General features: G+C 43.4%; 2 protein-coding genes, 2 non-coding genes and 2 pseudogenes across 5 annotated transcripts; 5 read left to right on the top strand and 1 right to left on the bottom strand.

Annotated features, from left to right (window-relative positions):
* Positions 1 to 11,506: 11,506 nt before the first annotated feature.
* On the bottom strand, positions 11,507 to 25,217 carry LOC134365055 (CMRF35-like molecule 9). Of its 2 annotated transcripts, XM_063081252.1 has the most exons (7): positions 25,175 to 25,217; positions 23,842 to 24,177; positions 21,126 to 21,227; positions 18,786 to 19,005; positions 17,563 to 17,675; positions 15,910 to 15,962; positions 11,507 to 11,620 (listed from the first exon to the last, which is right to left on the bottom strand). In XM_063081252.1, the coding sequence occupies exons 1-7, from the start codon at positions 25,215 to 25,217 to the stop codon at positions 11,507 to 11,509; spliced, it is 981 nt and encodes a 326-aa protein (XP_062937322.1). The 2 variants fall into 2 exon arrangements, with proteins under 2 accessions (XP_062937322.1, XP_062937323.1); XM_063081253.1 differs by lacking the exon at positions 21,126 to 21,227 and having other exon boundaries at positions 18,786 to 18,870.
* A 19,231-nt stretch (positions 25,218 to 44,448) lies between these two features.
* On the top strand, positions 44,449 to 44,611 carry LOC134365349 (U1 spliceosomal RNA). Its single transcript, XR_010022052.1, has one exon. It is a non-coding gene; the product is annotated as a U1 spliceosomal RNA (small nuclear RNA).
* Positions 44,612 to 49,020: 4,409 nt separating this feature from the next.
* On the top strand, positions 49,021 to 49,172 carry LOC134365359 (U1 spliceosomal RNA; annotated as a pseudogene).
* A 5,464-nt stretch (positions 49,173 to 54,636) lies between these two features.
* Positions 54,637 to 75,773, top strand: LOC134365079 (phosphatidylinositol N-acetylglucosaminyltransferase subunit C-like; annotated as a pseudogene).
* On the top strand, positions 62,273 to 62,438 carry LOC134365353 (U1 spliceosomal RNA). The gene has a single exon (XR_010022057.1). It is a non-coding gene; the product is annotated as a U1 spliceosomal RNA (small nuclear RNA).
* A 4,184-nt stretch (positions 75,774 to 79,957) lies between the features above and the next one.
* LOC134365078 (leucine-rich repeat-containing protein 37A-like) lies at positions 79,958 to 133,359 on the top strand. Its single transcript, XM_063081266.1, has 15 exons — positions 79,958 to 82,899; positions 83,017 to 83,361; positions 86,575 to 86,646; positions 98,168 to 98,239; positions 100,913 to 100,984; positions 101,639 to 101,719; positions 117,547 to 117,618; positions 118,165 to 118,239; positions 123,512 to 123,630; positions 125,370 to 126,517; positions 127,117 to 127,221; positions 131,331 to 131,368; positions 132,699 to 132,753; positions 132,835 to 132,959; positions 133,192 to 133,359. Exons 1-15 carry the CDS (start codon positions 79,958 to 79,960, stop codon positions 133,286 to 133,288), a joined length of 5,418 nt encoding a protein of 1,805 aa, XP_062937336.1. The 3' UTR covers positions 133,289 to 133,359.
* The last annotated feature ends 5,933 nt before the right edge of the window (positions 133,360 to 139,292 follow it).

Raw genomic sequence — 139,292 nt, 5'->3', positions numbered from 1 at the left:
CAGATGTCTTCTTCCACTCTCCTGTTGTCCCGCTACCCTAAATGTCACCCTCCAGTCCTCGGGGAAGGAAATTTTGTAAAATAGGAGAATCCCTTCTAAGAAAAGAATGCTGTCCTTGACTTTCCCAGGCATTTTCTGTGATCCTTCCTGAGGTGAACCTGTCCCCACAGGGGACCACTGGGGACACCTCACCCCCAGCCCCTGTACCTCCCAGTTCTTCTGAGTGTCTCCCAGTCTTCACTGCAGTGTCAGCCAAAGCTGACCCCTGAACCACTGTGTGCCCATTTCCTAGGGAAGGGGAGGGAGAATAAACAGAATATTTATTACAAATGTTAGAAATATATTTATTATATTAGGAATCTCATTTGCATAGGATATACAAATGAGATATAATGGCCAAGGCTGCTCCATCTCATTTGCATAGCTCTGCATACACTGTGCAGTCATCTTTATACTCTTGTCTTTAGTCAGTGTCTTTTTTATCCTCTGTTCAGCTCTCCCTTGCATTGCCCTCACCCTCAGCCTACAGGGACTAGGAGTGGCAGGAAAATGGGGTGTTTTCCTGCTGACCTGAGGCCATGGGGTCATTTGCCAGTTCCCACTTCCCTCGAGGGACTTGGGAAGAGGCAGGGAAGAAGCTGCTGTTGCTGCCATCCCTACTCCTTGGTTAATCTCCGAAGCCCTCTGACCGAAAGACCACATCTCCGGTGGGGATGGGGTGGGCACCCTGCTGGGGAGTTGGCACCTGGCCGTTATGGATCTCCAGTGTTGCTGCAATTCTGGCACCTGCACCTCTACTGATGCCCAAGGGGCAGGGCTGGGCCCCTCCTCTCGTGTCTCTTCTCAACTCCTCTCTGAGCAGCCTCCTACCTCCCCTACTTGAGCCCCGCTCCATGCCCCTTCCGGCCACCTGTCGGGTGGGAGCCGAGGCTGTCAGAGTCCTCAGCTCACCTGAGGACAGGGCTGGGTTGGAACAGGTGTGTGTGTGCCCGGTGCATTAGCCCTGTGACTCTGTCCTGCCTCCTCCCGTTGTGGACTCTTGCGATTGGGGTCCTCAGGACAGTGATGACCCTGCCCCCCACTGTCCACATTCAGTCCCAGCCCAGTTGCTCTTCCTCTCTCCCTCCTTCAATCATCCAATTCTGGAGTTTCCTCTCTGACTGGTTTTCTTTCTTTTCCTTTGATTAAATGTGAAAGCAAAGGCTCCTGGGCTCCATTTGTCTTTGGTCGGCGTTGGGGGGATGGCTTTGGGAGAGGGTGAGGGATGGGGCACAGCACAGATAATTCTAGAATGGAAGTTGGAGTGATGTGTCTTGTATTCTGTGATGTTTTCCTTCCCCCTGTCCCGCTCCTCCATGCTCCCCATCCCCAGAAGATGCGCCTTCTAAATGCTTGTGCCCCGGGCTGGCCGGTTGGCTCAGTTGGTTAGAGCACAGCCTTATAACACCAACGTCATGGGTTCGGATCCCTGTACCGGGCAGCTGCCAAAATAAATAAGTAAATGCTTGTGCCCAGGAGTCTGTGAGTATCCGTGGGGGCTGAAGGGCTCCGGGGCTCCATGGCTCATGCCCTCAGCTCCACTGGAACCTGTGTGGCCTTCAGCAGGTCCCTGTACCTCTGTGGGCTTTAGGATCCTCTGTAAAAGTGTCATGGGCCCTCCCAGTGATAACGCTGTCTCTTCCTATTGGGATCTTAATTGGAATTGCATTTAATCAGCACATTAATTTGGGAAGAATTAGCTCTCCTCAGTGTTCAGTCTTCCCATCCAGGACCTCGTCTGCCTCTCCACGTACTTGGGTCTCCTTTCAGCCCACGCTCCTTCACTTGCCCGACCGCCGAGCAGTGTTGTCCACACCAACGTGCTCCAGTCAGCGCAACGTGATGAAAAGGATGACGCACGGTCTTTTTTATCAAGCAAAATTCATTCTTTTAAATAAAAACTGCCATTTATCCTTCGGTTCCACACACACACACACACACACACACACACACACTCCTTGGGGCTAAAAAGGCTGAGATAAAAAGGGGGCTGTAATATTAGGGTTTTTTTGCTGTTGTTTTTTGCTTGTTTCTAAATGCATAAAGTTGACAAAATATATTTTGGAAATTTTACTGATCTGTGAAGTCTCAAAGTTTGGATTTCAACTCCCTGTAGGTTTATTTATGTATTTATTTTCTTTTACTTTTTTTGTTGTTTTATATACATATATATATATATATATATATATATATATATATATATATATATATATATATATTTTTTTTTTTTTTTGCGGCTGGCGGGTTTGGGGATCCAAACCCTCGACCTTGGTGTTATAACAGCGCGCTCTAACCAGCTGAGCTCACCAGCCAGCCCGCTGCAGGTTTACTTACACAGGTGCCCTGCATCTTGTTGAGTATTTTGCGTTGGGGTTGCTATGGTGAATGTGGTCTTTTCTTCCCCCCTGTCTTCTAATAAATCATACAGTTCCTCAGAAAGTTATAACATAGAGCCTTAACTGTTGGTTCAACAAGCCGTGGTCCCTGCTTCCAGAGGCCTGGAGTCTACCTGGTCACAACGCGGAACAGTGATGAGAAGCTGTCACAGGGTCACGGAGAAGGGGCTGCTCAGTCAGCCTTTCGGGGGGAGAGGGACAGGTGCTCAAAAAGCATTTCTACGAGGTGGCTGCTCCTGGAGCGAAAATCAGATGATGTTTGCTGAGTGAATGATGAATGCTTGCTGCACAGTGGTATTTGGTGTTTTTGGTATTGAATTTCTTTGTCTACCACAAAATCCTATATATGAGCGTGTGCGCAGCACGCATGTGTAGACGGGCGTGGTGGGAGTGGAGTTTTTGCTTAAGGCACAGGTCACCTTATTCTCTTCCACCTTCCATCTAAAAATTACCAGGTTAGTAAGAGCATCCCTCAACCTCAGTTTCTCATCCTGTTTTGACTTTGGGCCAGACATACACTTACAATTGCTGTGATAGAACGAGTGCCCCTATTTTTGCCTGTCTGGTGACTAAGGTGTGTCTTTACATACTTATTTAAGGCAGCATTTATTTAAGCTGTGTTCTCCAAAGAGGGACAAAAGCATGGGGTGGGAGTGGGGGGATGAGCCAATCTCTTACGTGCTGTTCTGCCTTCACCTCTCTCTCCTTCTGGCTGCATGCGCCCCTGGGCCAGTGCATCCATGGCCTCGCTAACTTCCCACACAGAAGACTTTGATGTTTCAGCTGCTCACTAGACATACCTCCACCTGGACAAACTTCTCAGAAACTTTTAAAGACCAAACCCACAGTTGCCAATGCCTGACAGTCACTCTTTCTGTGACCCTCTGAGAACCCTCTCTACCCTTTGGGACACTGTGGTCATTGTGTGTGGCTGTCTCACTCCTAAAACCATGAGCTCCTAGAAGGCAGAGGCCTAGCTTTCTTATCCTTTGGCACAAGACTTGGTACAATTATATCCACCCAAACGCACTTATTCGAACATATAAATATCATTAACTGAAGTAACATTTGCTGACATTTTCTCGCCTTAAAATTTTCTGAGTTGGGTGGTGTTTTCTGAACTTCTGAGTAGAAAAGGGCCTTATAAGATGTTGTGTGACTTACCTATTTTACACGGAGGAAGTTGACTCTGTGTACGTGGGGGTGGGGGTGGGGGTTCTGAGCCCTGTGACCAGTTAGCAATGGAGACTTAGTTCTCTTTATCACCACTGCTGTAGTCAACCCTCAGCATGCTTCATGATAAAGGACCTAGAATTACCTTGAAGCATGAACTTACTGGGACAATACAAAAGGATAAAGGTAAACTTGGCCCAAATTAGGTAAATGGTATGAAATTTTCAACACAAGCATGCACACACATATACATAAAGTATAGAAGGAAGTGAATTTTTAAAAGGTACTTTTAAAAAGAAGCCACATCTGCTGATTGAAATTACAATCCCACGTTGCATTATGAAATTTCCACTCGTGATTAGCCAGCACTTCTAAAATTACAAAATACAAGGGATTCAAATCCTAAATAGTAAGGCCCTAATAGTTATGGAAACGTAATCCCATTGCCAAGATGCTTCTTCAAATTGGGAGCTAGAAGGGTCATGAGTGGAACTCACTTCAGCCTGGAGACTGATTTTCTAAGGAAGATAGGCCTGGCGATTACTTTGGACAATTAATTGTCCTCGATAGAGTTTGATTACAGCTGTGTCAAAGGTTGTTCTGGCATGCGGCGAGGAGGCTAAGAAGCCAAGGGAGGGCAAGGGGTGAGGAGGGTAAATGCCACAGGAGGCTTGCCACCCACTGGGGACTTGCCATCGTGGCATGGAGGTGGGGATGAGGTGTTTTCTGGAAAAAAAGGTACGTTCACATGCTACCATTCAATTGTAGGATGAATCTTTACTCTTCTAGCAGCTTCCTGCAACTCTCCCCCCAACCAAATCAAACTTCTGGCCAGGCGATTCAGAGACCACATGAGCCTGAGGGTACCAAAAAAGCAGAACATGGTGCAGGCAAAAAATTGGCCTAGAGTGCACAAAATATATAAGATCTGATTCCTGTCCTCAGGAGCTTATTGTCCAGGGGTGAAGAGGTACCATCCAGAGGGTCACTGCACCAAAGACATCCTCAGTTTTGATGAAGATGCTTTCTGCTCTCTCAGTCCTAGAATCTTCCTGGTCCTAGAAGCCTGCCGTGAAGACTGCAGGCTGGGTACAGCGCCCCTTCTGGGGCACCCAGATGTCCCATGGACACTGGTGTTGCTCTGCCCCACAGCCTACTGCCCTGGTCTCCCTCTCTAGCCTGTGTGTGCTTCAAGGGAAGGGACTCTGTCTTATACATCTTTGTTACCCAGTGTTTAATACAGCATGTTACATGTGACAGCCACCCAATAAAAGTAGGTGACTAAATGAATAAAAAATTTGTCATACAGCTTTTTCATTTCTGGTGCTTATCTCATTTTATTGCATGTGGTAGGCTTGCCACGTATGAAGCCTCTGTCATGGGTATGCTTTGAGCTAGACGTGGTGATGGATGTGATACAGGCTAGACTGACATGTGGTGAACTTGTGACCAATATGATCCTGAGACATGTGAAGAACACGATGGGCATTTGAAAGAGTTAAACCTCTGTGACATTGTAAAGATATGTGTTTGGTCCCCATTCTGGCATACAATTCCAAAATCCTTGGACTCTCCAAAGTGATAAGAGAATCTTTTTGTTGCTAATAAGTTGGCTGATGGCTGGCTACCCCTGGGTAGCTTCAGGATGGGGGTGAGCCACCGGATAAACGAAGGCAGGACTAGAAGGTTGGGACTTCCCGGGAGCCGAGAGTGCCTGAAGTTTAGGTTAATCAGTCATGCCTCCTAATGAGGCCTTAAAAACCCAAGCAGCCTGGGTTTGGAGAGCTTCTGGATAGCTGAACATGAGGAGATTCCTGGAGGGTGGCAAGGCCAGGGAGGGCACGGGAGCTCTGTGACCCTCCCCCACACCTCGGCCTGTGCATCTCTTCATCTGTATCCTTTGTCATATTCTTTATAATAAATGGGTAAGCGTAAGTGCTTCCTTGAGTTCTGTGAGCCGCTCAGCAAATTGATCAAACCCGAGGAAGGGCGTGTGGAGACCTGGATTTATGGCCAGTTGGTCAGAAGCACAGGTAAAACAACCTGGGGCTTGCGACTGCACAGGTAGTAGGGGGCAGTCTTGGGGACTGAGCCCTTAACTTATGGGATCTGACAGCACCTCCGGGTAGATGCTGTCAGAATTGAATTGAATTAGAGGACACCCAGCTGGTGTCTGCTGCAGAAGTGGTTGCTTGCCGGTGGGGAGAAAACCCCACACATTTGGTCATAGAGTCTTCCGTGTTGATAGTTGTGGTGTGAGTAGAAAAAAGAGCGTTTTTTCCCCTCCCAGCCTTGTTTCCCCCCAAAGGAAATGGAACAAATGAATCAGGATAATGAGGAGAAATGGTGATTTGGGTACCAGTTATTGGAGGTTTCCTGAGTAGCGATAACTTACTTTTACAAAAGTGCATGAAAAGAGGGAGGACACATTGAGTGGCAAGCTAGAAAGCAAATGATCCCATTTGGGTAATAAATCCATGTGGGAATATACACACAGCCAAGCACAAGTACTCCAAAAGGCCTGGAAGGAGACACACAACCCTGCTAGCAATATTTACCTCTGGACAGCAGAGTGGGGGTCAGGGAGGGGGAGAGGAAGCAGCAGGGGTGTGGGGGTGGCAGCCGGCAGAGAACTTGCAAGTAGAGTCCATATAATTATGTATAATGAGAATGCATTAATACATCAAAATTAATTACCCTTGGGTAATCAAAGAAGTAAAGTACAAAAAAGGTACTATACATCTCCAAGAGAATAGGCAAAGGAAATGTAGAGAGATTGTTTCTTGAGAAACCAGCACACATCTGTAATGCAGGAAACTTCCCTAATGTAAACATTCTCCCTGTCAGACCCACAAGCAAACACCCACCCACACACACCCACACACACATCCACACCCTCCCACACACCCCCACCCCCCCCCCACACCCCCACACCCCCCCACCCCCCCACACCCCCCCACACATCCACCCACCCACACACACATCCATACACACACACACACACACACACACACACACACAAAAGAAGAACTTTAATCCATATCTTGTACATATATGAAAATTAATTCAAGTTCGATCATAGCCTAAATGTAAAACCTAAAACAATAAAACTTCTAGAAGAAAGCATAGGAGAAAAATCTTTGTGACTTTGAGTCGGGCAAAGATTTTTTAGATAGGACACCACAAGCATGACCCATAAAAGAAAAAATTGACAGTTTAACTTCATTAAGTTTAAAATTTTGTGTGAAAGATGTTGTATTAGTCCGTTTTGTGTTCATATAACAGAATACCTGAGGCTGGGTAATTTATAAAGAAAAACGACATTTATGGCTTACAGTTTCTCAGGCTGGGGAGTCCAAAGTCCATCTGGTGGTGGCAACAGTGACCCAGGGGTCTCACATTGCAAGATGGTGAAATCAGAAAGAGCAGAGAGAGACAGACAGACTCTCCTTCTCTTTTAAAGCCCTCAGAACCACGCCCCCGACCATCATTTTTAATCCATTCACTACTGCACAGTCCTATAATCCAATCACCTCTTCAAGGCCCCACCTTTCAATGACCATAATAGGATTTTCCACCCTCTTAACAGTCATCATCAGGGCTAAGTTTCTAATACATAAAACTTGGGGGACACAATTCAAGTTTCAGTGAGTTTGGGGGGAACATAGTTCAATCCACTACAGTTGTTGTTAAGAGAACGGAGAGACAAGCCACGACTGGGAGAAGCTATTTGTGAATCACTATTTGATAAAGAATTTGTTTCTAGAATACATAAAACTCAATAAAAATAAAATAAATAAAAAATTAAAAAACTCAGTAAAAGTAGGCAAAAGATTTGGACAAAAATCTCACCAAAGAAGATGTATGGATGGCAAATAGACACATACAAAGATGCTCAAAGCTAGTGGTCATTAGGGAAATACAAATTAAAGCTACAGCTTTGGTGGCCGACCCCGTGGCGCACTCGGGAGAGTGCAGCGCTGGGAGTGCAGCGGCGCCCCGGCCGCGGGTTCGGATCCTATATAAGGATGGCCGGTGCGCTCACTGGCTGAGCGCGCTGCAGCCGGTCACAAAAATGACCCCCCAAAAAGCTACAGCTTTGGTACAATTTATACACTTAGAATGGTTGAAACGAGAAAGACTGACTGTGGAGCAAGTCAGCGTGGAGGCTGGAATTCTCTTACATGGCTGGTGGGACTGTAAAATGTCACGACCACACTGGAAAACATAAGCATATAACCACCATGCGACCCAGACGTTCTCCTCGTAGGTATTTATCCAAGAGAACTGGTAACACACCAAGACTTGTACGTGACGTGCACGGTAGCTGTTTGCAATAGCCCCAGACTGGGAACAGCCCAAATGCCCATCAACGGGTGTCTGCGGGTGGGATGGGGGAGGGGCGGGGCTACAAAGGGGCAAAAAAACCTTTGGCGGTGACGGGTATCTTCATTATCTTGATTGTGGTGACAGTTTTACAGGTGTATACATATGTCAAAACTTATCAGATAGTACGCTCTAAACGTACGATTTATTACATGCCGATTATACCTTAAGAAAGCTGTTACATATAGGAATTAACAATCATGTTCAGTTTGTTAAAAAAAAAAAAAAAAAACAGAACTAAAAACTGGAAGATAATGACCTGCAAGATTCGAGGGAATGATGGGGTTCAAGGGATTGGGAATGCTGCAGTATTCGAGGAAAGATTAAGGAACGTTCAGATATTAACTGGAGCCTCTGTTAAGGATGCATGTACAAATTCCAGGTTAGAAATACAGGGCATACCCTCCACACTGTAGAAGGCGTAAGAAAAGGAGCAAACTTACAGACAGAACTTAATTAAAAGAAGGCAAGAAAGAAAATGAGAAAAGGGCCACTCGTTTTCAGTCTGTCACTGTCCTGGCCGATGTGGTTCTTTCAAGATGGGCAGGACTGCTGCTTGTGCCCCAGGCTGGGGGGCTCCAGCCCTTCGATCCAGCCCGCAGTGCCCGTCCCGGCTGTCAGCACCGAGTTGCTGTCACATTCTCAAAATGCTGCAGGTGGAGGGCACGTCCTTGCACATCTCAGGGCTCTATACCTTCCCTACTTCTGCTTTCTTTTCCCTGTCTGCCTCCTGGATGAATTTACAAAATCTCTCCTTAACGGACCTCAGTGGATTAGAATCGTAATATCCAATTCCTTTTCAGGGGAAAGTGGGGAAGGAAGGTTGCAAATCATCTGTCTTTTCTATCAATACTCCCTTTGGTGTTGAAATATTTCTTTCTTTCTTTTTTTTTTTTTTAAAGATGACCGGTAAAGGGATCTTAACTATTGACTTGGTGTTGTCAGCACCACACTCTCCCAAGTGAGCTACAGGCCGGCCCTGAAATGTTTCTTTGAAAGAGAGGTTAAATGATAGTTTATTAGTATTGTTGTTATATCTAATATCCCAATTTAGCAAAATTAAATGTTTGCAACTCTTTGATGTTCCCACAATTTTTTATGGGAGTTTTACCTTTCAGCTAAAGTCCCCAAACTGGAAACCATTGTTCTCAGGAGAAGCAAGTGGGGGCTTGCTGCATTCTCTTGTTTAAGGGGATTGAACAGAATCTCACCTATGTACAAAAGACGGCAGTGCTGAATATTTTGATGGATAAATATAAAACCAAGGTGTATCAAAATAGAGGATTGCGACGTGGCAACTGGTGAAGGGCTGGTCTTTCTCCCTTGCCTGTGGGGGTGGTGGGAATCAGGGGAGTGTCTGTGAGTGATACCTGGGTGTCTGAAAAATCCACCGAAACTTGGAATTCTGTGAACGCCAGTCCTAGGTTGCCTTGGAAATCTCTCTGCCTCAAGAAAGATATCAATTTATTTACTCAGAACACAGTCTGCAAATGGGCAAGGGGCGGGAGTGGGATGGCTTAGCTGGCTGGCCACGTCCTTGTCCCCAAGAAGCCATGGCTGCAGTAGGTGACAGGTAGAGAGGACAGGAGGGTTCTTTACCTCTAGGGCAGTCCCAGCTGAGGGATTTTTCAAGGGGAAGCCTGCTTTGGATGAACTTTTGGTGTCTGAGATAACCTGGAACTTGCTACTTGCTACCTCCCCAACCATCTGGGTCCACACAGTGCCCTGATCCCGGGCAAGAGCTCAGACCTGGGGACTTCTGCTCCACCTGGAGAAGGTAAGTAGTGCACACCCTTCCCAAGGGCCCTGGGCTCTGGCTGGCACCTTCTGGTGAGCTTATCTTGCTTCAGCAGGCTGACCCCACCTCCTCCCAGCCCTGCAGGCCCTCTGAGCTCTCACCACAGGGGCATTACTGAGCCTTCTCCCACCGCCTCCACAGGAACAGGTGCGGAGGCTGGTGAGGACTTTGAGAAGCACTGATTGAAAGGCCCTGGTGGGAGTTTCCACACGTGCAAATCCTTCTTAGAGAAATCTCCAAATGCAGATAAAGCCCTGTGCAAAGACCCACCACACTGTTATTTATAATAGCAAAAATAGAAGCAAATCAAATATATAGTGATAGGGAATTGGTTAAATAAATTGAGGCCCATGATACGATGAAATAGGCAGCTGATAAGCATTTTATTTCTAAAAGGCTCATAAAACATGGAGAAATGATTATGATGTATTTATTAAGTGGGAAAGGCAGTAAACAGAGTTGTACATACGTGATAATTACTCTGTGAAATGCACACCAGCAAATTATGTGGAGATACAAAGACTGAAAGGAAATATAGCAAAGGGAAATAATGATTGTCTCTGGGTATTGGTGAGGCTACAGGTGCCTTTTTTTTTTTTTTTCTTCTCATCTTTCTAACTTTTGTATACTGAACACCCCCCCCCATTTCACTTTTTAAAGAAAATGGAAAAAAATAGTAGTTCTGCTACTCTACCCCTCAAACCCCCACCCCTTCTCCAGGGGGCTAGACTCAGGGTCACCTTCAGTCCCTCCTTCCTCCCTTTTGACACCCACCTGCACTCTGGCAATCAACCCTTTCTAGACCATGAAGGAGCCAAGCTTTTCTCCATCCTTCCAAAGCCAGGAATGTGTGGCTGGGGAGGGAGAACAGAAAGGCAACCAGTGCCTGCCAGTCCTGGGCTCACCCCTTCCAGTGTGCACCTGACCTGGGCCTGGACTTGGTGGGCCCCAGGAAAGCCTCCAGCTGGGTCATGGTGTCATGGACAGAGCAGCCCCTACAGGCGGGCAGATGCGAGACTCCACATCCAGAATGTGGACTCTCTAAGCTGGAAGAGGCTGAGAGCTCTCAGCCCACTGGTCCTCAAACTAGAGTGTGGAACCACTGGGGCACTTGTTAGAAATGCAGAACCCGGGGCCCCGCCCCAGAGATGGTTTTGGTGGGTCTTGCTGGGGCCCGGGAATCACATTTTTCACCAGCTTCCTGAAGGGCAGGTGGTCCACAGCCACGCTCTGAGAAATCAGAATCCAGGCCAAGCCCAGCATGTTGCTTCCTCAACACCGGCGGATGCAGGAGAAGGTGGCGTTGAGTCTGAGGACGATGCAGGAGAAGGCGGGGGCTGTAAGGGGCGAGGGCGGGGCCTGCTGCTGGGCTCCCGGGCCCAGGGGATTTCCTGGAGCAGATCCAATCCCAGATCCACTGAGCCCTGCCTGGCCCCGGGGAGGGTCCAGCAGCTGTGTGCCCTGCCTGGGGATGTGCACATGCTGGAGAGCCCCTGTCTCCAGCTGGAACTCTGAGGCTGCTACTCCGGGCTCCAGGGCTGGCAAATACTTCTAGGCCAGACTGAGGCATGCAGGAGAAGAGCCTGGGGAGGGCAGAGGAAAGCGCTGGAGTCCAGGCAGATGGACTCTGAGGCTGTGGCAGAAAGCGTATGTGAATTAGTGCAAATCCAGCCATTTGGCTCCGCAGTGGCCCGGCTGGGAGGGTGTTCTGTGGCTAGACTGAGGTGAACTTCGAGAAGCCCATCTCCTCCTCAGCCATGTGGACGGGGGGCACTGGCAGAATGTCCCCCTTGGGGTCCTGGGGAGAGGCCTCCTCTTCCTCCGTAGTCTGTAGAGACAAAGGTAGGGGTTGAAAAGCAGAGCCCAGCTAGGAGGGGGGTGGTCCCCAGGTAGCTGTTGGGTCCACCCCAACCTTTGCATAAGTTCCAGACTTTGTCTGTCTGCAGGGGCACAGGACCTAACAACTTCTCCTCCCAGAACCCCCAGGCTCTGATTCATGCCCGCCTCCCGCCTCCCAACCCTTCCCTCCCCTGGGACAGCATCCCTCATGGCCTCAGTCCAGGTTTTGGTGCAGATGTGGGAAGCCCGCCAGCCCGGAACTCTTTAAACCATGACTCCCAACAAGCTACTCAAGAATTATCTGGACCAGAAAAAAGAGGATGTGAGGTCAAGAGCCCTGGGTTCCCGGGTGAGATGGCCCAGGCCTATGGCTAGGTGGGGGAGATGGGCGGATGCAGGGGTGTGGAGCTGGGGGAGTGGATGCAGAGGAAACAATCCTCCCCCACTTCCCCACATTGTCACAGTGGGGTCAGGCAAGGTGGCTGCAGACCCCTAGGTCCCTTCCGTCCACACCTGGCTCAGGCACCGGATCTCCACGTAGGAGTTGGCGAGAGGCCCAGTGGGCCCTGCAGGGTTGATCATGGCATCCTCCGAGACCAAGCCATTCCCCAGTGGCTGGAACAGAGACTTGGTCAGAACGGCCTGTTCTTGGCAGCCGGATGGGCTGCAGCCGGGAGCAGGGACACGTCGGGGGGTGGGCAAGGCAGGGAGGGGTGCAGGGAGGAGCACTTCGCTTCCCTGTGGCTCTGCCTCTAACCTCTCGGAAGCTCAGTTTCCTCAGCTGTAAAATGGGGATCAATTCTTTCCCTTGGGGTTATAATACATGCGCACGATGGCGTCTTACCACTCAACAGATGAGGACTTCTGGGATGGCTGTTTTGTTTTCACTATCGGTATCTCTATCCCTTAAAGCAGAAAGAGCACGTAGCTGCACGTTCTTTGTGATAGGTCCAGAGACAGGAAAGTTGGACACCTCAAAGGTCCACCAGGTAACAAACAGCACAGGAAAAATTCTTGAGATCATCAGTGTGAGCAGATGATCCCCCTTGCCGGCCAGATGAGGAGACCGAGACCCAGGGAACAGGCACAGGCTGCCCTGAGGTGTCCTGGCCAGTGAATCTCATCTCACTTCAGATGGGCACTGAAGCCAGAGAAAGAGGCTCCTATTTTCTGGGCATCTGTGGGATGTTTCATCTCACTCTTTCTTATCCACAACCATGTGAAATGGGGAAACTGAGGCTCAGAGCGGCGATGCAGCTTACTTGATGTTACACACCTGGCGAATGAATGGCTGAACTAGGGCGCATGTTTGAGACTGTTTGGCCCCAGACCCAAGCTCTTTCCCTAAGCCATGCTGCCATCCTGGCAGGGCACGACACTGCACGCTGCTCTTTGGCTCGGAGTCTGTGGTCTCCTAACTGGCCCTGCTTCTCTCAATCCTAGCTGCTGGGGGTGGGGGCAGAGGTGCACGTGTGAGCCATCTCTTGCTAGAAATGCAGAGATGACACCTCTGATCCTACAGAGACAAGGTAAGAATTAGAGCAGAACCCCTTAGGGGAGGGGTAACTGGGGGGATGAAGGAATGAGGGCGGGGGGGGAATGAGATTTCACAAATGCTGTCACTCAGGGCCCTTGTCTCTGGTGAGGACAGAGGGGGCCTCTGCACATGGCAGAGCTGGGGTTAGACCAGAAGACTCCTGATGTCAGATTCATTTCCCATTAATCCTGTATTTACGGTTTTGTGGTTTGGTCATAACCCAGCCACTGCTGAACAGGAACCCCCAGCAGCTGCAGAAGTGTCACCTGCTCAAGGGTGACTGAGTTTGAGGAAGGAACCTCATGGTGCAGAGACACACATAGGCAATGGCCAGGACCACCACCCTCTGTCCGGTGTGGGTCGTGGTCTCTTATCTGCCCCTCTGCCCACACTGGGCAATCGGCCCGGTCCAGCCAGCATGGAGAGATTTTCCGGGTTGTTAAATACACAAGATATGAGGGTACTTCAAAAAGTTCATGGAAAAATAGAATTGAAAGATAATTGAATCCTTCCATGAACTATTTGAAGACCCCTCACATATGTTTCTGGGCACTAGAAAAATAATAGCAAAGAGACAGGGAGCCTTGGGAGGCCAGGGCCAGGTCCCGCACCCCCAGTCGGGCCAGTGGTTTCCAGGAGTGAGGACCTGAGGCTGTCCCACATTCTTGGACCAAGGGTGGTTCTTTATCCTGAATCTGGGGAATAAGCCTCGGGCCATGGATTTGGTTCCATTCCTCAAAGCCCATGTGCTCCCATGTGGAGGAGTGGAAGACACGCCGGGCTTTGCAGCCAGCCCCCGGCCTCAGTTAGTGATCCCACTTCTGCCTTTCTCAGGCTGGGTCACTGGGGCCAAGTCACTATCCCTTGAGAGCCTCTATTTCTCCATCTGTAAAATGGGGGAAGTAATAATGCCCACCTCTGGTAGGAATTCCAAAGATTCGGTGACATAGGTTGGGTGAACGGATGGATGACAATATCTAGCAATTAGCAATATCTCTTTTGGAAAGGAAGACACTGGTCTGGCCCCTAGCACCTCCTTCTGAGTTTTTACACCCCCTTGGGGCTCTCTTGCAGGATGACTAAAGCATCCATTTTCCTCTTTGACCTGAACGTGGGCAAGAAAACCCCAAACCCCTTCAATTCCACCTCCAGACTCTGCTAAAACCTGCAGAGAAGCCAAAAGGAAAATAAATAAAGCAAGAAAAAGCAAAAGCCCTCAACTGGTCGTGTTTATAGGGCTCTTGCCTCTGACTCTCTTTGGGGGCCATGGTCTGTTCCCCAGGGCCGCACCGCCTGCTGGTCCCCTCCCACGTCAGCAGGGGTAGGTTCAGGTGCCCCAGGCAGGAAAAAGTGCCAGGCAGCTCTTCCCAGAGTGGGCGTGGAAGGCAGCAGCACAGGAACATGTGGCTGGTGTCCCAGGCACTCACAACCTCCCCACGGCAGCCCAGAGCTTACCCATCATACCCCAGCCAGCCCCTCTTCTGCAGCTGCAGGGGGTAAGCCCCAGGCCCCAGGATGCACAACCGGGACTGGCTCTCAAGGTGGCCAGTGGTGCCCAGTGCGTCCACCTCCACGACTTTTCCCTCACTCCGCTTTGCCACCTTTGGCCTTGTCCAGCTTCCTGAGACAACAACAGCTGCTTCCTAAGCCACAGCCCAGTATCTCATTTCCACCCCAGACCCTCCCTGGGGGGATCAGGCTGGAGTCTTTTGTCCTCACTGGCGCCAGGAAAGAGGGCGAAGGTGATGGGAGCCCCCCTTTCCTGCCCCCAGGTTTAAAATCAGAGTGGAGGCATCTCTGTAAACAGCTGAGGGGGGAAGGGCTGGGGTGGGAGGGTCAGGCGAGGCAGGTGGGGCTTCTGTTTCTGGAACTGTCTTGCTGCAGCCTCTGCATAGGACCGTTGGCTGGCATTGCATAGGAATACTGCGGGGGGGCACGGTCTGTTCTGCAGGGGCCAGTGAAGGGCCCTGGAGTAGGTAGCTTTGGGGCAGGTACATCTATCCAGGAAGATGGGCACAGGGACCCCTGTTCCCCCTGGCCCCCAGAGTGCCACACTCAGCCTGGGTCCCAGGGCAGCCACGCCACGTTGATCTCAGGGCCAAGGAAAGCTCAGAGAAAACATGGACTGTTCCAGAAAGAGGTGAGCTGAGAGTTGAGAAATCTGTGTACGGCTCTCCATTTGGGCCACCGTCAGCTAGATGACCTTTAGGAACACCTTTACCCTCTTTGGGCCTCAATTTTCTCTTTTGCAAAAGCACACTACAGTTTGTAGTTGTCATACTCTGGTGTGCAGTGAGAGTCCTTGGACCCCAACCCTAGAGAGTTCAGTTGGGACTGGGGCCAGAGAGAGTGCATTTCTAACAGCTCCCTGATCGCCTGGGGTTTCTGAAAAGAGGTTTGCACCAAACTTAGAGAAAGGCTGGCCTAGACGATTTCAAAGTCTCCCTCTGAATCCTGCTGTGGTGTGCTCTGATTCTACAAAGGGGGATGGGAAAGGGGTGCTGGGTCTGGCAGAGAGATGCTCACACGGGTCCCAGTAGGGATGAGGACGGACACTCTGCCCAGCTCGCACCCTAAAGGGCTGATCTCGGGGCTCATGCAGATTCCTCCAGGGTGGTGAGCAAGTCCTGACTGCAGGTCAGACATGGAGGACCAGGAAGATAGAGAGGCGAGGCCGAGGAATCCTGACTTCCAGTCCCGGGGGGATGTGAGCTTGGGCTTTGGCCCACCCCTGTCCTTACCATGTGTGAGAGGAAGACTTTCTTGTTCCTTTGTGTCTCTGCGGCCAGCTGAGCTGAAAGAGATCCAGAAGGAGCAAGTTGACGCCAGAAGTAGCCAGGAGTAGCCTGTAGCTGCTCCCAGAGAGGTGCACTGGCCCCCTCACGCCAGGGAGCAGGGGCTTCCCAGAGGGAGTTGGCAGGCAGTTGGGGCCGAGAATCCCCTTCCAAGCACAGCCCCTTTGGAATGACCTGGCCTTTTGAGATCAGCACATGGAGACCACCTTGCATGGGCCAGAAACTGGCTGGGGAAAGAAATCTGTGTGCTCAGGTCACTGCTCCTCAAACCTTAACGTGCACATGGACCCCCTTGGAAATTTTCTTATAATGCAGATTCTAACTCAGTAGGTCGTGACTGGGGCCCGAAAGCCTGCGTTTCTGACAGGCTACCGGGGGAGCCCGTGCTGCTAGCTGGGGCCCGCAGTTGGAGATATAAGCTGCCAAGTGGCTCAGAGGCTGTGACTGGGAATGCTCCTATCCTACATGCTCCATTCCAGACTCCTCTGAGGGAATCTGGGGACATGGGCAAAGCTGACATTTCTTCCTGGGGTCACACAGGGAGGAGATAGGAAGCAGGCCCAGGATTCCCCCATAGCCACTTTTATGGGACAACACTGTAGACATCTTCCTGACGCCACCACTTCCTAGCCACGCAGACACAGGGCAAGCTGCTTAGCTACTCTGTGCCTCAGTTTCCTCCCCTGTAAAATGGGTGTACTCCACTGTGTTGAGGAGATTAAAGGAGATAAGCAACATACGCCACAGAACAGGGCCTGGCACGTGGTAGCAATTACCACCGTGATTTTACTTTTGATCTGTGCCATCCAGCAGGGGACCCATGGGCCACACAGGCCATTGAGCACGGACATGTGACAACTTCAAATCACATCAGGTTTCAAACATGCAATACGAAAGAATGAATGCAGAATATGTACCATTACCATTATGTCGATTCCGCGTTGGAATGATAATGTTTAAGATATATTGGGTTAAATAAACTGTATTATCAAAATTAACTTCACTAGTTTCTTTTTACTTGTTTCATGTGGCAACTAGAAAATTTTAAATTATGTATGTGGCTTGTATACTATTTGTATACTGTGTGACTTGAGGAAACTGAGGCTCAGGGAACTTAGATGACTTGCCTGAGGTCACACAGTGAAAAAGTGGCAGAGCTGGGACTTGAACCCAAACCTATGAAAGAGACTGAGCACTAGAGGCCCAGTGGCAGGTGTGGGGCTCAATGTCTGTCCTGTTCAAGTGCCCAGTCCTGCGGTCTCCCAGGCAGTCGGTCCCCACACAAGGAGTAGACCTGCAGAGGCTGGACATGGATTTGCTGGGATCGATTGGGAGAGAAGGGGCTGATGGGCTCAGACAGATGGGAGGAGGCTGTGGACCCCCCTCATCCCCCCACTTCTCCATCTGAATTGCTTCTTCTCAACATTGACCACCTTGTGGTTTCCTCAGAAGGGAGGGGCAGGGCTCCTGCTGCCAAAGCTCAGATGGACACACTGTGGCCCACAAGGTCTTTCCAGGGTTGTACGGGGAGGGCTGCAGGTCTCAGTGAGGTCCCGGCCCAGTGAGCCTCCCACCCTCCTCCCACCCACCCTTGCTCACCTTTCTTTCTCCACCGGAGCCAGTAGCTGCCGAAGGTGATCAGGCCTGCAGCCAGCAGAAGGGTCAACAGCACCAAGACCGGGGCCAATATGTGGACCATCGGGATGGACACCCTGGGGGTGAGATGTAAGGAGCCTAGTGGCTGTCACCAGATAAGCCAGAGTCTATGTCCTTTAGGGTCCCAGGAACGGGCTGAGAAAGCCACCTCCTTGTGTGGGATCCAATTCAACGCAGCAAAGACTGGCAGAGCATTTACTGTTATTGGCACTTGACACACATACATTATTTAATTAGCGTAGACCTTGAAGCCAGGCTGCCTGGGTTTAAACCCTGGCTCCACCACTTTCAAGATGGGTGACCTTGGGCAAGTGATTTAACCTCCCAAGGTGTCAATTTCTCCCTCAATAAAGTGGCTGTCATGAGGCTCAAACAGGGTGGGATGTGTCAAGAGCTTAAGACAGTGCCTGACTCTTGCCAGACTCTATGTCAGTATCAGCTGTTAAATTCCACGGCCCCTATGTAATACCTGAAGAGATTAAGCAACATGCCAGATCACACAGTGGTACCTGGGGAAGTTCTCAATGGCCTGTATCTGGGTTGGTGTCACCAGCATGGCATTCTTACTCTGAGTCTAGCCATGTCTCTTGTTTTTCCCCAAAAGATCAGAGGGCACCAGGGACCATGACATCTGGTCAGCCCATCAGTGTATGCCCTGTCTGGTGTGGAAACGACTCCCAGCCCCCAGTGCCACCCCCAGGATTCACTTTCAGCTGGGTCTGAACCTGCCAGGAGTTTCCTGGATGTCAGTAACCAAGTACAGTTATAACCTCCAAGAACCAATCCTTCAGGCTGGGTAAGGAAAAAAAAGTTTCTTTTGGATTCCACATTTTCATGCTTGGCACAGGGCTCAGTGCAAAGGGTACAGGCAAAAGCTACTGAACGGGGGTGGCTGTCCCCAAGGCTGGGGCCATGGTGGACGCTTCACCTCAGGCAAGCCTGTGTGTCTGGGGCAGCCAGGCCACTGGCTCCTGTAGCACAGGTTGTCCACTGCTCAAGGGCCCCTCCGAGGGGTGAGTGGGGCTGAAATCTGCCCTCTATGCCACAGGCTGTGGCCATGACAAGAGGATGTGTCTGCTCAGAGGAGTGTTAGGTTCTTATTTGCTCAGAGGCACCTTATGGCTAAGTGATGGTCTGAGAGGTAACCTTGGTCGCCTGGGGCTCACCTGGGCTTGGAGCTGCCGCTGCTGGGGACTGGACTGGTGTGCTTTGCCGAGGTGGAGTCAAGCTGCACTGCTGGGCGGGAGATCCCTGCGTAAGGAGAGGTCCTTGCATACGGAGAGGTTCCTGCGAACCCGGACGGCAAGGACCCCGTGAACGGAGAGGCCTTGGCCACTGTCTTCCCCTGCTTGGCTGTGGTGACTGCCCGGTGGCGACCAGGAGAAGCTACAAGTTCAAAAGCAATGCCTCAGCACCCTTCCTGACCCTTGAATTCCAGCAGCCCCAGACTTCTGACCCTTGACCCCTGGGCCCTAGCCCCCTGGGACCAATGTCTCAGAACATCCCCAGCTAAAGGGCACCCCAGTAAGCAAACAGAGGCCTAAATGAAGCCATTTGGGGTGAGCAGGCCACAGATCAGGTATACATGGCGCAGTCCACGCCATGGCAGGATCCTAAAGGAGTCAGCCTGGACTGCCCTCTCCGAGTTGGCAATGCCGCTGGAGGGAGAGCTGTCGGCAAGGACACAGCTACGAGCACTTGCTGCAACCGGAAGGGCTGCCTGCCTCAGCTTCATGGTACTGCTTTTATTCTCTCTTTCGATATTTTGGTTAGCGTGGCAGTTCTCTGAATTCCCAAAAAATTATAAAAATAACACAAATGATTTTGCGATCATTGAACTAAACATTCCCACAGAAGATCTGAGTAAATTGGACAATTTAAAATTATCCCCGTATGATAAATTGACCACACCAACATATGTTCCAAAAGCACCACTCATGACTAAATATGAGCCGCAGCCTAATGTAAGTTGGCAAACATCATTTACTGTAGATTATATTAATGGCAAGAGAATGGTTGGTATTAATGGGAAATTACATGATTGGGATAAATTAATTATATGGGAATGAAACCGTAGAATTCCCTTTACTTGCTGGTGTCCAGTTTTAAATAAATCATTAAGAATCAGGTGTTGGGATAAAAATATATGCTGTAAAATTATTAAACATGCAAAATTAGATCTTAGAAAAATAAGAGAGTGTAACTGGTTTTGTGAGGGACGGTGCTGTGCACAAGGACACTTTAACATTTAGATCAAGATTATAGGGCCACAGCGAATGCATAACCTCAAGATGTGCATGATAATGCTGCTCAAATATCCCCTGTTCTTTTTCCATATCAATAGTAGGTTCATTCCATTAGAACATAAGATCATTACACCCCCATTAGAATTTAAATATTAGCATTGTTCCTTTTAGCAACTTTGTACTTACATTTAGCAATAGACATAGGTCATGTGATAGTACTGTCTATCACTTTGCAATTGCAATAGTCCCACCCTGTTAATAAGGTAGATATTAACCACAGCTTGCCAACCGGAAAAGATCACAGGTTAACTTCAGGACAATGAGAAGATGGTCCCGATCTGATAACCTGATACCAAAACGAGGAAGCACGAGCTAATCACCTGAGACGTGCTAGTGAAGAAAAAAAAAAACCTGGCTTCCCCTGTCCCTTTTAAATTATTAATTCATGCTTGCTGATGTAATAAAAATGATACCCAAAAACCCCCTGCAGAGAAAAATCTAAATAAAAGGCATTGTCTCATGCTCTCCTGTGCTCCAGCTGCAACACGCTGACAGCCCGCAGAGAGAGAACGTGCAGACTGATGCATTGAGGTCTCTGTCTGTGTTTGTTATTTTCGCTGGCTTCCTCATCCCTCTTTCAAGGACCCCCAAACTCGACTGGAGCTGGTCTCCAGCATATACCCCACACCCGCGCAGTTTCCAGCTGTTTTTATGCCCACAGCCTGTTCTCTCTGTGGGGAGGCACATTCTACACCCGCCTATTCCATGACCCATTCCTGTGACACCTCAGGAGATGCCTTCCTCCCCCAACCTCCACGTCATGGCCAGTTGTCACCTTCTCCCTCACAGACAGGGCAAGTCCTCCCATCACCATCACATGCCCATGCCCTAGACCTATGCTTCGGTAAGGCCTTGACCTCCAGCAGCCACTAGGCTGGGCAGGGCAGGTGGCAGGGATGAGTCCAGAGGTCAAGGCCCCAGGCCCTGCCTTTCTGACTCACCGCAAGACCCTGGATGGAGCGGACAGAGCGTGAGCTTTGGGGTCAGGCTGTGACCACTTCCTGGACCCGCTCCGTCCCGGGTGACCTTGAGCAGGTGAGCTAACCCCACTGAGCCTCCGATCCCTCAGCTGGACAATCTAGCTCCCAGGCTTTGGGGTACCTGGGTGGCCAGAAAGCACAGTGTCTGGCACCAGGTAGGCATTCTCTGGGTGTTTTCTTAAATGGTGGGGAAGGAGGGACAGAAGAAGCATTTGCTCACTCAATTCTGGGGGCTGGGTTTGCCAGGCTTTTGCCCTGGGCTGCAGGCTCCTTGTAGCAAGAAGCTGGAAGGAGGCAGTGGGGGAGGGAGGACAGCAGGGCCCTAGAGGAAAGGGACAGGCTACTCTCAGGGGAGGCAGGGGTCACTCTCTGAATGACTTTTTCTCCCTGGGGAGCAGCTGGCAGCTCTCCCACCCCCATCTCAGCCCAGAGCATCACCATCTTTTCTCCCAGCCAACCAGAGCCATGGGAGCCAGACTCCAGCTGATCGGCGGCCTTCCCCTCCTGCAGTCCCCTCGGCCTCCCGCTCAGCTCAGACCTTCAGCTTCCCTCGCCCCCCAGCTGCTCCCCACCCTGCCTCTTTCATGCCACCCTTCACCCTGATGCCAGTTTTGTCTCTTGGATCCCATCACTCCTGCTTCAGATGCCAGGGGCTCCCCATCGCCTATAAGCAGAGGTTCAAATTTTGGAACACGCCTTTCAGGCCTTTTAAATCCAGACTTCAAACCACCTGGTCAGTTTCACCTCTTTCACCATCCGATGCCCCAGCCATACAGAGCTGCCCTCTGTTTCCCACTGAGTGGGCCTCCGCCTGCCTCGATGCCTTTGATATGCTGTTCCTCTGCATCTGATGCCTTTCCTCTCTGTCCCTGCTTACACACGTCTTTCTGTCCTTCACCAGCAGCTCAAAAGTCAACTCCTACCTAAGCCTTTCTCCAGGACAAATCTGTTTTTCCTTTGTGCACCCACAGTACCCTGTGCACACCTCCAGAGGAGCTAATACTCGATTATGCTGTAGTTACTTGTGTACTGGATCTCCCCACTAGGTTGGGACTCCTCAAAGGCAAAATGCATGTCCTCTGCACCAAGCACAGTAGGCAGAACTGGTGCAGCCAACCTCCAGGAGCTGCCCAGCCCCCTGACTTGCCCAGGTCCATCGGTCACCTCCCCATGTGCCAATCTGCACTCTCCCTCTTTCTCGGCCATTCTTTATTCTAACACAAGTTCTAACACTTGGTCAGTTTATTCTCGGATTTGTCTAAGTAGACTATAGAATCTTTTGTAAATAAAGAGTATTTATCTTTTCCTTTCTGATATTTACACTTCTTTATCCTGTCATATCTCATTGCCTGGGGCATCTGGGCAATGACAAATAAAAGAAATGGTAGTGGGTACGTGCGTCCTGTTCTGTCCTTCCCAGAAATTCTTCTAGTGTTTCACCGTACTCTGGGATGTTCTGGAGATGGCTCGCACTGGCTCTAAAGAGCTGATGGCTAACTTTTCAGGAATTTTATGAGCCAGTTGTTAAACTGTGGGTGGCTGGAAATTGGCCATGGCAGGAACGTTTACAGCACAGAAACTGGAAATCACTACAAGTCAATTGTCTCCAGCCCATTGCTAAACATTGACCGGCACACCACTGCCATTAGTCTTCATTCTCAATATCCCAGCTTTCATCAGAACAGGCCACCAGGGTCTGATACAGGAGGATAATATAATAATTCAAATATCATATACGAATAAATAATTATAAATGAAGGCAAGCAAAAAACACCAGAGAGCTGAAAATATAGGTAAAATTGATCATAACTAGGTAAAAATAAGGTCTGAATACTGATAATAATTGGAAGAGATTAAGAGAATCTTGTAAATAATGGAGAATAGATTCAATGTGGCTTTGCTGCTCCTGTTATTATTCACCGAGTTCAAGTTTATTCCCTGAATTAAAATACCCGTGGATGACGGGGATCTGCTGGTGGGGATGGGCCTGGGGTTGGGATGGGTGCCGGAGGTGGGGCCAGCAGAGGAAAAGAGCAGACACCAAAGCCAGCACCTGCGTTTGGGTCCTGGCTCCACCCCGTCCTGCCATGAGACCTTGGGCAAATCAGTTAGTCTCTCGGAGCCTCGGTGCCCCCTCTGTGAAATGGGGATACAAACACCTCCCTCGCCATCACCGACTGGCAGACTGGGGCTGCCTGCTGCCCTAGGCTCTCTCTGTTTTCTTTCTCCTTAGTTGAGCAGGTCCAGGTGGGGTTCTGGACACCCAGAGAGGTGCTCTATCCCCTGCCCGGGCCCCAAAGCCCCAGCCCCCACCCTGCAGTGTCCCCAAGCTCAACCAGCTGCTCCTTCAGGAACCCTACCCAGAAGCTGGTTCCCAGGCACTCCTAGTACCTGTCCCTGGACTCCAACATCTGGGGAAGAGCAGGTCAAGGTGTGGAGCTGAGGCCGCAACTGGAGCGAGGCCAACACGGCCATGTCTTAGGCAATGCTGTGGGCTGGGATGCAGGAACGGCTAGCCCAGCCGCAGGAGGCTCAGGTACAGCTCTGACAGCAGGAAGGGGGTCTTCTTTACTCCCCGGGATCCCCATCTGGTCCCCAACCCACGGCAATCTCCCTCCAGCACATCTGGGCAGGGAGGAAGGGCACCAAGCATTGAGTTCAACAGATGTGGGTTCAGTCTGGCTCTGCCATCTACTAGTGTGTGACCTTGGGCAGCAAGAGTGAAAGGACAGCTGAGACCCATGCGGACTGTCTGTGCCCCAGCATTTCTCAGCACTGGATCTGCACGATCTCACTGAGTCCTCCAAGCCCCATTAGGTTAATACCAGGATCAAGGCCTTTTGTAATGGGATCCATCGCTGATGACCTACCCACCCCTCTCTCTCCCCCTTTGTATTTCCCGTCCCCCAGCCAGGGGAAGGAGAGTCATTTGTTACCTGGAGAGACAAGCAGAGAGACCAGGAATGTCTCATCGAGGCCCAGTCTTTGGACTCCACACCGGTACTCCCCGGCATCCTGCAGGGTGAGGTCCCTCAAGGTCACGGTGAACTGGAGCTCTTGGCGGCTATCGCGGATAGACACCCTGCCCTCCGTTACCTCCTGGCCATCTGCTCCCACATAGATAGTGCCAGAGCAGTGGGAGAAGAGGAGCCAGCCCTCCTTGCACCAGTATTTCCTGTTCTCCCTCAGCTCATCGCTGTAGGTGCACTGCAGGGACACAGTGTCACCTTCAAATCCGCTGATCTCCTTTGGGCCTTCTAGGGCTTCATAACCTGAAACCACAGTAGGGGTGGAGGTTGGAATTCCCCGGATCCAAGTACCAGGGAAAGACCAGAAATTTCCATTTTACTGAGAGGAAGGAAGGCTTTCCTCAGTCACCCCTTTTGGGGGCAGCCCTGTAAGAGCCAGTAGCCCCCCTCCCTTCGGGGACAACTTGGGGCAGGGCCGTTGCTGTTTTCCTAAACCTCACATATTGAAGGGTTGGGAGGGGGGAGCCCTAGACTCAGACACCCGGAAGTCTGAGGCCCAGCACTGCAACTTAGTAGCAGCGTGACTTGGGGGAAGTCGCTTGACCTCTCTGGGCCTCTGAGTTTTCTCATCTATACATTTGATCTTAGCTAAAAGACTGAGAAGCCATTTTTTCTCATCTATAGATGATGATAATATCTGACTTCATTGAATTTAAGATGGTATATGTAAGACACAGCATAATTTTACATACCATTAAGAAAATACATTGCCAGTTGAACAAGTGACAGTTATAAGATGAATCCTGGTTTCAGGCGTTAGAAAGTTAAAGAAAAAAATCAAGCCTATGAATTCATGAAATGTGATGATTCCTCATCTCTCAGGGTTGTTGGGAACGGCATAGCAGAGACTCAAATGTTTGCTGAGTTTAACGGGGCTGCGGTATAGGGGGTGTTTGTCTACCTTCAGGCTTGGCACAGAGCAGGAAAGTGCAGGTTAGAGAGGTAAAGCTACTCCCACAGCCACACAGCCATGAAGGGGTTGGAACGCAGAGACACAGCGGAAAACCTGGCTCTAGGTTCCAGGAACAGCCAAGTTCCAACCCCCCTTGGAGGGCTGAAGAGGCTGAGCATGGGTGGGCTGGGGTGAAGCCGGGAAGGACCAGGCGGGTGGGCACGGGGATGGCCGCATGTGCACCAGGGAAAGGAAAGGTTGGTTCAAGAGATCCTCTCTCTGCAGACCCAAAAGGCGAGCTGGGGCAAGTGCCCCACGTCCCTCCCACGACCCTCGACCCAACCTCACCTGGGAGCACCAGACAGCCCCACAGCAGGATCAGAGGCCGCATCTTGGACGCCACAGGAGCAGACACCTGGAACTGGAGCTCCTCTCCGGGCCACGCGGTGCTTTAACTTCCTCCTGAAGCGCAAGATGTGGACGAGGAAGGAGAGGAGGGGCCGTGCGGGTCACCCCTCCGCACGCCCGGCCGGGGAGGCGCCTCTGCTCCGCTCTTGACTTAGAGCCCCGCGTGCCAGCCCTGGGCGTCCCTGCCCAGCCTGCAAACCCACGCGAGCGCTTCTGCCAACCTCGTGCCGCTTCCAGGGGGCCTGAACCTTGGTCTATGCGCCCGGAGGCGTTTGTGAGTAGAATTCAGGGAATCCATGTCTTTTGATGGGAAAAAAAGAGACATATGGACTTTCGTGAGCATCTAACTGATCCTTGGCTTGTCCTTCTGCTGGGTGCAGTGTCAGCAGTGCCTGGAACTGTGTTAACAATAAAAATCACAGACACCAGCACGTCGCGTCGTTGCCCCCATCTCGAAAATCGTGCAGACCCCTCACCGCTTGGAAAACACCAGTTACCAGACCTGCCCCTCGGTGGATTAGTGAAAGCGCTAATAAACACGCTTACTGCTGTATCACACGATTACAAATATTTCGATAACCATTCACTACTGTTAGCTTTCTTTAAGCGTAAGTATTTTATTTTATGTATGTAGGGGGTCCGCGGCTTCACCGACCGCTAAGCGGTGGGTGGGAACGAGCCCCTTTGCCCCCTTGGCCCTCGCCTCCCGGTGGGCGCAGTACCGTCCGGGGCCACGGGGCGGCGGTGCAGGCGGGCGAGCCGCGGGGCTGAGCGGATGCCGTGGAGTCCCGGGCCCGCCGCTGCCGAGCTGGCTGAGCCGTCCTGGAGTTCGAACAAGTGAATGAACGGCTTCCCCAGCGCAGATGCGAATCCTCCTTGAAAGGAACGGAACAAACACGCACACTAGAGGGAGCCCTGACGCTGTTTCCAAAACAGCGCTGTTTCTCTGATTGCAAAGTTCATGCAGGTTGTAAGCAAAATTTTACACAATACAGAAATGTAAAGAGAAAGGTTTCCTGTCATTTCCCTCGTGCCTTAGATAACCGCCGTTAATATTTCGGTGTATGTCCTTCCGTAAGCACAGTTGGAATTTTACCCACCTGTGTGTGTGTGTGTGTGTGTGTGTGGTTCTGCTAATGCAGGGGATGTGTTCTGTCCTCACAATGGTTGGGGGAGCTGCTGCCACTTAATGGGCAGGGACAGCTGCTCATGTCGGTGAAAACCTGTTATGACAATCTCAGCCCAGAACCTGACTCCCTTTTACACACTACAAAAGGTAATGGGTTTTGCAGTTTGAAAAAGACAGTTTAAGATAATATTTATTCTAGCATTTGATAGTAAATCTCTGTTCTTTTAGTTATTTTTTTGTCCTGACCCAGAATAATTTTTGATCTTCTAACTTTTCTTGAGCCCTAACTTAGAAGCGGGGGCAAACATCCCACACTTCATTACGTTTTCTAGTGTCACCGGGCCTGAGCACTGGCATTTCGAAGTATGTGTTGTTATAAATGGTTTTCCTTTTGTTCTTGTCTCCCTAGTACAGCTTGGACATTATATTATGACTTTTAAAAATGAAGAGTGTGAGAAGGTCTATTATTTATGATTGTCATTTCAGGAGAGCAAAGCAGGCGTTATCAAATGTTTATATACATAAAGAGGGTGTCGGGTCTGATACCTCCCTTCCTGCATATTCTAAGGTCTTCCCCTCCACTCCGTCAGCCCCACGCCCAGCCCAGGAACCGGGCTTGAGGACTCCGCTAGAAACAGATCCTGCAGGCAGGGAAATGGAGCGAGCATGGAAGGGAAAAGTGAGGTGCTGGTGAGGTCCTGCACCTGGTCCTACCCTAGGGTGCGTGGCAGCCAAAGGGTGGATGCCCAGGTGGGTTTGGGGATCTGAGAGGAGAGGACATGTACATCCTGCTTCCCACCCGGAGCGCTGGGAGGTCCAGCAGGGCAGAAGGGCTCCTGGGCTGGTGGGCTCTTGCAGACTCATCACACCCTCACGAAGGGCTCCTTGTGCTTGAGAGTGGCACGGCCATGCCCGGAGGTGCAATGGCTGGGATGAAGGGGACCGAGCTGTTTGGTCTTTGATGTCTCCCTGGTCTGATTCCTCTCTAGTTTCGACTTGCTTGGACCGAGTCACTTCGGCTGGTCTAAGATGGCAATTTGTTCCCCTCAGATCAGGGTTTCGCAACCTCAGCACGATTGGTATTTTGGGTCAGATAATTCTTTGTTGTTGGGGGCTATGCTGTGCATTGCAGGATGTTTAGCAGGGTCTCTAGCCTCTATCCACTAGATGCCAGTAGTCCTTCCCTCCCCAGTTGTGACAATCAAAAATGTTTTCAGACGTTGTCAAATGTCCCCTTGGGAGGCAAAATTACTCTGGATTAGGAACCACTGCCTCAGGTGATGAACTCATCTATGGAACAAATAAGTGTGCTTTTGTGTAAGTTGTGTTTATGCAGGTGTAGTAACAAGGCTTTGGATATAGGGGAGTGGGCTTCCTAATACTGAAGGCCAGAATTAGGTAGACTTTAGGCAGTTGTAGGCAGTGCTGGAAAACTACAGCAGACCCCCCAGTCCCAGTGGGGCTGGGGTGGTCCCTGCAGCACTCAAGGTGAAGTGTGGAATAATAATGCAGAACACACAGGCTGCAGGCGCACCAGCTCCAAGGGACAGGGAGGAAAAGGAAGGGGCTGAGTGACACATGCCTTGTTTCTCCTTCCAGGTCCATCAGTCAAATCAGCGAAGGTGTAGGGAGAGACCATGAGTGTGACTCCAGCAGGCATCTGTCCTCATGAAAGGAAACATCAGGAGTGGGGAAGATGTGTCCTTGACAAAGACGGGTGGCCCCCAGATGGAAAGATTTAGATTCCTGAGCCACTTGGAAGAAAGTTGCCCTGGACGGCTACCAGGCCTGCAGCAGACTTGGTGTGAGCAAGGGAGAGATTTTTCTGTGTTTTGCCACTGCGATTTTGCAGTTTGTTTGTTGCTGCAGCATAGTCTAGTGCACCACAAAGGTTTTGTTTTTTCTCACACATTCCATCTGCTCTGTTCTACCTATAGCTCCTCTCCCCAGACAGTTGTAAATACAACTTTTCAACTTCCTCCACTGAAACAATTCTGAAAACTCTCCAGTTTTTTAGTTGACTGTTTTAAGGACTTTTTACTTCTAGGCATGACAGTGAAAATGATGGGGAGGACAGTAATGGCAGGCCAGGTAATTCAGACCGTCCTCCGGCATAAGCGAAGTGATGTAGGTAGATATTTTAAAAACCTTCTCGAAAACACTGAAGGCTTAATGCAATGTGGCATCTTGGATTGGATCCCAGAACAGAGAAAGGATATTCGTGGAAAAACTAGTGAAAAACGAATAAAGTCTGGAGTGCAGTTAATGTACCAATATTAATTTCTCAGTTTTGACAAATGTGCCATAATTGTGAGATGTTAACATTAGGGGAAACAGAGTGAAGGGTATTCAGGAACTCGCTGTACTATCTTTGCAGCTTTTCTGTAAATCTAAAGTTATTCCAAAATATAAAGTTTATTTTTAAAAAAAGAGAGAGAAAAAGCAGCATCGGTCAGTAGCTCACTTTGGAGAGCGTGGTGCTGATGACACCAAGGTCAAGGGTTCAGATTCCCATACTGGCCAGCCCACCAAAAAAGAAAAAGCAGTAAAGAGCTGACAAGAGCATGAGGGATTACCAGGCCACCAAGGTCTGCAAGTAGACAGAAACCCAGAAAGGAGCTCAGCATGCAAGATGCTTTTGTTCTTGGGAGCATTTACTGATTCAGAAGCAGCAGCTAAGGGCATGAGCTAGGAGTCTAGGGACCTCCAAGTGGGGGGAGTCTGGTATATATTTCTTATCACAGAAGAGTGAATTGCAAATAAACTAGGCCACCGTAGACTTTCACTCAGCTTCCTGTCATTTAGATGTCCCAGGAAATTTCAAGCTTTAAAGTTGAATTAAAAGTGGTCCTTGTCTGGTAGCACTTTCCCTATCCCTACCCTCAGGTGCTGTAAGGATATCAGTGAAAATCCTTTCTGGAGGAAATTAGCACCAGCCTAAGCCTCAAATTGTTTTTACAGACAGTTTTTTCTTTTTCTTTTCTTTTTTTTAAAATAAGATGAAAGGTAAGGGGATCATAACCCTTGACTTGGTGTTGTCAGCACCACGCTCTCCCAAGTGAGCCACGGGCCGGCCCCTCTATTGGCTTTTTAGTCAACTGCTTTGGGATTCTCGGTATACGCCTGTTATCCCGGGTATACCTCTGCTGCCTCCTTTCTAGCAGTTACATCTGTTCTTTCTTTCTTCTCACCTGCTCATACTGGCCAACACACCCAGAGTAGTATTAAGTGAGTCTGGTGTTGTTAGGCACCTTGAGGTTTGATTATTAGATTTATACACATTTAGGGATTCAAATTAGATTCATACACATAAGATATATCTTAGTGATCAACTAATCCCTTATCATTATGAAATGATACCCCTTTATCTCTGGTAATATTCCTTGTTTTGAGGTCTACTTTGCTTGATATTAATATAGTTGCTGCAGCTTTATTAGTGTTTCCACAGTAAATCTTTTTTTATTCATTCTCCTTTAGTGTATCTCTGTCTATTTTTATTTATTTATTTTTTTAAAAAACAGAAGTCACTCAGACTGTGTTCTCCCCCCGTGTCTTTATTTTTAAAGTGAGTTTTTTCTAGAAAGCATATCGTTGTCTTGCTTTTTTATCATGTGATGATCTCTGCCTCTTAATTGGAGGACTTACACTATTTACTTTTAATAAAAACAATTTTATTGAGATATAATTTACATAGCATACAATTCATTCATGTAAAGTGTGCAATTTAATTTTTCTTAGCATATACACAGAGGTTGACAACCAGCACATAATCTTATTTTAGAACATCTTCATCATCTTGAAAAGAAACCTTGTACCCATTAGCAGTCAGTCCCACCTCCGATCCCCCGAGCCTAGGCAACCACCAATCTTTCTGTCTCTACAGATTTGCCTATTTTGGATTTTTTCATGTAAATAGAATCATACAACATGTGTGGTCTTTTGTGACTGACTTCTTTTAGCTAGCATAATGTTTTGAGGCATGTATCAGTACTTTATTTCTTTTTATTGCCAAATAATATTCCACTTTATGGATATACCACATTTTATTTATGCATTCATCAATTGATGGACATATGGCTTTTTTCCACTTTTTGGCTATTATGAATACTACTGCTATGAACATTCACATTCAAGTGTTTGTGAAGACATATATTTTCATTTCTCTTGGGAATATACCTAGAAGTAGAGTTGCTGTTTCATATGGTAACTCTGTTTAACCTATTGCTCACCTACATTTTTGAAAGATATTTTTAAAAATTATGTATGGATGCCTTTTTAGCATCTTCTATGGATATAATAATGTGAATTTTTCACTTTTTATCCTATTAATAGATTACCTTATATGCACTTACAGTAATAGATTTCCACAAAAAACAATTTAATTTCCAAATATTAAACCATTTTTAGAATACACTGTACTTTTGTGTTCTGGTAAAATTGCAAGCTAATAGAGTTTTTAGGATTTTTGCATCAATATCATAAGTGAGACTGTTTTGGGGTTTTTTTTTTTGCTTTCTTTGACAGGTTTTATTTTCAATGCCATCATAAAAAGAATTTTAAAGTTTTCCTTCTATTTCTTTGCTCTAGAAGAGTTAGAGATATCTGTTCCTTAAATGTTTGGGAGAATTCTTCTGCAGAACTACCAGGGCCTGGTGCTTTTTGAGGGAGCAGTTCTTTGATAGCTCCACTCTATTGAAATGGGTCTGTTAATATTTTCTCTCTCTTCTGGGGTAATTTTTGTAATTTGTATAATAATAATAGAGTGGGTTTCTGGACCAGCTGAGTCAAAGCCTCTGACTGCAGTGACAGCATCAGGATCACAACACCCCAGTTTCCTTTTTCACGTTTGCCTTCTTTCATTCAGTACAATACAGTTTGACATTCAACCATGTTGTTGCACGGAGGGGATAATCTTTGAATAGTAGTTTTTTTTTTTATTGATTAGTAAATATACCACTGTATGGATAAACCACAATTTATTTATACATTCACTTGCCAAACATCTGAATGGGATTAATGCCCTTATAAAAGATGTTAAATGAGCACCCTAGCCCCTTTGGCCCCTTCTACCATGTGAGAACATAGTGTTCATCCCTCTATGCCCTTCTGTCTCCTCCACCACGTGAGGACACTTTACCATGCCATCAGTGAGGAACAGGCCCTCACCAGACACTAAACTTGCTGGCACCTTGATCTTGGACTTTCCAGCCTCTAGAACTGTTAGCAAAATACATTTCTATTATTTATAAACTACCAAATCTGTGGTATTTTGTTATAGCAGCAGGAACTAAGACAGGTTTTAATTTGCATTTCCCTAATGACAAATGATGTTGTATGAGCACTTTCTCATTTGCTTATTGGTTATTTGTATATCTGCTTTTTTGAAGTGCATGTTCATATCTTTTGCCTATTTTTTAGTTGGGTTGTTTGCATTTTTATTATTAAGTTGCAGGAATTCTTTATTCTGAATACAAGTTCTTTATCAGATATGTACATTATAAATATTTGTTCCCAGTCTGTGGCTCTGTGGCTTGCCTATTTATTCCTTTTTTTTTTTTTCTTGATAGTGTTTTTGACAAGCAGAAGTTTTAAATTTCGATGAAGTCCATTTATTGTTTTTAGGGTCCATGCTTTTTGAATCCATTCTAAGCAATCTTTGCCTACCCCAAGACTGAGAAGATATTCTTCCTGTTTTCTAGTAGCTTTATCAATTTAGTTTATGTTTTGACTTATGATCCCTCTTAAATTGAATTTTGTATATGGTGTGAGGTAGGGACTGAGTCCTTACACACATGAATCCTAGTTGTTTCAGCACTATTAGTTGGTGTCTTTGTCAAAAATCATTTGACCCTATTCCAGATGGCTCTTGACGTCTCACCAACAGTAAGCACCACAGGTAAAAATGTCTTGTGTAGACTTTCTCTCACCTGGGAACTTATTAGAAGTGCAGAATATGGGCTGGCTGGTTAGCTCAGCTGGTTAGAGCAGGGTGTTACAACACTAGGTCAAGGGTTTGCATCCCCTTACCGGCCAGCCACTAAAAAAAGAAAGAAAGAAAATGCAGAATCTGTCTCCACTCCACCCTACACAACCCCCTGGTGATCCATGGGCACACTGCATCCTGAGGAGATCTGGTGCAGATGATTTTTGAGGAAAAGGGGGGAATTTCATCATGACATTGGCTGCCTCTCACGGCGTCCCCATTCACTGCAGGCTGCGGGGCCTGTCTACCCACTTACGCTCCTTGACTGCTACTAGACTCAGTCCCCGAGTTAACCTCTGGGTCCACACCTCCCAGTAGGTGCACGTTGTTCTCTGCTGCTGGGGTTGAGGGGAGGGGACTCCCTCACTCCTCGCCCTCGAATACCCACAGCCACCGCTCACTGGCACAGCAGCTCTTGCCCTCTCTTCCACGAACATTTTCCCACTCCTGAGCTTCAGCTGCCTCAGTGGCAGAGCCGAGGCAGTAGCGGTCTCCGTCTCAGGGGCTGATGTGATGCAAAGTGATCTGAGGAGCACCTGTGCACAGAGACGGCACAACAGAAGTCAGTGATCGTCATGGCCATTTCAGAGCGTCCTCTAGCAGCAGCCCCTGGACACTAGTCACCTTTCCCACGCAGCCCCACCCCCGCACCCCCGGCCGAGTCCAGCGGCCTCCCCGCAGCAGCCTTCCCCTCCTGCCCTCCTGCCTCCGTCCTCGCGCCCCCAGGGCAGCGCGCACCGAGACGGCTTTCCCAGCACGCTGCACCGTGACAGCCCGTGGCCCTCCAGTGCGACCGGTCCCCAGCCCCGGCTCGGGAGCTCCTCAAATCCAGGGTCTCTGCCTTGGTCGTCTTCGGAGCCCCAGTCCCTGGCACAGTGCCTGGCACTTGGAGGGCGCTCAATAAATGTTTGCAAAATCCAGCTGTATGTTGAGCAGGTGCCCACCCTTCCACACGCGGGGGTGGCGTGTGTGCCAGCGGAGGGGGCAGAAGGAAAGGCCGGCTGTGTGCCCGCTGAGCCCCTGCCCCGTCCCCGCCGCTCGGTCCCCGGCCTCCTTCGCCCGGCCGCGCTCCTCGTTGGTCCCCCAGGTCCCTTCCGAAAGCGGCCGGAGTCTGCGCTTGGCCGCCTGCGGGGAGAGCGGGGGGCGCGGCTGGAAGCGGCGGGAGGGCCAGCCCGGGGGGCGGGGGCTGCAGGGGCCCGGGACCGTTCTTATGCCTCTTAGTGTCACCAGGTCACCCGAGCTCAGCGCAGCGGGCTGGCTCCACGTTTGCGGAACGAGTGAGTGATGTCTCTCCTTGTCCCCTCCTGAAGGAGGACTTTCTGAGGTCCACGTGCTGCAGAGCACGTTGGGGGCCTGAGATGGGGGGTCCCCGCTCCCGCATAGTAGAAACCGGCTCTCGTTAGAGGAATGAGAGTCCTCGTCTTTGCGGACCGTTCTGGAGGTTCCCTTTGGCTTGGGCTTGCGGCCGGGTGGGGGGATCGAGGGGGCTTTAAGGCCCAGCCAGGTACTTATGGAAGGGGTGTTGCGGCAGGGGACCTGAGCAAGGCCTGAGAGAAGGTCACGGTGCAGGGGACGCTGCGCAGGAGAGCGCCCGCTGCCAGGCAGAGCCCGCCCGACACCTCCAAGGCCAGCCTGGAAGAACCAGTTGGAGCAGGATTGCAACTCAACCCCTCCAAGCCTCGGTTTCTTCGTCAGTAAAATGGGCACGTTAGTGTCCATTCCTCAGGACTTTGTGCAGATGAAGAAGAATGACATATGAAGTCACCCAGCACAGTGCTTGGCATATTGAGGGCACAGCTCATCTCAATTTGTGAACAAAAATGTGACTTGTCCCTGTCCTCTCTGTCTACGAGTTGGTCGTAGACACAGTAGACGTGTAGTCACTGTTTCTTGAGTCCTCCTCTCAAACTTAAGTTATAATTATTTTCCAGTATTTCCAAAGTATCTTGTATATGTTTCTATTTAAATAATTTTCTGTTTTGTTTTGATTAATACAGTTTTTCTAACTCCTTATAACCAGGAAAAGTGTTTTTGTTTTGTTTTGATTTTCATTTTAATTTCTCCGTTTCTTATCCCAACCCAAACTCTTACAGAGTGGGCACTCAATAAACAGTGGTTGAACGAATGGCCGAGTGACAAAAGCAGAGCTGGCTCTGCAGTCCCTTTCTAATTCACTTTATACACGTGTAATTAGAACTAGGCCAGGAAGAAGATACGGTAGATTTCTTTGTTTCTCAAAGACTTTTATGTATGACAGAATTACAATGACGTCTGTTCTCCTGTGTGCAGAAAATCAGTACATACCCAGCTATGTGGAAGGACATTATTTTTTGAACCAAGGTTCAAAATATCAAATAACCAGGGAAAAGAGAGAACTCAGAGAAATGCAAGTCAACAAACAAACTATGTCCTTTTAAAATCCACCTACAGCCCATGCAGTTTTAGATCCCAATGTGGCCCCACTCTGTCCTGCTCACTCCAGCAAGAGATGGAAACCCATTCATCAAACAATTATATTTTTAAATTCTAGAAATTCTGTTTAGTTCTTTTTCAAATCTGCTTGGTAATTATTTGTAGTTTTCTTTTTCCTACAGATTTTTCAGGCTTGTTTTCAATTTGTCTTCAACATACAAAGCAAGGCTATTCAGTAGACAGTATCTGTGAATTCTAGCACACAGGTTTTATGTAAACATGTCTCAGGATTTTTTATTCTGATTCTTGTACACAGTGCTTTGTTTTCCTGTGTTCTCAGTGTTTATTTATTTATTTAGTTTCTCAGTCTACTGGGCTCATTTTTTCTTGGAAAATTATCTGTAAGTTTTTTGCAATCTTAATTTAAGCTGCGTTCTTCCAGAAAACATTTGCTTTTGTTGTGGCTGAGTACCTGGAACATTATCAATCTGGACAGCTGTTTGCTTTGTTCATGGTTTAAAGATTTCTGTCCACCTGAGTAAAGTGAGTTTGGCTAGAAATCTTCATGAGGGCTGACACAAGTGTGTCTACAGTTTCCTAAGGACAGTATCCTCTGCTAGTCACCAAGGCGCTTTCCCCTAGGTTCACTGAGAGACTTGTTTGTCAGAGTCTTATTTAAATAGAAGAAAACTCTCCTTTTAGATTTGAGTTTTGCCTTCTGCTGCCCTCCCCTGATTAGATTTTTAAAATGATGATCATTTTACTCAGATTCAACAAATGTCTTCAGGATAAAAGTGGCCTGTTGTCTCTTTCAGTCTTTCACAGCATGTCTTGGTTTATTTGAGACATTCTCTTCTTATAATCTGCAAAGTTTCTAAGGCTTCCTCTTTAGATATCCCAACTTGTGAAAGCAAAATAAGGAAAATAAAACAAACCCTGATTTTTACAGATTTCACAGTCTAACATAATGGGTTGTCTTCGTTAATTTTAATTTTTAGATAACAAGAGTGATGCTGAGTAGAGAAATATAAAAATATGAAATTCCATTAACTATTTAATTTTTCAAGTTAAAAAAGGCATTTTTTGTGTGATTTTTTAGTCACATAAAGATTTACCTATTGCCTCAAAAACAGAATTCAACTAAAGTATTTCTGGATACCTACAAGAGTATCTCAGGAGGTAGAAATAAAAATGTACTAGCAGTCAGTCCTTTTACTATCCCTTTTGGTCTTATGAAGCCATATTTATCTTGCTTCCATAAGGTATACATATTATTTTTCAGATAAGAATGAGAATGGCTTAACTACCTAAAACAAGGTACAGCTTTAAGAAGTGCATGTGCATGTAGTATTCATAATAAAAACTTTTCATGGAAACACTGACATAAAAAATTCATGTATCACTCCAAACTACTTAATGAGAACAACTGTTCGATGCACAAATATTTTAAGTAATACACTTATACATCCTCAACCACACAATTTCACTCCTATCTGATGGCTGGAGAAGAGAAAATAGCAATTACAAAACAAACTGCTAAAGAAATAATGGTGATGGGCTGGTGGGTTAGTTCAGTTGATTAGGGCATGGTGCTGATAACACCAATGTCTAGGGGTCAATCCTTGTACTGGCCAGCTGCCAAAAAAAAAAAAAAAAGGAAAAAGAAAAGAAAAGAAAGGGAAAAAGAACACTTGCGTCAGAAACAGAAATTTTTCTTTAATTAAAAAATTTTTTTTTTAAAATTAAAAAAAAATGGGAGGACATCACTTAGTTTCATATATCAGTGCTTTATTTATTAAGGATATGAACTATAAAGCTGGTGCTAATAAAAGATAATGTTGGTGATAAGTATTTAAGAAATTGAAATCCTATTCAAGAGCTTGATGATGGAGTCAGATTGCTTGGGTTTGTAAATTCTGACTGCACCACTTACTGTGTGACTTTGGGCAAGTTACTTTTTTGTGCCTCATACTCTTTTCCTCTATAAAATGGGAATAAGACAATACATATAAAAAGCTTCATAGAATACCAAGGCCACCCCAAAATGGTCAACAATCATTAGCCATTATTATTGAGTCCCTCACTTCTTCTTTGGAAAAACAACTTGTTGAAAGAAAAAGAGCCCATCAAACTTTGGAGAACAGTCTGCAGTATGACTTAAAACTGAACGTTGGGTCTACAATATTTATTCCTTTTTTTCCCCTGGTGGCTGGCCAGTATGCAGATCTGAACCCTTGACCTTGGTGTTACAAGGCCGTGCTCTGACCAGCTGAGTAAAGGGCCAGCCTGCAGAAGTTAAACTCCTGAGTGGCGAGTTGAAACCTCCTTATTTTCCATGGTTAAAGGCAATTATTGAAAATTCTGCCCTATTTTCTTCAGTGACTAGCACAGGTCTGGCCATATCACAGTGTGATGTGCACAGCGAGAGTGGCTACAGCCAGCTTCATTTTGGGGTATCTCAGGATGCAGTGCTTCCCACCGACCTATAATCTGCAGTACTCTGGAATATGTTTTGGGTTTTTCAGTGAATTACATACAGAAGCGCTGTCTTTTTTCTACCGCTATTTCCAGGTTCTGGGAATTCTACTCCCTTTCTCGCTCAGTGTCTCTAGTCTTACACGAGTCCTGCATTTCTGGAATTTAATCCCCACCCTTTGTATTTTGAAACAACAAAAATAAGACAGCCTGTTTGGTTTCCAATTGTAGCTCCACTATCTTCTAACACAGTTATCATAAAAAGTTACTTAGCCTCCCCAAGATCACAGATCAGTCCTCTCAACTACCTACAGGACACACATACTGCACCACGTCAGAAGGTTCTTTTGAATATAATTGAGATAATCCTCAAAGCATCCAGCAGGCACCGCCAGAGAGAAAGCAATCAAGAAACGTTACCACGACCACAGTTCTCCTAACCAGACAGCTTTTAAGTGGAGTCAAGGCGCTGTTTCACGTCGCAGACGCGATCGCGGGAGGCCCTGAGGTGGGAGAACGAAGACCACGAAGCGCCCGTGGCGGCCGGTGTGCCTCAGTTTATACTCGGTAGTCCTTACCTTTGCTGAGTTCGGAGGGTTTCACCTCTAGGAGTTCCTCATGAGTCTGGAAACCTGCAGACACCAGCTTCGCTCCCATCGCTGGAGACAGCGGGAAACTCACTAAATCCCGCTGCATTTCAAAGCGGGACGCCGACACAGGCACTAGTGCGAACCCAAAGCCGCAAAGCCTTGGCGCCCACACCTCGCACGCCGGCGCCCGGCCGTGCCGCGTGACGTCAGACGTAAAGCGGGAGGGGCGGGGCCTGCCGCCTTACTGCAGGAGGTTCTGGGCTTGACAGCTTTCCGAAGCATGCAAAATGTCACACTTCGGCAGCATTTCCGTTGTGATTCCTGCAAATCCCATTTAGGGTTTCCCCATCAAATGTACACCCTTGACAGTAAAAAGATGGATGGAGTCCACAGGATGGACAGGCAGGCCCAGTGTGGCCGACACACCACATTTCCTCACCTCCGCCCCGGCCTGTTGGCTGAAATCTCAGGCACAATAGGAACGATCTCCCCGAGTGGGAGCAGCGGTAGTAACAGGTGCACACTGGCCAGCACACTGGCCAGTGACCGGGGTTTTTTTGGCGTGAAAAGTCCAGGAAACAGTCATATAAGGATTGACCTGCATGCCCATTACAGAGTTCCAGCTTCTTGGCTCTTCTTGCCAGCCGTCCCCGTTGCCTGCCCCCCGCCCCCACCCCACCCCGCCCGCGCCTTTCCCGCCCTCGCGAGGCATTGTGGGCCAGCCCCCGACCGGCGAGGGAACGCTCGCGCCGGTCCCCGCAGCCACCAACGGCTTTCCGCGAGTGAAGTATGGAGGTTACTGAGACCGGTACAGCTTCACGACCACCTGGTTTAAGAAGTAGCTGGAAAAATAAGCAAGCAATGTCCCCACAGTGGGCTGGGCCTGGGCTCCTCGGGGCCTGAGAGGGAAGCGTTGGGTTACGCCAGAGTTCTCGGTCTGGTAGAGTTGCGAAGGGGCGTTCACGCCGTGGAAGTGACCGTTTCTAAAATACAGAATTTGGGGGGAATTGGAAGGCAGTTTGGAAGGTGATTGATGCGGTCTTTCCTTGCCTACGTCAGTGTGATTTATTTAGGAGAGTAACTTATTCGCTACCTGTTGGCGGTGATTCTTAGCCTTGACTTTTCTTCCCAGGTTAAAGGAACTCTCTTAATGTACTGCGAATCAGCCCTTCAAATACCTAAGATCTAAGGAAGGAAGCAACATATGTTGAGCATTTTAGCAAATCGCACGTGTTGCAAATGCTCAGAGCCATGCTACAAGGAAGTTGGGGACATAGAAGCTCAGAGCACAGTATTCTTGAAGCCAAAATTCAAGACGAGGACCCTTTCACTACCCTGAGGTAACGCTAAATTGTGAGCCCCTCCTGGAGAGGGAGAGAATTCAAGAAGTATTTGTACCCCGTTTGATAGGTCAGGGAAAGTCTGGTACTACTGGTCAAAATGTGGTTTGCCACTCAGTACCATTGCTTAACTTCTAATTGGATCTGCATCTGGGCACTCAGTGGGCATTACACACGTATTGTCCTCAGGGAGAATTCATGCTTATGCTTATAAAATAACCAGATTCTTAGGTGAAGACACGGTGTTACCACATTCAGCGATAGCTCTGCAGTAGTTTGGTCAAACTCAATGGAATTGGTCAGGTTTAGAATTTTGTTTCATTGGCAGTGGAGAGTTAAGAAAGGAGTCGACTCTGCGTGTAGCTACACAATTTGTTATTAGTATCTTCTGACCCTACAATAGTTATTTTCATCATCATTCTTAAGATTGCTTTAATGCAGTTTGCTCTGCAGTCATGCTTTTAAATTGGGGTCCAGGTTTATGAAGCCAGGCACCAAGAACTAAACAAATCTATGGGACGAATACAGAAAGTACACCTTCCTCCACTGTCAGTTTTATCAACAACAACAACAAAACGTTTTTTAGGGAGGGAAGAGTTGAATGATTTAACTTGTGAGTCATTTGAAATGTTTTATATTAAACAAGCATTAATATATTGTGAATAAAGTGCAAAAATAAAAATAAATTTTAAGATAAACGTAAGACGTCAGAGATGGATCAGACTTATACTGGTCATATCAGAAGTTTCCCGAAGTCCCCTGGGAATATGTTTTTGTTTTCCTTTGCAATGTGGGGTTACTCCATGAAAAAGTTTGAGAGTCACTGCTATGGACGAATAAGTACGGGTCTCGGAGTCATACAAATTTGGGTTTGTTTCACATCTCTGGAAGTTACCAGCTGTGTGAGCTTTGGCAAGTTATTCGGTTTCCTCACCTACAGGTAGAATATTTCATGGAGTTGTCAGAAAGGTTAAATTAACATATATGAAGTACTTAGCATAGATAATGTGCATAATAAATTTTAGTCTCTTTCTCCATTTTTAAATATTCTAATGTGCGTATTCAGTTGAATAAATCCTTGTTGAATACCTAGCTCAGCAGAGTGCTAATATTGTGAGGCAGTTTTTAAAAAATGCCTACGTTGTAAAGTGCCAAAGTAGAGTGCTTTCACATTTTTCATTTTTTTTTAGATTTGATCCTTACAGTAATTCTGTGAACTGTTACTGGGGTTCCCATGTACGATTAGCCACCAAGGTCAAGAGTTCAGATCCCTGCACAGGCCAGCTGCCCACCCCAAAATTAGTACACGCAAGGTTGGATCACTGAAGCAAGATTAAATATTTTAAAGTGGTAGTTATGTGCCACATGACAGAGGAAGCAAACAAGACAGATTCTCTGCCCTCATGTAGCCTAAAATGTGTGAGGATCATTATTGAGTATTTCTGATAGGTTGCATTTCTGAGTTGCCTTGCTCCCTAGATATAATAGTAGGAAGGAACTGTGGCTGTCAGTATCCACAGTTAATCTGTCAAAGTATCCCAATAATGAGACATTTTCTTCTCTCCATTTCTGGAAGTAGAATTCCTGGGTCAAAGCGTATGCACATTTACGTTTTGAATCGTATTGCTAACCCCATCTGCACCCCTCCCTTCCCTGCCCCCACCCCCACCATGGTTCCACCACTTATACTCCTACTAACATCATATGAGGGCTGGTTTTCCCACCTCTACCCAGCACTGGCCCTTGGCAGTCTTTAAATAGTTGCTATCTTTCATTACTAAACGAGCTTAAAAATCTTTTTTCATATGATTTTATCTTTATATGAATTTATTTCATATGATTTTATTCATGTATTCTATCATCGTGATTATCTCATTTATATCCTTTGCCCACTTTCACTCTTATTTTTAATAGTGGTAAAACACACAAAATATAAAATTGACCATCTTAAATGTTTTTAACTTTACAGTTAGTAGTGTTAATTGTGTTCACATTGTGCAACTGATCTCCCGAAGTTTTTCATCTTGCAGAATTGAAACTCTGTGCCCATTAAACAAGTCCCACAATTCCTCTCTCCCCACCCATCCACCCAATCCCTGGCAACCACCATTCTACTTTGTTTCTATGAGTTTGACGGCTCTTGATACCTCATATAAGTGTACTAATACAGTATTTATCTTTTTGTGACTGGCTTAGTTCCCTTAGCATAATGTCCTCAAGGTTCATCCATGTAGTATGTGTCAGAATTTCCTTTCTTTTTAAGGCTGAGCAAAATTCCATTGTATGTATATTCCACATTTGTTTATACATTCATCTGTGGGTGGACATTTGGGTTGTTTCCGCCTCTTGGCTATTGGGAATAATTCTGCTATGAACATGGGTGTATAAGGGTACTTTGAAAAGTTCATGGAACAATATTGTTATAATATGAATCTTTCCACGAACTTTTTGAAGTACCGCCATATATCCTTTGGCTACTTTTTAATTGGGCTACTTTTATTTAAAGTATTTATTTGTTGTAGGTCTATTTTTAAAAAATTAGTATGAGGAACAAGAGCTAACATTTATTGCCCTGACTAGGGGCCAGGTGTTCTGCTCAGCTGTCTGATAGCAGAACCCATGCTCTCAACTGTTATGCTGCCTATTCTCGCTCATGTGCATATTCCATCACACAGGCTATTTACCTAATCTGTGTATTGCAAATACCTTCCCACTTTGTCATGTGTGTTTAAATTTTGTTTTATGAGGTTTTCTACTTTATAGAGATTTTCTGTATGTAAATCTAGTCAAATTTTGTATTTAATTCTGACTTTGGCAACATGCTTAGAAAGTGATTCAAAAGTATAAACAAATTTTTTGTTTGTATTTTTTCTGCATATGGTTTAGATTTATATTTGAATATTTTAATCTGTCTTTTAAAAATATAGTGTAGGAAGAAGCATTTTTTCCTTCTTTCTAGTGTGAGCTTATTTTCTCAGCAGTCTTCATGTAGTAATCAATCCTTTCCCCCATCTATATGAAATGCTACCTTTATCATATACTTTTATGTATTTAGGTCCTATAGTCCTAGTATAACACCTCGAGTTGTTATGTCTATTCTTTTAATATCCTGCTAGATTCAGTTTACAAGTTTTATGCATTTAGTAAGAGTTTTGCATGGTTGTTCCTAAGTGAGATCTGTAGCAATCTTTCTATACTTAACTAAGTGTTTCCACTTTTTTTGTGCTAACTCATGTTAGCATTTAACAAATGATAACCACAAAATCTGCTCTCACAAGGTCAGCTAAATTATAATGCTTTGTCAGTAGTCATGTCCACCTGTCCTGGAAAATGCTATCATACGGCCATTTTTTACTTAGAAGCAGACATAATGGTACCAGAAAGCCATAAAATAAACTAAAATGCCTCTCATAACCCTTATCGTAAATCCCTGCATATAGGATGTAACCTATTAATAATCCCAAGTCTGTATGTCATGTATAACCAATAGAAAACCCGATGAAGTAATTAGGTGGGGCTGTCCTCTCTTCTTTGATCCTTTCCCCTTCTTGTGATTATAAAATGCTAAGCTCTGCCGTCTGCCTTCTGAACGCATTTCTCAGGGTGACCTATGTGTCTCTCTGGATGCAGTCATCATATTGGCTCAATAAATCCATGCTGTATTTTGGCCTCAGCTTCTTTTTTAGGTGTACACAAATACATATATTTCCAATCAAAGAAATGTGGCTGTCTTCAAAGGTCATTAGAGGATCAGGGCTTCTGCGAGGGTAGTCACTTTTTTCTTAACCTTCTTGAGTTAAAATAGTGGAGGACAGTCACTTTTATGTCCCAAGGCAGACTCTCTTGAGCAGATATTTTGATAGCTAGGGCAATAACAATGACATCCTTGTGAAATACTGAAACTGGGCCTTGTGAAGATTATGGGCCCTTAAGGACTCTGTATTATTAGTTTAAGAAGGCACTGCTAGTCATAAATCTTCTGAAACTGGGGTTTGGTGATAATAACAGTATAGTTCACATACTTTACTTTTCCCCTTACTTGAGTGGTCCCCAACCAGATTTCAAGTTGTTTTAACTTTTATTTCACAAAACAAAATGTAGTTATTTTATTTGTAGATTATATGTATACACAAATGTATGTGTGGACATATTTATATATGTTACATAATTCTTTCAGGAAAACGATACAAAAATCAAACTGGCAGACTGTCAAAAGCTCAGACTTGAGGGGTAGTTTCTGCTTACATCACACAATCCCTTCTCTTGCCCCAGTATTTTTTCTCCCCGTTTTAGATACCTCTGTGTTCTTGGTTGTTGCTTGTTAATCTTCCGTAAGATTTTTTAAACAGCGTTATCTCTTCTCGGTTTTTTTTTTTTTTTTTTGTCTTTTTGGGACCGGCCGCACGGCGCTCAGCCAGCGAGGCACCGGCCGTCGCTTCTACAGGACCCGAACCCGCGGCGGGAGCACTGCTGCGCTCCCAGCGCCTCACTCTCCCCGTGCGCCGCGGGGTCGGCCCCACAGGTTAGTTTCAAAGAACGTTGTCTTCTTTGTGGCTTTTTCCTGCGTTTTTAAAGTTAGCGGTTTAGCATTTTTGTCTTTTTCCCCCGTCTTTATGTTTATTTCTCTGGCTCTTCTGTGTCATTCTTCAATTTATTTTTTATTTTGGGCAGACTGTGCAGAGGTCCAAACCCTTCCCCTTGGTATTATAACGCCACCCTCTAACCAGCCAGTCATGTTTTGTGTCTTTATAAGGACCCCGTGATTACATTAGGCCCACTGGGATAACTGGGTTAATCTGTTCATCTCAAATTCTTAATCAAGGGCTGGCCAGTTTGCTCACTTGGTCAGAGCATGGTGGTGTCCACTCGGCTCGAGGGTTCGGATCCCCATACCGGCCAGCTGCCACAACAAACAAAAATCACATTTGCAAAAAACGTAGGGTAACAGATTTACAGGTACCAGGGATCAGGATGTCGATATTTGCGGTGGGCTATTTTTCCTACCGCAGATACAGAAGCCTCAGTTTCGTCCGTAGCTTTTGACGTCACCAAGAGGGGCTTGGAGTATGTAGATGAGTGCAGCGTCTTCCGGTCTTGTTCACACTGTACGTATATTTCTTAGGATTTTGCAAATATTCTATTTCCCAGAATGTTATTTTCTGGCTGTTACAATTTAGAAAAGTTCTTATGTTGTAAGCGATGGCTAGAGCTGATGTGAAGGGAGTGACCCTACGTGTAGAGGATTTAGAATCTGAGGGTGAGATGCCAGGCAATGTTAGCTGCTCATACTTTTCAGGGAGTGGAGAAACCATGATCGCGAAGGCGGTTTTCCAAGGGTGAGGTTCATCCATTGCACTCCGGGTATGCTGACCCCTGCGACTTCCCCAAGTGCGGGAAACTCGACTGCATGGTTTGTGACAGTTGGGGACTGCGTTCGCGCTTCTTTAAGTGTCCAACTATAGTAAAGGATACTAGAAGGTCAGTGCTTACTTTGTTTTTCCTTTGTGGTTCGGGGGGCTGGGAAGGTACTGATTAGGTTTTTTGAGTACGTTTCTGAGTCTTTCTTTAGTTTCTACCGAAATGATAAGATGACGAAGTGAGGTTTGTCTCTTAGGCTGTTTGTTCTTTTCTTTTCCAAAGTAATTTTGCTTTTTTGACACTTGAGATCTGATAGTTTTACTTTTTATTAAAGTAACATGCATGTGATTTAGAAAGCGTCATACAGGTGTAGAAGAGCTTAGCATGAAATGTAATTTTTTTGTGTCGGTATTTAGCTGACATTCCTTACCCGGAATACCTTCTCTTCTCCAATCCTTCTATTATGTAGGGAGCAATTTTTAGTTCCTCACTTGGTTCCCTTAGTCATGTACTTTTATTACTTGGTAACTCCTCACTTGGAAAGGTCAGGATATTAGCAAGGCTTTATCTGCACCCATAAAAAAATTAGTTAATGATATTGTAGATTATGTAGAGTGACAGAAGGGCAGGAAGAAACGTAAATGGTAGGAAGATGTGATTTATTTACCGCTTATAAATAGTATTGGTTTTTTAGGGCCGGCTGTGGCTCACTTGGGAGAGCGTGGTGCTGACAACACCAAGTCAAGGGTTAATATCTCCGTACCAGTCATCTTAAAACTAACCAACTAACTAACTAACTAACTAAATAAATAAATAAAAAATAGTATTGTTTTTAAATTTCATTTTCCAAGTGTTCTTGCTAGTATGAAGAAATACAGTTCCTTTTCATGTTTAGATCTTGTTTCCTGCAACTTTGCTACGTTTAGTTATGAATTTTAGTTATGAACTCTTTAGGAGTTTTTATTTTTTATGATAAATGCTTTAGAATTTTCTGTATAAACTGGCATATTACAATGTTTTAATTTAGGATCTTTAAGATGGAGAGCACCTCTTCTATGACAACCCCTTTGATAATTAGTAGAAAGACAAGATAAAAATAAGGATTTTATTACTTACAGGCCCTTGGGGTGTACAGCATGCCTCTGAAGGGCCAGGAGAACTGGGGGGACGGAGGAAGGAAGGGGTAACCCCTGGGCCAAAAATGCCTTTATCGGAATCCAAGACACTACCCAAGCAGGTTTCCTATGGGGAGTTCTTTTAGGTTTTTTTTTTTTTTGGTGGCTGGCTGGTTTGGGAATCCAAACCCTTATTCTTGGTGTTACAACACTGCATTCTAATCAGCTGAGCTAACTGGCCAGCCCCTGGGGGAAGTTCTAATTGGTGGGTTTTATTAAAGTAAGCAGTCATGACCATCAGGAGGTCACACTGTGACTGAGAGATGGTCACTGGGCCATTTCTGTGAAGTCCATGTGGGGTGTGTGTGGGTCAGTGGGGCCAGTCAAGTAGGTTATATCTACCTGTCCCATAGGGAAGTGGTCACCAAGAGGCCGTTGCATAAGACAGATGTCTGAATTGACCACATTGAAGAACTGGGAAGAGGTGTAGAACTAGAAACTGTCAAGGGTGACTACCTGCTACCTCTGGTATGAGGAAGTTAAGCATGTTCAAAATAAATGCCGAAGAACATAAAATTATAAGTTCACCGCCTACGTGTAAATAAAGATGTTTTACTTCTTTTCAAACTATGGCTTTTATTTCTTTTCCTTGCCTTTATTGCACTTGCTAGAACATCCAGTACAATGTTGAATAAAAGTGGTTAAAATAAACATGCTTGCTTTGTTCTTAATCTGGAGGAAAGGTATTCACTCTTTTACTATATTAGCTGTAGGGTTTTCATAGATGCTGTTTATCAAGCTAGTCTTACTTTGCTAAGATGATCATAACTGGGTGTTGAATTTTAACTACTTTTTCTGCATCTGTTTCTTCTTAGTCTGTTGATATGTTGAATTAGACGGGTTAGTTTTCTGGTGTTAAATCAGTGCATTCCTGGGATAAATACTGGATCAAGATGTATTACCTTTTTGTATATTTCTGGATGTGTGTGTGTGTGTGTGTGTGTGTGTGTGTGTGTGTGTGTGTGTGTGTGTGTGTGTGTGTGTTGCTGGCTGGCACAGGGATCGAATCCTGGTGGTATGTATGTTTGACTTTTTAAGAAACTGCCAAACTGTTCCAAAGTGGCTTTACTATTTTACATTCACACCAGTAATACAGGAGGTTCTCAGTTTCCCCACATCCTTGCTAGCATTTGTTATTGCCACCATTTCTGAATTGTAGCCATTCTTGTGGATGTATAATGATACATTGTGGTTTTAATTTGCATTTTTCTAAGTAGTTGATACTAGCATTTTTTCATGATGTCAGTAACAGTGTATTAAACCAAGTATGGTGCACTGCTAAGTGCATGGCTCTCTGCAGGTCATATGCCCATGAAGCCAGCCCTGACCTCCATTCCCTCAACCACATTTACACATTTCCATAGAGCTCTCTTCCCCTTTCTCTTGGTTAATCTCTGATAGCTTTGTTTTATCTCTTCTTCCAAACTATCTTTAGTACTATGTGCAGATTAATTTTTCTAGAAAGAACCTATAATTCCTTTGCATAAATACCTTCAAAAGAGTCTGTTGCTTCCCAACCAAAACCTAAACTTGGTAGTCTGGCTACCTTCACTTATCACACCCTAATGGGTCCTTCACTATCACACAAGTATGTTTATTTCTGAGCCAATTGTCTATGAACAGATACCCCTTCCTCCCAGCTTCAAGACCAGCATGTGCTCTCGACATTGACACATTCTTCGTGGCCTACAGTGCCCATCTGCATGAGCAAATACTACCCTCCTTTTATTTTATTCCTTAACATTTATTTTAATTCCACATAACTAGGCTTCTTGATAAATAAATAGCACACGTAAATATCCACTTAACCTTCCACCCAAATGCCAGTTATCCTTTCATTTTTTCCAGACCTTTTGCTCTCCTTTCATAAGCAGTATTATCCTGTCTTCCCACCCCTTAAGACTTGTCTCAAATGTCTTCCCTTCTCCTTTCATAAACAGTATTATACTGTGTCTTCCCACTCCTCAAGATTTGTCTCAAATGTCATTAGAGGCTGATCTAATTCCTTCTGAAGAAGTAATCTCTTGTTTCTTTAGAGCAGCCAGGATCGGGAACGAGGCATTATGTGAGAAGCTGTGCCATCCTTGGGCAGGGGCCTCCTGCTTCAAGGAACGATCACAGGCTAGTGGAGTGACTAGGAGTAGTGATTTGAGAAGAGGGGCAAGGAGGAAAAGTCAGGGGAATTTTTGCAGAGGATTTTTCACTTGAATTTACCTTATCTTTTTTATAGCCTCTGGGTTCTTTGGAAGGAGAGACTGAATCTTACACATCCTTTATAGCTCCAACAACAGGAATGTAGCAAACAATTGTTGAGTGAGTGAGTGAATGAATGAATGAATGAATGCAGTGGACCAGTCTGAGCCTTTTGAGGATTCATTCATCAAGTGGGATCAGGCCGAGTCCACAAATACCATGTGACATTGAAAGTTAACCTTTCTAACCAGCCAGCCAGGAAAAAAAAAAAAAAAAAACAAAGAAAAGCCTTTCTGTGCCTTTTTCCACATCTGTAAAGATGGAAACAATAGTAACTACCTCTTTACTCCCACTGTTTCACTTGACTGTCCTAAAAAACAAAACAAAGAGAAACAAAACCAATAGTAACTACCTCATAGACTGGTTAAGAAGATTAAATTAGTTTTTGTATGTAAAAGACTCTCAGCACAATGCCTGCCATATAGTAAGCACTATATAAGTGTTAGCTACCACTACCATCATTGTTGGTGTTTTTGTTGTTATTATTGTTACATGTGACTCACACTTGAAAGCTATGCATCACACTTTTTTTTTTTTGGCAACTGGCCAATGCTGGGATCTGAACGCATGACTTTGCTGTTAGGAGGCTGTGCTCTAACCAACTGAGCTAACTGGCTAGCCTCTCATGCATCATATTTCTATGCTTATGAAATGTCTATAGCATTCTATCAGTCTGCAAAACAAAAAGAAACAGCAAGAGTTATCACAAGAATAGGCTCCTCACAGGCTGTGTTCTTATTCCCAAGGAGAAAAGAAGGCTTGGCTGCCCACTGGCTTCCAGACAGTGGGCAGTACGAGATGTCATCCATAGAGGTGGATGACATGTAGATGAAGAATTCCAGTGCAAACAGGGAAAGAAAGTCTGCTTCTCCTACCCTTGTGTGTCTCAGGGAGTAGTTTGGGGAACTTTGAAACACCGCCAGTCTTTGTAAGAGTTTCAGAGTGTTTGGGTTAGTTTTATGCTACAATATGGAGCTTTTCGGTTAACATTTACATTAGGATTATACCTAAATAGTGCTATGCATACCGGACTGTGAAGGCTGCGGGGAAGTCCATGGGCTAAAGCAACTCATACTTACCCAGCAGGGGAGATACCATGATAATGAAGGAGGTTTGCCCGGGGTGAGGCTCACTCATTGTGTTCTGAATGTGCTGACCCTGCAATCAGGAAAACTTGACTGCATAATTGTGGTTTTGGGGGACAGTGTTCATGCTCTCCCCTGTCATTTTTGTTTTCTAAAGGAGAGCTCAACTGTTCTTTTGGTGGCTTTGAGATGTTAGAAGTCTATACTGGGCTTTCATTTGTATTTGAAAATACTTGTCTTTATTGTTGAAGCAGTAGGATTTTCATTTTAGGGTTGTTTTATAGTATAGTATAGTATAGTATAGTATAGTATAGTATAGTATAGTATAGTATATAGTATAGTATATAGTATAGTATAGTATAGTATAGTATAGTATAGTATAGTATATAGTATAGTATAGTATATAGTATATAGTATAGTATAGTATAGTATAGTATAGTATAGTATAGTATAGTATAGTATAGTATAGTCCTTAACAGGACACCCTGATCCCTAAGCTGATTTTCCATGCAAAAGCTAGATCCTGGTTCTCTGGAATCTCTGCTTCCTGTGGTTTTCTCAAGCGTGGGAAATTGTACCAACTGATTTCTGGGAATGGAGTGCTATCTGTATATGCTGTTTCTCCTGATTTTATCTGTCCTGAGAAAGGAGGTTTAAGGTTTCTCTGAGTAGTTTGTTGTTTTCTAGGTTAATTTGAAGTCTGGATTCTGGAGGGCATTGAAATAACTTACTTTTAAGATGGTGCTGTCTTTGTTTTAAAAATCAAATGTGCTACCATTTTAAAGGGGTTATGTTGCTGGGAGAAGTCAGTCCAGGAACAGGTATTTTGGGAAGTGGGTATAAATAGGGATGGGAGGGATATAGTAGGCAAGGTAGGGTGGTTACGGTGGAGTTTACATATTAAAATTAGAGATCATGCACATGTGGCCTTGAAGAAATCACAAAATTGCTTCCCAGTTTGAGTCTTGTTCGCTGACCCTTCCAAATGAGTCTGTGGTATAGAAGCTTGTATTTATGCTCTCTTTTGGTTCCAATTTGTTGAAAGTTTAGTCCAGAAGATGCTCTGCTATTCCCACCCCCAACAGTGCTTCGTTGCCAGTAACTCTGGAATTTGTTTGGAGTCTTCTCTTGGCTGTTTATATTGCAGATGTGGCAGGCAGGCCATTTAGTTAACCAGCAGCCCAGGATTAGGAGCATGCTGTTTTGAGTATTGTTCTTAGATCTCTAAGGAGATCTAAGGAGAGACAAAAAAGTGGGAGATGAAGATTTAGAAATGAGCTATGGAGAGAGCCTAGTTGAATAGTTGAATTAACTTCATAGTTGGTGCTGTAGATTGGATGCTCCCCAAAACTCAAGGAGACTTAATCCCCACTGTAATTGTTGAGAGTGGGATATCTTATTATGGTAATTGAAAGCAGGAGGGAGGGCTTGAAGAGGTGATTAGATTGTAGGACCAATATGAGTGGATGTGGTCAATGAATAAATGAGGGTATTCGTAAGCCCATTATTAAATGGTGGTCAGGGGTGTGGTTCTGAGGGCTTGAAAAGGAGAGCGCCTGAGGAGCTATCTCTCTCTGCCATTTCTGCCATGTGAGACCCCCGGGTCACTGTCGCCTCACTAAGGAAGACCCTCACCAGATGTTTTCCCTGGACCTTTTGGACTTCCCAGCCTCTGAAAATGTAAGCAATCAATTTCATTTTCTTACAAATTACCCAGTTCCATGTATTTTGCTATCAGCAACAGAAATGGACTAATATAGTTGGCATCAGGAAGGTGGATAAATTTTTTGAGGGAAGAGCTTCCATGTTGAGAAAAGCAACAGTTCAAGGTCTGGACTTTGAAGAATTTCTCCAGTTAGAAGACCAGAGGAGAAAGGACACCCTTGAAAGAAACCGGGGAAAGAGCAGAGATGAGCAGTGTAGGGGCCGGCCCATGGCTCACTTGGGAGAGTGTGGTGCTAATAACACCAAGGCCACGGGTTCGGATCCCTATATAGGGATGGCTGATTAGCTTACTTGGGAGAGCGTGGTGCTGACAACACCAAGTCAAGGGTTAAGATCACTTTACTGGTCATGTTTAAAAAAAAAAACAAGTTGCCTGAGAGACCTCAATAAAATCAGAGTGGAGCTGAGACAATTTCTGAACTTTGAAAAAGAGAATTGCGATTAAAAAAAAATAAGAGTAGGAGAGAAGACATTTCACAAAGGAGGGACAGCCTGAGGATGGATTCTTTGAAGAAAAGGAGCTGGCCTGGGTGTGGACCTTAACCAAATTGTGTTGCCTATTTCAAACTCTACCCCACTTTTAGATTTATTGCAGCTTTCTCAAAATTAGTATCTGTGACTTCCTAAGCATTTTCAACTCTTTGGGTGGAAAATAGGGAAAGGAGGTACAAAGCTGACAGTGCTTCAAATGACCCTGAAAATAGGCTTCAATAAAGGTTTAAAGGCGCAGAGCATGAGAAGGATGGGAAGGTGGACATAAGGAGGAAAAGGAAAGAGGGCTTATAACAGGTAAATAGATAACTCCAAGGCCACCGAGGAGAAACTTACCTTCTTCCAGGGTATTAGTCATGTGTTGGCAAACTTCACAGCACTCTGCTGTTGTGTTTATGTTGGGGATGTTTTTGTTCTTAGATCTGTATAGAGAAATGAGACTTTGCATACTTATATGAATGACTAACCTTTATTGAATGCTTTCTGTTAAGTGCCATCAAAAATGCTTATTCAAACTATCTGTGAGGTCAGTGTACTTTTTTCACATGTTATATCTGCAAAATTAGGATTAATTTTACAGTCTATGTTTTACTATTAATTGACAGGAGTTTTTTTATTTAATGGAACATGAAATAATGGTGTATCTTACAATGGGTGTCAGATTAGATGAAATATAAGTATTATGTTAAAGTTGATTATTCTAGATAATATGTAGACAGAAGGGAGGAGGACAGGAGCAGGGCAGAGAAGGAGGCAAAAGATGGGAGAGTTGGCTCCTGAACCGGATTACCCAGCACTGCAACTTAGTAGCAGTGTGACTTGGGGGAAGTCGCTTGACCTCTCTGGGCCTCTGAGTTTTCTCATCTATACATTTGATCTTAGCTAAAAGACTGAGAAGCGATTTTTTCTCATCTATAGATGATGATAATATCCGACTTCATTGAATTTAAGATGGTATATGTAAGACACAGCATAATTTTACATACCATTAAGAAAATACATTGCCAATTGAACAAGTGACAGTTATAAGATGAATCCTGGTTTCAGGCGTTAGAAAGTTAAAGAAAAAAATCAAGCCTATGAATTCATGAAATGTGATGATTCCTCATCTCTCAGGGTTGTTGGGAACGGCATAGCAGAGACTCAAATGTTTGCTGAGTTTAACGGGGCTGCGGTATAGGGGGTGTTTGTCTACCTTCAGGCTTGGCACAGAGCAGGAAAGTGCAGGTTAGAGAGGTAAAGCTACTCCCACAGCCACACAGCCATGAAGGGGTTGGAACGCAGAGACACAGCGGAAAACCTGGCTCTAGGTTCCAGGAACAGCCAAGTTCCAACCCCCCTTGGAGGGCTGAAGAGGCTGAGCATGGGTGGGCTGGGGTGAAGCCGGGAAGGACCAGGCGGGTGGGCACGGGGATGGCCGCATGTGCACCAGGGAAAGGAAAGGTTGGTTCAAGAGATCCTCTCTCTGCAGACCCAAAAGGCGAGCTGGGGCAAGTGCCCCACGTCCCTCCCACGACCCTCGACCCAACCTCACCTGGGAGCACCAGACAGCCCCACAGCAGGATCAGAGGCCGCATCTTGGACGCCACAGGAGCAGACACCTGGAACTGGAGCTCCTCTCCGGGCCACGCGGTGCTTTAACTTCCTCCTGAAGCGCAAGATGTGGACGAGGAAGGAGAGGAGGGGCCGTGCGGGTCACCCCTCCGCACGCCCGGCCGGGGAGGCGCCTCTGCTCCGCTCTTGACTTAGAGCCCCGCGTGCCAGCCCTGGGCGTCCCTGCCCAGCCTGCAAACCCACGCGAGCGCTTCTGCCAACCTCGTGCCGCTTCCAGGGGGCCTGAACCTTGGTCTATGCGCCCGGAGGCGTTTGTGAGTAGAATTCAGGGAATCCATGTCTTTTGATGGGAAAAAAAAAGACATATGGACTTTCGTGAGCATCTAACTGATCCTTGGCTTTTCCTTCTGCTGGGTGCAGTGTCAGCAGTGCCTGGAACTGTGTTAACAATAAAAATCACAGACACCAGCACGTCGCGTCGTTGCCCCCATCTCGAAAATCGTGCAGACCCCTCACCGCTTGGAAAACAGCAGTTACCAGACCTGCCCCTCGGTGGATTAGTGAAAGCGCTAATAAACACGCTTACTGCTGTATCACACGATTACAAATATTTCGATAACCATTCACTACTGTTAGCTTTCTTTAAGCGTAAGTATTTTATTTTATGTATGTAGGGGGTCCGCGGCTTCACCGACCGCTAAGCGGTGGGTGGGAACGAGCCCCTTTGCCCCCTTGGCCCTCGCCTCCCGGTGGGCGCAGTACCGTCCGGGGCCACGGGGCGGCGGTGCAGGCGGGCGAGCCGCGGGGCTGAGCGGATGCCGTGGAGTCCCGGGCCCGCCGCTGCCGAGCTGGCTGAGCCGTCCTGGAGTTCGAACAAGTGAATGAACGGCTTCCCCAGCGCAGATGTGAATCCTCCTTGAAAGGAACGGAACAAACACGCACACTAGAGGGAGCCCTGACACTGTTTCCAAAACAGCGCTGTTTCTCTGATTGCAAAGTTCATGCAGGTTGTAAGCAAAATTTTACACAATACAGAAATGTAAAGAGAAAGGTTTCCTGTCATTTCCCTCGTGCCTTAGATAACCGCCGTTAATATTTCGGCGTATGTCCTTCCGTAAGCACAGTTGGAATTTTACCCACCTGTGTGTGTGTGTGTGTGTGTGGTTCTGCTAATGCAGGGGATGTGTTCTGTCCTCACAATGGTTGGGGGAGCTGCTGCCACTTAATGGGCAGGGACAGCTGCTCACGTCGGTGAAAACCTGTTATGACAATCTCAGCCCAGAACCTGACTCCCTTTTACACACTACAAAAGGTAATGGGTTTTGCAGTTTGAAAAAGACAGTTTAAGATAATATTTATTCTAGCATTTGATAGTAAATCTCTGTTCTTTTAGTTATTTTTTTGTCCTGACCCAGAATAATTTCTGATCTTCTAACTTTTCTTGAGCCCTAACTTAGAAGCGGGGGCAAACATCCCACACTTCATTACGTTTTCTAGTGTCACCGGGCCTGAGCACTGGCATTTCGAAGTATGTGTTGTTATAAATGGTTTTCCTTTTGTTCTTGTCTCCCTAGTACAGCTTGGACATTATATTATGACTTTTAAAAATGAAGAGTGTGAGAAGGTCTATTATTTATGATTGTCATTTCAGGAGAGCAAAGCAGGCGTTATCAAATGTTTATATACATAAAGAGGGTGTCGGGTCTGATACCTCCCTTCCTGCATATTCTAAGGTCTTCCCCTCCACTCCGTCAGCCCCACGCCCAGCCCAGGAACCGGGCTTGAGGACTCCGCTAGAAACAGATCCTGCAGGCAGGGAAATGGAGCGAGCATGGAAGGGAAAAGTGAGGTGCTGGTGAGGTCCTGCACCTGGTCCTACCCTAGGGTGCGTGGCAGCCAAAGGGTGGATGCCCAGGTGGGTTTGGGGATCTGAGAGGAGAGGACATGTACATCCTGCTTCCCACCCGGAGCGCTGGGAGGTCCAGCAGGGCAGAAGGGCTCCTGGGCTGGTGGGCTCTGGCAGACTCATCACACCCTCACGAAGGGCTCCTTGTGCTTGAGAGTGGCACGGCCATGCCCGGAGGTGCAATGGCTGGGATGAAGGGGACCGAGCTGTTTGGTCTTTGATGTCTCCCTGGTCTGATTCCTCTCTAGTTTCGACTTGCTTGGACCGAGTCACTTCGGCTGGTCTAAGATGGCAATTTGTTCCCCTCAGATCAGGGTTTCGCAACCTCAGCACGATTGGTATTTTGGGTCAGATAATTCTTTGTTGTTGGGGGCTATGCTGTGCATTGCAGGATGTTTAGCAGGGTCTCTAGCCTCTATCCACTAGATGCCAGTAGTCCTTCCCTCCCCAGTTGTGACAATCAAAAATGTTTTCAGACGTTGTCAAATGTCCCCTTGGGAGGCAAAATTACTCTGGATTAGGAACCACTGCCTCAGGTGATGAACTCATCTATGGAACAAATAAGTGTGCTTTTGTGTAAGTTGTGTTTATGCAGGTGTAGTAACAAGGCTTTGGATATAGGGGAGTGGGCTTCCTAATACTGAAGGCCAGAATTAGGTAGACTTTAGGCAGTTGTAGGCAGTGCTGGAAAACTACAGCAGCCCCCCCAGTCCCAGTGGGGCTGGGGTGGTCCCTGCAGCACTCAAGGTGAAGTGTGGAATAATAATGCAGAACACACAGGCTGCAGGCGCACCAGCTCCAAGGGACAGGGAGGAAAAGGAAGGGGCTGAGTGACACATGCCTTGTTTCTCCTTCCAGGTCCATCAGTCAAATCAGCGAAGGTGTAGGGAGAGACCATGAGTGTGACTCCAGCAGGCATCTGTCCTCATGAAAGGAAACATCAGGAGTGGGGAAGATGTGTCCTTGACAAAGACGGGTGGCCCCCAGATGGAAAGATTTAGATTCCTGAGCCACTTGGAAGAAAGTTGCCCTGGACGGCTACCAGGCCTGCAGCAGACTTGGTGTGAGCAAGGGAGAGATTTTTCTGTGTTTTGCCACTGCGATTTTGCAGTTTGTTTGTTGCTGCAGCATAGTCTAGTGCACCACAAAGGTTTTGTTTTTTCTCACACATTCCATCTGCTCTGTTCTACCTATAGCTCCTCTCCCCAGACAGTTGTAAATACAACTTTTCAACTTCCTCCACTGAAACAATTCTGAAAACTCTCCAGTTTTTTAGTTGACTGTTTTAAGGACTTTTTACTTCTAGGCATGACAGTGAAAATGATGGGGAGGACAGTAATGGCAGGCCAGGTAATTCAGACCGTCCTCCGGCATAAGCGAAGTGATGTAGGTAGATATTTTAAAAACCTTCTCGAAAACACTGAAGGCTTAATGCAATGTGGCATCTTGGATTGGATCCCAGAACAGAGAAAGGATATTCGTGGAAAAACTAGTGAAAAACGAATAAAGTCTGGAGTGCAGTTAATGTACCAATGTTAATTTCTCAGTTTTGACAAATGTGCCGTGATTATGTGAGATGTTAACATTAGGGGAAACAGAGTGAAGGGTATTCAGGAACTCGCTGTACTATCTTTGCAGCTTTTCTGTAAATCTAAAGTTATTCCAAAATATAAAGTTTATTTTTAAAAAAAGAGAGAGAAAAAGCAGCATCGGTCAGTAGCTCACTTTGGAGAGCGTGGTGCTGATGACACCAAGGTCAAGGGTTCAGATTCCCATACTGGCCAGCCCACAAAAAAAGAAAAAGCAGTAAAGAGCTGACAAGAGCATGAGGGATTACCAGGCCACCAAGGTCTGCAAGTAGACAGAAACCCAGAAAGGAGCTCAGCATGCAAGATGCTTTTGTTCTTGGGAGCATTTACTGATTCAGAAGCAGCAGCTAAGGGCATGAGCTAGGAGTCTAGGGACCTCCAAGTGGGGGGAGTCTGGTATATATTTCTTATCACAGAAGAGTGAATTGCAAATAAACTAGGCCACCGTAGACTTTCACTCAGCTTCCTGTCATTTAGATGTCCCAGGAAATTTCAAGCTTTAAAGTTGAATTAAAAGTGGTCCTTGTCTGGTAGCACTTTCCCTATCCCTACCCTCAGGTGCTGTAAGGATATCAGTGAAAATCCTTTCTGGAGGAAATTAGCACCAGCCTAAGCCTCAAATTGTTTTTACAGACAGTTTTTTCTTTTTCTTTTCTTTTTTTTAAAATAAGATGAAAGGTAAGGGGATCATAACCCTTGACTTGGTGGTGTCAGCACCACGCTCTCCCAAGTGAGCCACGGGCCGGCCCCTCTATTGGCTTTTTAGTCAACTGCTTTGGGATTCTCGGTATATGCCTGTTATCCCGGGTATACCTCTGCTGCCTCCTTTCTAGTAGTTACGTCTGTTCTTTCTTTCTTCTCACCTGCTCATACTGGCCAACACACCCAGAGTAGTATTAAGTGAGTCTGGTGTTGTTAGGCACCTTGAGGTTTGATTATTAGATTTATACACATTTAGGGATTCAAATTAGATTCATACACATAAGATATATCTTAGTGATCAACTAATCCCTTATTATGAAATGATACCCCTTTATCTCTGGTAATATTCCTTCTTTTGAGGTCTACTTTGCTTGATATTAATATAGTTGATGCAGCTTTATTAGTGTTTCCACAGTAAATCTTTTTTTATTCATTCTCCTTTAGTGTATCTCTGTCTATTTTTATTTATTTATTTTTTTAAAAAACAGAAGTCACTCAGACTGTGTTCTCCCCCCGTGTCTTTATTTTTAAAGTGAGTTTTTTCTAGAAAGCATATCGTTGTCTTGCTTTTTTATCATGTGATGATCTCTGCCTCTTAATTGGAGGACTTACACTATTTACTTTTAATAAAAACAATTTTATTGAGATATAATTTACATAGCATACAATTCATTCATGTAAAGTGTGCAATTTAATTTTTCTTAGCATATACACAGAGGTTGACAACCAGCACATAATCTTATTTTAGAACATCTTCATCATCTTGAAAAGAAACCTTGTACCCATTAGCAGTCAGTCCCACCTCCGATCCCCCGAGCCTAGGCAACCACCAATCTTTCTGTCTCTACAGATTTGCCTATTTTGGATTTTTTCATGTAAATAGAATCATACAACATGTGTGGTCTTTTGTGACTGACTTCTTTTAGCTAGCATAATGTTTTGAGGCATGTATCAGTACTTTATTTCTTTTTATTGCCAAATAATATTCCACTTTATGGATATACCACATTTTATTTATGCATTCATCAATTGATGGACATATGGCTTTTTTCCACTTTTTGGCTATTATGAATACTACTGCTATGAACATTCACATTCAAGTGTTTGTGAAGACATATATTTTCATTTCTCTTGGGAATATACCTAGAAGTAGAGTTGCTGTTTCATATGGTAACTCTGTTTAACCTATTGCTCACCTACATTTTTGAAAGATAAATGAGCAAGGCCTGAGAGAAGGTCACGGTGCAGGGGACGCTGCGCAGGAGAGCGCCCGCTGCCAGGCAGAGCCCGCCCGACACCTCCAAGGCCAGCCTGGAAGAACCAGTTGGAGCAGGATTGCAACTCAACCCCTCCAAGCCTCGGTTTCTTCGTCAGTAAAATGGGCACATTAGTGTCCATTCCTCAGGACTTTGTGCAGATGAGGAAGAATGACATATGAAGTCACCCAGCACAGTGCTTGGCATATTGAGGGCACAGTTCATCTCAATTTGTGAACAAAAATGTGACTTGTCCCCGTCCTCTCTGTCTACGAGTTGGTCGTACACACAGTAGACGTGTAGTCACTGTTTCTTGAGTCCTCCTCTCAACCTGAAGTTATAATTATTTTCCAGTATTTCCAAAGTATCTTGTATATGTTTCTATTTAAATAATTTTCTGTTTTGTTTTGATTAATACAGTTTTTCTAACTCCTTATAACCAGGAAAAGTGTTTTTGTTTTGTTTTGATTTTCATTTTAATTTCTCCGTTTCCTATCCCAACCCAAACTCTGACAGAGTGGGCACTCAATAAACAGTGGTTGAACGAATGGCCGAGTGACAAAAGCAGAGCTGGCTCTGCAGTCCCTTTCTAATTCACTTTATACACGTGTAATTAGAACTAGGCCAGGAAGAAGATACGGTAGATTTCTTTGTTTCTCAAAGACTTTTATGTATGACAGAATTACAATGACGTCTGTTCTCCTGTGTGCAGAAAATCAGTACATACCTAGCTATGTGGAAGGACATTATTTTTTGAGTTCCTCTTTTTTCTCCCATTTTTGAACTTTTTCCAAAAATTAATTAGGCAACAAAGGACAGAGTACATAGCATCTTCCTGGAGGAAGATGGTCAGATACCCAGTGAGGAAATGAAAAGCTTCATCTGGTTCTTATTTTCCAAAAGAATAAAAGACTTTGTTAATTTTTTTTCAGACAACAGCTGTTAAAGAAAAAATTATTCAGTTGTACTTGTTAAAAGCATGGTAAGGAAGGCTTTATTAAGGACCATCACAATGGATCTTGCAGAGGGAGAGAGAGATGGGGCTCAGCTCCAGCTACAGCAAGGGCAGGTGGGAATTTATGGCTAAGGAGCAGTGTGAAGGTCAGTGGGTTGAAAGTCACTAAGAAAGATCAGGGGTAAGGCTTCCAGGGTGATTAGACATCACCTGGGGGATGGTGGAGCCTGATCAGATACTGAGGGTGGAGAGGTTCTGTCTAAACTGATTTAGCAGGGTCTTTTGCTAAAACTGGATTTTACAAGGAAGTGCAGAGATGGGCCTAGGAGAAGGTTCAGAAAGCTGACCAGAGTTTGGCCACAGAATCTTTGTCATGCTTCATATTCTTTATCTCTAAAATGGGGATGATTCCAGTTCCTACCTCAAAGTTGTGAGGATTAAATATAAAGTCCAGGTGATTTACTGAGTGCTTAGTAGGCTAAAGCACTCAGTAGATATTAGCTGGTAGTATTTCTTGGTTTGCTTTGGGGTTTTTTACTGGGTGGCCTGATTCACATGTTATAATTATGCTTTATAGTTTGGGCTGTTACTTTGCTATTTACTTGGCTTTATCCTCAAAAGAACTCCTCCGAGGTCAGTAATGCATATTTTACAAACCGAGGTCAGAGGCTAGAAGCATATCTCGAGCCTTCCTATATGAACACTGGATTGCAGTCCAGTTCTTGGATTCCAAAACCCTTTATAACACACCCCGCTAGCTCACCGTTCTCCCCTTCGTGGAATAGGAGAAAATAGTGCAGGGCTGCTGTGGAGCTCTGGTATCCCGGGAAGGCGTGAAGGTAACTTGCTACTTTTTAAAAAACTCTTTCACATCCGTTTGCTCAAGGGCTTTCCCCACAAGGAGATCCAAAGGCCTTTGGGTACGCCCAAACTTGGGAGAGGGATGGATTTTTGTCAGGAAAGTAGCCTGTTAGATGTCACTTAGGATGGCGCGTGAAGGAGGAATTGGTTGAAAGCTGTCTCAAATGGTGCGGGGCAGTCGGCGAAGGAGCAGGCAGCTGCGCTCGCTGACCAGCCGGGCCTGCGCGGGAGGGCACGCGGGAGGTGGGGGATGTAGGTTCAAGAATCTGCATCTTGGAAGCACGTTCCTTGGAAAGATATGCATAACATCTCTATCGCCCGAACTCAGACATAGTACAAAAAAATTTTTGTTGCTATGTCAATAAAGCCCAGTAAGAGTTGTTTCACAATGACCCGAAACTTAACAGTGGTTTCGGCACCAGGGTGTAGAGCCGGGGTCAAAAAGGAACTGGTACGTATGTGGCAGGAGAGTTACCGTGATCATGAAGGTGGTTTCCCAAAGCGCGGTAAACGGAGCTGGAGAACTTGTGGTAGTGGGGGCTGCGTTGGCAGTGTTGTGGTGGAAGAACAGATGCCCTTGTTGAGAGTTGACTTACGTGTAATGCAGAGAAGTTTTTACTAAGAACATGGACTCTGGGTTTTTGCGTTTTCGTTGTACATTGTGATCAAGGATAGTTGACAGCTTATTATGGTTGGTAGGAATGCTATATGTCAGGTAGATTGTTTTAGGCTTACTTATATACCGTTAAACTTGATCTTATTTGGTTTTGTAAAAAGTAGTTGGTAAGGGGCTTTAAGTTATATTCTAATGTTGCTCACGTTTGAATAAGCACTTTTCTAGCCTTAGGTGCTTAAAAATCTTCCGGTACAAACTGTGACCTTACTCGCCTGTATTGTACGTAGAACGCGTTTTTGCATTATTCGTCTTACTATTCTGTCACCGCTAGGCTGGTGGCTAGCACCTTAAAAGCTTATTTTTTATTTATTTTTGGTGGCTGGCGGCTCCGGGAATCTGAAACATTTCCTTGGTGTTAGGAGTCTGCGCTCTAACCAGCTACGTCAACCAGTAAGCCTAGCACCTTGAAAGCTTAAGTGCCTGTGAGTAAATGAGAAATGTGCACTACATATAGGCAATGGCTTGAGAAGTGGTGTTTTTCATCATTAGCAGCATTCACAGAAATTTTAGAATACTTTGTGAATGGTGAAAATACTGGAGTAAGCAATAGGGCATTCAAGTGAAACTCCTCCAGCACAGCAAAAAGGGCCCGTTAATACCTGTGAAGTCAAAGCTATGGGGACACAGTCATAGAGGCCTCAAAGCTGTGGCCAGCCTGGCGTTCATGGGTACTATGGAAGCAGCCAATTATGAAAGTAGTTCAGTAATGAGATACTGTATAACTGAGGTGGGGTTGGGTCACACTTTATTGATGAAGATATCTAGCAAATGTGTAGTTACTGTGGTTTTCATTGCAGAGCCCTGTGGCTGAGAAATGCAGCGCCAGGGCCATTGCCTGTCAGGAGTGAATGAGTTTAGCTCCCTGTAACTCAGGCGGTCCAGAGAGGCCAATAGTTATTCCTGCTTTCCTGGCAGTGGACCTGTAGACTCAGTTGTGTTATCGACTTGATAGCCACACCCTGCTTTATGAACATATATATCAAAACCCAACTTTTGAAAAATACTGAGTATACATTTCACCCTCATTATATTTCTGAGCAAGTCCCAAAGTGGAGTAGCAATTCCGACCTGGCACGACCGATTCTGAGCGCTCCGTCCCCAAACACGGTGGCCTCCCAAACTGCTCTGCACTGCAAATCCACCCTGGAATCTTCGCGTATGCCCGAAAGGCAAGTAATTTAACAATCTCTTCAGCCACACCTGCTGTTGTCTTTTGGATCAACGTGAGGGGTAGCTAGAGCGAACTCGTCCAGTAGGGACTGTAGGGAAGGGAGCCTTGAAGCAGAGGGTGAAGTCGCTAATACAGGCAGAGATAACGGAGGTAGAAGCGCCGTGGTTGCCGGTTCTAGTGTGTTCTTTGCGCAGTAGAGTTTCTAGTGAATATCCAAATAGATTTAGCCTGATGTGTGTCATTTGAGCAAGCCTTGAAGTTGTGAACTGAAGAATGAACTCAGAATGCAATGACCATGACTCTATAGGGGGTTGAGGATGATGGTAAGGTAGCAAAGTTGGCGATTTATATTTATTTACCTGGCGGGGGAGGTACCATGATCAGGAGGGTGCTTTTTTCCCAGGGTGAGGCTTCTTCATTGCACTGTGAATGTACTGAATTCTGCAATTGCTCGAAATATGGGAAATTCGACTGCATGATTTGTGGTAGTTGGGGACTGCATTTGTTCTTTCCCGTGATGAAGTGGGTTTTTTAATAATAGGCTATAAAACAACATTCATTATTTTCAGTAGGTTTTTCTTGGTATTTTCCTACGGGTCTTATGTGTCTGGAAAGTTAACTTATGGTGGTTTGCTTCTAGTGTAATTGAAGTTAATCCCTGTTCAGGTTCTAAAAGTTCGTTCTGGGATAGGCTAGCCAAGTCCGTTCAGTAAAAGTTCAATGCCAGCCGCCTCCGAGGTGGGAGGATGCCTTAGGTGGGATTTCTTGATTGGTTTGTCTGATGATTTGCCTTTCTTACTCACTTGTGTGTTTTGTATGTGGAGCCATCCAACTTTTGAGGGAACTGTATGATACGGGGCGAAAGGTCAAATACCTGATCCCTATGCTTAGTTCTATTTTTTCCACATGTAGATAAATTTGCTACTTTAATTTTTATTCCAGTTGTGGGATGAATCACTGAGGGTGTCTGTAGAGGAAGTTAAGATTTGAAATACCCAGGAGTGGGTGTTAGTATGTAAATGGTGAACAGAATTCATGCTGAGGTCCTCCCAACTAAGCCATAAGCATAACATGACATAACTTGCTATTTTTAGTGTATTTACTGGGGCTGTCATAACAAAGTACCACAGTTTGTGTGGTTTAAACAATAGAAATTAATTTTCTTACAGTTCTGGAGACTGGATATCCAAGTAAGGTCAAGGCATTGGCAGGATTGGGTTCTTCTGAGGGCTCTCTCCTTGGCTTGCAGATAGCCATCGTCTTGCTGTCCCTTCACAGTGATCCTGGCCCCTAGTGTGTCTCTCTTATGACACCTGTCATTGCCTTGTGGCCCCACTGTAAGGGCCTCATTGTAATTTAATCACCTCTTTAAAGACCCTATGTCCGTATACAGTTACATTCTAAGGTACTGGGGGGTTAGGCTTCAACATTTGAATTTTGAGGGTAGAGACACAATTCAGCTCACAACAACCATCTACATTATAATGGAAATACGCCACTTGTTTTTATACCTGGAAATAGAAGGAAGACAGACTGGGGAGGAGTTGGGAGTGAATGACAGCTTGCTATAAAAGCTTCAGTTCCTATATGTTTAAAACAGTATTTTCTGGTCACTTTTGTTTGCTTAAGACCATTGTGATGCCATTGTCTTCTAGGATGCTGTTTGTAGTCAGTGACACGGATAGTAACAGTTACCCAAGGAAATAAAGTTAAAGCACGCAACTTAACAGTACTTTACACATTTAATTCATGGATAAATTAAGAAAGCTTTACTTCTCAGTAACATATAATCCCTAAACTTCCTGGCTGGTGAAGATTCACTGAATTTGTCCACCTTCTTGGCTTTTTCTTTTACCTTACCTCATCTCACTCATTTCACATCCTCTTGCTTCTCCACGTAGCCCTTAGTCATGCCCTCGATGTGCGTGCTTGTTTATTCATGTGGATGGAGCTTCCTTGTCTTACCCACTGTCTGTGGAACACCAACATGGTGCTACTTGTGTGCCCTGCTAGACTATGAGCATTGTGATGGCAATGACCTAATTTTTAGGTGTCTTACACAGCACCTGTCACATTTGAGACACTTTGTAAGTTCCTTAGTTCATTTTGTGCTATAAGAAAATGCCTGAGGGCTGGCCAGTAGGCTGTTTAGTTAGAGCATGGTGTTGTAACACCAAGGTCAAGGGTTCAGATCCTCGTATCGGCCAGCTGTCAAAAAAAAAAGAAAGAAAATGCCTGAAACTCGATAATTTCAGAGAGAAAGAGAGAGAGGCAAAAAGAGGTCCGAACTCGTCCTTTTATAAGAAACCACTCCTGTGATAATGAACCAACTCCCTCTATAATGGCATTAATTTATTCATGAGGGCAGTGCCCACATGAATTAAACACTTCTTAAAGAGCCTACCTCCCAACACCTCTGCACTGGGGATCAAGTTTACAAACACATGAACTTTGAGGGACACAAACTATAGCAGTAGGCCTACCACAAACACTTGATTGTATGAATGATGGTCAGGTGTGGCTGCCACATGTGGAAAGTTAAAATTTCTCTACATGGCTCTTATCATGCACAGTAACAGCTAATAGCTACAAAGAACATGCTTGGTGCCAGGCACAGTTCTAAGCACTTTACACTTTTTTTTTTCTTTTTTTGGTGGTTGGCTGGTATAGGGAACTGAACCCTTGACCTTGGTTTTTACAAGGCTATGTTCTAACCAAGTACTTTATACACATTAGCTCATTTAAATCTCTCAACAACCCTTTGGTTATCATTATCTCCATTTTACAGATGAAGAATTGAGGCCTATCAATGTTGATTAATTTCTCTAAGGTCATACAGTTGAGAGGTGAAAGAGCCAGGACAAGGACTTCAGAGTCTGACATATGAACCCAATTCCTATCATACTATCTACACTCCCACATAATTATTTCATTTGTGTTCTAAACATTCAAAGTTAATACTCTCCTAATTATCTTTTATTTTTATTTTTGTTATTTTTTTCAGTTTAGTTTTTTCTCTTTAAAAAATTTTTAAAAAATTTTTTTGGTTTTTTCCCTTTTAATTTTTTTATTTTTTAGTATTACTTCCCAGTAGTCATCAATTTTCTGTCCTGGGAATTGGGGATAAATATATTCAGTTCTTTGATTTCAACAATAATGTTGAGGATAGACATTAATCTCATAGAATTTTAGTAATTGTTCCCCTAATCTTCTTCATTATTAGTGAAGGTGGGCAGATTTCCAAATGTGAAAGAATCTTAAGTTGCTTCCTTGCATTTCTGATTCAGTTAGAATAAACATGTTGCTCTCTTTTGAAACAGGATGTCTCGGGCTGTCCATCTTCCAGTTCCCTGTCCTGTTCCACTTGGTACATTAAGAAATGACTCCTTGGAAGCTCAGCTGCATGAGTATGTCCAACAAGCAAACTATGTGAAAGTGAAGACAATTCTTAAGAAAGGTAAGCACTGTGTTTAGATGGCAGATGCAACTTGGTCCACATTTCTAAATAGCATTCAGAAGAAACCCAGGGACAGTATAAAACTATGAGGTATATAGGAACTCTTGCTACTGTCTTAGCTATTTCTCTGTAAATCTAAAACTGTCCCAAAATAAAAGGCTTTTTGAAAGGTCAGTACCATTATACTCTCCCCTCCACACTAGATACAGCTTCTTTTAGCTTTATAAAATAATAACCTTGCCTCCATAATTCTGAAACAATATTCTCTATAGAAAACAGAGTTAATCAAAATCTTCCAGTTACCATTAAAGACAAGGAAAGCCTGAGGAACTGTTAAGATTAGAGGAGACAAAGGAGAAATAACTAAATGCCATCAATATGAAATCCTGAATGGGAACCTGAACAGAAAAAAAGACATTATTGAAAAAAGTGGTAAAACTCAAATAAGGTCTGTGGTTTAGTTAATAATATTGCACCAGTGTTAATTTCCTAGTTTTGATAACCGCACTATGATTACTGTATGGATACTGTAGTAAGGGATGATGGGTGAGGGTACACAGAATTTTCTGTACTATTTTTGCAGCTATTGTATAAATCTAAAATTAAAGTAAAAAACAAAAACCTTCTAGTTATGGAATAATCTCCAAAATATAATATTTAGAAGAAAAAAAAAATCAAAGTGCTCAAAAATGTGCTTCCATGCTACCCTTTGGGAAAGTACAGTGGAGAATGCCTGCTTATGCATAATGTATTTGTGAAAGAACCCCTGTGTAATTAGAAATAGTGGTTGCCTTTGAGAAGATTAACTAAGTGGTTTACTTTGCACTCTGAATCCATTTGTGCCTTTTGAATGTTGTAGTAGAAAAGCAAAAAGAGAAAGGAAGGAAAATAAAATGTGATTTCAATTCCCCAGGACACAAACTGTAGTAGCAGTAGTAGTAGTAATGATGATGATGGTGGTGGTGATCACAAATAGTTTATTTCTTGCCTCCCCATCACCCCAAATTTTTTAACGTCATTTTGATGAACTTAGACTTATTAGAATCAATTCTTTCCAAAAAGTCAACACAGCATCTGATTATCTGAAGACCTCAACAAGACTTCAACAGAAGTATATTTCTGCTGCTTTATCTTGCTTTCAAAACCTCATTTAGATCTCTCAAATCCCATTAGAGATAGATGATCACATAATGTATTGCACAAACCAGGGCACTTTGAGAGTAAAAAGGGGTGTTAAAATTATTCCAGGACAAAAAGGTTAAACATATGGTCATCCTAGTAAAAATTCACAAATCCTGTGTTGGAGCATTCCTAAAAATTTAGTTTTTAGGATGATTGCTTGGAATACTTATTTCATTGTCTAAATCAACTATTCCTTTCTAAATACTTTCAGAGTTGAAACACAGCTTTCATTAACGCTGATCAAAAATTTAAATTCAGAAAGGATCAGCCTGGAAGCAATTTCACTTTTACAAAACAAAGTGTTAAACTGCACATACATACATACACTCAGCTTACTTTCCTTCAACTGCCTCCTCTCAAGAAAAATTAGACCTTTGTGGCAGGTCTAATTACAAGTCGAACAGAACCTGGCTGACCTACCCTGAACATCATTAAAATACAAGTACACAGTAGCTCCAGTTCCTCACAGGTCAAGAATTCTGCTTCCAAACACTGGACAAATGTGGAAACTTCTCTATTACAAATTTAGCTGTGGTGATCACTTAAATATAAATAGAGACAAGGACTGCCCTAAATTTATCCATATAAGTGGAATCTTGTTATTTGCTAACTGGTGCTGATTTTGGCATTCACATAATCCCACAGATGTACCCTTTCCATGATTAACTATATGATAATATAAGGAGAAATTAGAGCTGGAGAAAAAGGAATTATCAGGACAACTCTTTAAAGATCACAACCAACAGCCTATAATCTCAAATAGCAAAACATAATAATATCAGAACTCTAAAGAGCTGATCTTATTCTCTTCCACCTTCCTGTAAGTACTGAAATTTAATATAATTTTTAAAATTTTAATAAAAAATATTATTCATAGTCAAAGTCAGTAGATCCAAAGTTTCTGATTAAGAAATTATTAATATGCAGAGTACACAGAGCAGTTTTAAATCCTGTCTGACTGTTCCCATCTACACTAGGTCTGAACCAAGTTTAAAGTAGTTTTATCTTTGGCAGTATATTGTACCACTCATGTTAGCCCTAGTTTTTAACAGCTGGATCGAGCTACTAGGCTCCTTATTATAGACATTCCTGTCTCTCTCTGCTCCAAATCGCCCCAACTAAAATTTCTTTTGTACTGTATGTACCATTATTCCCTTAGAGGTTTTTTAATATCATTGAGTACATGTAATAATTGTAGCCTTTCCTCAGAACTCAAGTAACATACTTGTTTATAATTTGGATTTTCTAAATTCAAAATCCAAAATATATAATGATGCTGATTTCACCTGCCATGGACAAAAACTGGTATGTTTAGCAGATAGTACCATACAGGATAGCTTCATATTCCATCTCAGAACAAAACCAGTCCTCTTCTATCACCAAATAAATAACTGTGAGACATCATTTCTGTTTTGCTCTCCCGTACACATTCCAAATAAACTAATTCTAGTATTAGCCAAAACAATGGAATTTAAAAAGAAAATGTCCCAGGAGGAAAAACCTATCCAGAAGGAAATGGACATTCTGGGGATTATTGGTGGCATCTCACTAGTATATTTAAAATTCTTTTCAAATTAGAAGGTAGAAACATCATTGTGGTCAATTCCTCATAAACCCCGATTTTTCACTGTTGTTGCTATAATCATACAGGCTGATTTACAACAATTTCCACTGTATTATTATAAAAATCAAAGCTCTCTGAAGCCAGAGACACCAGACACCTAATTGTCACGCTACCATTTGCTACCTCTATAACCTTGGGCAAATTACCAAACCTCTTTGTAGGACTGTTTCCCCAGCTATAAAATCCAGAATACACTATGGCATTACGGCATAGGTTGTGAGGTTTAAAGAGGTATAAAATAATGAGTTATTATTTTAAAGCACTGTTGAGGCCAGTCAGTAACCCAGAGGAATAAACTTCACTTACTAAGTAAATTTAATGTTATGTAAATTGGTAGGAAAGACAATGGTTATCCATCCCAGAAAATAACTAGGAACTTGAAAACACATTACACTGGGTCAAGGGTAGGAGCATATCACACACTTGTCTAAAAATACACGTACATCTGTTTGACATATCAAATTTTCTGAATAATTTGATTAGGACAAGAAAGGACTGGTTTCCATAAAAAAGCACTACACTGAAAAATTATTAACTTTTTAAAACTCCATAGGAGTAAGCAGCCTTTTTTACAAATGCATCCAAAATACAGCAAATGATTCTTACGGCATTCAAAAAGGTAGGGAGATAATAGTTAAGAATTCCTCTGGAAGGCCGGCCCGTGGCTCACTAGGTAGAGTGCGGTGCTGATAACACCAAGGCCACAGGTTCGGATCCTATATAGGGATGGCCAGTTTGCTAACTGGCTGAGCGTGGTGCTGACAACACCAAGCCAAGGGTTGAGATCCCCTTACCGGTCATCTTAAAAAAAAAAAAAAAAAAAAAGAATTCCTCTGGAACCATAGTAACGGCATATTATTTCACTTACCACTGGCTGGTATGACAGATTCCTATCTATTCTGACGTTTTGACAAAAATTCTGCACTTGCTCACAGAAAACCAAGTGCGTATACAATGTTTCACACAAAAGGAAACACAACTAAAAGGTTATTGCTGTAATTATACACAATGAAGTAAGAGTATAACTACCTATAACACAAACTTCATACTTGAAATCTCCCTCAACTAGCTTTATAGTAAATTACAGAGACTAACAGTTCAATCCAGATAACCCACAGCACAAGAGGGAGTTGACTCCAAGTCTGGACGTTCTTCTCAGACGTACTAAGCCTCTTTACCAACATACCTGCCTTTATTCAACCATTAATTCAAATATCTAAGCAACTTCTATGTGCCAAACCCTGACTCAATACTAGAAAAATAAATACAACAAGAATGTCTTTGGGGCTAACTGGTTAGCTCAGTTGGTTAGAGTGAGGTGTTATAACACTGAGGTCAAAAGGAAGGAAAGGAAGGAAAGGAAGGAAGGAAGGAAGACCAAGGTCAAGGGTTCCAATCCTGCACCAGCCAGCCGCCAAAAAAGAAAAGAAAAGAAAGACTTTGCATTCAAGTTCTAAGTCCAGTGAGATAAGATAAATTATAAGAAGGTAGTATACAGTAGGAGAGGTAGAACAGCACAGTGGCTAAAAGGCTGAGACTGATCCAAACTACCTGAAAGGTAGCTTTGATTTGCCAGCTGTGTGACCTTGGGTGAGTTTTTCATTTGTAAAGTGGGGATAATAACAGAACCTATTTTATGTGGTTACTGGGGAATACACGAGATAATAGTAACTAACACAGAGTAAGTGCTAAGTGTACTAAGTGTTGGGTGCTACTATTACTAAAAGTGATATTAGTGAAATACGACCAAAGCACTGTGGGAGCACAGAAAATGAAACAACCAACTCTTCCTAGAGAAGATGTCAGAGGTGATATCAAATTGGGTCTTGAAGAATGAATAGGAACTTGCTAGAGAGAAGAGCATTCTAGAAAAGTAGGAACATACATGAAAGCAAGAAAAATCAAAGAGCCTAGCATGTCCAGGTAACAACAGAAACTGCAGGATGGTAGGACAATGAGAAAAGAGATACAGCTGTTACCATGGCACCAGATGGTTAAGCGTTTTATAAGCCAAGTTAGTGAGTTTGGGTCTCACACTTAAGACATCAGGAACTATAGGGAAAGTCACATCTCAGGCGAGATCAAGCTTGAAATCTGAGTTTACTAACTGTGTGCCTCAATTTCTCTGAGCTTCAGGTTTTTCATCTGTACAATGGGGGATACCACCTCCTCCTTTAGAGGCTTACTTGCATTAGCTAAATATCTCCAAAATGCTTTGGCACTGGGCCTGACATATAACATCTAATCAACAAATAGTACTTGACCATATCCTGCCCAGATATCACAGCAATGAACTTTTAATGTTGTATTGGTCAAGGATAAGTTTATAGTACCTTAACTTGACAGTATCCAGAAGTATCATTCTCTCCAACCTACTCTTTTAAGGGAACAAGGACTGATGTTTCCTTGTTTTCTTATCCTTTTATGATGCCAAGCTAACAAATGGGCACTCAATAATCTTTGGGAAATGGAATGGGATTGTCTGCAAGACCTACACACAGTGAAAAGACCAGCAAGAAGATATAAACGATTGATTAAGTATACAACACTGAGATATATCGGAAACAAAAAAATATATAATCTTTAATGATAAGCATACCAACTATTTCCTACTAGCTAGTTAACTGGTAAAAATTGCTGCCATGTATTAAAGAGAAACAATACCAACACATCTCCTTGAATAGAGGCTAGTCTGTATACTGCAGAAGAAAGAACATTGCCAAAGAAATCAGCAGATTTCAGACCAGAAAGTTCAAAACTCAGCTCTGCACCAGGCAAAATACTTAATTTATCTGGGCCTCAGTTTCTTCATCTATAAAACGGGGTTACTACCTATTCTGTTTACTTCACTGAATTACTAAAAGAATCAGGAAAGAATGTATATGAGAGCATTTATTAAACCATGACAGCATACAATCATACAACATTATCATTTTCATATCCAGGTTAGATGATCTTACAACATCCTGGTACCTCTGTTCCTTAATTTCCTTTCCTACAATGATCTTGTCCTCCATTCCACTTGAGCCATTCACTCTCATGGTCAGTGACAATAATCTAAACCCTTCCATGCTCTCTATTTCAAACATTGTGCTCTCCAACAACCACCTTCTATCTTTCCAGCTCATTCCTATTAGTACTCCCACTCTAATGTAAACCCCATCCAAATCTACAATCTATTGATCCTACCAACTTTTCACCCTCTCACCACCACCACCACCCTCTCCCCAGAAGTCCTCATTTATCTCCTTACCAAGTTTAAAATCACAAGTCCATTATTGTAATCACTCCCTTGTATGCACCCTCTACTCCCCTGCCCCCATTCACAGTAACTCTGGCTATCGGACACTGATTGTCAGAGCTTTAACTGTGTGGGTATAGCATATCTAACATAACTATATCTGAATCAATCTTCCCATAAGAAAGACTGCTTTGATGTCTATCCCTCAGCTTAAGTACCTTAAAAGCTAGTGAATTCCTGCTTAAAGCATTAAAATAAAGCTTACTTGTGGCCCTAGCTTTCACTTTTTCCTTTGCCCAATGGTTTGTTAATTGTCCTAAACAAACAAATTCTGCTTGTTCCACTTCTATATTTATGCCCTGGCTATTTTTTCCAACTGAATGTCCTCCCGCTCTTTTCCTTTACAAGGAGGCAATCCCATCCTTCAAATCCAGCTTAAATGCTAACTTCTTCATAAAGGTATGCCCAGTCATCCCACTTTAAGGGTTCTCTCCCTAGAGTTTTTGCATTTACTGACTATACTATTCATCTAACAATCATGCTGGTCTTCTGAGTAATAAACTAAACATTACTGTTACTTTTGTTATCTCTCCATGTAGATAAAAGCTCCTTGAAAAAACCCACTTCTTAACCAACTCCCCCCACAGACATATTTATACGCACTTCTTCGTACAATCACTATTCAAGTACTGTTTTATTTAACCAAGTTTTCAAAAATGAGTCCGTATTCTAGGAACTATTCTCAAGGCAAATATACCCCATGATATCTGTTGTACAGTTGATACCCTAAAACAATATTCAACCAATTAAATTTTCAACCACTATTGCCCTTTCTTTTAAGACGCTTCATAATTTTACTTACAGCTTTACTCACAGCAAGAAGGGAAATTATTGATACTACAGCATGTAATCCACAAACATAAGCTTTAGCTTCTGCTATAGTCGAGATCTAGAGTATCATATTAATTTTTTTTTTTAAAGATGACCGGTAAGGGGATCATAACCCCTTGACTGGGTGTTGTCAGCACCACGCTCACCCAGTGAGCTAACTGGCCATGGATCCGAACCCATGGCCTTGGTGTTATCAGCACCACAGTCTCCCGAGTGGGCCACAGGCCGGCCCCTAAAATGACTTTTGACCTGAGGCACAGCAAGAAGCCTGTAGCCTTGGAGTAGAGGGAACGTTAGACACATGCCCAATGACTGCAAAGAGCCTATTTTTGAGCAATCCTTTGACCCGAAGTTGATCCAAATCAAGTACATCTCCCTGGGCTTCAGTTTACTTTTTATAAAATAAGGAAATTGAATTTAATAATCTCTCCTGCTCCTGCCCAGCACTGACTTTGTGTAGGTCCAGAGTCAGATTTTTGAGGTCAAGGGTTCAGATCCACATACTGGCCAGCTACCAAAAAACCAAAAAATTTAAATTAAAAAAAAATTTTGGATTTTTCCATCCTATGACCTTTCTGAGAACCTCACCCAACCCTTCAGCACCCTTAGCCAAAATACATAAAACACATGGGAATGGTGGCAGGGCTTCCCTGCTTTTGAAAAGAGTAGGTGGTAGAAATCACAATGGAAAAATAGACCTTGCCCTACCCTGAGTCAAATGAGGTGTACTTTTATGGAGGAAGGGTGTGTATTTTCTAATCTTTTGTTACCCTCCACCCTACCCCTAGCCTAAGCAGAATACAGTAAGAGCTCCCTAACTAAGGGGAGTGTAGTGCGTTGAATTATGCCCCCCCAAACTCATTGAAGCTTGAGTTGTGTTCCCAAGTTTTATATATTAGAAACTTGGCCCCCACTGTGACTGTTGAAAGGGTGGGATATCCTAATATAGTAATTGAAAGGTGGAGCCTTAAAGAGGTGACTGAATTGTAGGACCGTGCAGTAGTGAATGGATTAAAAATGGTGGTCAAGGGCATGGTTCTGAGGGCTTTAAAAGAGGAAGAGAGTCTGTCTCTCTCTTTCTCTCTGCTCTGTCTGCTTCCACCATCTTGCAATGTGAGATCCCTGAATCACTGTCACCACCACCACATGGACTTTGGACTTCCCAGCCTCAGAAACTGTAAGCAATAAATTTCATTTTCTTTATAAACTACCCAGTCTCAGATATTCTGTTATAGCAACACAAAACGGACTAATACAGGGAGACAGGGCACACAATTCAAACATTGTAAAGAGACTTTAGGGTAAATGTGGCAGATTGTATCACATGGATATACACCACACCTCTTCTCCCTCTCAAAACCGCACTAAAATGACAGTAAAGGAATTAGAAGGGCATAAACTCACACGAACAAAGAGACGTGGAGAAGGGACAACAGCAGACAAGAGATGTCAACAACATTTTGGAAGCTACAGATTATAGATATATGGAAATAGCTTTAGTACAGTGGAGAAAACTAAGTCATGGAGTAAGGGAAGACAGGAAGGATGTTAATTAATGCTGAAGGGCATGAGAAAGCTCAGGAATTGGAAGAACCTGGTGCCCCATCAGTTTTTGGGTGTTAGCCATCCTAACTGGAATGAGATGGTATCTCAAAGTGGTCTTGATTTGCATTTCCCGGATGCTGAGTGAGGTTGAGCATTTTTTCATGTGTCTCTTGGCCATTTGTATATCTTCCTTTGAGAAATGCCTATTTAGGAGGCGGGAGGCCACCCTCCCCCAGCTGTGCACCCCGGGAGCTCGCTGGCTGGTGGGTTCTGTGTGAGAGTCAGTGTTTTCTAGCCTTCTCCTCAGCTGTCCCCGGCAGCCCAAAGCCTGGGTGAGGGGCGGTGGCGGGCAGGGGAGGCCGGGAGGGAGAGTAGGGCATGCTGGGGACACCCTGACTTACCCCCGTCCAGCCCCGTCCCTTGTTCCTGACCCTGTAGGCGAGTGTTGACTTTTTCGGCGCCACGAGTCCTGCAGCGCTGGCTGTGGCCATGAGATGGTGAGCTGGGGGCCCTGCTGCAATGAGAGGGCTTCTCAGGGTGGCTGGTTGGTGAAGCAAAACCCATCGTGGTCTCCATGGAAGAAATGAGGAACGTGGCTGTGTTGTCCTGCCTCAAAGAACAAACTCATCTATTGCAGGCCTAGCCTGGAGTGCTGCCTTTGAAAAGAAAGACAGCCTGGTAGAATATCAACGCAGCACAGCATGGAATTTCCAGAGAGGTCTTATTTCAAAACTTCATGAGGAATGAGAGCCACATGGACTTCTTCAAGGGAGGTTGAACTGGCCTGAGTTTGAAGGCGAGGGGAACGTGTGCCAAACCTGTAACTAACACCAAGGAGGCCAAGTGGCAGAAGGTCTTGTATGAGCGACAGCCCTTCCCTGATAACTACGTGGACCGGAGGTTCCTGGAGGAGCTCTGGACAACCACCTGTGCCCAGAAATACCAATATCGGGCTGTGGTATTTGTATCCAGTGTGGTGATACAGCAGCTGTGCAGCGTCTGTGTGTTTGTGGTTATATGATGGTATATGGATGATGGTCTTCTGGCCCCCTGCTGGCTTTTTGGGACTGGCATGTCTTCTTCACTGATTGGGTATGTTTTGTTTGATCTCATTGATGGAGGTGAAGGGCGGAAGAAGAGCGAGCAGACCTGGTGGGCTGACTTGAAGAGTGCTCTAGTCTTCATTACTTTCACTTATGGTTTTCACCAGTGCTGAAGACCCTGACAGAGTCTGTTAGCACTGACCCCATCTATGCTGTGTCAGTCTTCATGCTATCAGGCCACCTCATCTTCTTCGACTATAGTGCCAATGCTGCCATTGTATCCAGCACACTGTCTTTGAATATGGCCATCTTTGCTTGTCTGCCTGGCTTCATGGCTTCCGCCGTCCCTGCATGCCTTCATCATGGTGACATTTGCCATCCAGATAGTTGCCCATGTTGCAGAAGAAACTGAAGGCATGTACTCCTTGCAGGTGTGTGGGGGTCACACTGCCTTTTGCATTCTCAGCCTTGGGAGGCCTGCTGTCCACTAGTGCTGTGGGAACTATACTCTTTGCCCTTCTGCTGGTTTCCATTTCATATGTTTGCCATTCCTACCTCATTTACCTGCAGCTTTTTTTTTTCTTTTAGACTGGTGGGATGGCAACCCTCGGCATGGTGCTGTCTGCACCATGCTCAGCTGGTGAGCGCACTGGCCATCCCTAAATAGGATCTGAACCCACGGCCTCAGCACTACCAGCGCCGCACTCTCCCCAGTGAGCCACGGGGCCAGCCCTTAAAGAAAACATTCATGGGCTTTGGGATGAAGCTGAAATCAAGGAAGACTTGTCCAGGTTCCTTAGCTAAGTTAGGGACCTCCATTATATTATTAAGGAAAGCTGAAAGACTACTCTTCTAACTAGTATAAAATTTGAAAGAAGAGTTCCATTTTGGAAGCAGCATGCTATTGTGGGTGAGAGAGCAGAGATCAAAAGAGAAAATTACCCAAAGGCTTGGTGGTGAAGGTGTTTATCCTTTGTTATTTTGTGGGTGAAAAAGCTTTCTGTGGCCCTCTTGAATTATTGCCTCTCATTTATTATTCACTGTAACAAATGTTCCTGTTTATTAAAAAAAATTTTTTTTAAAAGAGAAATGCCTATTTAGCTCCTTTGCCCATTTTTTAATTGTCACTTGTTTTTTTTTTTTTCTGCAAATCAACAAATTTCTTTTTGAGTACGCACAAAGTACCAGTAGAATGGCCAGAAAAGTATATCAATTGTCAGCAATGTTGCTAACTCTGTGCTGAGAAGAATTTTTAGTCTTTTAATCTGTATCACTTAAAGTATTCCTGGCATCTAATAATTTCTGTGTCAACACCAGCTATAGGACAGGACAGTATGGAAAATGTGTGTTGATTCAACTGGACTATTACTGGTAACCAAGCTCATCATGGAAGAAAAGATAGGATCTTTGAAGGGGATTACTGTTTTTTAGTCTGGCTTTGTATATGGGTTGCTAGGGTGAGGATTCAACTTTATCCTTCTGTTGTTTTGTTTGCCCAGCTGGTTTATAACTGGGAAAATTCTGACTCAAGATGAAAGGGCTCGCTACCATAGGGCATTTAATTGGGGACTTCCACTGAGAACTAGGCCCTCGGAGTTCTCTTCCATTAAATCATCCCAAATTCACCTCAACAGAGGAGGAATCTGTTAGCAGGAATTAAAGCATTCTGTGTGATAAGAGAAAATTTCCTTTACCTATAATGTTATTCTTGTTCTTTTATGTTTACTTTAATCAAAATTTTGGAAGGGCTTCTGCAATAGGAAGACGTGAATATGGCTCATGTCCCTTTTCCTACCATCTCCAGGCTGTTTGCATTTTGATAGTTGAACATACTGTTTTCTACAGGCTGCTAGGGATATGTCAAGCCTTGAGCTCTGATTTTGCCCTAGAGGAGAAATGGTCATGGGACTCTGTCCCACATGGACTAGGAAACACCAGAGAAGTGTCAGAGCGTGGGAACAGAGCTGGAAAGCAGCTGGAAAGAGCTTGGCACTTGAAATCCTGAAGACCCTGATGAAGGTCAGTAAAGGCCAGCATGAGGGTGTTCCCAGTTTCCATGACTCTTAAAAGGCCACGAAGGAGGAAAACAGAAATGTCCGTGCTCCTGAGGTGGTGAAAGTGCAGGGATGCCAGAACAGAAGCTTCCTTCCTCTCTATATGTTCAAAAGTAATCTGCTGTAGAATATGGAATATTAAGTGGTAAATAACAAGTCTTGAAATAGAAGAGAGATGATATAAGAGAAATTCTAATATGTATTAAATTACCTCAGGAAAACCTGGGAGCTGATTGTTCGTGAAATTTGGGAACGTATTGTTGCGGAAGTAAAGATATTCCAAAAATCTCAAGCTGGAGATCGGGGGAAGTGGTGAAAGGAGTAAGAGTTTTCCCACAGTTTCGGCCTCCTGGGATTGTGTGTGTGTGGTGGGGAAGAGATGAGGTGAAATAAAGTATCTGATGAGAAAGGATATCTTGACGGGGAATAAAGCAGTATTTTGTTGCCAGTCGTAGTTGTCATATGTAAGTATGATAGTGAATGAGAGGAAAGGGAATGGAAGAATTACAGGAATGAGAAACTCCTCTGGAACTTCAAAGTGAATTAGGAAGAAACCAAATATAATGAGTGACAATTGCACAAACCAGTAATACTAAGCATGAGGAGAAAAAGAGAAAACAATAGTGGAAAACAAATAATAAACATAAAATAAATTGAAACATATATAATTAAGTATATACAGTATTATACCAAGTCTGAACAAACTGAAATTTCCCAATTAAGGGGAAAAATTGTCAGATGGGTTTTCAAACACCCAGCTATATGATGTTTTCAGGAAACATACTTCAATCAAATAATAAAGAATATTGAAAATAAGGAATGGGCAATGATATACAAGGCAAATGCAAAGAAGAAGAAATCAATACTGACAACAGTAATATTGAACAAAGTAAGATTTAAAGCATCAAAAGGATGTAAATACGAGGGATATCAAAAGGCAAAACTTATGAAGAATCTTATAACAGTCATAAACCTGTATATACCACGCAGTTAAACATAAAGCAAAGAATATTATGTGAGAAGAATTTTATAAAAATGCAATTTTATAAACCTCAGACTTTAGATCTTTTAAAATGGGAAGATCTAGTAGACAAAATACAATTAAAGACATAAAGGAATTAAATAATACAACTAATAAACTTGGTTTCCTAATATATATAGAACTCAGTGAGTTCTCTAGAGACTAGACATTTTTCATATACCTACAGATTTACAAAAATATGATAAGATCATAATAAAAACTTTAAAAAGATAAAGATTCTCTTTAACATCTTAGAGGACACATTATGTGATCATAACTCTAAAATTTATATGTAATAAAAAAGAAAAGAAAATTAAGAAATATACTCCTAAATAATCCTGGCATCAATTACAAGCTATCTAGTAGAAAGTAATAGAGAACTCCTCATAATGAAACTAAAAGGATGCATTAAACTTCTTCATTATTAAAGCAGAAAGCCAGAAAGAAACCAAGCACCCCTCCCTAGGTGGGGTGGGGGGAGGAGCAACCACAAAGGAATAAACAAAAATCTATGAGGTGGAAATTAATATAGGTAAAAATAAAAATTAACAAAAGAGAAAACATAGTGCAAGACAGTGATCAATGAATCCAAAAGCCAGCTCTCTGAAAAACCAGTAAGATATATTTTGGTCTCATGTGCCTGATTAAGAAGAAAAGAGAGCAAGACATTTAAGAGTAAGACAAGAAAGGAGACTGTATCATTCAGGGTCCTGGCAGGTAAGACACGGCATTTTCAAATGGCATAACTGAGGAACAAAGACATAACCCCTAATCTTTGGAGGAGTCTAATCTCATTGAGAAAATAATGCTTAACAGGAAAAATTGGATAATGTGGCAAGTCAATATGTATGTGATGGTGCAGATATGAGCGTACTTTAAAAAGTTTGTGGAAAGGTTCATATTATCTTTTAATTATATTTTTCTATGGAGTTTTCAAACTACCCTTGTAATAATAAAGGAATTCAGGAAAGAGAAATCCTTGCAGGCTAGAAAACTGGGAAAAGCTTGTTGAAGAAGTACAATTTAAAGCCTTGGAAGATGGGAAGAGTTTGAATTGACAGAGAAGAGAAAGAATGTTCTTGGCATGGAATGGCATGAGCCAAAGACCAGAGTTGAGAATGGGGTTCGGGAGAAGAGAACAAAGAGGACAGTAGAATATTACAGCAGTGGCCAGAATGGGATTGACAGGAAGAAGAGAGAAGGTTTATGAGCCAGGCAGAAGCAGGTTGTAGGGAGATTAATATCCAGGCTGAGAAGATTAAATTCAATGAGTTGGTAATGAATAGACATTATATGAGCAGAAGAGTTTTTGAGCAGAACAAAGTAATGAAAGCACCACTTTGGGAATATTAATCTGGTGTTATTGGGAAAGAGAGAAGGGACATGAGTTAGAGGGACATACAAACTGGTAGGATAATCCAGCTACCTGGTAATGTAGACCAGGGTTAATGCTTAATCTTGGCATTCACATTGACATTTTCTTGGAAGCCATACGGCCAAGGGGAAGAAGGTCTCTCATATTTCAGCTTGGAAGAGGCGGAGTCCAGGCTGTCAGAAGCACAGCAGCACTTCTGAATATCCCAAGAGGAGAGGCCCTGTGACTCCCTTGGATGCCCTGCAGCCCCCCACCCCAGTGGACTGCTGGAGGCCCAGGGCTATCTGGGTCTGTGACCCAAATCCTGCCTCTCTAAGTAAGTGAGGGGCTGTTCCAGCAGGAGGTGACTGTCACCTCTGCAGGGGGCAGGGAGGCTTGAGCCCCTTGATTACAGGACAAGGCTCACCCTTGTGGGCCAGAGCCTAGTAAAGGTTGTTAGTGATAGTGATGTCATAAATGAAGGGTGGGCCAGGGGTGTGGCTACAGCTGCTCAGGGCGTGCTCATGGCAGGGACTGCCATAAGGGTTCTGTTGCCGCTCAGCGAGCAGCAGTTACCCGATTGGTCTGGGTCACTGTGCCCCAGAGCTTCTATTTATTTATATGATGTCCCAGTTGCGCTTTTGGGCCCTCTGGCTTCTGACGTTTGCACCCTTATGGATGCTAGTTCAGGTGGCTCCCCTTCCGGAGTGGGCCAGGCGCCCTGTCCCACTGACCTCCATCCCCCCAGAGCTGACTGAGACTTGGTCTTTGCGCTCCTCTGAACTGCCACCTGGATCACCCCATGCGTTTAAGCGCCCGGCAGCCGCAGGGAGCTTTGGTTACCTGGGATCCTCCGCTGCCTTCCAGATGTTGGTCTGGTTTCGGGAATTGGCCAAGAAGCTGATTCCATCGCTGGGCCCGGATTCAGCTCAAGAACTGCCCCCAGAGCCGGATCGGTTTGCGGTTCTGCATCGGGATCTGCGTGACAAGCTGGCTCGGCCACAAAGGCTCCCAGACATGGTTCCAGTGCAAGACTGGCAACAGAATCAGGCCCTGGTTCTGCCTCTTAGACTGAAAAGTAAGATTCAAACCGTAGACAGTGAGAGTTCAAAAGCAACCAAGTTTGTTGTTTCACCCCGGAAGAGAGATCTCACTCAGCATCCGCGGCTTGCCAAGATTCTTGGAATTCCAGACACATTTGCATCAAAACCTAAGCATCCGAAACAAATCTTGCAGGATGATAATGGATTTTCAAGTATGGATATAGATTATCCTGAATTTCCTCGAGAATCCCAGAGGGACCCAGATGAGCATCTAGAGGCCCCCGAGCCAGTTGAAACTAATCAATTACAGCAAGAGGCTCTATCTCAAAACCTAGAGCTCCCTGAAGAGATCCAATCCTCTCCACCCCAGCAAGACCCAGCTCAGCCTCCACAGCCTCCTGAGCAGGAAGAAGCTTCAACCCAACAGGAGGCCCTAGCTCAGCCTCCAGGCCCTGCTGTGGAGGCCAAACCATTTCCCAGTGAGCAGGAGCAGGCAGCTCAGACTTCTGAGTCTCCTGAGGAGAGTGAACTTTCTCAAACCCAGCAGGAACAACCAGCTCAGTCTCCAGAGCATCATGAAATGACGGTTTTACCTCTAGGTCACCAACAAAGTCAGCATTTAAGCTTGCCTGGTACCACTACTAAACCTCCAGATCTGCAGATTACCATAACAGCAGAACCTGCTGCAGAGGTGGGAACTTTTCCAACTTACCATGAGTCTACTGCTCAGCCCTCAGTGCCAACTAATGATGTGGAACCTTCTACAACCCAGCAGGAGGCCCCAACTCTGCCTCCAGGGCCTCCCGAAGAGGTTGAACCTTTGCCATCTCAACAAGAGGCTTCAGGTCAATCTCAAGAACCTATGAAGGATGAGGAGCCCTCTCCAGCCCAGCAGGAGGCTGCAGCTGAGCATGCACAGACCACCGAGGAGGCAGAACCTTCTGCAGCCCAGCAGGAGGCTGCGGCTGAGCATGAACAGACCACCGAGCAGGCAGAACCTTCGGCAGTGCAGCAGGAGGCTACGGCTGAGCATGCACAGACCAACGAGGAGGAAGAACCTTCTGTGGACCAGCAGGAGGCTGCGACTGAGCATGCACAGACCACCGAGGAGGCAGAACCTTCTGCGGCCCAGCAGGAGGCTGCGGCTGAGCATGCACAGACCACTGAGGCAGAACCTTCTGCAGTGCAGCAGGAGGCCCCAGCTCTGCCTCCAGAGCCCCCTGTGGGTGCCGAACCTCCAGCAGTCCAGCAGGAGCACCCAACCCAGCCTCTAGCACCTTCTGTCGAAGACTCAGTTCATCTTCCATTGGATGATGAGATGACATTTTCACCTCTAGATCTCTCTTATATATTCAGAAGTCATGATTCAACACTGCCTAGTACAACAGTTACACATGTGGATGTGGAGCTCACCATGACTACTCCAGAGCCTAGTGCAGAGGTTGAACCTTCTCCACACCAGCAGGAGGGCCCTGCTAAGCCTTCAGTTCCCACTGAGCAGGTTGAATTTTATCCAATCCAATCCCATCCTTACTCCCAAACTCCAGATTCCCTTGAAAACATTGAATTTGATGTAGCCCAGCAAGAGGCCACAGCTCAGAGTCCGGATCCTCTTAAGGAGGTAGGCCTTTCTCCAGTGCAACAGGAGGCCCCTGCTGGGCCACCAGAGCCCTCTAAGGAGGTTGAACCATCCCACCAGGAGACTCCAGGCCTGCAACTAGAACCCCCTAAAGAGGCCGAACCTTCTCCAGTCCCCCAGGAGGCTGCAGCTCCACCTTCAGAGCCACCTAAGGAGGTAGAACCTTCTCCAGCTCAGCAGGTGGCCCCATCTCAACCTGCAGAACTCCCTGAGAAGGTAGAACCATCTCCAGTCTATCACGAGGCCCTTCCTCAGCCTCCAGGTCCCCCAGAGGAGGCAGAACCTTCTCCAGTTCTGCAGGAGGTCCCAGCTCAGGCTGCAGAGCCCTCTGTGGTGGTGGAATCCTCCCTGACACAGCAGTTGGCCCCAGCTCAGCCTCCAGAGCCATCTAAGGAAGTTGTAGGTCAACCTCCAATGAATTATGAGATGACGGTTCCAGCACCAAGTCAGGATCAAGCTCCAAATCCAACGTCCAGTATCACAGTTCAACCTTCGGATGTGGAGGTTACCATAACTCCAGAACCCAGTGTGGAGGCTGAACATTCTACAGCCCTAAAGAAGACTACAGCTCCTTCTGCAAAGCCTCCCAAGGTAACATATCCACGTCCAGACCAGGTTCAGACTCAGCATCCGAACCCGACTCCAGTCACAGCTCAACCTTTCGATCTGGCACTTACCATAACTCCAGTACCCACTATGGAGGCTGAACATTCTACAGCGCTGAAGAAGACTACAGCTCCACATCCACACCAGGCCCAGACTCAGCATCCAAAGTTGACGCAAGTCACAGTTAAACCTTTGGACCTGGAACTTACCACAACTACAGAACATACCACAGAGCTGAAACCTTCTCCCACCAGGCAGGATACCACAACTCAGCCTCCAGAAACACCTAAGGAGGTTGCAGCTCAACCTCCAGTGTACCAGGAGGTGACAGTTTCAAAACCAGGACAGGATCAATCTCAGCAACCAACGTCACGCAATGTTGCAGTTTGGCCTTTAGACCTGGAGCTTCCTGTAACTTCAGTATCTACTACAGAGGCTGAGTACTCTACAGCCCTGGAGAAGAGCACAGCTCCACATCCACAGCAGGTGCAGACTCAGCATCCGAACCTGACTCCAGTCACAGCCCAACCTTTGGATGTGGAACTTACTACAACTCAGCATCCATTGGTGTCTTCTGAAAACTACACCCCAGAAAAGAATGCCATGGAGAGCATCAACCTCTGTGAGCTCTGTGTCTGCAGAGACGAGACACTGTCCTGTACTGGTCTCAGCCCAGAGCAGAGGCTCCGCCAAGTGCCTGTGCTAGAGCCCAAGACCTACAACGGCACCTTCACCATCATGTGAGAATCACCTTTTCTCATTCGTTCCCTCCCTCCTGCTTGGCACAGCAGCCTTTTCCTTCAGGTCTTCTAGGCCTTTCTTATCTTCCCAATCCACTTTGACCGACTTTCTGATTTTACCTTTTGCTTGTCAACTTCCCCTTATCCTCACTCTCCTTACTGTTGTGCCCCCTTTTCCAGGCTTTCACTTGTGATTGCCCTGACTCTTTCTTTAATTCTGTTTTTCTTTATCTCCGCAATAACATTTCTTAACCTCTGCTCTCCTCCCATTTTTGAGCCACACTCTTTACAGCAGGGTGTCTCTCCCCATGTCCTTAGTGATGAGACAACAAAGTGGTTAAGAGTAGTCTGGAGCCAGATTGCCTGGCTTTGTCATTTATTAGCTTTGTGAACATGGGTGAGTTATTTAGTTCTGTGACTCAGTTTCCTCATCTGTAAAATGGGGATTATGATAGTTACCATTTCATAGAATTGTTGTGAGATTTACATGAGTCAATATATAATATCAATGCCTAGCATACATATGAGTCGTAGCCATTAATATTATTATTATTGTTCAGTCCCTTAGTTATGTTGAGAACACATCTTTGTCCCTGGCTTTCTATAGATAACAGCCATTTTGTACCCAATCCAGGGCTAAGTACTGTGGGAGGCACAGAAGTATGACATTGTCTCCAGAATGTGACCATGATAGGTGGGAAGAAATGGACTAGGCATAAAAAGGGAGGTGACATATAATTAAGTGCTAAATTAGATGCAGACAGTAGCTGTAATTCACCAGAATTTGTAATCACTGAGGTGTAGGGATCAGGGAAAGTTGCATGGGTAAGCTAAAACTTTACCAGGGATTTAAAGAGTGGCTATAATTTGTTAAAAAGAGAAAAAATAGTGAGTACGGCCTAGGCAAAGCCATGGCTGCAGGAATGATCAAAATTTAGTAGATAATTGGCTGCAAAGAATTGGGTTAAGAAGCAATGATTATGAAAAAGCTTGAATATCAACTATAGGGCTTTGAAAGTTACACAAAGAGAGATGGAGAGCCATTGAAAATTTTAAGCAAAACAGATAAATGATTAAAACAGGAGGATTAACGTAGAATACATATTTAGAGTGATATAGAGGGGGAAGCTTAATAGAGGGAGACTAAATAGAAAGCTGTAGCAAAATCTAGGAGTGGTGTGGAAAGGGTCTGAATCAGAGTGGTTGTGGTAAGAGTGCAAAGCAAATCCTGGGAGCACCTCAAAAAAGAACAGATGGGACTTAGTAACTGACTAAAGAGTTGGGGGATGGGGTGTACAGGAAAGAGAAGAATCAAATATAACTTCAAAGTTTCTGTCCTGGAAAATGAGGAGAAGGATGGTGGTATGACAGGTGGAAACGTGACAGGTGGGAAGGAGAGCCAGTTTGAGGGAGATGAGTTCAGCTTTAGGCATCTTTTATTATCGGTGAGCATAAAGCAACCAGAAGGCTTCTGGCTGAGTGCAAGTGTCCACTAGGCACATGAGCAGACGGGTATTTCTTTTGACTTGTTTCTGCCGCTCCCCAGGGGAAATCGTGTATATAAACTAAGTAAGTTGTTGCTGCGGGACGGGGACAGAGTTAAGGGTGAGGATTCAGTCATCCATAGAGTTGAAAGTGAATATAAGGAATCTAACAGCTTCTTTTAAACATGTGTTATTCATGGAGACACTCCCACATTTTTTAAAGAGCCGTGAAAGTATATAGGATAAAATGTGAAAATCTGAAGCCCCATACCTCTTATCGCCCCCCAACCCTGCACCCTACTGATACAGGATGTGCTCAGTTTCCCTGGGCTCAGGTTTCAGGACGTGCCTCTGGGTTTCCAGCCACTTGCTGAGGTCTCAGACCCCTCCTCTGGGCTCTCCCCTGGAGGAAAGCTACTGTTGCCAGTTAGACATATTTTTAGCACCAACAGGGGGAAAATGAGACCACAGAGGACTGGCTGATGCAATCCAGTGGCTGGTTGTGCTCAGCTGAGACCACAGAACATTCTGGTGCATATAATTGGGAACCACCTCCTTAATTGAATATCCATTAGATAGAGAAACTATAAAAGCCGAATCCCAGCTGAAGGCTTGGTTGTTGCTGCTCACTTTCCTGGAGGTGGCTGCACTTGGTTGAGGTGTGTATGTTTTACTTTGTATATATCTTGCTTTCAGCAAGCAGCTGCTCATCCTCTGGAGGTGGCTGCACTTGGCTGAGGTGTGTATGTTTTACTTTGTATCTATCTTGCTTTCAGCAAGCGCTGCTCATCCTCTGGAGCCATCCTGCACTTTGTACTGAACTTTAAGTATGTTTTTGTAGCTTTTGTGTTAGACTTGATGTCTGTACTGCACTTAACTTTTGTGTTAAACTTGGTGTGGGCCCTGCTTAGTCTCTGGGCTGTGCCACAGTCTCTCTGTGGAACCTGTATTTGTTATATTAAACTTGATCTCACTGTCTACTGTGACTCTGCCCTTGAATTCTTTCCTGTGGCAGAGTCAAGAACCTGGTAAGAGGACTGGGCAGGTTGAGGCTGACTACGGGGCCCCTGGGCCCTACCTCCAACATCACTCCCTCCCATAAGATAACCCTGACTTTTTGGTGTACGTCCTTCGTTTCGATCTCTTTCCTTCCCGTTTTTTCCCTAATGAGTTGATGCTTTATTTCTTGCTCAGTGATTTGTGCTTTTTCCCTATACAGTATTTCTAAGAGTTCTTTCCATCTCAGCACATTAGACCCTTTAATTTCTAATTTCCCTCACCCTTCCAGTACCTGGAAAGGTTCCTGCAGAGAGCTCTTAGCCAAAGCTTTGGTGTTATTTGGCATGGGGATTCTTTATTCTTCTTGGCTTATGATGATGTATTTTTACCCATTTTTCTATTGAATTATTTACCATTTTCTTATTAATTTGTAGGAGTCAGTTTAGACACATAGTGATTTTTAGAGAAAAGAGTAATTAACTGGCATTATCTTTCCAAAAGATTGGTCAGATAGGAAGTTAAGATTCTGAGGAGATGCCTCATGGTTTGTGCCTGTGACCCCACATTATTTCTTTATTAATTGTGCAAACTGGGAAGCTGATAGCTCTGGAAATTAGAAGCTAGTGTTTTCCGTGTTTGAATATCCCCCACGAGGTTGCCATGACTCTTTTACTTTTTCTGTTCATTCTTTTCCTACCTAATCAAGGATGTGAACTGTGTTTCTTCACAGAAATTTCCAAGGAAACGCTATATCTTCCATTGATAAGCATGCGTGGGAAGCATACCGCTGGACTGAGAAACTGTGAGTATATTCTCTCCAGATAGGAATACAAAATACTACATGCAGTGTAAGTCCTTTCTTGGTCCAGAATTTTGAGGTCAGTACCTCTGAGAAAAGGTATTTCCCCTTCCATATCCCAAATCAACCTCTATTGATTGCAGCCTTATGGTTATTTAAAATTAAAATTGGTGGCCTCTTTAAAATAACAGACAATTTAAATTTATTTTTTGTTATATTAGTTATACTTGACTATATTCTTATGTGTAAAAATGAAGTAACAGGTATAGTGGAAACCCTCTTCATGCACTAATCCCTCACCCCTGAGGTAAGCACTACTCTGAGTTTTGTATATGTCCTTCCAGACCTTTCCCCATGCATTTGCTTCCATATATGTACACATAGCAAAATAGCTTTGTTGTACAGTTTTATCTATTTTTTTTTTTACATAAATGGTAACATCCTACAAATTAATTCTTTCACTTCATGATATGCCTTAGGTATTTTTCGTTCCTAATACTTAACATGGTTACTCCATTCACTTAAACTCCTACGTTATATGCCATACTATGACCCCTTCTTGCCATGTGATAAGCTGGTGACCATGAAGAAGGCCCTCACCAGATGTGGCCCCTGGACTTTGGAATTCCCAGCATCCAAACTAGCTCAGAAGAAGAAGAATCTTGCCAAGCAAGGCAGCGTGTGCAGAAGAGGGCCAAGCTCCAGCCCAACACACCCTGCGTCCCCCGTCCATCTGAGGCTCCACACCCACAGACCACCTGCCACGCTGACTCTGGAGAATCATAGCTCATGAGTGATTCATGTTGAAATCTGACAGAACTAAGTGATCCTCGGCCAGTCTACTCTAAACAGGGTGGTTTATATGGAGAAAGTTGATGGAGAGACAGTTTCCTGTCTGGGATCCTAGGGGAGAAGTGGTGCAGTGGCCAGCTCCCAGGTTATCAGCACGCGTTGAATGATGCATTCAGATGGCCTTACTGTTGCCTAACGTCAGGCAAGACCCTCTACTTTTCTGAGCCCTGCTTTCATCCTCTGTAACATGGGTATGAAAACACCCACCTCACAGGACTGTTAAAGCGTTAGAAGTAATACTGAAAAGTATGCACACAGTGCCTAGTACATAGTAGGTACCAAACTGTTATAGACTGAATTATTCCCACACCCTCATTCATATGTTGAAGTCCTAACACCCAGTACCTGAGAATGCAACTTATTTGGAGATAGGGTCATTGTCGATATAATTAGTTAAGATGATGTCATATTAGAATAGGGTGGACCCCTAATCTAATCTGATTGGTGTCCTTATAAAAAAGGGGAAATTTGGACACAGAGACACACAGGGAGAACACCATGTGAAGATGAAGGCAGAGACTGAGTTGATGCTTCTACAAGTCAAGGAAAGGCAAAGATTGCCAGCAAACCCCAGCAGCTAGGAGGGAGGCCTGGAACAGATTCTCCCTCACAGTCCACAGAAGGAACCAGCTCTGTGGACACCTTAGTCTGGGACTCATTGCCTTCAGAAGCATGAGACAATATGTGTCTGTTGTGTAAGTCACATTGTTGTTACTGCCACCCTAGCAAATGAATACACCAGCAGATGGGAGCCCATCATCATCTTTGATAATCCCTGTGGCTCCTCTCTCTGCACCTTCCACGTGGCTTCCTCCAAGGGCATCCTGCAGACAACCAGCGCCAGCACTTGGAGGGATGCACAAAGGAAATGTGCTGTGGGTGGAATCACTGGGAGCTGAGACCAGAGAAGTGATGCTTCCCCCTCCTCGTCTAAACATCTCTGTCCCCCACAGCTCAGCCTTGGCAGTGTCTACCCCACCGCTTCCCCTTTCCATGTCCCTGATGTCATCTTTGGCTCCTCTGCCCACATGCCCATCTGTGCCGTGGGGTCTTAGAGAAGACCAGTTCCAGCCCCAGCAAGGCTCCTGGATCCACCAGACAAGGATGCCTCTCCTGGCGGAGGGATCACAGAAAGTTGTGGGACAGTTTCCTTTGCTTGGAGAGTGCGTGTGCAAACTCCTTTCTTTTCTTTCTTTTTTTTTTAAAGATGACTGGTAAGGGGATCTTAACCCTTAGCTTGGTGTTATCAGCACCACGCTCAGCCAGTGAGTGAACCGGCCATCCCTAGATAGGGTCGGAACCATGGCCTTGGTTTTATCAGCACTGCACTCACCCGAGTGAGCCTCGGGCTGGCCCTTGCAAACTCCTTTCTTAGCTATTGGCCCTCAGAAGCGTCGCGACAGGGCACCGAGATAAGTGGAGCAAGCTGGGTTCCTGTGCCACCAGGGAGGGGGTGTGTGGCCAAGCAATGAATAAGTTTAAAGGGTGGAGAACAGGAAGCAAGATGGTGGTATCTGCTTTATTTAAAATTCTGTGTGCAGCTGTGGCAAAGCAGGGCACAGCCTCCTGGCGAAGCTTGGGAACGGCTCTGGAGCGCACTGCTTTGATTCCCTTCCTTCCGCTTCTTCTTTGCTCCCTGTCTTCTGTGCATCGCTTTTCTCTGTTCCTTTGGATGTTATGGGGCTAAGCGTATGTTGCACCCGCAGAATCCGCCTATTAATCTGATGCGGTCAGTAATGTGTGATTTAGGGGTGTTTGCATGCGCTGCACGTGGGAGGGGCAGCAGGGGGGCGGTGGGAGGAGAGGAGGAAGAGGTGGGGACACCCCTCTGATCCGCTGAAACGCTCCTGAAGAGCAAACCATCCACATTACTGAAGGTATCAGCTGGGACCTGCCTACAGTTATGTCAAAGTGTGCTGCTAAGTGCCAACTCTCCCTTTGTGCTGTGACACCGAGAGCTGCCAAAAGACATTTAAAAGCTTGCATGAACTAGAAAAAAACCGTACATATATGTACATATGTTCCATAGTGTGGATGTATCACAGTTTAGTGATTCCTTTATTGATAGATGCGTAGATTACGGTCAGTTTTCTTGTTACACGCATTGCTGCACTGAACGTCCTTGTCCGTGCTTCTTTGCGGACATCGGCAAGTATTTCCGTAGAGTAGATACCTGGAATGGAATTGTCGGGGTGATGGCTATGCAGATATGAAATCTTAGTTGCCCTCACAGGAGATTTGCCGACTTACACTCCGGTCAACAGAATATGACGGCACTCACCCCCACCCCTTTCACTGCTGGGTATTCTCCATCTTTTGCTGATACGATTGGTGAATAAAAAGGGGTCACATCTGAATTTGAATTTTTTGATTACTCATAAATTTAAATTTCTAAATGTTTATTGAGCATTTGAATGTGTTTCTTCTCTTGAGTTTTCTGTCCTTTGTTCATATTTCTGTTGAATTGTTTTATCATTTTCTTATTGATTTGTAGAAGGAATCGGTTAGGACACAAATGATTTTGGAACAGATACATTCAAAGTAAATTGGCATTTTTCACAAGTTTGTGTGTCATAACATTAGTTCGCCTTGTGTAGAAAAGTCATAAATGATTTCTGAATTAAAAATAAAACGCATAACAGTTATAGTTATTTAAGAAAAGGGGGATTAAGGCCACCTTAAAATAGACTCCTCCTATAGTCTGAGAAATGCGAGAACCAGGCAGTTGTATTCTTTTAATTTATGAATTTCTTAACTACTATATATAGTTTATCTTTACCACGATAGTATCTGATTTGTAGATTTTATTTCCCAAACTTGTAAGAAAAATGAAAGTTCCCTGGCACAAGAAATAAATAACACTAATTTCTTGTGGGGGCTGTAGAAAGAGGAAGGCTGAGGTATAGGGGTGGGAGAAAAACCTTTGATTATTTCCTATATACCTTTTGAATTTTGAGCCATGTAAATATATATTACATACTTTTAAAAAATATTAAATTTAAAAATTAATTATTAAAACATGAATTTCGAAGTTTGTACCTTATAAGTCAGTTTGAGATTTTTGCCTTGTGAGAGAAAGGTTTTTAGCTTGTGATCTATGGATTCCTAAGGCAGAGTTTCTGAAAACTATTTTTTGTTGGCATGTATCTCTTTGGTGATTTGCAGAAGCCTGTATTCTTGGGATAATGTTTTTAAATGCATAAGATAAAACATCTAGGGAAACAAAGAAGCTGATATTGAAATACAGTTTTCAAAATATTAAAAAAAAAGATTAATGACAGAATAATGTCTCAATGCATTAAATAACAAGACATAGTGGTATGACTAATAACTATTATATTTTCAAGGTACTGATGAGAGTTAATGATATTTTGTGATATGTCAACCAATGTGTGACATGAAAATATCTGTGATTTCTGTCGGGGAACAATTTAAGTGAAATGTCCCGTCCTGCGGGACAGGTAAGAACGTGGGCTCGAGGAGGACTACCTCTAGCTGGTGAAAAGAGGAAGAGACAGGAGACACACAGAATGGAGGCAAGACAAGATTCTGATCAAGCCTCAAAATTTTATTGTTAGGCGATTGCTTATATACATAGTGAAGAAGGGGCGGGCTGTCACAGAGTGTGGCAGCTTATGATAGGCGGAAAGGCAGGGGCGTGATAGTGGCGTGGTATGAGAAGAGGAGGTGGGAGGGGTGTTGGCTTGGCGAGCGCGGGCTTTTCTGAGGAGGAAGAGAAAGGCTTACATAAAATGGCTGTTATTTGTTAAAAATGGCGGCTATTGTTAAATATGGCTCCCGACATCTCCTCCCTTTCTGTTCAAAGACAGAAGGGAAGGTGAGCATTAACCAGGCGAGGGAGTAGGGGCCTGGCTCCCCCGTGGATTGATTTTTTGAATCCACCATCGTTGGCTCTTGGTATCTTTTGGGGGGAGGGGCAGAGCCAAAATTGATTTTTGATAGATTAGATACCAACCCCTATGCAAGCCAGGCGTGCTCACAGGGAAACCCAGAGGAGGTCGGAGTTCTGTGACCTTCCCTTGTAATACTTTGTTTTACACTCACCCTGGTGCTCATACCCTGTTCTCCCTAAAGGGAGAGGGTAGACATGCCTCTGGTTATCATGTCGTCCCCGTAGGGAGGGAGCCCTAGTAGTCTTCTCCCGTGTCCTTTGATGCCAGCCGTTGATAATGAATTTGGATAGGTTTAGAAAGGACGGCATCAACTTGTTTCTTAATTAGGTTGGTGAGATGGCGAAATGCCCAGGGACTGAAGGTTATAAGTAAAAGGAGGCAAAGAAGGGGGCCCAAGACAGGGAGGAGGTAAGGGAGGAGTCCATTAAGTCCAGTACAGAGCCGGTTTTCGAACAATTCTTTTCTTCGCTTGATGAGGTCTTCTTGTAATTTCTTTCTTTTTTTTTTTTTTTTTTTTTTTTTGTCTTTTTGTGACCGGCCGCACTGCGCTCAGCCAGTGAGCAGTGCACCAGCCATCCTTATATAGGATCCGAACCCGCGGGCAGGAGCACTGCTGCGCTCCCAGCACCGCACTCTCCCAAGTGCGACACGGGGTCGGCCCCTTCTTGTAATTTCTTGATTTTGTCTCGGACAATGCCAGACTTGTTGGCGTAGAAACAGCACCATTCCTGTAAAGCTAAACAGATCCTTCCCTGTTCTGCAGTTAATAGGTCTAACCCTCTGCGATTTTGTAAAACTACCTCAGCTAAAGAATCAATTTGATCTTGTAAATCATTAACAGTTCCAGAGAGGGTTTGAACATCATCAATTAACTGACGAGATAACTTATTATAGGTGTCAACAGTGACCCCTATCCCCGCCCCGCTGGAGGCCACAGCGGTTGTAATCCCCAAGCCTATAAGCAAGGGAATGACTTGGAGAGCACGCCGCTGGCGTCCTGTTTATAAGGTCAAGTCTAGGAAGAGGGACGGGCTCATATCCGGGGATGATAGAAATGTCAGGGAGAAGGCTCACTGGAACGCAGAGGCCTGTCCAATTAATAGGGAGAAAGGTATGGGCAAGGTTGCCTCCACAAATGAATACCTGTCCTGGAGAAGGGCAGATGGGGGTGGAAATGTTAGTTATGGAATGACAGTGGGAAAAGGTGACAAATCCGACATCAACGTCATAGGAATTATTTTGTGAAGGTCCCTGGAGGCAATCAGAGAGATTGAAACCCGAGGGCTGTACTCTGAAGGGGGATGATAGTGAGCAATTGGCAGTTTCACTAAAGGGGATATACGAGGCATTGAACATAGGAATGGCAGTAGGTAGAGGCATACCAATGGTTAAACATAGCCAGCAGTCGTCTGCAAGGGAGGGGGTAAGGGGGGGGTTGGGGGGAGCGGAGGGCGGCGGATGAAGAACTGGCGCAGTAAGCTGCCAGGGATCCTCGTTATCATGATAATGAGCTGCCTGTTCGTCTAAGGTCTCTTGGTCCTGGGGGGGGGGGGAGTTGATCGTTATGACAGGCGAAGGAAGTGAGGGAGGGGTATAATTTTGCAGCTGTTTTACGAGTCTTTTTACAGGGGTTAGTTTCAGGGCAGATTGTCTGAAGGGTCTTTTCAGGGGGATCAGCATCATGGCTGCTAAGTCCCTCCGGCATGCCTGTTATGACAGAGGGGCAAGTTGAGGGGGAGCGAGAACCGTCCTTAAGGGCTGTCTCCCCCACTTGTATTATGTTTTTGATATCCGGGTCCTGAGAATGGGTTTGTAAAATGTCATTAATTAAATTCCAGTAGGAAAAGGTAGACACGGGGACCTTGCTGGGGCCAAAAGTACAATAGTAATCATTGAGACAGTCACCAACCCGTTTCCAGTATTTATGATCAATGGTGCCCTCTTGAGGAAACCAGGGGCATACATCAGTTAAGAAATTGAAAAAACTTCGGAGATCTTTCTTTTTAGCCTTAATTCTGCACATGTTGAGGGAATCCTTAAGCCCCTTAAGGAAGAGCTCGTGAGAGCTCAATTCCTGTCCCATGATAATCACCTACTCACCGGTCCGATGTCCGCTGGGGCGGCTAGTCCAGCGACGATCAAAATCGAGTCTTGTCCCGAGGATTGATCACCCACGGGCTCGAAACGAGCTCGAAACGAGCTCAGGAGCTCAGAGTATGCCTGGACAGGCGTCTTCCGAGTAGGTGCCAGCAACGTTGTTCCGTGCCTCGGGCCCCACGTTGGGCACCAGAATGTCCCGTCCTGCAGGACAGGTAAGAACGTGGGCTCGAGAAGGACTACCTGTAGCTGGTGAAAAGAGGAAGAGACAGGAGACACACAGAATGGAGGCAAGACAAGATTCTGATCAAGCCTCAAAATTTTATTGTTAGGCGATTGCTTATACACATAGTGAAGAAGGGGCGGGCTGTCACAGAGTGTGGCAGCTTATGATAGGCGGAAAGGCAGGGGCGTGATAGTGGCGTGGTATGAGAAGAGGAGGTGGGAGGGGTGTTGGCTTGGCGAGCGCGGGCTTTTCTGAGGAGGAAGAGAAAGGCTTACATAAAATGGCTGTTATTTGTTAAAAATGGCGGCTATTGTTAAATATGGCTCCGACAGTGAAATGCTGATCTCCTGTGGTTTGTTGCATACATTCATGATGGAAGAAAATGTTCATTTCAGGAAAGGTTTGTGAAAAGAGAGATGTAATTTTATTTCTCATCCAAGTTTGGCCTCCTGAATCCAACTCATTCCTCTCACAGACCTCTGCCCTAAAGGGATGATACACAAATGGAAATTGCCTAAACATCTTTGCATGTATTCAAGAATGTACAGTTTTTTGAGGGGAAAGGGATCCCTAGCTTTTATGAGATTCTCCAATGATTTTGTCTCATAAAACACTAAGAGCCAAAAAACGTAGGGGAGAAGAAAGAAATTTCTTTTCCTGCAAAGCTGTACTTAGCCTCATGAGTGATAATACATGGATGCTTTGTTTTAAATAAAAGTAGCATATCTGAGAATTGATGTGCCAGAAACTGTTCTAGGTGGCAGGCATACAGGCCCAGGAAGGAACAAACAGACCAAACGTCCAGCTCTCAAAGGGCTATAAATATGTAATATGCAAATAACTTATAAATATAGTAGTTATAATCTCAAGTCCTGGTAAGTGATTTTGAGAGAGAGGAAGCAGGGGAAGGAGAGTAAGTCAATTTCAGGACGGCCTGCTGCTTGCATTGTATGTATAACTAAGGAAGGCCAGAAAAGCCCCCTGAGCCCTCTCAATGTCCTAGAAGTTACAGAAGCAGAAGGAAGAATAATTGTCGTTATATAGAATCAAGAATGAATATTATGAAGTTCACAAGATTGCCTTGGTGAGAATTTAAACATGGATGTTTCTTAAGTTTTAGCTAAGGTGGCCTTGTTTTGATATTTCCATGGTTTGGGAAAATTTTAGATTTGGGTTTAACTGATTCCCTATAGTATTAATTTTTTTGCTTCAATCAAAATGAATATTTGGCATTCAGCAGATTAATGTATTTCATTCTAGTTGCTTATTTGATGTTGCTTTTTTGGAGTAATTTTTTGGTGACTGACTCATTTCTCAGTCTAAATTTTTCTTCTCGGTTGAATTTATTACTATTATTATTTAAGATTTTTACTATCCTGTCATCCAAACAACTTTGGATCCAAACAGAGAGAAGACCCACAAATTTAAAATACTTTTTAGTCACTCTTAGTCCTAGCATGATATTCAACTCTTCAACCAAACAGTCTGACATGGGCACAAGCCAGTCACAAAAGACATGGACCATAAACAGCTGCGGGTCACCCCCATCTTTCTCTGTCCTTACTGAATCCTTGTCACTGTTTATATTTTTTAAAGTTATAAAATGTATATACAAGTTTCACTTTTGTCTTGACTTTTATTAATCATCATTTCCTATGTCTTTTTTGTACAACATTCATGGCATATCCATACGGTTTTTGTTAAGTCATATAGGAAGATAGGGTTTTCTCCAACTTTTTATAGTTATGAAGAGGGTTACTATAAACATTGTCAGGTATGTTGATTCATTTTTTCTTTTTGGATCATTTCCATTAAAATAAGAAACCATTAGCTAACCGAGGTGAGAAGACAAATCAATCCCAACATCACCTGGTGTCCCCATCACACATTCTGACCATCACTGCTGTTCCTTCTAAAGTGGTGAATTTCAAATTGAGGTCGGGGTCTTTGATGTATTCTCAGGGCCCCAAGAGTGCAACACCCTCTCCCCCAGCACGTTCCCAGTCTTGACTGCAAGACTAAGGGAAGCAAAAACCGTAACAGTTGTTGGGTAGGCCCAGCTGTCAGGCTTGTCTGAGGATCATTTCTATCCTCTCCATTCTGCATTTTGGAGAAATCATTGGCTGTATCTCTCTGTTTTCTCATTTATTCCTCAACTGTTCTTTGTGCTCTTCATATAGTGAGTTTTTTATTAATGATGAATTTTTTTCATTTGTATAATCTTTAGTTGATTCTTTTTCATGGATGCACTATCGGCTTACAGCTGTCTGAGGATATTAATTCTGCTCGCCCAAAGTCCTCTTATGCTTTCTCTTTTAACTCTGATTCATTGGCTTTAAGCTCTTAAGTTGGTTTGGGTTTGTTTTCTGTCCTTAATAGAGTTGGCTTTCTCACATTGTTTGGTCATTCCTGAGTACCACTCATCTTTGTAGTTGGAATTCTGCTGCTTACAGCTCTCGGGGAGAGGTGAAATGAGATGCTGGGGCTTGTGTTCCAGATGGAGTCTCCTGAGAATAAGGAAGGGGAGGGGTGGGATGTGGCTCGTAAGGGAGTGCACCCCTTCCAGGGTCCGGGACCCTGTGCTTTTCTAACACCAGTTGCTCCTGCCTGGAGAAAGACACCCTTTGCTGCCTTGTCTGAGGAGGAAGGATATGGGCTGATGTGCCTCAGGGTGCTCCTAGTGCAGTGCCCCAACCAGTAACTCTGTAGATAGTTCCAAGGCTTCTCTGGTAGGGGAGCATTTGTAGAGCTGCTTCCATGTTTGAGCTAAGCTTGTGGGTTTTTCAATTATATCTGTTCTGTCATTTTTAGGGATTTGGTAGAGGTTGGAAAGGTAGAGACTTGACATGTTCTCCATCTGCCAACTCAAAATAGCACAACGCCTTAGGAAAATAATTTTGTACCCTTACATCGTAGAGAAACTCAGATACATGTGTTAGCAGGATACATGTACAAGAATGTTCAAACTGCATTGTTTGCAATAACTAAAAAAGAGAAAAATCTCAGTATCCATCAACAGTAGAATGAATAAATAAATTGTGGTATAGTCACACAATGGAATACTGTAAAGCAGCATTAGTCATTAGTAACATAATGCAAGACATACATAACCTTAACTTTTCAGGTAGCCATTTAAAAAATAAAAGTAAAAAGAAACAGGTGAAATAAATGTTACTATACTTTTTAAACCCATACCATCAAAATATTATTTCAATGTGTAATCACTATATACTCTCCTACTGAGATATTCTATTTTTATACTGTCTTCAAAACATACAACAAATTATTATTTCTACTTGTAATTAGTATAAAATTATTAATTAGGGAGTTTGCACTCTTTTTCCATACTAACTCTTTGGAATCTCAATTCGGTTGCTAAATTTTCATTAGAAATACTTAGTCTGTGTTGAGATTTCATAAAATTTGCAGTTGAAAAAGTAGCATCATATAGCCAAGTTGTTGCAAATGTATTAAACATTTTCTAATACCTGCATCAGGTATCAGTTTTTAAATTTAAAAATAATTAAAATTAATGAAACTAAAGGTTCAGTTCCTCAGTCACACCAGCCACTCTCAAGTACAAAGCACACATAGCTAGTGGCTACCTTATTGGACATGCAGCACAGGCACTGAAATGACCCAGTCTCAGCTACATGATGCATCTTGAATTTACAAACAGAATGTTGAGTGAAAGAAGCAAGATAGAAAATAACACACATAATATTATTCCATTTATATACAGTTCAAGGAGAGGCAAAACTAAATTGTGCTGTCTATGGCTGATATATAATAGGTAAAACTACATTTGAAAAGCAAGGAAATTATTCTAAAAGTCAGGATAGTGGTTACCTTTACAGGTCAGAGAGAGGGTTGTAATTGGAAAGGAGCATTCTGGAGGCTTCATGGGCACTAGCAGTGTTTTTTCTTGACAGGATGGTGTTAACATGACTATTTTCTTTATCATTATTAAACTGAACAGTTATATGCATTTTATAGCTCTCAAAAAATAATAATGGGGAGGCAGGGAGTCAAATGGCATCACTTGCAGCCCCGACATAGTTCCATGTGGAGGTTCCATAATAAGGTTTGGGAAAAGAGAGGAGAAAACGGCAGTTCTGCCGAGCTTGGTACCACCCAGAGTTGGGTTCTAACAAGGCCTAGTGATCTAGAGGGCAGGCATTAAATACACAATTTGGTGGGAAGAGTAGGTAGGTGTCGGGGTGGGAGGGTGGAGACAGATGGACTCAAAAAGGAGAAGGAAAAAAGGTTTGAATAAAAACAGAACAGACATCAACATCTTGAAATTAAGTAAGAATTGGGGTATTTAGTTGGAACCATTGCCCTAGTTTCCTCCACATACAGGAGTTAGTCCTCTGTAGCAAATAGTTGTGGTTAGTTTGCATTTTGACTCAGAAATAACTTTTTCATTTTCCAGAATTCTCAGTGAAAATCATTTGACTGAATTACATAAGGATTCATTTGAAGGCCTGCTCTCCCTCCAGCATTTGTAAGTTAATTAATCATATTTATTTATGAGTTTTTAGTTATGTAATCTATAAATGAATGAGAGGTTCAAATTAGATAATCTCTGAAATTTCTTTCAGCCATAAAATTCTGCAATTCTGTAAGTCTGTGTAGGGTCTGAGCCCATCTCTAGCATTAACTATCTCCTGTGTATTTTCAATTTGTTAAGTTATATAGATGGGATATAGATAGAAAAAACTTCACTTAAAGAACAAAAGTGGTAATAAGATCTGAGCAATTATTGACATGCGTGGGAACGTTGTTTTATAAGTGTTCATATGCCATCTGCTTGTATAGTCTGTGGTCCAAGGATCAAATTTGATCCACAGTCTGTTCTTGTACAGCCCATAAATTGAGAATGGTTGTTACATTTTCAACAGACTGTAATAGGTAATAGAAAAAGAAAAGAAACATAGAAGTATATGTAACAGACACTGTATGTGGCCCGCAAAGCCTAAAATATTTACAATCTTCCCTTTTAAAAAGGTCCAAAAAAGGTGGTTTAGTAGAATGAGAGGAATTAAAGTTAACCACAGATTGTTGCCTAAAGGAGAAGAAAATATAGACCACCTATGTTAATTTGAATGCCATTAACCCAGAATTTTATGATAATTTAATCTATATTAACATTTAAATATTAATTAAACAGATGAATTATGCAAGTAATATTTAGAATGGTTAAGGAACCAAGAGAACGACTGGTATTAACAATTTCAATGCAGGAATTGTTATACTCATATTAAAAATAGATGTTTCAAAATGATGATTAAATGGTACAGCTAGAAATGTTTGTATAGTATTTCTGTCTGTTTTGAGATACCATGTTGTTTGCTGTGAAAGCTTGAATTTTATCTTTTCTCCATGGATCCAGAGGTGTGTATGTCATTAATACTTACTAAGCTAATTAATGATGCTGTTTAGCAGATAGATTCTTCATTCAAATGTAGAAGGCTTAAGGGAAGGTGGGTATAAAGAGCCTCATGTGACATTAAAAATAGTCCTTTGAACTATCAAACCTTCTATGCCTTACGAGGATGACCACTTTCATATTGGTCTTCTTGGGCACCTCTGCCATCTGGCCTCCCAAACCGCACACACACATTCTGGAGAAAAACAAATAAGAAAACTACTCAGTGGAGTAGGCCCTTCATTACTTCTACTACGACATACTTTGTTAAGCTCGTAATCCCATGTTGGCATGTGTATTCTCATTCATTAGAAAATATGCCAGTCAATAAATAAAAGCTCAAAAAGAATAATATGCCAATCACTGTGCCCACTATTGGAGACACAAAGATGAGAAAGACAGGGTCACTACCTTCTAGAAAATCATGACCTCTCAGGGTAAAGAAACGCATAAGCTCAAACCACAATACAACAAGCACTAAGTGGGTGACAGTGCTGCAGAGCAGCAGAAGAGGCCGTGAAGCAGCACAACTACATTTCTTTTTAAAATAGTCATTGTCCTTCCTCTACTCATTCCCCAGCTATTTATTTGGGTATCATCAGACAAACATCTTGGAGAGAATATTCTATGCTTGCAAAGGGAAAGTGGCAGAAAGGGAAAACACAGGAAAGTATTTGAGGAATGCCATGAGTACCTGTAGGGTACAAGGAGGGAGAATAGAAGATTGAAGCCAGATCTTCTAGGGCTTTGAACGGTAGGCAAGGGAGCCACCCCGGGGGCCCCTGTTGTCACAGCCATGCTCTGAGACAAACTTGAGCATGCATCAGAATCACTTGGCCTGGTTAGAACAGGTTCTGGATTCCACCCCCACAGTTGCTGAGTCTGTTGGTCTAGAGGAGGGCCTAGAATTTGCATCTTCAGTAAGTTCCCAGGTGATGCTGGTGTTTGAGAACCAGTTCTGGACAGTTCATCTGGTGACTGTGCAGGATGGATTAGAAAGGGAGAGACCACAGATGGAGACACAAGTCAGACAACAGTTATACCCATCCAGGTGAAAAGTGAGGGACAAGCTGGAATCAACAGAAATAAGAGACTCATCGTGGTCAAGAATGGGTGTTTTCTAATAAAAACCTAGTTCCATGTTGATTTTTGTTGTCTCACCATTTAATTTTTAAAACTCCTTACATTTAATATTAAGGCAATATAAAACCAAAATAAATTTGTACTAATATGATGGAAAGTGGAATTCTGAATAGAGGATTAATTTCAAGTGACATTTTGTTTCTTCTTCTTTTTTCTGTGGCTGGCCAGTAGACATCTTTTATTTCTTCTAGCTATTGAACTGGCTTAGAAAAACAGAACTAAAACAGGAAGGCGTGTGAATGTGAGAATATTCCTTTTAATATTAGAAATTATACATACAGATAAAAACTTTGAGCTGATAATCTAGAATTTGATGACACTATAAAAGGTCATCTAGTCAATTCTCCTGGGCTCAGGAAAGATTATCCCCAAAATCTGTCAAAATCTATAATTGTATATTCTATTTATGAGGATCATGATGGTGAGACTATTGGGAGAGATACAGGCAAGGAGAGGGGCTCTTGAATGTTCAACTACGAGTCCAAAGGTTTAGAATCTAGACAAAAATTCCATATTCAATATTATCACTCTAAACTCTACTATTTTTTCCTACTAATTATGTACCTCATAGCCAATCAAGGCAATATTTCCTTTTCCTTTTTCTAGAGATCTATCCTGTAATAAAATACAGGCCATTGAAAGACGCACATTTGAAGCGCTGCCTTTTTTGAAGTCTCTGTAAGTTACAGATACAACTTTATTTGGAATTTTTATAAAAGTTATAAACCTCTTTGCTGTTCATTTTGAAATATGATTAAAATTTTACTAGTAGTAAGTTACTAACATTACACAACAAACTCTTTTCATCTCTAGCAAGGATTAGTGTGAACATTATTACATGATCAGAGTGAATTGTGATAGAGCAATGGCTGTCAGCCAGTGTGATTTTGCACCCAGGTGACATTTGGCAATGTCTGGAGACATTTTGGGTTGTCACAGCTGTGGGTGTGCTGCTTGCATATAGTGGGCAGAGACCAGGAATGCTGCTGAACAACCTACAATGTACAGGACAAACCCCCACAACAAAGAACTATCCAGCTCAAAATGTCAAAATGTCAAATAGCACTGAAGTTGTGAAACCCTGTTCTAGAGAAATGAAGATCACTTAACACAAGTATCTACTGAGAATTGCACTGTTTTGTATCTAATACACCACACGTGTAAATATGAGAGTATAAATCATAAGCCAGTAGCTTTCACAGTGGTATTTCTTTGGTGTTTGGAGAAAGTATTGAGATTATGTTTCATTGTGTGTAAATTTAGAATTACTTTCGGAACATCTTTTTTCTTCTTGTCATTTGGCTTCTGTCTTTTTTTTTTTTTTTTTTGTAGAAATCTTCGTTGCAACTTAGTCAGCGAAGTGAGCTTCGGAACATTTCAGGCGTGGCACGGCTTTCAGTTTTTAAATGAGTTGTAAGTGAAACAGAAGATACAAATGTAAAAAACTACTTATGTATAAAAACACCATACAATTCTCTGTTAGCTGGGTATAAGCCACTATGAACGCTGAAAAGTATGTCTTAAGATCCATTCATTTTATTCCAATAGGGAAACTAAAGTACAAAGAGGCCAAGAAGCTTGTGTAACATATATGACATGCTCTGCCTTCCTTGGTAGTGATCTTTGACATGGGCAATAAAAGGCACCAAGCAAGTATGTGGGTCAGTTAGCTTACTTGGGAGAGCATAACACTAATAACACCAAGGTCATGGGTTCGGATCCCAGTAGGGGCCAGCTGCCGAAAAAAAAAACAAAAAAAGAAAGAAAGAAAGAAAGAACTTAGTATAGTTATAGGAGGCCGTATGATGCTGCCCTGATACATGAATGGTCTTTGAAACTACGCTGAATTTAACTTAGATTTCTGCTCATGAACAGAGTTCCTAACTGCTTGTACTAGTCCATTTTTGTTGCTTACAACAAAATACTTGGAACTGGGTAATTTATAAAGAAAATGAAATTTATTGCTTACAGTTTCTGAGGCTGGGAAGCCCAAAGTCCTTCTGGCGATGGTGACAGTGATTCAGGGATCTCACATTGCAAGATGGTGAAAGCCGAGAGCAAAGAGAGCAAGAGAAAGCTAGACTCTCTTCTTTTAAAGCCCTCAGAACCACCCCCCTGACCACCATGTGTAATCCATCCACTACTGCATGGTCCTACAATCCAATCACCTCTTCAAGGCTCCACCTTTCAATTACCATAATAAGATTTCCCACACTGTTAACAGTCACAGTGGGGCTAAGTTTCTAATACATCAAACTTGGGGGACACAATTCAAGCTTCAGTGAGTTTTGGGGGAACATAATTCAATCCACTACACTGCTTAAGCATGTTTAACATGTAGCTGCGGAGAACAAAGCTTAACACAAAATCCTCCAGGTAGCAAAAGGTGTGCAGATGCTTTCTCAGTGCCAGTTTCTTATAAATCGTGAAGGAGAAAGAATTCCAGGAATCCTCTCCTGGAGTACTCCTCTCCCCAATCATCCAGAACATTAGTTTTCAAAATTATGTACCTCTGAAGTTATGAATTATCTGTGTGCAATGCAAAGCTTTGAGGTGTGGGAAAAGATGGTGTTTATGTTAAGCTACAGTGTGAAAACTATCTGTAAAGAAAAGACATTGATCTAGCCAAGTTTCATATACTTCTTTCCGGACTGCTCTGTAACAAAAAGTGTTGAAGGATTTACTCCCTTTCAGCGCAAGATGTCTGTGATTGCTCTGTGAGACAGGCAAATCCTAGTGGGCATGTTCAATGGCCTGCAGGGGATTTTTGACTCAAGGTGAGGATTTACTTTTTTTTTTTTGATGGTTTGTATGGGGATCTGAACCCTTGACCTTGGTGTTATCAACACCGCACTCTAAACAACTGAGCTAACTGGCCAGTTGAAGGTTCTCCTCTAAACCTGACTTTGGAAAGGACAGTCCACCTGTCTTGTGGTTCAGAAACCCAGTTTTACACAGTTCATCCTGGGTTAGAAGGAGGGTTCAGGATGTGTCTGCAGCCGGATGACCAGTTCCTGCATGTGTCCATCTGTGGTGGCCTCTTCTGTCTCCTCATCAATTTGCTGATGCCTGACTTGGGGAAAGAACAGTGAGCATCTGCTTTGCTTTCCCCTGTGCATCAGAGAGGTGGCTCGGGTCCCTCCACCAAGAGGTTTTGGTAGCATGGATACAAATGTCTTAAACCACCTTTACTAAGCATTTTATATCACTGAAAGTCCCTCATAAGAATCCAAGTTTCATGGTGGTTATGTAGGCAATATGAGGAAAAAAATCACAAATAATAAAGCTTAATGAATTAATTCAAAAACAATCACTGGGTGCCATGCCCACTGTGTGCTAGGTACTGTTCTAAGTGCAGGGGGTCCAAATTGGAATAAGACAGGGACTTTGTCCACAAGAGACTTTCACACTGGAAGGAGGAAGATGGATATTGGTGGGAAAACATATGAGGGCCATGCCACGATCTGTGCCGCAGGGTAACAAGATAGGGAGATGACAACATAGGAATGTGTGGTGGGTTAGGGAGGACTTATAACAGTGGAGGCACCTACTTCTTTATCTTGAGTTTCTATTTTCATCTTAAATAGCAGAAACAGGCATTTGCTTCTTGGTGATGAAAAAGTAAGAGCAACCTCATGTTGGAAACTAATACTCATATCATGTGATCTGAATAGAGCTGTACCCCTCAAACTGATTCACTGTTACTTTCAAAGATTGGCACAAGGTCACAATACACCAAATATACATTGGGGGCTGGGCTCCTTTGTTTTGGGTCAAGTCTTTGTAATAGACAAAGTTAATTTGCTTCAGGAAACACTTGTCATAATTAGATATAAATAAGCGTCTCTTTCACAAGGCAGGTTGCCAAGGGAGGATGTCAGTAATTTTATGGCTGATATGACACAGTTCTGGGATGTTTACAAGTTGAAACAGTTATTTTTCCCTGAATTGAAAAAAATTCATAAAAATGTGCCAGCTGAGATGGATTTAGCATGAATTGAATGGAGCCTAAGCTTCAGGGCTCCTCACTTGCACAGGCCCTTTCCAAAGTCCTGGGAGGGGCCCTAGCAATTTTTGTATTCATAATTTTGCATGTTTTATTAGAGAGGATTTCCCAAATTAGATAATGTTCAGGCCCCACAAAACCTGGATTCACCCATAGGTTCCAGGTAATGACAACCCAGTAAATCTCTTGCATGAAGTTCCTGTGATATTGACAAGCACTGACGGAACAAGTCAGCAGTGTGGTGGGGTCAGTCTATATTGAATCTGAAATCCACCTCAAAGACGTGCCAAGAGCTTATTAGTAAGGTGCCACTCTTTGAATGGTAGCAATAATCAAATCTCTCTCAGATGAAATCAGGAATGAAATATGTTATGGAAAACCAGAAGTGATTGATAATCCTAAGTGTGAAGTATACTGTTTTCCCTGACTTTAAATTGCATCTCCTTCATTCACCTACACAATCCAGACTGATGCTTATTTTTAAAAATTCTTTTAGTCACTTCATTCATTCTAACAATCCGATCTCCGTGATTTTAGAAACTGAAGGACTCTACGATGTAGAAAGACTGTACCTTAATCAGATAGAGCACATGCATGTGCTGGCTTGTGTGTGGCACATCAGTATTTTACCAAAGAACATAAGCACTGAGAGAATAAGAGGAAAATCCAAACGATACCCCCATTGAATTATCCCACTGTTGAGAATGTCAATGAGATAGATATGGCCACACTATGAAGGCAAGTTGAGCTGCGGTCACAGAGACACTCTATTGCTTCTTACGCCATTCCCCACCCCCAGTGGAAACCACTAGCATTGGTTTCCTTTAGATAGTTGCAGACACACAGAAGTTTGCACACTTCAGGGTGTGCTCATCACCTTTTGGTATGTACTGGAATCCTGGCAGCTTCTCAGATTCAGAGAGGCATAAACATTAAGATGAAGATAACAACATGGGCCTGTCCTTTGGAATAATTTAGGGTGGCTCCTTAATTTGTGATGGTTCGAAAGTTTTGAGATCATCACACCCAGTAACTATTTTACATTTTTTCTCCCACTGCATGTTATTCTTCCCACCTGTATAACAAGGTATCTTTTCTTCTCTTGGAAGCTTAGTAATTCTTCCTCTGCCCTGTAACATTTCTTTAATACCTACATTTATGAGGTGCTTATTATGTCCCACGCATTATATTAGTACTTATGCAAGTGAGATAACATGCCTAAAGTTCTTAGAATAGCGTTTGACACGTGGTAAATGCTCGGTACATGTTCTCTCCTGTATCTCATTTTAATTTTTCCAGCAGCCCTTGTGATGTAGACATTATTATCCTCATCTTGAAGATGAGGAAGTTATTATTATTATTTTTCTCTATGATGACCAGTAAGGGGTCTTAACCCTTGGCTTGGTGTTGTCAGCACTATGCTCAGCCAGTGAGTGAACCGGCCATCCCTATATAGGATCTGAACCCGTGGCCTTGGTGTTATCAGCACCACACTCTCCCGAGTGAGCCATGGGCCAGCCCCTGAAGATGAGGAAGTTAAAACTCAGAAATGTTGGATAACTTGCCCTAGGTTCATACCATTAAGAAGTGGCAGAACCACTTACAAGTCATGAAGCTCTTTGTTCCCTTGTAATAGGAGCTGAAAGATGACAATTCAGCTTTTTATGCATTTTATCTTGAAGGTGGCTTCTGACTTGAATAGGACCTTTAGAGCAGAGAACTCCTTTTCCACTGAGAATTCCCCACTTCTGGAGCTCCTGGCCAGGCCACCTCTGGATATCCCCAGGGTTTCTGCTTACTGGCAAGTACAGATATGACATCATTACTGCTGAGCACCTGCCCTGTGCCCAGTCCCATGCTAGGTGCTTTACACATGCTCTTCCATTTAATCCTCAAACTGCCCTGTGAGGTAAATGATACTAAGTCAGTCACTTACCCAGAAAGTGACAGAGCCAAGATTCAAACCCAGGTCTGCCTGATCCAGAGCCCTGGCTGCTTCCATGTTCCTCACTGCCAGGGAGTCTGTGTCAAGGCTATTGTGAGAACTTTGATTAAAATACAGGCTCACCATTTCAGATCCTTTAGACTTTGCCCCTGAGAAAGGGTTTATGTGACGCAGTCAGAGGTCTTGTGTTGAGGAGCTTCCTGTGGGCAGTCACGTTCTCATGGCTCATGGGTGTGTGTCGATGAACAAAGGAGAGGGGTTACTCCATCCCCACGGACTTCACACATATCAGAATATCACTGCTTATTTCTTCGACTGCCTTCCTCCAAGCAACCAGTTTTCCCCGCCTGCCTTGAGATTCTAGCATACATAGTTTTGGAGTTTGTCCTGTTTTAAATTTATATTCACTGCCTGCTTTGGACAGTTTTTCTGCTAAAGTTGTTAGGATTTCAGTACATTCAGGATAGTGATGACATGCGTCAGTCCTCGATTGTTCTCTGCCTCAGTTACTAGAAAGGAAATGTAGCCTGTCTGTCTGGACCTGTAGAGAAGAATCTGGAGGGAAAAAACCCAACAGGTTTAGAAATGTCCCCTTATTTTAAGAATCTTGTTCCATTGTTCTACAGCAAAAGGCTTATGCAAAAATATTTGAGTTTTCCTCTTAAACTTTGAGTCTGAGATAGTCTTTGAGGCTAACAAAAAGTTTTTCACATTTCACTCCCATAAAGGTGTGAATAAGGCCATGGAATAGGTGTCAGTGGACCTTAGTTTATCTATAAAATGCAAGAATTGAACCAGCAATGGAAATAATCTCTACTACAGTGCCCTCTGAATCTAAAACGCTCATATCATCTGATTCACAGAAAAAGAGTTGTTGTAGAGTCCCCAGATTTCAGCTTTTGAGTCACTTCATACTCATTCTCTCCACTGCCTAGGCACAACCTCGGTGAAGAAAAGCATGCTCTAAAACAGGAGGAAGAAATAGGATAATACAGAGGCCCCGTATGTTGATTTCACTAGGGATAAATCCAAGGATCCTATTGCTGACTTAAGAGGAAACACTGAGCTGATAGGTGCAAGGCCATGAATGAGCTAAGACAGAGTGAAGGGTTGGAGAACTGAGATAATTTTGGAGGAAGGATAACAAACTTGGTTAAATTGTTTTCGCTACAAATTGCTTTACATTCACTTTTAATGGCTGGGGAAAGCAGGCAGGAGGAGATGCAGAGATGGAGGATCCTACTTGCACAGAGCTCACCAGTGACTTACAGGTGTTAATATCCCCCTCCACCCCAAAAAGGAAAAAAGCAGAGAACCCTTAAAGCCCTAGTTGGAGGAACCATCCTTAACCAGTCACATGACACAATCTTTCTCTTTGTAACATTATCTTATTGAATATTAACTAGTGTTTTGAGTCAAGTTAATGGTACTAAAAAAAAAAAAGGAAGAATATACTAGAAATGGAAGAATAGGGGAGGTCACAAGGGACCAGCTGCATGGCTCCCAGCCTTACCACTGACTCATTTTGGCCTTGGTGAAGGAAGAGTCTGAATCTTTACTTCTCTTTTTTCCATCTACCAACATATATGTTCTCCTGGCACCTGGTGCTTTATGTATTACAACATGGTTCTTTTTTAAATTGAGATATCCACATACCATAAAATGCAGCACTATAAAGTGTACAATTCAGTGCATTCACAAGGTTGTACAACAATCACCATTATTTAATTCCAGAGCATTTTCAGAACCCTGAAAAGAAAAAGCCATCGCTTCCCATTTCTCTCACCCAGGCAACTACAAATCTACTTTCTGTCCCTGTAGATTGGCCTATTCTGGACATTTTGTATAAACGAAACATACAGAATGTGGCTGTTTGGGTCTGGCTCTTTTCACATAGCATGTTGCTTTTAAGGTTCATCTGTGTTGTAGCATGTATCAGTATTTCATTCTTTTCTAAGGTTGAATAATATTCCATTATATGGATATAACCTATCAGTTCATGCATTCACTTATTGGACATTCGGATTGTTTCTACTTTCTGACTATTATAAATAATGCTTCTATGACCTTCATGTACAAGTTTTTCTATGGAATTAAAAAAACATTCCATATATTTTTAATTCTTGGGTGCATACCTGGTAGAATTGCTGGGTCATATGGTGACTTATATTTAGCTTTTTTTTTTTTTTTTTTTTTTTTTTTGTGGTTGACTGGCACAAAGTTAACTTTTCTGAGGAAATGACAAACTTTTCCACAGTGGCTGCACCATTTGACCTTCCCACCTGCACTGTATGAGAGCTCTAATGTCTCCATGTTTTTGTCAACACTTGTTATTCTCTGCCTTTTCTATTACAGCCATCCTAGTGAGTGTAAAGTAGTAGTGTCTCATGATGGTTTTCATTTGCATTTCCCTAATGACTTAAGACATGCAGCATCTTTTCAGGTGCATATTGGTCATTTGTATATCTTCTTTGAAGAAATGAGTATTCAAACCCTGTCCCCCTTTTTAAATTGAGCTGTCTTTTTATTGACTTGTAAGAGTTCTTTATATATTCCAGATATTCTGGGTACTAGAACTTTATCAGATATATTATATGCAAATATTTTTCCCATTCTCTGAGTTTTTTCCCTTTCTTGACAGTGTCTTTTGAAGCACAAAAGTTTGTCATTTTAATGACATTTGTCTATTTTTCCTTTGGTTGGTTCGTACTTTTGGTGTCATATCTAAGAAACTGTTGCCTAATCCAAGGTCACGAGTATTTATTCCTATATTTTTTCTTACGAGTTTTACAGTTTTATCTCTTAAATTGAGGTCTTTAATGGCCGACCCCGTGGCTCACTCAGGAGAGTGCAGCGCTGGGAGCGCAGCCGCTGTGGGTTCAGATCCTACATAGGGATGGCCGGTGCGCTCACTGGCTGAGCGCAGTGCGGACAACACCAAGCCAAGGGTTACAATCCCCTTACTGGTCACAAAAAAAAAAGAAAAGAAAAATTAGGTCTTTAATACATTTTGCATTACTTTTCATATAAGGTGTGAGGTTTAAGGGTCTGTCAAGAAGGAATCTCAGATCCTTCTGCCCCTTCCTGTGCTGGCCATAAGTCAGGTAGTTGAAAGAAGACCCTGGCAGCTTTATGCAAGGTAGACATACTTTATTCTTCAGATATGAGCTTCGCAGACATGCTTTAACCTAGATATGAGCTCAAGCTCTACTCCACTGACCCTCCATGCTCTGCAGTTCATTCCATGCCATGCCGTCCAGCAGTTCAGAGCAGGTACCTTTATACTCTTAGTACACAACAGCAGCCACAAGCCAAGAATTACATAATTACAACAATCATGCTCAATCAGTAAATGGGCACACATGTGCAGTTACACTACTTTTATAACTTGTTTCTAGTGAATATGCTGAATCTTGCCCATTTGTAACAGAAGCAAGGTGAGAGATCCTGACTAAACTTTTCTACTTTCCTTACAGGGTCCAACTTTATTATTTTCCATTTGGATGTCCAGATGTTACAGCACCATTTGAAAAGACTATTGTTTCCACATTGAATTGTGTTGGCCTCCTTGTTAAAAATCAATTGACCACAAATGTGGTGGTTTATTTCTGGACTGTCAACTTTATTCCACTGATTTATGTGTCTGTCCTTATTCTAGTACCACACAGTGATGCTGTCGATTTATTTTATTTTATTTATTTATTTTTTCATGACCGGCGCTCAGCCAGGGAGTGCACCGGTCATTCTTATATAGGATCCGAACCTGCGGCGGGAGCGTCGCTGCGCTGCTAGCGCAGCACGCTACCGAGTGCGCCACGGGCTCAGCCCGATGCTGTCGATTTAAATGGGGTTTTGAAGTTGGGAAGTTTAAGTCCTCCCACTTTGTTCTTTTTCAAGATTGTTTTGGCTGTTCTGGGTCCCTTCAATAGCCCCATGAATTTTAGAACTAGTTTATCAATTTCTGGTAAGAAGCCACCTGGAATTTTGATAGGAATTATGCTGAAACCATAGATCAATTTGTAAAATTATGTCATCTTAACAGTATAGTCTTCTGATCCATGAACACAGAATGTCTTTGTTTATTTAGATCTTCTTTAATTTCTTTCAACTATCTTTGTAGTTTTCAGTGTACAAGTATCACACCTCTTTGGTTAAATTTATTCCTAAGTGTTTTATTCTTTTCAATGCTATTATACATGGAATTGCTTTCTTCATGTCATTTTCAGAGTATTCGTTGCTAGTGTGTAGAAGTAAAGCTAATTTTTCCATATTGATCTTGTGTCCTGCAACTTTGCTGAACTCATTTATTAGAGCTAATAGCTTTTTTCTGTCTATGGATTCTTTATAGTTTTTACATGTAATAGCATGTCATCTGCAAATAAAGATAGTTTTACTTCTTTTTACTACTTTCCAATATGGATGCTTTTTTGTTTTGTTTGCCAAATTGCCCTGGCTAGAACCTTCAATATGATGTTGAGTAGAAGTGGTAAGAATGGACGTTCTTGCCTTGTTCTTAATCTTAGGAGGAAAACTCTCACTTTTAAACTATTAAATGTTAGCCATGGATTTTTCATAGAGGTTTGTGAAGCTCAGTTAGGTTGAGGATGTTCCCTTCTATTCCTGCTTGACGTTTTCATAATGCAAAGGTGTTCCAATTTTTTAAATGTTTTTACTGTATCTATTGTAATCATCATCATGTTTTTTTCTTTTATTCTATTCATATGCAGTATTATATCGATTGATTCTTATATGTTGAATTAACCTCGAATTCCTGGGATAAATCCCACTTGGTCATGGTGTATAGTCCTTTGATATACTCTGTTGAATTTGGTTTGCAAGTATTTGCTGAGGATTTTTGCATTTATATTCATAAGAGACATTTATCTGTAAATTTCTTTTCTTGTGATGTCTTTGATTTTAGTATGACAGTAATACCAGCCTTAGGAAATGTTCTCTCCTTTTCTGTATTATAGAAGACTTCATGAAGGTTTGATGTTAATTCTTTAAACATTTGGTAGATTCAGCAATGAAGCTGTCTGGTCCTGAGCTTTTCTTTGTGAGAAGTTTTTGGACCACTAAATCTCTTTACTTGATATAGGTCTATTTTAGATGTTCTGTTTCTTCTAAGTTTAGTTTCAGTAGCTTGTTTCTTTCTAGGAATGTATCCGTTTCATCCAGATTATCTAATTTACTGGCATGCAGTTGTTCATAACTTTCCGTTATAATCCTTTTATGTCTGTAAGGTTGGTAGTAGTGTGCCCTCTTTCATTTTTTATTTTAACAATTTGAGTCTTCTCTCTTTTCTTGATCAGTCTAGCTAAAGGTCTGTCGGTTTTGTTGATCTTTTCAAAGAACCAGCTTTTAGTTATGTTGATTTGCTATATTTTCTGTTCTGTATTTCATTTATTTATGCTCTAATGTTTATTATTTTCTTCCTTCTTCTTTTGGGTGGAGTTTGATGTTTTTCCCCTAGTTTCTTCAGGTGTACGTTTAGGTTACTGACTTGAGATTTTTTAATATTTGCTTTTATATCTATAAATGTATCTCTGAGCACCAATCTATGTGCATCCTGGAAGTGTTGGTATGTTATGTATTTATTTATTTGTTTGGTTGGTTGGTTGGTCTATTTTTTTTTTAAAGATGACTGGTAAGGGGATCTTAACTCTTGACTTAGTGTTGTCAGCACCATGCTCTCCCAAGTGAGCAAACCGGCCATCCCTATATGGGATCCGAACCCATGGCCTTGGTGTTACCAGTACTACACTCTCCTGAGTGAGCCACGGGCCGGCCCATGGTTGATTTTTTTTTTTAAAGAAAGTTCCCATACCCTCTCTACACACACATACAGTTTTTCCGACTATTGATTTGTTATATTAGTGTGGCACATTTGTTACAATTATTATTATTATTATTATTTTTAAAGATGACCAGTAAGGGGATCTTAACCCTTGACTTGGTGTTGTCAGCACCACACTCTCCAAAGTGAGCAAGCCAGCCATCCCTATATAGGAACCTGAACCCATGGCCTTGGTGTTATCAGCACCACACCCGCCCAAGTGAGCCACGGGCTGGCCCCCATTTGTTCCAATTATGAACCAATATTGATATATTATTATTATTTACTTCATTTTACATTAGGTTTGTGTTGTACAGTTCTTTGGATTTTGCCAAATGCATGATGTCATGTATTCATGATTGCAGTCATACAGAATAGTTTTGCTGCCCAAAAAATCCTCTATGCTCCACCTATTTATCCCTCCCATCCTCCTACCCTCAAACACTGGCAACCAGTGATCTTTTCCCCATTACGCACCTTCATTTTTATTCATTTCAAAGTATTTTCTAATTTCCCTTGATTTTTTTCTTTGAACCATTGATTATTTAGGACTGTGTTTAATTTCCATGTATTTGTGAATTTCCCAAATTTATTTCTGTTAGTGTTTTCTAATTTCCACTGTGGTTGGAAAACATACTTTGTGTCATTTGAGTCATTTTGAATTTATTGAGACTTGTCTTAGGATCTAACATATGGTCTCTCCTGGAGAATGTTCTATGTACGCTCATGAGAAGAACATGTCTTTTACTTATTTTTTGTTGCATTTTTTGGGAAGTGTTCTGTAGATATGTTAGGTCTGATTGGTTTATAGTTGTTCAACTCATCTATTTTTTTGCTGATCTTCTGTCTAGTTGTTCTATCCATTATTGAAAGTGGAATATTCCAGTCGCCAGCTACTACTGTTGAATTGTCTATTTCTCCAATTATGTCAGTTTTTGTTTCATGTATTTTGGGGCTCTGTTGTTAGATGCAAATATATTCATACTTGTTTTATCTTCTTAATAGATTGAGCCTTTTATCATTACAAATGTCCGTCTTTGTCTCTAGTGACAATTTTTGTGTTAAGCCTATCTTGTCTGTTATTCGTGTAGCCATTCCAGCTCTCTTTTGGTTACTGTTTGCATCATATATCTTTTTCCATTTCTCTTTTACTTTAAACTTATTTGTGTCTTTGAATCTAAAGTGAAGTTCTTATAGACAGTGTGTAGTTGGATCATGTTTTTAAAATACATTCTGTCACCTGCCTTTTAGTTGGAGAGTTTAATCTATTTAATTTAATGTAGTTAGTGATAAAGTAGAATTTATATCTGCTACTTTGCTATTTGCTTTCACTGTCTTATGTCTTTTTTCATTTCTCACTACCTCCATTACTGCCTTCTTTTGTGTTAGGTAGATATTTCAAATGTACCATTTCAATTGCCTTATTTCTTTTGCTATATATATTTGAGTTATTTTCTTAGCAGTTGTCCTGGGCACTACCGTTTACATCTTACTGTAATTCTAATTCATATTATTACTAAGTTTTAATAATAGACATAAAATTTGCTCCTCTGTAGCTCTACTCTCACCATCTCCTTTCTACTGTTATTGTCCCACATTACATCTTTATACATTTTGTGTCCATCAACATAGATTTATAATTATTGCTTTATGCAATTGATCTTTTAAATCAGATAGGAGATAAAAGATGTTAAAAAATACATTATACTGTCTTTTATACTTACCTAAATAGTTAGGTGCTTTTTATTTCTTCATGTGGATTCAAGTTACTACCTTCTGTCCTTCAGTTCAGTCTGAAGGACCCCTTTTAGCATTTCTTACAGGGAATGTCTTCTAGAAACTACAAGCTCTTAGTTTTGTGTATCTAGCATAGTTTTGCCAAATAATAGAATTCTTGGTTGACAGTTTTTTTTTCTTTCAGCACTTTGAATATGCCATCTCACTGCCTTCTAGCCTCCATTGTTGCTGATGAGAAATCAGCTATTAATCTTACTGAGGATTCCTTGTGTGTGATAAGTTGCTTTTCTTTTGCTACTTTCAATATGGTCTGTCTTCGGCTTCTGACAGTTTGATTATGATGTATCTAGGTGTGGATCTCTTTGAGTTTATCCTACTTGGAGTTCCTTCAGCTTCTTGAATGTGTAAATTAATGTTTTCCATTAGGTTTGGGAAGTTTGGGTCACTTTTTCTTCAAATATTCTTTCTGCTCCTTTGTCTCTCCCTTCTTCTTCTGAGACTCCCATGATGTGTATGTTAGTAAACTTGATGGTGTCTCACAAATGGGTCTCTGAGACTCTATTCATTTTTTATTCTTCTTTCTTTCTTTTTTCTCAGACTCAATAATCTCCATTGACTTTCAAGTTCCTGATTCTTTTTTCTTCTTGCTCGTATCTGCTATTGGACCCTCTAGTAAATTCTTCATCTTACTTGCAATACTTTCCAACCCGAGAATTTCTATTTTTATCCTTTTTATAATTTCTATCTATCGATTGTTGTTCTATAATGAGACATTGTCCTCACACTTCCCTTTAGTGATTTAGTCTATACAACTAAATGATTTTCTTTATCTCTTGAACATATTTTAAATAGCTGAATTAAATCTTCATCTAGTAAGTCTAACACCCGGGCTTCCAAAGAAACAGCTTCTACTGATTGCTTGTTTTCCCCCTGTGTATGGGCCATACTTTGCTTCCTTGCAATTCTCATGAATTTTTGTTGAAAACTGGATATTTCAAATAATATAGTACAGCAATTCTGGAAATCAGATCCCTACCCCCACGGTTTGGTATTATTCCTGCTTGTTTTAGTAGTTGCTGTTTATTAAGTGACTTTTCTGAACTAATTTTGTAAAGTCTGTGTTCTTTGTCTTGTGTGGCCACTGAAGTCTTTACTTGGTTATCTCAGTGGTCAGCTAATGATTGAACAGAGGTTTTATTAAAGGCCTGGAACCAATAAGTCTCTGAGTTTTTGCCAAGGGGCTATGTGTGCATAGTAGGGCATGCCTTCAGCACTCAGCCAGCAGTTTACAGCTCTGCCTTAACTCTCACTTTCTGCTGTGCAGAATCTCAAGATCAGCCAAGGTTGAGAGTTTAGGGCCTTCTCAGGTCTTTTCTGATGATGCTCACAGCCCTACACGTGTATGGACTTCCATATTTTAAGAATATATCTCATGATCCAGATTCCCAAGGACATGTTGGCATATTTCAAAGTTCCTAAGGACATCTTATTCCTCAGCTTTTCCTATTAAGCTTTTGATTAGGCCATTTTTCATTATTCATTGCCTCATGTAGCTGTCATTTTAGAACAATTGCCTGTAATTGTTTTCTAAAAACATCCTCTGGTGAGAAACTTTTACCACTGTGTAGCTCTCAGATCGAATAAACAAAGTTTTCAAGTGAGACCTTCTAGGGAACCCCCAGACAGGTCAAATAATGACAATTGATTAGGAATGAGGTTTTGAACGAGCACCAGCTCCATTCTGTTCCCTCTGGCAGTGGGGATATGGGCTAATTTTCAGGTTACCACTGATCTGGATAGTGAGGGATGGTCTAGGGCAAGTTAAAATGATAAAAATCTCGCTGTTGTTACAGAAATTTAGCTATTTTTCTGGAATATTTATATTCTTCTTGGCTGCTACAAGCCTTGGTTAAATTTCCAGAGTTCTGAAACAGTTGATTCTGACCATTTATACCGCTTTTTGTTGTTTTTGCCTTTATGGAGGGATGAAGTTTCAGATGTCCTTACTCCACTATTTTCACCGTCACCTACAGCATGGTTTGAAATTTCTTGTCTCAATGACCATTGCTTGATTAAATATGTAATCATGGAGAACGATTAGGGGAAAGGAGTAAAAAGAGAAACTGTAATTCTCACAGTGGCTTTCCCAGATAAGTACATGAAGTTTCAAAAGTTTTCCTATATTTAGTCTTCTCAAAATTAAGGTTAAGGGCTCGTCCGTGGCTCACTTGGGAGAGTGCGGTGCAGATAACACCAAGGCCACAGGTTTGGATCCGATATAGGGATGGCCGGTTGGCTCAATGGCTGAGTGTGGTGGTGACAACAGCAAGCCAAGGTTGAAATCCCCTTACTGGTCATCTTTAAAAAAAAAAAAATTAAGGTTAAAGTTACAGCTATTTAAATCCCTTTTCTTTATACAGGTTAAACACAGGCTTTGGAGTCTGAACTGAGTTGAAATTCCAGCTTTGATTCTTATTAGCTTGGCCAGCTAGGACATGTCATATAACCTCTTTGTGACTCAGTCACCTCATTCATAAAATGGGGTAATAATATCCACCACATAAAGTTATTGAGGATTAAATGTGAAATGCTGATCATAGATGCCTGGCAGCTGAATAGATATTAGCTATAATAATTATTATTTTTATAATATTCTGCAAAAGTACACTAATGATTCCTGAATAGAGTTAAACTAAAGGTAGATTTTCTTTTCTTTTTCCCTATTTCTTTTCTTTTTTTTTTGTTTTTCTTTGGTTTCTTCGCCCTAAAGTATTGAAAAGAAAATGTATTCCAACATTTTCGAATACAAATTTGGGACAAAAAACAAATTTATTCATTTTATTGATTTATTAAAAATGTTATTTATTTAGTCAACAAATATTTATTAAATACCTAGTAAATTTCAGGCACTCTTCCAGGCACAGGGATGACAATGACAGTAAGATGTGTCCCCTGCCCTCAAGCAGCTGACATTCCAGGAGACTGACAAGTATACATGTGGTTACATGCAATGTAACAAAGGCTGTGATGTGATACAAGAACACAAGGGCTGGTGTGTGTGATGGGAGTATGGTTTTGACCAGTTCCTTCCCTTAGATGTGAACCTTTTCCTTTGGCTCCAAAGCCAAGGAATTGGTCCCATTTTTTTCTCCTGGCTTTTCTCAGCAGCACCACACTTTCCAAATTTTCTTTGTGGCTTTTATGTTTTCTTTTGTTTTGTTTTGCAGCTGGCTGGCAGGTACATCCAAACCCTTGACCTTGATGTTACAAGGTGGTGCTCCAACCAACTGAGCAACCAGCCAGCCTGGTCCAATTTTTTTCTTGACTGGATGGATTAACCATGACTTTTTTTTTTTTGAAATTTCTAAAGGTGAAAGGCAAGCACCTTCAATTATGGAGGGCACCATAAATAATGTTTCCTGAAGAGTAAAGTCTTTCTACTGGTGAAGTCACTTCTAGGATTTTTGACCTGAAAAGTGTTTTGACATACTTTTTGCTATCCATTTTTTTCTTTTCTTTTTCTCTTCTCTATTTTATCTTTTAGTTTCCAAAGGAAGAGGACTTTACAGATTCTAAGTGTAATTTATATGTAAAGACAGAAAATGATGATTTTTCTTTTATGAAAAGTTCCATGCTACAAAAATGAATATAACCTTTTCATGTAGTTTCATGCACATTGAAAATGCAAATAATTCTAATTTCATTGCATTTTTCAGAACTCTCAATCATAATCCTCTGACTACTGTTGAAGATTCACATCTTTTTAAATTGCCAGCATTAAAATATCTGTAAGTATGACAATAATGTCATGAGTCACGAGATGACTTCTGCTCTTCTTTTTTCCTTTCATCAAAGTTTAAGTATTTTCACTTGGGCTAAAAAGTCACAATTTGAATTTTAACTGGATTATTGGAGGGAAAAGTTATTGGCACAGGAAAGGACTAAGAAAGGATGTATAATGGGCAAGACAGCCAGCAGTGGAAGAGAGCAGAGTTGAAGAAAACATATAGACATGGAACATGTAGACGCATGAAGGAATATCATTTATCCCAGAAAGCAAAGAGGAAGAGCTGTACATTATTTAAAAAGAAAAAAAAGTGTAATCAAGACAGGTGAATGCAATTCAGTCCCAAGGCCATTAGTTTACTGATGCAGATAAATTTAAGTGTATTCAATAAGAGCTCTCTAGAATTATCTTCTATGGCCAATCAACTCTTAAGTTTGTTTATAGAGAAGCCAAATTTGAAGTACTCATATGTCCTTGAAATGTGTTTTTAAGTACAGAACTTTTGTATTGGGGTTCCTATCATGAATGTTTGGGCTTTCTCCTCCAGAGACATGGGAGCAACACAAGTGTCACTTACAACAATTGAGAACACCATCCTGATGACTCTTGAATTGGAAAAACTGTAAGTTATTTTTTTCTTAGATTTATTTTCACTTAGTTTTCAAGTTGTTTTATTGTTTTCTTAAGTCAGGTTTATTGAGGCATAATCTTCACATAATACAATTCACTCTTTTTAAGAGTACACTTTGATGAGTTTTGACAAATGTATGACATGTAACCACCACCAATTTCCCAATATGGAACATTTCTCTCCCCTCAAAAAGTCCCCTCATGTCTCTGCAGTCAATCCTCTCCTCCCACTACCAACCCCTGGCAACCACCAGTCTGATTTCTGTCCCTATAGGTTTGCTTTTTCCAGAATGTCTTGTAAATGAAACCATGTTGTTTGTGGCCTTTTGAGTACATAATCCTTCTAAGATTATGTTGTCATCCATGCTGTTGCATCTATCTGTACTTCATTCCTTTTTACTGTTGGGCAGCATTCCAGTGGTGTGGATATACCAGTTTGTGTATCCATTCATCAGTTTATGCACATTTGGGTTGTTTCCAATTTTTTGGCAATTATGAATAAAGCTGCTAAAAATACTCACATGCAGGTCTCTGTGTGAATGTATATTTTCAGTTCTTTGGGGTAAATGCCTAGGGGTGGGATTGCTGCATCCCATGCTAAGTGCATATTTAACTTCTTAAGAAACTGCTGAACTGCTTCCTACAGTGGCTGTACCATTTTGCATTCCCTCCAGCAGTGTATGAGAGTTGCAGTTGCTCCACATCTTCACCTGATCCTTCTATTCCAGGGTTTTAAAAAAGTGTTAGCCTTTCTACTACTAGGTGTGTAGGCATTGTGGTTTTAGTTTGCATTTCTTTAACAGCTGATGAAATTGAGTGTCTATTCATGTGCAAATATCATCTTTACTGAAGTGTCTGTTCACATCTGTTCCCATATTTTGATTGGATATTTATCTTCTTACTGAGTGTTAAGAGTGCTTTATTATATACTCTGGATACAAGTCCTTTTTCTCAGATATGTGTTTAGTAAATACCTTCTCTCAGGCTGTAGCTTCTCATTCTATTTAAAGTATCTTCGAAGAGCCGAAGTTGTTAATGTTTTAATTTTGTTGAACTCTAATTTAGCAATTTTTTCTTGAATGGTTTGTGCTTTTTTGTGTCAGACCTAAGAAACCTTTGTTTAAGAACCCATTGTCTAATCCAAACTCACAAAGACCTTCTCCTATGTTTTCTTCTAGAAATTATGTAGTTACATTTAGGTCTATGATCCATTTTGAGTTAATTTTTATGTATGGTGTGAAGTATGTCATTTTTTGCAGTCTTTTATTTCTGTAGGGCCCTATTGTGACAGTTTGTTACACAACTCATCGCAGCTTACATTTTGCAATCCTCCCTCCAGTATGGCAAGCTAAACAGAAACGTGCTGTTGTGCTAAGGCTAGTTGAGGGGATTACACAAGATCAGTATGGGAAAAGGCCCTTCATTTGCACTCTGCTGCAGTCATATTTGTCAGGTCACCTCCTTGACTATCTTCACGACGTTGTCAGCAGATCCATCAGTTACTACTCTAGCCTCATCTCCCTCAACCTCCTGCAGCGTCTGACACAGTCGATCCCTCCCATCTTCCCAGATGACCTTTTTGCTGCATAGTCAAAGCTGTCATCCACCAGCCTTTTCACTTCGTTATCCACAGTAGTGGGGTTCTATCTGCTTTTCTCTTGTCCATTAGTGGATAAGAAAAAAGTGCTGTCGTTCTCTGTAGCCATTTGCCATCAAGGCCATGAAAGATTATAGCAACTGTCACAGTGGAGTTCTTTATTGAAAGTCCTCAGGAGTTTAGACATTTATATACGAAGTAAGTAAGCCAGCACATTGGAGTCTTGACTCCTGTGGAATGATCTTTAATGTGTATTGAAAAATAGTTATTCTCGAGTAAGGATAATCTACACCTCAGGTCAATTGTAGTCCCCAAAATTGGTCACCATGCCTTAAAACAATTATTTAAGTTTGTCACACTTGCATTATTCCTAGCTCATACTTTTTAATGAATAACAAAACTACAATATTTCCTATGAAATATTGTTCTTGCTAAAAATGTTTCCTTGTTATAATCAGGTTGATCATACAAAACCAAATCGAGGCGCATTCTGTAAAACAATGGGCTTGAATGCTTAAAAAATGTCAGTGCCATGAAAGATTTTTAAAAGATGGGGAACAGTTCTAAATTGAAGGAGACTTAAGAATCATGAACAGTAAATGCAATGCCTGGTGTTTGGATTCTGGCTTTTAAAAAAATCTATAACATGACTGGGACAGTTGGGAAAATTTGTATATGGACTATGTAGGAGACAGAGATATTCATATTTAATTTCACTGGGTGATAATAGTATTGGGGTATGTAGGAGAATGCCTTGGTTGGTATGGGATGCACACTGAAGTGCTTAGCACTGACAAGTCATTATGCCTGCAACTTACTCTCAAATGGTTTGCCCAGAAAATGTATAAACATACCCACACTGAAGACAGGTGTGGTGAAGTGTCACCAATTGTTGAATCCAGGTGAAAGGTATACAAATGTTCATTATACCATTCTTTTAAGTTTTCTGTAGATTTGAAATTTTCCAAAATGAAAAGTTGGGACAGGAAAGAAACAGCAAACACTTTGTGTCAGAGTTGCGATTCCCGTAGATGTAAAATGCTGGATTACTCTTCTGGGTCCATTCTTTCTATATGAAGATCAGAAGCTTCTACCAGACCAAAAGGAATAATATTAGTCACATGTAATTACCCTTCTAGGGGGTTGAAAAATGTGTCAGGCCAACTTATTGGATGCAGTTTTAATCTAAAACTCTTTACATTGTACTGCCAAGTCAGCCTTCATGGACCCGTGAAACACACTTCTGTTTTGACAGTCATAATGTGATCCTAATAAAGTCATCATTTTGGAGGACTCAGAGAAGGCACCCAAGGTGGGAGAGCATGATTACTTTTCTGGCAGCGTCTGCAAGTTAATAACTAATTAACATTTATCGAGCACTTAACCATGTGGCAGGCCCTTTTCAGGTATTGACTCATTTTTTCCTAAAAACTCATCAGAGGTAGGTGCTGTTATAACAGAGAGGCTGAGCAACAGAGATTAAGCAGTTTGCCCGAGGTTACATTATTAGCAGAGCTGGGTGGGATTCAAGCCTCGTGTGGTTATGGAATCTGTATTCCTAATCACCATGCTATCCTGCTTAAAGTTAACCTGGAGGATTTACTCCAGTCACAGACACAGTTTTTATCTCCCTGAAACTGCACCCAGTAAACCATAATAATAAGCTAATCAATAGTTTGGGTATCTTTTTTGCTCAAATTTTTCTTTTGAAAAAACTTAAACCTACGAGAAAGATGAAAGAGTAAGTACAATGGAGACCCTTGTATCCTCCCTGTGGATTTTATTGTTAACATTCTCTCTCTCTCTCTCTGGATGGACCACATAGTAGACTGTAGTGTAGCGCTCAATATTCACAGCTGTTAAGGCAAGATCTTTCTGAGTACCTAATGCCCCTTGACTCATGAGGTTTTCCAGCCTGTCGTGGGAATAGGTGCTATTCCTAAACCTGTGTATTATTCAATTATTCTTCTAATACTTTTGTTGTTTTTGCTTTGTTTTCTTTTTATGGCTGGCCAGTATAGTGATCTGAACCCTTGACCTTGGTGTTATCAGCACCATGCCTCTCTAATGCTTTCAAGTGGTTCTTTTCCTGGCCTTAAGTAGTTTCCTCATACACATGCACTGATCAGTATTTTGCTGAACACTCAAGAGATACCTCTGCATAACTCCAGAGTTCCTTCTCTGTGCACTTCTTTTCTCTCTAGTACTCTACTTCGTGAAGTCTAGTCACCTCAGTTTTCCTGGATTCTCAGCTCCATTTCCTTAATCAAGGAGTCCGCAAGTCTCTGCCTGTGTCTCCCCCACCGTTGCACCACAGCCTGGAAACTCTCTCAAGGCAGTCACAGGGCTTACTTCATTTATTTCCCATCTCTTTGAAATCACTGTCTGTCGTTGCCTGATGCCTAATGTCTTGAGAATTGTTGTTTTGTATATTTTGTCTAGTTTTTCAGTTCTTTCAGGTGGGAGGTTAAATTGGTCTCTGTAACTCCATCTTGGTCAGAAAAGAGTAATGTTCTTTAAATCTGTTTTGTTTGATCCAGGATCCAATCAAAGATCAGGTATTGCATGTTATGTCTTTGTTTCCTTTAGTCTAAAGCATTCCCCTACTTCTTTTTGGTCTTTTATGACAGTGGCACTTTTGAAGAGTTTAAGACAGTTGTCTTGTAATTGTCCCACAACCTGGATTTGTGTGTTTCCTCCTGATTAGATTCAGGTTAAATATTTTTGGTAAGAATACTACATAGGCAATATATCCTTCCTAACTCATGACTCTAAATGGCCTATAATGCTGGTTGATCACTTGATTAAGGTGGTATCTTACAGATCTCTCCATTGTAAAGTTATTTTTCCCTCTTGGTAATTAATAAATAGTTTGTGCGGTGATACTCTGAGATCAGTTACGATCCTACTGTCAAACGCCTTTTCACCCAACTTTGCATCAATGATAATCCTTGTGTGAATGAAGTGTTATATTGGTGGTTGCAAAATGGCACTTTTCTAATTCTATCATTCCTTTTACATTTACTGGCCGGCACTATTCTGTTAGAGAAGAGCTCCCCACCCTTTTATCTTTGATTATCATTATGAACTAATGTATCCTTCACATTATGTTGTACCTTCTTCTCATCGTTATGCTTTTGAATGCTCAGATTGCCCAGATTTGGCCAAGGTGATCTCTGTTATTGTTTCACCACATAATGCAGGTTTAAACTAAGCTGTTTTTTTAAGTCCAGAGTAATTTCTAATACTTACCACAGCCAACAAGAATTGAGAAAGGGACTCTAGAATAGGGGCTTATCCAGACTCTTCTTAGAAGTCTGCCTTCTCCCTGTGTACTCTCATCCCAAAGTGAGACTTCTGAGATGGGAGGAGATACTTCTGAATTAAACTTTAGATCAGTGTCACCTAATTCTGATCCCTATCACTTTTATTCTCAGTGTTCTATGTCTACTGTCATATTTACCTTTCTGCTGGGCACCTCTTGTCTTCCTTCCTATTTACAATATTCAACAGCAGCAATTGGCCATCTGGTTCCTACTCAACTGTCCAGGCCACACACCTCTTGAACTTGTTTTTGCACAGCCCTGTGACAGCCTTAGCCTGCCTCTTCTACATACTCAAGTAACCCCTTTACCATTAATCTAATTCTCTGTGTTTCCATTTATAGGATTTTACCTCGCCATTTGGCCTGCTGCCTCTGCCAATTTAAAAATAATTTTGAGGTTGTCTGCAAGACAGTCAAGCTGCATTGTGACAGTACATGTCTGACAAGCACCACACATTGTCGTGAGTCTGAATTACCTGATGATACATTTTTATTTTTATTTGTTTTTTTAATTTTTAGTTGGTGATGATAAATTTTTACACTAAAGATATAATTGCTTTATTTTATTCATTAGTTCATAATCCCCAAATTTCTGTACTACTCCCTTGCTGAAAGTCAGGTTTTCAGCTAATATTACATAATTTAATAATGTAACTCTTCCATGTGCAAAAAGATCCATTTCTCTGCTGCAGAAAAAAATAGAAGTAGAAGGGAATATCATTAATGGCCACACACTGTGTGCTGTGCTCTCTGCTCGGTGGTTAGTCACTGAGCAATAACTTACTCATATAAGTTAGGAACACAGTTTGTAAACTTGTTTTACATGCATCAGGTCTCAAGTGCCCTCTGCCTTATTGGACAGTTGTAGATCTGGCTTTTTTATTTGTTTGTTCTTGTAATTTTATAAGAAAGCCCAAGTGATGCTGTGGTATTTGGAAACTTAGAGTTTCTGGTTCCATAAGTGGAAATTGCTACCTGGCCCTTCTAATGGAACATAAGGTTCTTCCCTTCTTAGACTGTATAAATCTGAACTTGCTCTGGATCTCAAGCATTTCTATCGACAGAACACTCAGGTGCTTTTTAAGTGTTTTTCTAATATCAGCACTAACTATATGACTTCCCAAATGTGACTGCTCTTATGTCCAGATGGCTTGAATACCGGTCTCTACCAGTGATCTGGGGTAAATAATAAATAATAACATATTGCTACGTATATACAGACAGTGCTGCTTGTTTTTCAAAATGCTTTTTTCACCATTTAAATTATTTCCTTCTTCCCTAAAAGCATTTTAAATCTCCTTTTACAGATGAGGAAAAGCAAGATCAGAGGTGTTATGTGCCTTACCCTAGTGCCTGGGTCTTCTGTTCCATGTTCCTCCTATCTCACGATCCTTCCCTCCTCTTCTGACCCTCACCGCCACCAAAAATACTTTTAATTCTGGAAAGAAACTCAGCTCCACAGTGGTACACTTGACTACATGCACTTGGAAGCTTTGGGTGGTTCCCCAAGTATAGCTGGAAATACTAGAAATGAAAAGAATGTGAAGTACTAGGCCTCTGACAAAGTTGCTTTTTTTCTTCTGCATTTTAGGACCTCTAGTAATATTTATCCGGAAACTGCATTTATTCCACACATTTTTTGAACATTCAACATAAGCATACAGGTTGTCAAATTAGAAATTTAACCTATACACCAGATCCCTGCCCAAATTTAAAGAAAGAACCAGAATAGACATATTGTTTTGTCCTGTGTAGAGTCTTCTGTTATGGGGGCTATGAGACCAAAAGTACACTAAAGAGGTGGTAAGAGGAAGACTTGCATTTGCTCTGCACATGAAGCAGGACAGTATGGGGCACTTGAATGTGAGGAGACATGGAAGATCTGCAGAGAACCCAGCTGACTGGGGAATATTTGTCTTCTAGCCTTGGGAATGGAGTACTGGGCAATTGGGCATTGGGGACCAATGGAATAATCTAAATGGAATGTTCTGAGTAGGTGGCCACTTTTCCAAATGATGCCTTTTTCTCCTTTTGTTGTTGCTATTTTGTAGATTTAAGTGTTGGTTAATTTTCCTCCTCTCTAAATGGCACTCATATATGTGCTGACTCCTAATTTATTTGACTGGGGTGTATAGCTGTGGCCTGACAAAAAGCTGCTCTGAGTCTTCCTTATCAAAAGTAGTCTCTTCTCTTTTGACAGTTGAAGAGGCATCTCTAAAGAATCCAGAAGGAAAATTCATGAAGATATTAAGAGCTCGGAAGAAGAACACAAGCACTGAGCTGACGATTGAGCCAGAGAAGTCATCCTCAGACAAAACTGGCATGAACTGGGCAAATGTGAATGAGGAGCTAGATCTAAATGATAAAAGTGAAATTATACATGCACTAAATTACTTATTATCTTATCTACCAGAGGGAAACCTAGAAGATATACAATCAACATTATTACCATTAATTAAGCTGCTTTTTTCAAATGGACAGAATGAAGATATGCCGCTGGATTATTTGAAAAAAAACACAAATAGCCCCTCTCTTACACCTGAACCCAACAATTCACCCTACACAAATAAATTGGGGAAGCTCCATTTTCACAAAAATTTGTTAGATACAGAAACTGAAGAAAAAATTGATGAGATTAAGAAGAAAGAAAAAACTGCCATGCTTATGCAGTCTAGTCTTTTAGGACCCAAAGTTAAACACCAACTATTTTTAAAGAAATTAGAAACTGCCCAACCACAGGAGGACATCCTGGAAAAACTTGAGAGTATAGGGAAAAGGCTACAGAGAGTGTACGGAGTCCTCAAGGGGCGAAGAGGCAGAAAGAACAGGCACGTCAAACAAGTGAGAGATCAGAGCAGCATTGAGGGGTCAGAGCATCAAGAGGGATCAGAGCACCAGAAGAATTCTGCTGCAGATTCTCCTGTGACTGCATTAAAGTCAGTGCCAACTGCTAAACAATCCAGTGAAACACAATGGGAATACGGCAGCCTGGAGACTGACTTACCCCTCAAGCACAAAGACTTCAGTCACCCATCGCTTTCATCCCCAGGTGATCAATTTGAATTTCAGCTAAACCAGCACCTACAATCCCTCATGTCCAACAGTGACATGAGAAGGCTCATTTCTCATGTTCTCCGGACTTTGAAAATGGACTGCTCTGAGCCCTATGTACAAATGGCTTGTGCCAAGCTCATCTCCAGAACAGGCTTCCTGATGAAGCTTTTCAGTGAGCAGCAGGAAGCAAAGGCATCCAAGGCAGAATGGGATCCGGACCAATGGAAAACTGAGAACTTCATCAATGAGAGCCCAGAAGCCCAGGGTGAACAGAAAGACCAGGAGTCACCTGAGGTAAGGACAACTGCTGAAACATGAGACCCAGAATTTTCCATCATTTAGGATGTGCAGTTAAAGTGCCCAAGCAGGAAGACCAGAGGCTCCTAGTCCATATCTCGTCTTGGTCATGTAACTTTGGCCAAGATAGTGGTCTCCCACTTTGGTCAGAGAATAAAGCAGAACTAACACACAAGATAAATTGTAGAAGAAAATGCTTAAGAGTAAGATCACGTAACACAATAGATTTAGTATGTTCTTTAAAAACCTGGAAGCTACTCATCTAGAAGAATCGGTTTTATGGGTTTTTTTGTTTGGGGTTTTTTTTTTTCTTTTTTTGGCAACTGGAGCCTACCAGGGTCCAAATCCTTGACCTTGCTGTTAACAACATCATGCTCTAACCAGCTGAGCTAACCAGCCAGCCCAAGAATGGGGTTTTGAATAGTTAGCTTTCCTCCCTTCTTTCCTTTTTTTTTTTTGGTGGGTGGCCAGCACAGGGATCTGAACCCTTCACCGTGGTGTTATATGCACCATGCCCTCCCAAGTGAGCTACCCAGCCATCCCAGCTTTCATCCTATCTCTTTGTTTTATAAACATGATTTTCATTCTTTTCTTAGCTCACTAAATATGTTCCAGGATATGGCCATGACAACAAACTCATCTTGGCAATATCTGTGACTGTCGTAGTGATCATTTTGATTATAATTTTCTGTCTCATTGAGGTAAGAACAACAGTTGATTCAGGTTTCCAGAATACATCCTTTCTTTACAATAGAATCCAAACCCACAAAGTGAAAATCAAAGCCACTTTCCCACCTACAACTGTATGACATTCCTCTTCAGTCACTGAGACTGAGGTATGCTTTGTTCTCTTATTTCAAAGTATAGTCCAGGGACTCTTACAGGAAACCACTCCCAGGAGATCTCTGTGGAATTAAGACCAAAATAACAAGCCACTAGACTATTTTTTGAAGTTTAAGAAGGCCAGAGTTGATACGATAGTGAAATTTTGCCAACTTAAAAGTATCTCAGCTATTTTATGTACACACCAACCACCCTCATTCTGCCACTGACTTCTTTCCCTGTTACTAAAATGACAAGAGATGTATAATCTTAGCCCTCATTGAGCTGTCATCGCCCTGGGGAGAAAGGAAGGGGCCAACAGATAGCAGTGTTGTCCTGGAGGTTCATCAGATTGACACAGCATCCTTCTTCTCCAGTGTGTAAGGCGTTGTCTAAATAGGCTCAAGTAAAGCCTGGCAGCCAAATCCTGCATTAGGCTACTCTAAGGCATGTCGTATTCACAGGAGCCTTCCTGGAGCTTGCCTCTGTTTACCTTTTGTTCAGTTACAAAATAGCTTATTTTCCCAGCAGGCAGGTCCTGGCATATGAAAACAGTGAGTTAAGAAACTGACAGTCTTGACTCTACCAGCCCAACCTCATTTACCTCATTTACCTTTTCTGCCATCATGGCAGCCTCCATCCCAGCCAAAGCAGCCCCCACCACACCCGTCACACCAGGCCCATTCCTACTTGTGTCTGTGCCTTTGCCCATCTAAAATTCCCGCATGTCACTCTCCCTATGGAAGTCCTGTCAGTCTGTCAAAATCCACCTCAAGTTCATCTTTCTTCATGAAGCCATCCCTGAATACTCCAGCCCTCCTGGGCCTAGTCCCTCCGTGAGATTTGTCACCATTTCTTGGAGTCCATAGTGAGGCATTCCCCCCTCCCCTGAGAACTTAAAAATGTGGTAAAAATTTTTTTAAAAGATGGCTATCCAAGAGAGAAACACCAAGGTCCACACATAGTGGAGCAGAGCAGAGGTGTAAGGTCCCTGGTCTACAGACGTGAGCAGAGCCGCACAGGACGTATTAACGTATCTAAAGAGAAACATGTCCATGTACAGAGGGCTGGTCCGTAGTGACAGCACAGACAAGGCGAGGAAGAGCCCAGCAAGGGCAGTGCCCACCTGACATTGTGCGTGAGTTGAGGTGGCACCTCAGGCGGCAGACGTGGGGTCGGCCTGGCAAGGCTGCGCCTGGGGGGATGGGTGAGTCTGGCCACCTCAGCCCTTTCCATTAAACACTGGAGTCAGCCGGTTCCTTTTCTGATTCTGTTCTCACATTAGCCTTCAGGTTTTGCTTCGGTGTGCCGCGGAGGCCCCTCTCTCCAGAGGAGTGATTCACTGATTGTGTAGACACAGGTGTTCTGTCTGTGAAATAAGATATATTTCTCATTGTCAAGTTGTAATCTAGCATTCTGATTTTCAGTCAGCCCTGTGATATCGATAAGGTGAGACTGCTCTGAGCGGAAGGAGGGAGTTCTCTCTTGGTGAGGACAGAGTCTGATTTCTGAGCCTAAGGCCTAGGAGTCAGGGCCCAGCTGGGGTCAGTTTGCAGAGGCCTCTGGGAAGATGGCCATTGGCCATCAGCCCAGTCAGTACCTTCTGCCTCTCCTGGTGGCATGTGGCCTTTTTTGTTCTTGAAATTTCTATCAACTCCTATATTGCTTTAATTTCTGTATACAATGTAACCTATATCTGTGTTTATTTACACGTCATTATTTCCTTTCCTCACTTAGGTGGTAAGCTATGTGCAGACAGGGAGCACGCAGTGTTTCACCTGTAGTAGACAATAGAGGTGTGCAAAGGAAGAGAGAGATGAGGCATTATGTCAGTTCCACAGTGAGGAATAGTGCAACCTAGTGTTTCTTTGAAGTGGTCAGCAGAGTCCAGCAATAGACAGACCTGTGTGTTCCTAAGACTTTTGAAATGTCACCTTTTAATATTCTAAGCAGTGGGAGAAAATGAATAAATGCTAACAGAACACCTAACTATTTAAGGAACAATAATGGCAGACCCCTATTCTCACCTTCAACATATTTCAGCAAATGTAAAAAAAGAAAATGTAAAAATATTAGAAGAAAATAGAAGCATTAGTTTTTATAATCTTGCAGTGGAGAAGAGATTTTTTTTTTGCTAGATTTGCCTGCCTTGCCTGCGACACCACTAGCAAACTTAGCACTTAATATGCCGAGAGCCTAGGACAAAGAATTTTTCATGTATTATATGATTTAATCCTCACAACAGTCCTGTGAGGAGGATATTATCATCCCACTCTACAGAGGAAGGACATCAATTTAAGGCCACCATTGCAAAACCAAAAGCAGAACCCAGATTCCCCTGACTGCAAAGCCTGCGCACCTCCCTGCCACTCTGTTTTGCCTCCTTAAAGACAAAAAAGAAACACTGGGAAATATTTGAAACATGGAAGTACAATGAAAACCAATGGAAGGATTAATATATTTAATATAAAGAGTTTTATAAACCAGCAAGAAGACAATCCAGTGGAGAAAGGGCTAAAGGCTGTGAAGAGTAGGGAATTCATCGTCTATGCTGTCACACCTGTGGCCCTACCCTGTGGCTAACGGGGTGCGAATGTTATTAGAGGCCTTTGTCACTTCATGGAATCTTCTCTGACAGTTGTTTTTGTACTTTTGTAGCATTATATTATTTATATTTTTCAATCCATCTGGAATTTGTTTAATTTCTTGGCTTCTAGTGTGGTTTTCGGTAGAGAGTCTAACTTAATTTTCCCTTCATGAATATTCAGTTGCTTTAAGGCAGTTTTTATTGTACGGTCCATTCTTTCTTTAGTGATCTAAAATACCATCTTTACCTGGACTCTTCTCTTCTTTGATCCAGTTGTCTTTTCCTGTGCCAGTACCAGGATCACACTACAGAATTCTAGTTGCTTTATAACATATTTTGAGGTATATGTTTGGTAGGGCAAGCTCGTGCTCTTTGGGGTCTTCTTTTTCATACATTTCATAGCTATTCTTGCCCATTTTGACTACCAAATGTCAGCTGCACAAATTTTGTAAAAAACTGTCTTGGGATTTGAATAGGATTGCATTGAACTTGTAGATTAATTTGAAAATTGACATTTTTACAACATTCTAGGACCATGTTATCTCATGCCACGTATTTATCTCTTCTTAACAGCATTGAGAAGAGTTTGTGGGTTTTTTTTTTTTTTTTTTTTTTTTTGTCATTTTTTCGTGACCGGCACTCAGCCAGTAAGTGCACCGGTCATTCCTATATAGGATCCGAACCCGCGGCAGGAGCGTCGCCGCGCTCCCAGCGCAGCACTCTACCGATTGCGCCAGGGGCTCAGCAAGAGTTTGTGTTTTCATCACATAGATCATACACATCTTTTAAAATATTTATTCCTAGGTATTTTATACTTTTATTGCTGCTGTAAATGGGATCATTCTTCCATGTCCTAATTAATTATTGGGGGTACATAGGAAAGCTATTGAGGTTTGTGTACTGATGGCTTGATTTTGCACCTAGCCACCTTACTGAATTCTGTTGCTGCCAATAAAAATTTAGTTGTTTCTCTTGGGATTTTTATATTTTCCATCATTTCATATGCAAATAATGATAGTTTTATCTCTTCCTTTCCAATCCTTATACCCCATTTACTTTTCTTATTGCATTTATTGGGACCTCAAATCAATAATGATGACTGGTAGCTGTCATAATAGGTGTCATACTCGTTTTTGACTTTAAAACCTAGCTGTTATTTAGGTTTCTGGGAGATATTTTATCAAGTTACAGACGTTTCCTTTTTTTTCCTACTGCATGCAAGACACTAAGATAGGTACTGTAGAAGAATGAAAGAACTATTTAACAGGATAGAGTTCCTGTTCCCCAAAAAGTTATCTCACCAGGTAGATAAGACTTCAGATTTATAAAAGGAATGAATAAAGATTTGGAGATAGTGGTCACTGTGATGTATAATCACAATCCTGTTTTTTTCCAAAACAGATTTATTCTCATAGAGAAGGACCAGAAGGGTCCCCAGGGTAAGTATTAATCTGGCAATTTTTAAGCTAGAATTTTAGAACTAGAGAAGAACTTAATATTTATCTATTTCAATTCCCTCAATTGCAGTGAGAAAACTGCCAGAGGCAGGAAGAGTACTTCCTTAACCCAGAGCTCTGCGTGACCCCAGCAACAGTAGTTCCCCAGGCAGAGCTGAGTTAGCAGTGACTAGTAAGGATGCACCTACTGTCCTGCCAAGAAAGGGTAGCGGGGGACAGGCTTTGCTGATGCCTATTCCTTCTGCTAGGGAGTGGGCCCAAGCCAGGCCAGAGGCCTTCTTGGAGGCTCTGGAGAGGGGGCAGGGAAGGCCACATGATATCGAGGTAATTCAAGGCTCACAGAGGGTAGAATACATGAGTCCTTCCTCCAAAGCAGCAGGAAAACTTACCTTCTTATCCTACTGGATTTGGGGCCCCACTCTCTATTCCTTTTATCCAAACCTCAGACAGCTTAACTAGGAGAGACCTCAGGCACTAGCTCTGTCTCTTGCTTTTATTATAAGGAAACAGAGAAGAAGAAAGGGAAAATATCTTGCCCCATGATCACACTGTAGTGAGTATCAGAAGAGGCTGATTCTTTTCCTAGCTGGGGATTTCTCCATTGATTTTACTATGCTTGGGCTGCGAGCTACATTTTATGTCCCGAATCAGTACACACATATATAGACACAGGTAGTTTCTGAAATGACGCACTCTGATTTTTCCTATTCTGTTTGTACTCAGAAAGAATATCTTGTGTTTTAGTGCTAGTCATGTCGCTTAAACTGGTTCCACCACCCACTCACTCATCAGTGACAGCCTGCAGTATTAAAATCAATGGAGTAGATAACCTGGCTAGTTGAACCCAGGCATATTTGCTTGATGTGATTCAACTTCTAGGATAAAGCAGCTAGGAAGACAGAGGCACCTCATCCCCCACCCCCCAGCAGATGACGCTTGTGAGACAGTCTGAAAGGGACTGATGTAAAATGCTTCTGGAGACAGCAGATGCTTCTGCCCAGTGTGGCTGTGCACTTTGTTCACTGCACGAGGGCACTTGGTCAAGGGAGTACAGGGGGCTGACAGTCCTGCCTGTACCCCATGCTGCATACACAGTTCTCCTCAGAGACATTGTGAGGACCTTTTGGACAGACACAGAGAGCTTCTGGAAGCCCAGCATGCATGAAACTTTTTTGAAGTTCCCTGGTCTGTAGTGATTTACTCGTTGTGATTATGGACTGAGGTGCACATTTAGTCCTAATAAGAGATGTACATTGTGAGAGACATGGAAAACGACATGACCAATTGTCTTGTGCATGTGTTTTCTCCTAAGGGGCTGTTTCAGATTTCTGCGGCATAGGAAATTCTCAAAGAAAAATCACTGTCAGGTAAATTTGAAAAGGATTCACTCCTGTGCCCAGAGATAGCAGGGGAAATGCAGAATTAATATTTCCCCTTTTATTTTCTAGAAGGGCCTTTTCCTGTTATGGAAGCCTGTTTGGCTTAGGGATATATATAAACCACTGAGAGCTACCCACCAGAAAAATATATCCAAAAAGCTGCATGACAAGACATCTTCTGATGAGGATGAGAGGTAAAAGAATAGAGGGTAAACGATTGGGAATAATTTAAAATTTGTATCTACAATGAGGAGATAATGAAACGTTTTATTTTTATTTTATCTTTTTGGTGGCTGGTCAGTAAGGAAATCTGAACCCAGGACCTCGGTGATGTGAGGCTGCACTCTGAGCAGCTGAGTTAACTGGCCAGCCTGTTAGTTGCTGTTTTCAAGAGTAAAAGCCTTGACATTGTTCTTCTTATCCTAGGGCGCTCCCTGAATCAGCCCGAACAGAGGACTCCGTGTACATAGATATGCCTGACGAGGGAGAGGAAAGCGAGGTGCCCGAGGGGAACACAGAGTGACCCCGTCCTGCCTCAGGCCACCTGCAAATCTTATTTTCTAACCTTTCAGCACTGCGTGTAAAATCCTTTTTTTTACTGAAACATAAAATTCTTAAGGAATTCTAGCCACGTGGTAAGGAATTAAAATGTAAATTGTTAAATATTTATATATAAATAACATTGGCCATGGGGGGGGGATTATTGCATCCCCATGGTCCCCAGGCTGGTGACTCGTGGCGAATGTGGAGTCCAGCTAGCCCCTAGAGCATGCATGTCTGCTTCTGTAGAGGATGACTTCTACCTCCTCTCCACCTCCCAGATTTCACATGAGTACATTTTATTGCTAGCACCCTGCTGGCAAGGGAGTCTTGAAGTGTGGTTCTTGGACTTCTGGCACCTTCATAGACAGGGGTGGGAATGGGTGCCAACACTCTGCAGCACACCTCCATATCCAGGTGTGGCAAGGAGGTGCAGGCTTATGGGTGTCCAAGAAGAGGGGTCTCTGTGCAGTGACATGGTAGAGACCTAGCTAAGTCAGAGTCCCAGGAAGGTGTCATTATAGCTGGGCAACAGGTGAGGTGCATGTTGTTGATGGCATGCAGTCATCCCCAGAGGTGATTGGACAAATGTGTGGGATTGACCCTTAGTTTGTTCTGGAATGTTATCACTAGAATAAAATCTAGGTGGTCTGTAGGCCTTAGACTATTAGAGAAAATATACCCCCATTCAAATGGGCTGCCAGAGACAAGGTGTCCAGAGGGAAATACAATTTCTGCAAACATAGTCTATGGACTTCTATCCTCAAACATCCCTGAGATGCTTATTTAAATGGCTGATCCACAAAACCTCTCTTCCTACCCATCTGCTGCCCCTCCTGAGCCAATCTCCAAGAAAAAAAGGACCTATTTTAACAAGCCATTTTATTTTATGCTCACTAAACTACTGAGGTATGACGCCGAGGGCTGGGAGGAAGCAGAGGTTCTCTGGCAGGAGATGAGGGTGGAGGAGGCAGGACAGGGCCGTGCAAGGAAGACTGGATTCTCACCTCGGAGTCCAGACACAGGTAACACTGCCACTGCCACCGCCACCTCCCACACTGGAGTCAGGGCCTCTCACTCCTGGGGGCAACAGGCTCTACCGGCTCTGGATCCTGAAATTCCAGAGAGACTGAGATGCTGTTGGTCCCCGTGGGGACCTCCAGAAGAAAGGGCTTATTCAGGGCTAAATACCAAAAAAGATTAGTGAGTTTTCTCGAGGCCATTGCAACTGGAAGGATTCTCATCACCTGCAGTATCCTAAGAGGAAGGCTGTCTAAAGGCACAAACCTACTCAGGGATCCACATGGACTGAAGGGCAATTCTGAGGCAGTGAGATCCATCATCAGAGCCCCCACTGCTCCACAAAGCCTCTTGCCCCTCTCATCAGGGCAAAAGCAAGATCAGCTCCAGATACTTTACCTTAATTGCTGCCCTTCCCAGGAGACTTTGCACTTTAAAGGAGAACCACTTAAGGAGAGCTGTGATTAACCCTGAAGAACGATACCATTGCCACTGAAGTCCAGGCACGGGCCATATGGGTGAAGAGTGTATTTTAGGACAGTGACTCATGTTAATTATTTCCCTCATGCCCCCAAAGGGACTATTCAATGTCAAGCTGTCTGAGGCCCGGGTGGATAAAAGTGGGTGGGGAACTAGGGTTGTTGCAAGGTGTCCTGGTTATGACATACGTGGAAGATTGCAGAGCTTGTTAGGAAAAGTTATGGCCCGTGGCTCTCCAGGCTGGGTAAGGGATCACCTTGGTGGATTACAAGAGGATACTATGCAGGAATTTTCAATATGAGGCAGACTGAAGCCAGCCGCCCCCCCAAAAAAGAAATGAGGCTGATGAACAATCTTTGTCAAAGACGTATAGGCAGTTTGTTGAGCAAACAAAGTAAAGTGTAGTTAGTGTGTGTATAGTATACGACTGTGTGCTGTGCATCATCTGTACAGAAATACAGAGCTGCATGGCCCAATACAGTAGCCACTAGCCCCAGGTGGCTATATTTGAATATACACTTAAATTTAAATTAATACAAATTAAAATGTAAAAGTCAGCTCCTAAATCACATTTCAAGTGCTCAAGCCACATGTGGCTAATGGCTACTATATGAGGCAGCACGGTAAACTGTTTTCATCATTTGGCTCTGTTGGACAATGCTGGTGTACAACACCTCTGGAAGGACACACAAGAAACCAGAAGTAATGGTGCCCTTCGGGGAGGACAATGGGAGGTTTCAGCACCATATACCCTTTTGTACCTTTTAAGTTTTATATGCTTGTATTACATATTTAAAAATTAAATTTATGGTCTTATACTGCTAAGAACAAGGGTTGGTTCCCTCTACCAGCCTGCCACCAAAAATAGTTAAAAATAAAAATAAATAATTTATAAAACAAATTGGAAAGGGCTAGCCAGTTAGCTCAGCTCTTTAGAGTGCCAAGTTGTAACACTAGGATGAAGGGTTTGGATTCTCGTACCAGCCAGCCACCAAAAAGAAAAAGGTAAAGAAAAAAACCCAAGCTAACAACTAACCAGCAGTGTGACATTCAATTTAATTCAGGAAATATTTAGTATTTATGGCTAGCTGGTTGGCTTAGTTGATTAGAGCATTGTGTTATAGCACCAAGGTCAAAGGGTTTGTATCCCTGTACCGGCCAGCCACCTAAAACATAGAAATAAAAAAGCAAGTTGGGAATTAGGACTCCCTATAATGGGGTCCCTATACCTAGACAGTGGTTCACAGGAAATTGTTTTACAGTTTGTCTAAAACAAAGTAAGTTAATAAGTATGATTTTTGTAAAGCTAGGGCTAACAGACCCTTTGAGTCTGTTGCACAGATTGAGTTACAAACCCTCCACATGCAGGTCTGTGAGGTAGATAATAGAAAAAAAAGGTTCTGGGAGCCATAGATATAGAAAAAATGAATGGGTTTTCTTGGGGGGGGGACCAGTAAGGGGATCGTAACCCTTGGCTTGGTGTCGCCCACACTCCGCTCAGCCAGTGAGTGCACCGGCCATCCCTATGTAGGATCTGAACCCGCGGCATCGGCGCTCCCAGCACTGCACTCTCCCAAATGAGCCACGTGGCTTGCCCGAATGGGTTTAATTTAGATCTAGGAGCAACTATCCTAGTGGCTTGTCTGAGAGTTCTGAGAAGCACTATGGATCAGAGTTGTTAGTCTTTTATACTTAAGTCCACAACCCTGGACACCTGGGTGCCCATACACAACTTACATTAAGTAGTAACAAGGAACACCTGAGGATATTTACAGCAAATGCTCAGCAAGGTTCTGAACATCCGAGGGGCCCTGACATTTTCCTATTTTTCCCCAACAATTTTACATTTAAGTTTTTTTCACAGCTTCACTTTTGAGCTCTTGCTACCATCTCTGCTCTTATGAGCTCATAGGCAACAAAGTGAGTTAATAGCAGAGGAATGTTAAAGGAAAAACAACCAGCTGTCATGCACTGGTTGACATCTGTAGTAGATTGAATTATGTCCCCCAAAACCTCACTGGAACTTGAACTGTGTCCCCCAAGTTTTATGTATTAGAAACTTAGCCCCCACTGTGAATGTGAAGGAAGTGTTTTTTACAAGGGTATAGGGAAAATACAGCCAAAAAGTCAAGTTAAGAAACAAGGGGAACAGAGTCAAACAGGATATCTGTGGTTATGCACCTGGGCCCCGGCCCGAGGCAAAGGGCGGATAGTTCCCAGAAATAGACAAGTCAGTTAAAGTTTCAAGAGTGCCCCTCAGCTGTTTCAAGGACTCCCACTTGACCGAAGTTCACCCCTGGCTTGATTTAAACTAACCAATTACCTTGCTTCTCGCTTCTGTACCCGCGCTTTTTGCTATAAAAAGGACCCAGGAGCTCTACTCGGCGCGCCAGTCTTTCGAAAGACTGAGTCGCCCGGGTACCTGTGTGTTCAATAAACCTCTTGTTTTTGCATCCGAAGCCGTGGTCTCGCTGTTCCTTGGGAGGGTCTCCCTGAACTGACTGACTACCCACTGCGGGAGTCTTTCATTTGGGGGCTCGTCCGGGATCGGAGACCCCCACCCAGGGACCACCGACCCACCAACGGGAGGTAAGCTGGCCAGCAGTCGTTCTGTGTCTCGTTTCTGTGTCTCGTCTCTGTGTCTGACTCAGTGATTTCGACTGTCTTTTCTGAGCGCGCGCATTTTGGTTTCAGTTTGTTCCGGGTTAGTCGCTCTGGGAGCGAAGTGCGGGTAGCGAACAGACGTGTTCGGGGGCTCGCCACCCGGCAATCCTGGGAGACGTCCCAGGATCAGGGGAGGACCAGGGACGCCTGGTGGACCCCTTGGCAGAGGATTATTGTGTTTTGGTCTCACCGCGTCTCGGGAGGCGCGCTCTGCCATCGGACTCTTTCTTCTATTTCTACGGCACTCGGTCTCGTCGCCGTTTCTGGTTTCTTTTTGTCTTAGTTGTGATAGGTCTTTGCGTCGTCGTTCCCCTATTGGAAATTTTCGAGATGGGGCAAAGTGCCCTTACGCCCCTCTCCCTTACTCTAGATCATTGGAAAGATGTCAAAGCCAGGGCTCACAATCTGTCCATGGAGATCAAAAAAGGAAAATGGCAGACTTTCTGTTCGTCTGAGTGGCCCACATTCGGCGTAGGTTGGCCGCCAGAGGGAACCTTTGATCTTACTGTCATTTTTGCAGTTAAAAAGATTGTTTTTCAGGAGACCGGAGGACACCCGGACCAGGTTGCCTATGTCGTGGTATGGCAAGACCTCGCCCAGAATCCCCCTCCCTGGGTGCCACCCTCCAGCAAAGTCGCTGTTGTTTCGGGATCAGAAAATACTCAAAGGCCACCTACAAGGAAGCCTTCCGCCCCTCCCCAACCCCCCGTCCTCCCGACACCAGACGACTCGCTCCTTCTCTCTGAGCCCCCGCCCTACCCGGCGGCCCTGCCGCCTCCTCTGGCCCCTCAGGCGATCGGACCGGTGCCGGGCCAGGCGCCCGATAGTTCCGATCCTGAGGGACCAGCCGCTAGGACCAGGAGTCGCCGTGCCCGCAGTCCGGCAGACGACTCAGGTCCTGACTCCACTGTGATTTTACCCCTCCGAGCCATAGGACCCCCAGCCGAGCCCAACGGCCTAGTTCCTCTACAATATTGGCCTTTTTCCTCAGCAGATCTTTATAATTGGAAATCTAACCATCCTTCTTTTTCTGAAAAACCAGCAGGACTCACGGGACTTCTTGAGTCCCTTATGTTCTCTCACCAGCCCACTTGGGACGATTGCCAACAGCTACTCCAGATCCTCTTCACCACTGAAGAGCGAGAAAGGATTCTTCTGGAGGCCCGCAAGAACGTTCTCGGGGACAACGGGGCCCCTACACAACTCGAGAACCTCATTAATGAGGCCTTCCCCCTCAATCGACCTCAATGGGATTACAACACGGCCGAAGGTAGGGAGCGTCTTCTGGTCTACCGCCGGACTCTAGTGGCAGGTCTCAAAGGGGCAGCCCGGCGCCCCACCAATTTGGCTAAGGTAAGAGAGGTCTTGCAGGGACCGGTAGAACCCCCCTCGGTTTTCTTGGAACGCCTGATGGAGGCATATAGGAGATACACTCCGTTTGACCCCTCTTCTGAGGGACAGCAGGCGACAGTTGCCATGGCCTTTATCGGCCAGTCAGCCCCAGATATCAAGAAAAAGTTACAAAGACTAGAGGGGCTCCAAGACTTTTCCTTACAAGACTTAGTAAAGGAGGCAGAAAAGGTGTACCACAAGAGAGAAACAGAAGAAGAAAGACAGGAAAGAGAAAAAAAAGAGACAGAAGAGAGAGAGAGACGGCGTGATAAACGCCAAGAAAAAAATTTAACTAGGATTTTGGCCACAGTAGTAAGTGATAAAGGGTTTACAGATAAGCAGAAAGGGACCCTGAGCAACCGGGCAAGACCGACACCTAGGGACAAAAGGCCTCCTCTCGACAGGGACCAGTGCGCCTACTGCAAAGAGAA

The sequence above is a fragment of the Cynocephalus volans genome, chromosome 16 (genome assembly GCF_027409185.1).
Source record: "Cynocephalus volans isolate mCynVol1 chromosome 16, mCynVol1.pri, whole genome shotgun sequence".
Taxonomy (NCBI): domain Eukaryota; kingdom Metazoa; phylum Chordata; class Mammalia; order Dermoptera; family Cynocephalidae; genus Cynocephalus; species Cynocephalus volans.
The sequence above is the reverse complement of the archived record's forward strand: the minus strand, read 5'-3'. Positions and strand labels throughout refer to the sequence as shown.

Excerpts from the sequence above, each read along its gene's own strand:
- LOC134365055 (XM_063081252.1), bottom strand. The coding sequence starts at position 25,217 with ATGCGGCCTCTGATCCTGCTGTGGGGCTGTCTGGTGCTCCCAG. Across the intron at positions 24,178-25,174 it reads GGGCTGTCTGGTGCTCCCAG|GTTATGAAGCCCTAGAAGGC; the intron begins GTGAGGTTGGGT and ends CTGTGGTTTCAG. Across the intron at positions 15,963-17,562 it reads GCTCCGGTGGAGAAAGAAAG|CTCAGCTGGCCGCAGAGACA; the intron begins GTGAGCAAGGGT and ends GATCTCTTTCAG.
- LOC134365078 (XM_063081266.1), top strand. The coding sequence starts at position 79,958 with ATGTCCCAGTTGCGCTTTTGGGCCCTCTGGCTTCTGACGTTTGCACCC. Across the intron at positions 86,647-98,167 it reads TACCGCTGGACTGAGAAACT|AATTCTCAGTGAAAATCATT; the intron begins GTGAGTATATTC and ends TTCATTTTCCAG. Across the intron at positions 126,518-127,116 it reads AAGACCAGGAGTCACCTGAG|CTCACTAAATATGTTCCAGG; the intron begins GTAAGGACAACT and ends TTCTTTTCTTAG.